This window comes from Gobio gobio, assembly GCF_949357685.1.
Source record: "Gobio gobio genome assembly, chromosome: 16".
Classification (NCBI taxonomy): domain Eukaryota; kingdom Metazoa; phylum Chordata; class Actinopteri; order Cypriniformes; family Gobionidae; genus Gobio; species Gobio gobio.
In genome coordinates this window covers 35,165,607-35,309,785 of record NC_137109.1, presented here as the reverse complement: position 1 = coordinate 35,309,785, position 144,179 = coordinate 35,165,607, and the positions used below count along the sequence as shown (strand labels likewise).

General features: G+C 38.1%; 1 protein-coding gene across 1 annotated transcript; it reads left to right on the top strand.

Annotated features, from left to right (window-relative positions):
* The first annotated feature begins 77,412 nt into the window (after positions 1-77,412).
* On the top strand, positions 77,413-142,222 carry glra4a (glycine receptor, alpha 4a). The gene is made up of 9 exons (XM_079838536.1): positions 77,413-77,790; positions 121,942-122,075; positions 122,778-122,845; positions 123,481-123,704; positions 125,791-125,873; positions 128,583-128,720; positions 128,959-129,173; positions 133,770-133,919; positions 141,299-142,222. Exons 1-9 carry the CDS (start codon positions 77,723-77,725, stop codon positions 141,593-141,595), a joined length of 1,377 nt encoding a protein of 458 aa, XP_079694662.1. The 5' UTR covers positions 77,413-77,722; the 3' UTR covers positions 141,596-142,222.
* Positions 142,223-144,179: the final 1,957 nt, after the last annotated feature.

The window sequence follows — 144,179 nt, the reverse complement described above, 5'->3', positions numbered from 1 at the left end:
GCACAAAGAGAGGTGCGTTTCAGCATCTATTTCGCATCTCCTTCCGCTTGAACGGACAAATGCACACAAAATTGTCCAAAAACCCGTCTCAGCAAGTCGAAAACACTGTCAGTTATGTTTGCATTGAATGCAAACAGTTGAGAAATAAATCAGATGTCTATTGGATCCGTACATTTGGTCTCAAAACCTATAATGACCTGCTGCTGTCCAATTTTTCCAAGGACCCTCCTGCAGCATAGCACCTTGAGGCCCCCAGATCCTGATTTGTAAACCCCTTGTCTTTAAACGGACCATAATTATGCTCACTCTAACATACTTTTATTTAAGAAGCAAACACTCTTTTGCTACCATGTCGGACCCACACAGCAGACCAGGGCCAGACATTATGTAGCTGATCTAAATGTTTTTTGCCCAGCATTTCTGCCATTGTACCAGTGAAGGAAATGAATGGTAATAGCAGCAGCAGAGAGAGGCTGCGGACTGCTACCCCTGACTGAGAGCATAGAGGCAATAACTCAACCTAAATTTACATACCCTTAAAAAAAAATCTTACCAGGCACTTAGAACCGAAGCCAAGCAGCTCCCAGTTTCACAGCCTCCACTAAACATCAATTATTACATTTTTGTTTGGATCACATTTTCAGAAGCCACCCAGATGAGAGGAAACGGCAAAGGGAAGGCTCTGATTTAGTCCAACCCAACTACCCATTACTTTTATCAGCCACTCTAAGAAAAGCGCAGGCGATCAACGTTTCACATCCAGCTGAAGTGGGGTGGAAAATCAATATTTGACGTGCAGCGTTGAGGGGGGAGCCGGGGGGTGTAAAAGTAAAAAATGATCCTCCCACCAACCAGTGTTTGTTTGTGAGCTTGATGCATAAACACAAGAGACGACGGGCGAGCAGAGGGGGAGCTCCTGCCGAGCTTCTGACATCTGCAAACTTAGAAGTGAGAATCTGTGCTGAATTATAAATAAAGGCTGCAGGCAGTAAACATGGGATTATGAGGTAAAATATACGGAAAAGAAATGACGCCCGAGATATTGGAAAGCAAACCAAAGTGCAACCAGAGCTCTTAAAGAACGCCTTACTAGATAATTAACATTTCTAAATGACTTCTTCCATTGACAGCTGGATGCTTTTGTTATTACGCTGGCGAGGATTTTGTGCCTCCACAGACTTGTAATCATCCTGTGGAGATGTCTGAACTGAGAAATCTAGCTTTGATTAATATATATGACCAAGATCATTGCCGGGTATTGATTTGTGTTCCCTTATCCAATTAATGCCTTCATGAGCAGCTCATGGGGAAATTCAGCTCCGACACATGAGAAAGCAATAACGCGAGAGCACACAAGACATGAGGAAGAGCAAGAGAGAGCTGACAGCGGCCATAATGGAGCAGCTGCCTACCCATAAATTCACCTTTGAACACAACATCTGACTTCCAGCCTATTTGCTAAAGATTCATTTTTATCAAACGCAATAACCTGGCAAATAAATGGAAATGAATTCACCCCTATTATTGTGCTTGTCATATCAGTGCCAAGCAATATGTAATCGCCCGGTTCCACCAGTCAGTCTTCTAGAAAACAAAACAAACAAATAAATAAATAATGTCACCTTTACAGAACGAGTTTGCCTAGATTTATTGAGATGAACAAAGGAGGTGTGGCACATGCTTAACTTAACAGGTTGCTGTGATGTGCATGTAATTTAATCCTATGTACTTAATAATACATATGTAATCTTATCAAATCAAATAAATTGGTATATTATTATATTACATAAATATGAAACTGGGACCATGGCCAACACTGCAATACCTTTTAAAGACTGCATATGTGTGCACTGTACTATGTTTGAAGTCACTAAAACTTTCTTGTCATTTATGTTCCGCTTAAGAGGTCCTTAAAATCAATGTCATCTCTGCTGGTTGCCATTTCTCTTTATTTTTAGAAATCTATATAATCTATTTCTATTCAATGACAATGAGTGTGAAATCTTTTTTCTTGATGTGTGAACTGGGTTTTCTGATTCGCATGTCTTGAATCAATTTAGAGATGAGGAGACATTTTGAAAGCACTTTCCATGAATATGTACAAAAGGTCTACATTTTATAGGTGTTTTATTTTCATTTTAATTTATTTAGGTTTACTATAACATGAAGTAACAGGGCGCACAAAATGCAGGACATTTTTTTGTCATTCAAATGAGCAAAATTAATATTCAACAGATTCAAAAATGTCAAACGTTTTTAATAGGCAAGAAGGTCAATATAACATGGTATGTGCCAGTTTGACTAATTTTATTTATTTATCAAGCCATAATTAGCAGTGCTTTTCTGACAAGTTCTCTATAATTAAATGGAATACTTAATTTATCCTCTTCTGAAAGTAGTAATAAACAAGCTCAATGGCTTTCATATGGTATATTAAAAAGAGAACTAATGTTTACTTGGTGATTTTTATAAGGCTGGTGCACAAACACACGCAAAATTCTTCTTATATCTTCTCCAGCTCTCAAAACAAAGTGGACAGACAGAAGACAACAACTCCAGAGTAGGGCTTTCTGTGTCACAGTGCCATCTAGTGGTTTCTTGACAAAACATTGAGACCGTTTTCCCATGTAGCCTACATGAATGTTTAACAAATCCTTCAATATTTCTGTAGTTTAGGTTTATTCCAAGTCATTGCTGTGTGGAAGGTCTATGTATATTTTTATGGAGCACACCAAGTTACTGGTACAGTATATACACGCATCCACAATTATAACTTATTAGCATTGCACATAAAAAAAATGGCATAAACTGATTACTGAAAATAGGTCAAAAGGTGATTGCTGAGCTTAGCCTAGATCAACATGAAATGCCATATGCCACCACATCCAAAAATGTCTGAAATCCAGGTGCATGACCAAACTAATAAAACGTAATATCTGTGAGAGCAACAATGTGCTGATTTTGTTTTGCAGTTTATATTGCCCAATCAATCATACAGAAAGTAGTAGAGAACTGTGAGTTCTTCCTCAAATTCATTACACTCTCAGAAGAAAAAATTGTAAAAATTTGTACCTTTTTTTTTTTTTTTGTCCCTAAAAGGTTGATAGTACCTTAAGGTATATTACTCTAAGATACTAATATGCTAACATTCCTTAGTTTTAAATTTGGATATTTTTCTTACAAAAACGCATCATTTCCCTTAAGCAGGGCTTCATTAACCCTCCGGAGCCGTGTGGATTACTCTTATAATGGATGGATGCAAATTTTTGGGCTTCAAATTTTGGGCTGGATTTGCCAGGACATTTTTTAATATAACTCCGACTGTATTTGTCTGAAAGAAGAATGTCATATACACCTAGGATGCCTTGAGGGTGAGTAAATTAGGGTGAATTACAAAGATGTAATTTTAAGGGTACTGTCCCAGAATTTTTTATTTTTTTTTTTACACATTTTTTCTGAGTGTCCTATGAAAGCCCATAAATGTGAAAGCAGCCGGCAGAAATATATTTATGCATGTTGTAATCATAAGTTTACTAGAAGTTCATAAATGAAGCAACTCAACTACAAACACTTTCTGATGTAGCCTACCACCACAAGATGGCAGACTTTCTATTATTATCACACAGAATGAAAACCCAGGAAGAACGAAGTGCAGGATTTCAGTGTGCCAAACACGCACACACACACACACACACACACAGGGCCGTTTCTAGCCATTCTGACACCCTAGGCGAAATCCTTATGGTGTGGAATTAATGCAATTTATATTTGTTAAATCTGCTGTCCGTGACTTTTTTTGTGTTCAAGATTTACAAAAATGATATAATGAGAATATACAACATGAATCCATTTTCTAAACCCTGTTTTTGTCTTACCCTGAATCATTATGGCACACTTATAATAAGTGTTTATATTGGGACTATTTCAGGCCAGACTGGTAGGAACCGCAGCGGAGGAGCACAGTCCCTGCGTGACTCGCCATAGACTTAAACAGAGAGAAGTAGCTCCGGCTGATTAATCGTACAAACGAATTCCTTTTTGAGGAGCAAGTAAGAGAAGAAAGCTTTATAGAGTCCAAATATAACTGCACACTCTCAAAATGCTTATATGCAGTGTTGGGGGTAACGCATTACAAGTAACTTGAGTTACGTAATAGCCTAATATTACTTTTTCCAAGTAACTAGTAAAGCAACGCATTACTTTTCAAATTTACAACAAAATATCTGAGTTACTTTTTCAAAAAAGTAACGCAAGTTACTTTTTCACATTAATTTGACTGACAGCTCTCCTGCCCCCATGTTGAAGTGCAGAGGCGTGTGTGTGAACATGATGGTTATTGTAGTTCTAGACTAAATGTGAGCATTTATTTATCTCACTTGCACAATAAAGATTCAGTATTCCTCAAAATGAATAAAATCAGTCAAATGCAAAATCAGAATACTATGCAAATCTCCAATAACTAAATGTTAAATAAAACAACCTATTTTATGCATTTAATCTACCTTTATATTTAATTTACCAATGTCTTGCTGCTGACCTTTGATGATGAAAATTACAAGATTTATGTTAAAACTTTTTTCTCCTGCATCCTATTCTACCATTATCCAGAATGGCAGCACAGCAGAGCTGCGCCCTCTACTGTTCATGCGTGAATCTGCATTTTTACCTCAGCCTGGGCCTTATTATTTCAATTTTAGTATGAAGAGGTCTTTACCATTGCACACTTTTTTACAAAAACAAGCCCAGCCCAGGTGAGAAAAAGTAACTCAAAAGTAACGTAACACATTACTTTTCTTAAAAAGTAACTAAGTAACTCAATTAGTTACTTTTTAAGGGAGTAACGCAATATTGTAATGCATTACTTTTTAAAGTAACTTTCCCCAACACTGCTTATATGCAGTTATATTTTGCCTCTAACAAAGGTCTACTACACACCGAGCATTCTGCCCATTTCACAACATGGTTTCTCGACTTCCACAAATACTGCCCTAACAAACTACAGATTTGTGTACTGTAGGCTACCTGTTTTTAATTGGCCTTTAGTTTGAATTAAGCTTCATTGTATTGTTTAAAAAGTGTTACCTTGCCAAAGCATTGACCAAGATCTTTGATCTAATGGTGTTGTTGAGCGCTCCAAACGCAAACTTTTTTTGACAGTAATCGACAGTTCTCTGATCCAATTAGTGTGGGGGAACTAGTAGGGGCGGCAATAACATTTTAGGGTGGCCCACACAAAAAAATCTAGTGCCAGATCATGTGCCAGATACGCGCTTATTGGCGACCGCCTAGTTTGTCACACACGCAAAATAAATATATATTATAAATAATATAATATATCATAATATAATATCATATATAATTTATGTTAGCAATTTTTGAGATAATAGCATAGGCCTACGGTATACTGTATGTCTACAGTATTTTTTTGTTTTTTTGCTTCACTCTCCAGTGTGCTCTTTTTTTTCTTTTTTGGCATTTTGTAGCCATTACTAGAAACACTTTGGTCTGGCAATGGATGTTTTATGCCAACAGTACCGTGGTGCCAGACCCAACACGATGTAATCACAACAAAGCAAATGTTTGAAACAGGGCTCTGATACTAATCAACACTGCTTATTTAAAAAAAAAAACATTTTTTGGGGTAGATTCATATTTGTAACTGTTACGTGTGGCACATATGAAGCATTAATCAATGATTGATGGGCTGGCAGGACCTGAGCATCTCTGTTGTTGTTTCACATGGGCTGAGACAACTGGCTCTGTTATACTGGGAAGCTCTAACATCCATCTGTCCTATTTTCTGCATATGAATGCCAGAGACATACTCTTGAGATTCCAGTCAGGAAAAGGCAGTTCCGCACACCTGCCATCGCATCCTGGTGGTAGCAAACATCAGAGACAGCCATTGTGTAAGACTCATCCATGCTTACCCCCTCCAAAATACCTCAAATGAGTGAATAAAACAAGTTTCAAGTTTAAATGAACAGCAATACTGTACAAATTCTTTGCACATATAAGTACATAGAAGAAATGAGATGGTATGTGCACATCTAACACGGTTAATAAATCATTTAAGAGTTCACATATTCTTGTCACAGAGAGCTTGGAACGATCACAAAAGACACGCAGGGACTTTAAAGCACGCTTTCATTTAGCCTGGCCTATTTTCCTGTGGAGGGACTTTACATGACTATGAGTCACATCATGGTTCAATTCCTTCATTTCTGTGACACAGTGGCCGCCTAGCATGCCACCCACTTCCACATCCTCATTTCTTATAACAGATGTCTCTGTTTATGTTTTTCAATTGGGCAGAGGATGGGGCAAGAGTCAAAAAACAGCTATGCTGTGTGTCTTCTATTGTGCAGCACTAATGAGACAATAACAAAGCACCTGTTTAAGACTGCAAACAAGTGTTTCCAGTCTGATTAAAATAGATGTTTTCCATGCTCCTCTAGAAATGTCTCGTTAGAAAACATGATGGAGGTTTCGTTTTGGCATACCTTATGAATTACCGCTGAAATATTTCCACTGAAAAAAAACCCCAACCTGATACAGCCCAAGTGCTGGGCTTTCAAGGCCGGTTGAATCGAGACAGTTCGATTTGATAATTATAAAAAAGCCTAATGTACAATACTCACATTATGTAGCCCACAGTCCAAGAATATTGATTTCCTTCACTGCAGAGAGCAACTTTAAAATTATTTCAATTCATCATATGCTTTTTACATCACCACAGTCATCTAGAATTTCTTTCTAATAATTTTTGAGGTATAAATGATCTTCGCCTTGCTTCCATCATCAGTAGAATGAGATTGCTAAAACATGCAGATACAGTAAAACACAGACAGTCTTTGCACATTCAAAGCAATTCAATAAATAACTTGTAATACATTATATTTTATTCAGTGGCTATTATTACTGGAAACTTACATTTGTGAGTCAATTTGCATGAACATCCAATCATTTTTATAGCCTAAATGGCAGGAGCCCTTAGGAAGGGCTTGGATTGCTTTTCTGATTGGTGGAGGCACATAATTCTCACAGATGGTCATTATATCTCTTCTGCAATAATGTAGCCTCTAGGAGTAGTGTGGAGGATTACAGTTTGCTGGTTGTTAGGCAGTTGGTGGCCCACATCTTTAACAGGCCAATGAGAGGAAAGATGTAGGTTTTAGATTTGAGACTAGCTAGCCAGCTGAGGTCATGCATTTGTTTGCCTGTAGAGGGCTCAGCTGTACCTCTGGTTCAACTGCTTTAAAGCATTTTGTCTACATTTTCTCTCTGCTGTCTTCTCTCTTCAACTAGCCATTCGGTAATATGTATTTTTTAATTGCTCATGATCCTTTCCCCTACTTTTACATTTAGATTAGTGTTCCCTGTATCTAACATTTACTTTAATTCATATCCATTTTTCTTACTATAGGGTACTTTATAAAGCTGTGTTACCTTAGGGTACATTTACACAACTGCGATGTATACTAAACACAGAAAAGTTTTTCCTTTCCGTTTTTCATGTACAGGCGACAACATTGTCAAACTGATCCCCGTTCACACGGATCCGCGAAAGCGACAAAAAAAGCTGTTTTATGTAGGCTACGTCACGCCAGTAGTTGATATCACTTTGTAAAAAAACACTACGCGACTATAGACTGAACACGTAATACACATGCGCATGATGTCACAGTTTTCACAAATTCGCGTCTTTGTTGTTTATTCAGAGATGGTAACGGCATCGTGTTCAAAAACTTGCACTTTGAAACCTGTTTTTAGGCCTCCAAAACGCCTCTGTCGTGTAAATGAACGGACAAAACGCATCAAATATTTTCTGTTTTTAGATTAGTGTACCCTAAATTTTATTATAGCATTTAAATTGATTTTAGTTTCTAGCGTTTTATTTTAATTTGTTAAGTCAAAATAAATAGATATTTATAATTCCAATATCTGAAATGTATAGGCCTTAACCTGAAAATATTATCTGCTATCTGTTTTAGCTATACTTTTAAAGGGTTAGTTCACCCAAAAATGAAAATGATGTCATTAATTACTCACCCTCATGTCGTTCGACACCCGTAAGACCTCCGTTCATCTTCGGAACACAAATGAAGATATTTTTGTTGAAAGCTGATGGCTGAGAAAGGCTTCAGATAGGCCTCCATTGGCGTTCAGTACATTTACACTCCCAAGACCCATAAAAGGCACTAAAAACGTTGTTACAAAGTCCATCTCACCACAGTGGCTCTACAATAACTTTACAATGTGACGACAATAGTTTTTGTGCGCAAAAAAAAATCAAAATAACGCCTTTATCCAACTTGTTCTTGTCTTCCGTGTAGGCCTACACGACGCATGCGCGAGAATATGACGCAGATCCGGTGTTCGGACACATGACCCAGAAGCGATTTGTTTACAAGCAGAGGAAGACGCGAGTATCTAAGCTGTTGGATTCTACATTGATCGTGCTTTAGGTCTTAGCGTAGTGCTCAAATGGGACTAAAGTGTGCATTCCATGGATTCCCAAACGCCGGCGCCACGTCATATTCTCGCACATGCGTCGTGGAGGCACACACAGAAGACAAGAAGAGGTTGAATAAAGTCGTTATTTTGATTTTTTTTGCGCACAAAAACTATTGTCGTCGCTTCGTAAAATTATTGTAGAGCCACTGTGGTGAGATGGACTTTGTAATTACTTTTTAGTGCCTTTTATGGGTCTTGGGAGTGTAAATGTACTGAATGCCAATGGAGGCCTATCTGAAGCCTTTCTCAGCCATCAGCTTTACACAAAAATATCTTCATTTGTGTTCCGAAGATGAACGGAGGTCTTACGGGTGTCGAACGACATGAGGGTGAGTAATTAATGACAGTATTTTCATTTTTGGGTGAACTAACCCTTTAATACTGATGTATTCCTAATAATAAGAATGCTTAAAATGTAATAGTATTTTTTTTTTAGAACTACACGTTTTACCCATCTTACTTTCAGACTGAACTTGGAACAGGCACACTGCAAAGACTCAGTTGATCACTTACTACACTTTCATAATGCAGAACAGATTAGCGAATGTTCATTGGAAACATGAATAGGCCTACAATGGATTCCTATAGACCTATTCACCAAGCATGAATTTTGTCTGCCCACAGACTGATACAAACTTTTGGTCACATTTTTAGAGCCTCTGTTACAGCATGAAATCCCATGCAGTAAACACATTTTAAAGTAATTGAAGTTTTTAGAATTTTATTTTTATTTATTTAGACAAAATACATATTTATAGAATCTCCAATTTATCAGTTATTGGCCAACCTGAAAATAATTATCGGCTTATCGGTATTGGCCACACTTTTAATATTGGTTCATTATTAAGTTTAGTAATGTTAATCATTTTATAATATTTTTTAGCAAAAGAAAGAAAGATGTCTTAACCTTAATCTGGTTGTCTCTACCCCATAAATAGTCTGGCAGGCATACACTGTAGAAACAGCAGTGCTCATGGGGGCATCTTTGAATGTTTCTCCACTCTGTGTACTCTTATCTGGAAGACGGCCTGCCTCTCAGATGCCAGTGTTTGCATCCCATGTGCCTCCCTGGCCTGGTAAAGGTTACACAACAAACAGCACTTGCTTTCTCTGCATAAATATGGGCAAAATGAGCTGGAGAGTTCCCAAAGTCACATTTGGAGTATCAAAACTGGCTAACACATTTCCTAAACACATTCCACAGCAGATTATTCATTCACAGTGCATTTCACAGTGCATCTGATGAGATAAAAAACACTATGTGAAATGTGAAAAGGCCACAGTGTAACAGACCACCATGAAAATAATAATAAAAAGGACAGTTTAAGGACTCTGCTGATACATACAAAGGTTGATTTCATTAAAAGTGCATTTGAGAGACATATAGAGGGCACAACACTGACAGCATGACAATATCTGTCTTTGGTTTAGCTAAAACCCTGTAGCAGAAACAACTACAAAACACTGCAAGTTAACTCAGTACATTGTTAAAGAGCAAAACAAGTGCTGTCAAAACTCATGTGATGAATGGTTTTCCTTTTTTCAGGTTCTCCCATCTCCCCTGTATTGTTTGTAGTGCGGAGATCAATATCTCATCCCCTTTTTTTTCTTTATCTGTCTCTTTGTTGCCTCTGTGTACTCTTTAAAGGCCAACATGGGACCCCTGATCTTCAGCCCTGACGTTCCTCCCCAATTATGAAGGCGCTTTAATGAGAATATGTTTTATCTCTAGGGGCTGGTCATGGAAAAAAGCTGAGATGAAGCTTTTGGTCCAAGGGTTTTTGTTGGCATGTCTCTGATGTATTCCAAGGAGAGTGTCGACTACACTGTTTTACACATTTTACTCATCTTAACCTTGAGAATGACACTGGAACAGGTCCACTGCAAGGACTCAATTGATCACTTACACTTTTATAATGTTCATTGCAAACAAGAGTTATGAATGCAATGGAATTCATATGGACCTATTCACCTCAGACTCGACAGATTGATACAAGCTTTTGGTCACTTTTACTGCATGACATCCCAAAAATTGCATTAAACAAATGTTATGTTAGCTGTTTAATACACAGCTACTTGCGTGTGGACATTTTATAATTTTACCTGCACATTATCTTAACGTTTTCTCTAGTCGAAAACACTGAAACAATATTACAGTAATATTAAAACTCAAGTCCTCTAAGGTCATTTTCACCGCAATCAATAACTGAGACGCGAGATGACAGCAGTTGCGTTTTTATAAAACAAGTGAGAACGAGTTTGCGGTGAGATACAAGACATAAAACTGGTAGAGCCGGTTTCGGTTAACAGGGTGAGCGCAGATATACTGTGTTGCCACAGATGACAGCTATTATATAAATATATTCTTATAATAAGAAGTCATATTCAAAACATTTCAAGTAAAGTATTTCTAACTGTACATCACAGTTGTTTGTTAACATGTCTAATGAATTAGGTTTAAGTATGTTGTGTAATTTCCAGGTAAAAGGTTAATGAACAATAATACTGCATATGCATGTCATTTTAACAGTGTGCACATGTATATGTCTTCTTTCTTGGCGTTCCTTCAGAGCTCTCTAATGGTTTAGGCTTGTGTTAACAGGAGATGAGATAGAGAAACACATCCCCTACAGACCAGAAACCCTGAGGCCTCTGTGTGTTTGTCTAACAGCAGGGATAAATCCCTCATATTCCTCTGTACAAAAACAAGTCAAACTCAGGAAGTCTGCCCTGCAGGCCTTGTCATAAGAAGCATAAGAAAAAAACAGTGAGAAGGAGAGAGATCGAAACTTGGGGAGGGGGGTTGACTAGCTTCTATACGATAAAAAAAATACATGCGGAAAATGATCATAGTGACTCAAATAGCTCAAAAGACACAATACTTATTTATCGAAGCCAGAAATCAACTGTGATGATTCCCTATACAATCTTAAAAACTCTAATCCTCTTACATATCATACAATACTTGCTGCTCATGCATTTATGAATGCAAGACTCAACACCGGCTATTCACGTAAGGAACATACAAATAACATAGATAACAATAAACCAGTGTCAGTATTTGGCCCACTTCCTCTATTGAGGAATGAGGGAGATGTTTTGCATTATGAAGGCTTATTTACAGTCGGTGCCATCAGAAAGCAATAAATATAGTGAATGAGTCATTTTAGGCGCACAATAACAGCTCCATTATAATCCACTAACTGCTGTCTCAGAGAACAATTTAGAGCAGTAAATCTCCGCAGGACAAATGTATTCAGGTTGGACAATGTTTACGCCGAAAGCTGGAGAAAAGCAGCTCGTGTGTAGGCAATATATATATGGTGGCAGGACCCTAAAAACTGGAGGTGAAATTTTACACGACCCCCATCTTCAAAACAGCATAATAAACTACAGGGGCATGAAAAAGTATGTGAACCGCTTGCAGAATCTGTGAAAATGGGAATAATTTTAAATAAATAAGAGGGATCATACAAAATGCATGTTATTTTTTATTTACTACTGTCCTGAATAAGATATTTTACATACAATGTTTTTACATATAGTCCACAAGACAAAAAAATAGCTGAATTTATTAAAATAACCCTGATAAAAAGTTTATGAACCATTGATTCTCAGTGCTGTGTGTCGTTCCCTGGATGATCCACGGATGTTTTTTTGTTTTGTGATGGTTGTTCATGAGTCCCTTGTTTGTCCTGAGCAGTTAAACTGACCAATGTTCTTCAGAAAAATCCTCCAGGTCCTGCACATTCTTCAGTTTTACAGCCTCTTTTTCATATTTGAACCCTCTCCAGCAATGACTGTATGATTTTAAGAGCCATCTTTTCACACTGAGGACAATTGAGGGACTCAAACACAACTACTAAAAAAGGTTCAAACATTCACTGATGCTCCAGAAGGAAACACAATGCATTAAGAGCCGGGGGGTGTTGGTCAGCAGTTGGTGGTTCAATCCCCGGTTCCACCTGACCAAGTGTCGAGGTGTCCATGAGCAAGACACCTAACCCCAGCTGCTCCCGACAAGCTGGATGGCGCCTTGCATGGCTGACACCGCCGTCGGTGTATGAATGAGTGTATGAATGGGTGAATATGAGGCAATATGTAAAGCGCTTTGGATGGCCATGAGTCTGTTGAAAGCGCTATATAAATGCAGTTCATTTACCTTATGCTAAAGTCTACCGAAGCTTGTTTCCGCCACGAAAAAAAAAAAAAAAAAAATTGCTTTTTATCTCACAAAAAGAGAAATGTTCACAATTCTGAGAAATTGTGAGATAAAAAGTTGCAATTATATTTTACATTTATTTATTCTGTGGCAGAAACAAGCTTTCATAAAAAAAATTTTTATTTTTATTTGATCAGATTTTTTGTGCTAAGTTTGCTAATTGGGGCTGGAATGTGATGATTGTACTGAATCAAACTGAAACTGGAGTAGATAAGAAATTGAACGTTTGTTAATATGCTACGTTCACACCACGTCATAATTAACATAATTTTAAAGATGACAACCCGTGAATCCCTGTGATCTGGAATTATGTGTTTTTATGACAACACCATTAACGCCAAAATGAATCTGCATCACGTGGTACAAGTTGAAGCTCTCTCTAAAAATTCTGAGTTTACAAGTTGTAATTACGTGTTCAATAAGGACAGCTTTTTGCAAGCTGGAATCTCGTAATTATGGCAATTCCAACATGCTGTGAAAGTGCCCCTTTTATTGTCATTCCTGATCATTTTGCTCCTATTTAACCTTGATTCTCCATACTCTGACAACTAGCGTCGACATGACTACGCATGACCATCACTGTGAAAATGTTAGCTGAAGAACCTGAAATACCACAAATAAGAAATTTCCAGCATTTCTGGATGCATTTGTAACATATATGAAAAAAAGAGAAGGTCACAAAACAAAATCAATGAAGGGAAAAGGAAAATCTGCTTTAATTGGCGTTTAAGGAGAGCTGTGAATCACATTAGGTCTAGTGTCAGCTCCCACCAGGCTGTTGCTGATAACAGCTGAAGGACTTCATGGCTCTAAGCTCCTCTGATTGCTCTAACACCCAGAGTACTTACCATTCAGACCTATCAAGCCTTTCCTCACGTGCAAGACAGAGAAAGACACAGAGGAGAAAGAGACAAGGCATGTGACAGAAGAGGACTTCTTCTCCAGTCTTTAATCAAAGAGGGCCAAGTCAAACAGAACAGCACGCTAACAGAAAGGACAAACCCTTGTGACCACAGGCAACCATGTGTATACAAGCATTAAAGAAGATGCTGCATGCATCTTATAGTCCTGAAAACATGATAATGGATCATAGGATACAAGAGTTTTTTTTTTTGTGCTGTTAATAAAGTTATTAAAAATGCACATATGCATCACTAATAAGTAAGTGTTCAGAGCATATAGCCTATTTGTACTGTAAGTTAAGAGCGTGTAAAATGAAAAAGCAACACTGAGGTTACTTCCCATTAACTGAAAAACTACAATAATCAATCTGGCAGTGGACCCAAATGAATCGGACTATTTACAAACCTCTGGTCTCTGGGCACATCTGGAGCAGAGCAGCAACAATAACACCTGATCTCACTCACATGAATGTAACTGTCAAAAAAAAAAAAAAAACAACTTATCAGAACAGCACTATGTAAAGGCAGAAAGAGGGACGAATCTGGTCATGGTCATAACACAACCATAAAACGATCTAACTATGTTACAATCTGAAAAACATGTGGCTGACAATTTGTCAAATCCCAAGCAAACACTGCTGCGAGCGGCACCGTTCTGCCATGCATAAGCTTTGCTGTGATGCAGGGCAGAGGATGACATAATTAAATGTTTTTAAACTGTTGTGGTATGGAGAACTCTGGGAAAATATTTTGCACTTTCACAGTGCGTTCTGTCATCAAAAAATAGTAGCCAGTTTTAATGACCAATTAAGTGTGTTTATTCCTAACAAAGTCAGGACTTGCTGAACCACTGCTGCATTCTCATGAGATATGTCAGTACTATTTTGTATAATATATAATTTTAACATGACTTATTTATAATCTTGTTCATTTAAATATTCATCGTTCATTCGTTTTTTTGTTTTAATACAATACAAGGAGAACGATTTCTCTGAAGTAAGCCTTCTGGAAATAATGAAATGCTTCTAAAAAAAACACTATAGCAAAATAGCACAATGTCCATCTCAAAAGTTGATACCTAATTATACCACTGCACCAAAACAAATGAACAAATGAAAAAAAGAGAACTGATTACATTCAAATACATTTGAGTGTTACATTTGATTATAAAACAAATGTTTCCAGGGTATTGGGCTACAACCTAGACTGAATATTCATGCCATTATTCTCTGTGATATGGTCCAGTGCTGATTGCCAGTGAATGTGTAAATTTGCAATTATGTATTTAAATCCCTTTGCTAATCCTGACCATTAATGCTGTTCCCTTGGGCTAAAAACCCCATTAGTGGGGTTCGGTTTTTAAAAAAAATACTTTCTTTTCTCATTTACCCGATATATAAAGACCATATGAAACAATAAAGTACCTCAATAAATTGATGAAGTTCAAACCCCAAATAACTTTATATACCGCACTTTGGTGTTACCTAAATGTAGATCATTGGGTAGTGCATTACATCTCACTGACCTTCACTCTGCTAGTCGTTCTTCACCTGTTCACAGTGTCTTCCACCAATTTACTTTGCTCAACAGTGTGGAAATAAGAAACGATGGGCCCTAATAAGTGTCCAGCCTCAAAGCAGCCATTTCAACTGGCATTTTTACATGCACACTAGCTATTTATAGTTGATGAACATGGTGGATTAACAAGGATCCCCAGAGTACTCTTGGAAGAAATTACTTTTAGGGTTTTGGTCCAATAGTCCATTTTAATGTTCACAGCCCAGCTGAGCATAAGGGTTGGGTTTAACGTTGTTAACGCTGACTATATATAGCCAGACACCATCTGATTGTGATTCTATGAGAGTGACTTTTGACTAAGAAAAGTACTGTATGACAGAATCCAACAGTAAAATCAGCAAGAGGGAGTCCAGGTCTAGATTCTATGTTTGATGGATTGTTTTGTGTTAGGTCTGACAGCACCTATTGCATCAGCAATGTCTGTGATAGTGCATTGTCTGGCGTAACACATGCTTCAGTCTTGCATGGAATTGCACAGCAGTCTCTAAGATGGCTTTTAAGAATTCCAGGGCAGGGTAAGTCTGGAGAATTAGCTGGAACAATTTAGATTTTTCTTTCTCGTAACGCAAGGGTTCCAAAATCATCAAACCTGATGCTTTATCTCGTATTTTTGATCGATCCAAACGCCCGTGCTCTCCCGAGTGCATTTTACCTGAGAGACTCATTCGAGAGCGAATTGAGGGTCAAAACGGCTCTAGAAGGGGTAATGCCCCCGCCCGGTTGCCCACCGAGTCGGTTATTTGTGCTGGAGGAATTGCGGTCCGACGTTATTCAATGCGGTCATTGTTCCAACATAGCATGCCATCCAGGAGTAAACCGTACCAGTTTTTTTGTAAAGCAACGATTCTGGAGGCCATTAATGGCTCGCAACATTCGCAGTTTTGTTTTGGCTTGCTCAGTTTATGCCACTGGTAAGACTTCCAATCGACCTGCAGATGGGTTATTCCAACCGCTGTCTGCCCCTTCGAGACCCTGGTCCCATAGATTTTATCACCGCCCTCCCACCCTCTCAAGGCAAGATGGTCGTTTTGACCGTAGTGGACTGGTTCTCGAAGGCAGCACATTTTATTCCCTTGCCTAAATTGCCTTCAGCCAAGGAAACCGCGGTGACTGTCATAGATCACATCTTTCGCTTACATGGCCTCCCGATGGACGTGGTTTCCGACAGGGGGCCCCAATTTGTGTCCAAATTTTGGCAAGAATTTTGTAGATTACTGGGAGCAACGGTCAGTCTTTCTTTCTGGAGTCAGCAACTCTCATTGTTTGAGTACGCACATAACGAGTTACCAGTGTCATCCACGGGCCTCTCTCCGTTTGAATGTAGCTTAGGTTACCAGCCACCAATTTTCCCCAAGTCTGGAATCGACGCTTTCATCCAGAGGTGTTGCCACATCTGGAACAGAGCCCATAAGACTCTCCTCCAGGTGGGGGCGCTGTTGTACGGAAGTCTTAGAAGTGGCTAGGCAGGCAGCAAGAAAAAGTAAAAACTCTGAAGTCTCTTAAAGGTGATTTCATTTTCTTGTCAGAGCATGCTCCAAACAGTGTGGTTCCATCCACCAAAATTCCAATACAGGAAAAACTAAGTAAAAACAAAAGTAGACGAAAAACTAAACAAAAGAAAATAATATTTACATGAGAAACATCAACACGTTGGCTACTGGCCCAACAGTCAAACTCAGTTCTCTCTCTCTTTGTCCAAACAATTAGACTCTTTATAGCTGAAGCTCCTCCCCTCAAATTCAAACAAACCAATGACAGGGCTATTTCACTTACAATCTGCATAGCTTTATGAGATCATATATTTTACATCGAAATTCAAACACGAATATTAGCATCTTCTTTATCAAGCTCCATTTTAATCATGAAAATCAACGAGAATCTTAAAAGACATGCATTCAATGTAATAACATTCAACATTCTCAATGCTTGAACTCCTACTCCTTTGGAATGGTATAAATCAAGCTTCCTGTTCGCGGGCCCCTCCTATTTGGAAGTTCCAGGAAGATGGTAAGACAAAGAGAATCTCAATCAACAAACAAATCATTATTTGTCTAATTTTCATTCACCTTTTCTTTTTTACGGGCACAAAAAGGATAAGACTGACAAACATGAGTCACAATAGAATATACACCTTCCATTTTGACACGTGTGAGACAAAACAGTGAATAAAATGATCCTGAAAACAAAACCCATTGTTTGTTTCTTTGACTTGAAAGTTACATACCTCACTTTATCACAGGTGCGCACCAAGGCTAAAGCCGATCGCCACCAGTCGAAGCCTCCCGTATACGTCATAGGTCAAAAAGTGTGGCTTTGGTTCGTGCATGGGTTCGTGTGGATTCTGTTCTCTGCTAGTTCCACGATGGGTCGAGTTGCCCATTGAACATCCCTGCGCCACCCAGATTGACTGTTACCTGCACTATACTGTTCTGACCTGCTTATCTCACTTTGTAGTTAATAAACCTATTTGTTACTCACAATTGTATCCTCTGCTTATTTGTTTGTGCCACATCGCTTCTCTGCCATTCATAAATCCTCTCCCATGGCTCAATGGGATAGTAAAGTCTCCATCATATGCACACGTCAGAATAGGTCATCTGTGTATTTTTGCCACCTCTTTCATGAGTATTGTGGATTGACTGTACATAAGAGTACCTCTTTTTTCACATACTGCTTTTTGCCTAGTACACGTCTCCTTCCTGAATGAATAGGTGTTGTTAATGCTGTATAATCAGCATCTTGATATGCCACACCTGTGAGGTGGATGGATTATCTCGGCAAAGGAGAAGTGCTCACTAACACAGATTTAGATGGATTTGTGAACAATATTTGAGAGAATTAGGCCTTTTGTGTACATAGAAAAAGTCTTAGATCTTTGAGTTCAGCTAATGGGAGCAAAAATAAAAGTGTTGCGTTTATAATTTTGTTCAGTGTATATGCTACATATAATAGAAATTATAGTTTTGAGATAAGCCTGATGATTCAAAGACCATCTTGTATAAAATCTTACCTTTTGTACAACAGAATTAGAATGGCCAGTGGTCAATATGTCAAATGAGCTTATATGATTACATTTTTTAAATATGGTGTATATATGCTATATACACATACATGCATATATACATACACCATATACAAAAAAAAATTCTAAATATTTAAGTCTGTGAATAAGTCTCTCTGTGTGTATATATTTTATACATATACACAAACACACATTACTAGATTTCCTCTTTGTGGGCAGTTTATGCTGCCCTTGTGTTTTGTCCTTTCACTTGAGAGGACTGATACAGTAACCAGCCATGCAAAACAGTCTATTCGCATCCAGGGACTGAGGTGATATTTTATATTTATCAGCTATTCACTGAAGATGCTGGGCTTGCTATACAGTCGTGGCCTAGGGCAAAACACTGAGAGGTCTCTGGAAAGACAACTTTTACAAACAGGACTTTAAAGGTCAGTTTTTGAGTATAAACATACATTTTTGGGGGGTATTTACTAATAGATATTTAACCATACCATTGTCCGAAGGGAAAACATTCAATACCAAACCTCTAACATAGGGATATCAGACAGAAATCCCAAAAATCATTACAGACAGTAGAACATTAAAAAAAAAGTCAAAAAGGTTGAATGAAAATTCAATGTATGAATCAATACATTGCATTCAATACAATACAATACATCCAGTGCAGCAAAGAATGTACTTTTAGTATGTATTTGCTGTATATAGTGGAATCACCATTATGCAAGGACAGGCATGCACCTTAAAATATAGACTTGCAATTCCCATCCGTCCCTGTTGGGATCAGTCTGTCTGGAATCTGATCTGCAATAAGCTGCCGGTGGGACCAAAGGGGCATAAGGAACAATGTTCAAAGGCAAGCATGTGAACATTAGCCTGTAGTAGGGCAGTGTAACACCACACTTTGTCTCCAGAGACTATTCTTCTGAAGGGACGCTCAGGCAGCAAGAAAAGCAGAGCCATTCTCTCTCAGTGCTTAAGCATTCACCTCTTTCATCTCATTGTCTTTGGATCGTACCCCATGCCTCTGGCATTGTTTCAATTAGCTCTAAAAGGGCATCCCTTTGAGGAGAACATCAGGTCACATGCTGCCACCTCCGTTTCAATGTCTAATGGTGGCTGGCGAGGCACAAGGTCGAAGCCAAAGCCACGAGAAAGTTCAGACAGCTATTAAGATTATTTCCCATCTCATTTTCTCCCGTACGGCAGTCTACCCCTCCCTTCTGTTTAAAAAATGTCTTCATTTTGTTACCGCTTCCTCCTCACTCCATCTTTTCAGAGCAGCAGATTAACAAGGCAGAGCCGAAACTGCTGGCTGTGTGCAGTTTCTTTGAGTACAGGGGTAGAGAGTCCTTGTTGTGGTTCTTGGCACTGTGGGCTTATACACATTTCAAGCTGTTCCTCCATGCATGAGCCGTGCTCCATAACTATGGAGACATAAAATATGCAGGCTTCAGGTACAGGAAACATTCAGAAACACATTGATCATTTAAGTTTGATGTCTGCATGATGCACTGCAAAGCTTTAGCACTGCAAAGTTACTACATCATGGGTTCTGAATGGAAATAATGAAGAGAGAGGTCAATATTTGTTTGGTTACCATGGTCCAGTTAGACCCTGCTGGTAGATACTACATCACGTCTTCTCATGTATTCTGACTAGAGGTCGCGTTAACCGAAAAATGTCCATCATTGACTGAATTTTTTTTAGCCGTGATGGGCAATCCGTCATTTTGACAGATTACACTGAGGGTGATCTATTGTAACTGTAATTCCCACCTCTGTTCAGTTGGTGGCAGGTGCGCTCCAGTGTGGCAGCAGACCGCGGGTTCAGCCTCCTGAAGAAAATTGATACTACCACGAGAAACTTTCCGAGAAAAAGGCGCAAAGTCTAAAGACAATTGACAGTCTCCCTTGATGCATTTGATTACGTGCAGGCCTTAACCAATCAGAATCATTCAACATGACTTGATGACTTACACTGTTTGCCTAAAGTATTGCGGCACCCCTCCAAATCATTGAATTCGTTTCAATCACTTCCATGGCCAAAGGTGTATAAAATCAAGCACCTAGGCATGCAGATGCTTCTACAAACATTTCTGAAGGAATTGGTCGCTCTCAGGGGCTCAGTGAATTCAAGCACGGTACCGTGATAGGTTGCCAACTGTGCAATAAGTCAATTCTTGAAATTTCCTCACAACTAAATATTCCACAGTCAGCTGTTAGTGGTATTAAAGCTTTAAGCTTTTAATTATTAAAGCAACTTTCTGTAGTCTGTAGTCAATAGCTACAGACCTCCAAACTTTGTGTGGCCTTCAGATTAGCTCAAGAACAGTGAAAAGAAGCTTCATAGAATGGGTTTCCCTGGCCGAGCAGCTGCATCCAAGCCTTGCATCACCAAGTGCAATGCAAAGCGTCAGATGCAGTGGTGCAAAGCAAGCCACCACTGGACTCTAGCGCAGTGGGGACGTGTTCTCTGGAGTGACGATTCATGCTTCTCTGTCTGTTAATCCGATGGATGAGTCTGGGTTTGGCGGTTGCCAGGAGAACGGTACTTTCGGTACCTGACTGTATTTGTGTCAAGTGTAAAGTTTGGTGGAGGGGGGATTATGGTGTGGGGTTGTTTTTCAGGGGTTGGGCCTGGCCCCTTAGTTCCAGTAAAAGGAAATCTTAATGCTTCAGCATACCAAGACACTTTGGACAATTTCATGCTCCCAACTTTGTGGGAACAGTTTGGGGATGGCCTCTTCCTGTTCCAACATGAGTGTGCACCAGTGCACAAAGCAAGGTCCATAAAGACATGGATGAGCGAGTTTGGTGTGGAGGAACTTGACTGTCCTGCACAGAGTCCTGAAAAAAAAAAAAATCCCCATAAACACACTCCTAAACCTTGTGGAAAGCCTTCCCAGAAGAGTTCAACCTGTTATAGCTTCAAAGGGTGGGCCAAAACCATATTAAACCCTATGGATTAAGAATGGGATGTCATTAAAGTGCATGTGCATGTAAAGACAGACGTCCCAAAACTTTTGGCAATATAGTGTAGCTTAATGACTTGTGATAGAGTATAATTGTTGTTGTAATGAGAGTATATATCACAGAGCGGCCTACGAACTCCTTGCTGAGTGTGAAGCTGACTTTTGCAGATGAAACAGCAAGCTATTCTTCTGTAAAATGTTCTTCAATTGATTGCATCTCTGACTCCTGGTCTTTATTCATCATATCTGGTCCTCGGGTCTTAACTATAAATTCCCCTACAATGGATTATGACAGAATTTTACGACCCTGTCTGTCAAAATCAGGTCACGTTAGTCTTTCTCATTGTCTGTCTGTCAAAATGACAGACAATGAGAAAGACTATAATAACGTGACCTATGGTTTTGACGAAATATTGTATTTATTTTTAAAGGTTTTTCCATTATATTTCTTTCTCACTGAGAGGAATTCAAGCAGGCAAAGGAGCAGGCTGGGAAGTGGATCCACGTGCACTTAGATGTATTAAAATAATCCACAAGTTCAATAAAAACAAGGTAACTGGAGCAAACAACCATACCTGGAAGAGAAGGACACACATTAATCCAGAGCATGAACATTCAAGGACTGACAAACTAACTTGTGAAAAGCAGGGCTATTAATGCTGAGCAGAACCAATAAACTAATGAGTTACTATGGAAACTGACAAGGAGATGGGTGCGGTGAAATGAGTGTCCATGGCAACATAAGGCAACAGAGCAGCAGGGAAACACAGAGCTTCAAAATAAGACTCCATGACAACAAACACAGAAAACACAGCCAGTGAATTATTCTTTTTAAATTATTTTAAAGAGAAAAATGAATAAGTTCAAAAGTGTGGGGTTAAGAAAAGTTGAATGCCTTCTTGCTGAATAAAACTGCTAATTTATTTAAAAAAGAAAATCTTGATCATGAATTGACCGTTTGCAAAGACCCGCCCCCTTTAGTTACTGTTGCTATGCCCGACAAGCCATGGCGCTCTCACACTACACACGTCATCACGTAGAGACACTGACAGCACGCCGACAGACAGGACAGAGCAAGTTACTTTTGATATGCTCTACCAACTCTGCTTTGTCGGACAAAACGGCAGATTCGGCGATGTGATTGGTCAGATCGCCTGTCAATCAAACTTGCGGCGAAGGGTGAATTGTGTGATTTTTAAGCTGTAGCCTAGTCTTTCTTCTGCTTTTACTTTTAAGCCAAAACTCACTCCTAGAACTACTTATTCTATTGGGCCCTTGCAGCCAAATTTTAAACTTAGAATAAGCATAATTTGTAACTGACGTTGTATTTACGTTATCTGAACAGTAAATAACCAATAAATGTTCTGTTCTCGTTAAATGCAGTATGAAAATCATCATGGTCTAAAACAACATTGCATGTCTGAGCAGATTTGATCAACATTGAACTGAACTAAGTTCACTTTGGTTTTACAATGCTGCACAAAACAATTTGGTATAAAACATGCAATGAGCAGCAATATTTTATGAAACTCTTACTGCAGTCAAATTAAAAAGATAAATCATAAAGTATCACAGAATCGAACCACAATACTTGGAGTCACAAACAACAGAAATGAAATGTGCACCATATTGTGACCCCACACTGATAAATTACTCTGCAAAGCCACTATCCAAAGTACTGAAGCAAGAAACTTCTCTCTCCTTCACATATGTAAATACGGAGGCAAATGCGCCAGTCCATTGGCTGCGTTCTCACTGTGTTCAATTCACTCCTCCCTGGAGCTATTTTCTGCATAGAACGAGAGGGGCCCTCAATGCTGTAAAATGTAATTTCTTTACCAGTCTGCCTGCAGCGCGCACAGGAACACATTTCAATTTAGAAAGGCCTAAACAGCTTCATCAATTACACAGCTATACAGGTAACTCAGAGCATGCAAGGGCATCATTTATGTAGTCAGAAAAACAATTCAAAATGAACATGTATATCTTATCGTGTTTTTTTTTTTCCGCATAGTGAAGGTTTCCATAACAAAGATAGATCAATCTATCAATCTATCAATCAATCTATCTATCTATCTATCTATCTATCTATCTATCTATCTATCTATCTATCTATCTATCTATCTATCTATCTATCTATCTATCTATCTATCTATCTATCTATCTATCTATCTATCTATCTATCATCTATCTATCTATCTATCTATCTATCTATCTATCTATCTATCTATCTATCTATCTATCTATCTATCTATCTAAACAAATATACACTGATCAGGGATAACATTATGACCTCCCTAATATTGTGTTGGTCCCCCTTTTGCTGCCAAAACAGCCCTGACCCGTCGAGGCATGGACTCCACTAGACCCCTGAAGGTGTGCGGTGGTATCTGGCATCAAGATGTTAGCAGCAGATCCTTTAAGTCCTGTAAGTTGCGAGGTGGTGCCTCTATGGATCGGACTTGTTTGTTCAGCACATCCCACAGATGCTCGACTGGATTGAGATCTGGGGAATTTGGAGGCCAAGTCAACACCTCAAACTTCTTGTGCTCCTTAAACCATTCCTGAACTATTTTTGCTTTGTGGCAGGGTGCATTATCCTGCTGAAAGAGGCCACAGCCACCAGGGAATACCGTTTCCATGAAAGGTAGGTGGTATTTGTCAAAGTAACATCCACATGGATGGCAGGACCCAAGGTTTCCCTGCAGAACACAGCCCAAAGCATCACACTGCCTCCGTCGGCTTGCCTTCTTCCCATAGTGCACCCTGATGCCATGTGTTCCCCAGGTAAGCAACACACAAACCCGGCCATTCACATGATGTAAAAGAAAACGTGATTCATCAGACCAGGCCACCTTCTTCCATTGCTCCATGGTCCAGTTCTGATGCTCACGTGCCAATTGTTGGCACTTTCGGCGGTGGACAGGGGTCAGCATGGGTACCCTGACTGGTCTGCGGCTATGCAGCCTCATATGCAACAAACTGTGATGCACTGTGTATTCTTACACCTTTCTATCAGAACCAGCATTAACTCCTTGAGCAATAAAGAGCAAACAATGTCAATATGGCAAAAGTACATGGAGCAGCTGATTTATTTAGCTCATGATTCCTTCTTATACAGCATAAAGAGAATATGGCAAAAACATAATGATGATTTCATACTGTAGGCAAAAGTACATACCTCATCTTTCCAGCCCATATAATTTCTAAATGGTTGTATCAATACAGTTTGTTATTTATCGTTCATCATGCATTGTGGAATACTGAGTGCCAGCATCTTTTCATATAAGATGCTAATGAAATACAGTCATTAGGCAGGAGTCAATTTCCACCGCGATGTAGAAACCAGGCCCTTTTTTTCCAATTTTAAACTCAGTCAATAAGTTCATAGTGCTGTGAGATGTTGTGTCTTAATGTGGATGTAGAACATTTCCACTTGGATGAACACAATGCCCAGTGCGATAGCTTTCTCAGTCAATTGGTTCACAGCACCGTAAAAAAAGACCAAATCAATGTCCTCGGACTTGGGCTGAAGTGCATTTTATCGAGGTAAAGACGCAGTGGTTTGTTTGTTTATTGTCAATTTTGAGGGCTAATTTCCCAGCATGCTTTTATACCTGGATCAAGGCTTTGCTACGGTAACAAGAGTGATGTCACTGCTAAACTGTTCATTCAACTATAGTCGCATCATTATGGTGATCTCTTCCAGTCTCGCTCTCTTTCAAAGTTTGCAAACAGGTACGAACTTTTGGTTGTATTATTGACTGTAAATGTATCAACACTTATGGACGACCTCATTACATATACACAGCTAAGGAAAAAAGCAGATGAAAATGTATTTCATCAGCACAGATGTTTAAGTCTTGATTAATGAGGTAAGGTATTGTCTGATAGTTGACTCATTTTGGTTGCTTGCCTGTAAGCTGATTAGTAAAACAGTGCTGGTGAGAATGATGACTTGGGTTAATAGAATAATATGACACAGGGCGTAGCAGTCTGAGGAAACATTATGCAAATATTTACCTTTTCACTTCAGCAGAGCAAGACAGAGGAAATCTGCATCCCATTTACATCACAATGCCCGGAGTTCAGGAGCAACTGTTTTCAAGCCAACAACCCAAAGAGTAAAATTAATATTTAAATAAATAAACAAAGCTGTTTTTGCTGCTAAGCCAACACAGAACTTTAAATTCAAAGTCACCCTGAAATTATAGGTTCAGGACTCACTAATTGCTCATCGTCATCCCACATTACATTATTGATGTTTAGTGTGTTTATCTGATACATTGTATGCCATTATTAACTCTCGACACAGAAGCATCATGCCCAATCATTGAATTCCACTTCCTTCCTTAAATCTATATATTTATATAGATTAGTATATTATGGTGTTGGTAATATTTTGATATTCAATTCAATATATATATATATTATGAGGGCCAAACAGGAAATGATTATATGTACATCATTATATGTACATTGTGAATATATAAATGTACATCTGGATATAGAATTATAACTCTGAATATGGTAAGACTTTACAATAAGGTTCATTAGTTAACATGAACTAATAACTGCACTTATAAAGCATTTATTTATCTTTGTTAATGTTAATTTTAACATTTACTAATGCATTATTAGAATCTTGTTAACATTAGTAATGCACTGTGAACTAACATGAACATCTGTATTTTTATTAAATAACGTTAACAAAGATTAATAAAGACATTAACTAATTTTAACTAATGAGACCTTATTGTAAAGTGTTACCGAATATATAAATGTAAATCTGAGAATATATACAGTAGTCACAATATATATTTATAAATCCTGAATATATAAATGCATACCTATGATACATATTTAAATAAATAAATAATTACAAATGTTCAATGACTCAAGGTTTCTTCCTCGTGTACTTAATCATATTAGGCACTATTCTTTGCAAACATTATTTATAGCGAGAAGTACCATACATATAAATTTAATTAAAATTCAATTGAATTGAAAACCTTTAGTGAAGGATTCCACAAAGTTGACAGAGCCTGTCTATCCTGTATTGACATGCACCACAAGTCTATTGCTGCGGCGTTCCTCCACTCAATGTCACTTTGAATCAAATTAGAATTCTTAAGGAAAGTCAATAAATGACCTTTGTTTGGGGCCAAATAAAAATAAATATCATGCCGTTAAGAGGCAGAAAGGCTGGGTGAGGACGAGGTGCTTTTAGAGGCTTGTGCATTACCTCATGCCATACAAATGACTATGTTTCATGTTTTTTTTTCACTCACTTTTCCCTTACTCTGTGTCCCAGTGGGACTTTCGAAAAAGGGATCTAAATCTCAGGAGCCATTTGAGACTAATTCCCAACAATTTTTTTGTATCGTGAAAAAAAAAGCATGCTGTCCATTGCTCCCCAGTCTGCTGAGGATTTATTGATATGGAAAGTCATTTGTTAAACCTCTAGTGGGGAAGCTTAATGAACTCTCTCAGCAGCCTGTCAGATGAGTTTTGAGACAACTGCATTTCTGAAGTACAAAGGAGCCATCAACACGAACAATAATAAAACAGGTCCATCTTTTATCAGCGACTCAAAATGAAAATGCAGAAATTAAAGGGGAGGGGGGAGGGGGGAGGGGGGTTTGGCTGAGGTGTAACTGATGAAGTGACACTTCGAGCTATTTAAATACAAACACATAAGGAGAGGGGGTTCTCAATCTACACAACAGCTGCAATGTGTTCTTGTTTAAATTTGCTTATGCAGACTTATCATATCCTTCCTGTCAAGTTATGCCTCACTTTTCTTTGATGCAAACCTAAAATGATGATTTAGCTCATGCAAATGACTAGCTTGCCAGAAAACAGTATTGGGTTTTGGATGTGAGGAATTTATTGTTTTTTGACCTCCTTTTTTGAAAGCTTTCAAGTCCCCGCAGGAAATTTCAACATGTCTGTAGATCAAACACAAAGGGCAGAAAATGCTGGTGCTCACATATAATACGCAGCTTCAGGCCATGATGTACGTAATCAACCCTGCTCATTCACTTTGATCAGAGAGAGATCTCTGTTACTCAGACATGGCAGCAGCGTTACACTGCAACACTCATTTTCTTCTGTGAGGTAGAGAATATGAGCACTGCCACTCGAGAAAAGAAAGAAGTGCTGGGAAATTACAACAAAGATGATCACAGTCTCTATGGCACATCCTGAGGTAAGAATCACATGACCAACACACCAACTTAAAGCATTTTCATAAAGTACATTCAACTTATTATACAGTATTATCAATAATACCTTTCCATCCCTCAGCAATATTCTTAAGCTATGCGAGGAACGATCGAGCTTTGAAGTGTAAAAGGAAAATATGTAAATTATTTTTTAAATTTAGTCACAGCTATCCGACTAAACTCTTCACCCTAGTCTCTTGTAGCCAGACATTTGATTTGTGCATAAAATATGGGCATAACAGTAGCTTATTCTGGCTGTTTACATAGTTAATTTGTTGTGTTTTTACGTACCTTTCTAGGTTGGGTTTATCTGAAATAGATGACACCAAAGAAGTCTGGAATACCTGGAGAAAGATATCTGTTAGCATTCCCTTTCATCTCAATGGCAGTTTCTTGGCTGAAAAGCAAATATGGAAATATGTGATTTTAGGTAGTATTTGCCCTTTTTAGATGCAATATGCATTAGATGGTCATATGAAAATCAAAAAACATCATATGAATGGAGAGGAGACTCATTTAATGTATAAATGTAGAAGCATATTCAAAAAAAATTTTTTTATTTGAGGTGCGTTTACCAGTAGAATCAAAGCACTACTCACTGGCATTAGCATCTTGCTTCCACCATTTTCCAGTCTACGTTTATAACGTTTATAACTTCTCCTCAAATACAGTCATTAATAGGAACAGGTTAAACTAGTGTTGACCTAGTCTAGTCTAGTGTTGACCTAGTAAGAATGTCACTCACGTCACCCCTATGCTCACGGTGGTACATTCCACATAAAGGTGGACGCAAATGTTATATATCACTGAAATGGGAGACTATAAAATATGGCTATTGATTCCTAAGGGGTGACAGCAGTCTTGAAGGCCTTATTAATCCTCAGAGAGCATTCAGTCAAGCAGGGCTTTTGTAACCCTGAGAAATGGGTCGTCATTACCGCTCAATTACCCTGAAGAACAATTTAGCATGTAATTACTAAAAGGGTTCATTTAACGTTGATAATATACATTTTAGAACAAAGGCATGTGCTGGCTATTAAACAAATATATAAAATTGGAGATAATTAAATGATTACAGAAATGTTTCCGGAAGGTAACAGTATTTGTTAAACTATTAGTAGCCCGTAATTCTTACACATCTATCAGAGTACTACATTAAACACACAGTGTTCGACACCTTCCTCATACGGTATGAGATGATAAAGCCACATTGTGAGATATAAAGTCAGAACTGTAAGATATAAAGTCACATTGATAATTTGTTAGATTTAAAGTCAAAATTGTGAGATATCACAATTCTGAGATATGTCAAAATTGTTAGATGATAAAAGCCACATTGTGAAATTTAAAGTCATACAATACTGTGATATTTAAAGACACATCCAGAGATAAAAAAACGAAACAAAACATGAATAGCATCTCTTGAAGGTAATTTAAAACATTTAAATACATGTAAAAATAATAATAATGTTACAAAGGCCACACAGAAGTGGAACCGCAACCACAGGGACCACCTGACAGTGCCCTTTTCTAAGATATGTGGCATTAGGGTCCATGTTGGATCACACCGGTAAGGCAGAAGCCACCAGACCCACCACATTACACCTCACCCATACAGCAACAGATGTATTTAACTCTCAATGTTTGTGACAAAGAGAACGAATAAGACCTTGACACTCAATCCTTCCTCACCCACATATACATGTATTCACACATAAACTGCCGCTTATCTCACACAAGAGAGCTGCTACCTGTCTGAGCCTCCCGGGGCTCCGGTGTTGATTAATGACACAATCGACTCACTAATTAACACCTTCACTCCGAGTTTCTAAAATAAGCCAAAAGAAGAGCGGACGACTAGGTTATCGATTTCCTCTCCCTCAGTGCAGCTGGCAACACCACCGAAGTTGAATCCAGGCAAGACAGGGGGGTGATGTAATTATTGTACTCTTTTACAATCACAAGTCTGTTGTCGTTCTAATGTAGCATTCATCTATTTGCTCTCTCTATTATGGTGCAATCGGTCAAGCAGAGCACATTGAAAAATTATGCTTTACCTGCTAAATATGAGACATGCAGCAGACAACCGCAATCTGTTGTACTATATATCACTCCAATGTTACGTTTCAGAGACCTGAACTGGCTCTTTAAAGGATGCCAAAACGCTGACGAAAGGGTCAACTGCCACGTTATAAAAAGGCCATAATCATGTCTTTAACATTAAGAATATTGTTAAATATATATTTTGTATTGCTTTAGTGAAATGTATCAAAAGTGCAATGACTGTATAATATCAGATATGCATCAGAAGAAGGGAGACAGATGGCATCAAATACAGAATACTGCATCAAATACATTATTGTACAGATTAGCATGGTAGAGACTGCTCTGTAACTCTTCATTCTTCATCAATAACTGTAAACATTCATGTACAAAATTATTCAAACCCTAATAGTCAAATGATGTGCAGCATCTTTTATTCTTTATAACCTCCAATAAACGACAATTTGGGGACTTGTCCACCTCAGTGTCTATGGTGGTTACGGCACTGCTTAAAAATTTAAGTTAAAAAAGCGTATTTTTTAGCAATTTAGAGGAGGAAAAAAGAGATACAAGTGCGAGAAGTGCAAGATGTAAACTCAGTATTCAGAGGAAAAAAAGTCAGAATTGCAAGATGAAAATTTGGAATTCAGAGAGGAATTTAGTCAAAATTGCCAGATATACACTTAGAATTCTGAGATAAAATATTACTATATGTAAATTCACGTTTGGGTGGTTGTAGTGACCATCGAGATTCAAGGAAATGGTCTTTAATAATTAAATCCAATAACGGGCACAGGCAGGAAAACTCAGGAGAAAGATTGGACTCAGGACAATCAACTGAGGAAACTAAGGGCTTAAATACACAGAGTAATCAAGGTAAAAGAGAACAGGTGTAGAGCTAAATAACAACCAAGGAAACTAACTAGGGAACAGAACTCAAAGCAGAACAGGAAACACAATGAATGAAAACACAATGAAATTAAACAGACATAGAACTTCACGTTACATAAACTCGCAATTACAAGTTTAGAACTTGCAATTGCAATAGACACAATTGTGAGAATTTTTTTTTTAATCACTTGGCAGAAACAAGCTTCCATACCATTTGATCATTATTTGATAAATGATTACAGTACAGCCATGATCGCTATAAAAACAAACCTCTCTTTTACTCAGAATTCTTGCTTTCTATTTACTTGTGAATAAGACACAATCTATAATGAGCCTAATTTACAAATAAAGATGGCACTGAAAATTTTTTTGCACCGACAAAATGCCAATTACTTTTTTTTTTTAACCAATTAGTTTTTTTAAATAATGTTTTTAATATGCCTAAAACACAAGCTTTTGCACCGAAATACTGTGCACAATAGTAGCACAACTTTATAGAATTTGCCCCTCAGTCTTGTTCTCATTAGTCCAAAAGAGGTAAACCGTCATAAATATTTTTTTGGTTGACATAATTGTGAAATTGTTGCATGTAAAATGTGTGTTGTTTAGAGATCCATTAGCATTGAGCTAACGGCAGAGCAGACTTATTCATCATACTGTCACAGGTATAGATCATGGGTCAGAGTTCCTCCTCTCTCTTCTAAACCTCATCACCTCAACTCCCTAGGGAGAGAATCTCCTCCATTCCTCTGTAATGAGATTGAGAATGAGGGCCGAGGGACACAGTCCCCAGTAATCCTGTATCGTATGTTTGCTTTGCTCTGGAGCAAGGATATAAATGCTTTTCTAGTCATAGAATAAAAAGGTGGGCAGACTTGAGGAAATCCAAGAGAAAATTATCAGATTAAGTATATGCAACATACTGATAAAAAATGATTCTGAGGTGAAGTAAATACTACAGAAAAAAACAAATGTAATTTTTAAGTTAAAAAGTTAGTTCAGGTAAGAATTCAAAAAACAAAGTAAATTCTATATTAGTACTCAATTCAAGCCTATAGAAATTAAAGCGTAAATACACTATATTGCCAAAAGTTTTGGGACGCCTGCCTTTACATGCACATGCACTTTAATGACACCCCATTCTTAATCCATAGGGTTTGATATGGGTTTGGCCCACCCTTTCAGGCTATAACAGTTTGAACTCTTCTGGGAAGGCTTTCCACAAGGTTTTGCAGTGTGTTTATGGGAATCTTTGACCATCCTTCTTGAAGCGCATTTGTGAGGTCAGGCACTGATGTTGGACGAGAAGGCCTGGCTCGCAGTCTCCGCTCTAATTCATCCCAAAGGTGTTCTTTTGGGTTGAGGTCAGGACTCTGTGCAGGCCAGTCAAGTTCCTCCACACCAAACTCGCTCATCCATGTCTTTATGGATCTTGCTTTGTGCACTGGTGCACAGTCATGTTGGAACAGGAAGGGGCCATCCCTAAACTGTTCCCACAAAATGTCTTGGTATGCTGAAGCATTAAGATTTCCTTTCACAGGAACTAAGGGCCAAGTCCAACCCCAACCCCTGAAAAACAACCCCACACCATAATCCCCCCCCCCTCCACCAAACTTTACACTTGGCACAATGCAGTCAGGCAAGTACCTTTCTCCTGGCAACCGCCAAACCCAGACTCATCCATCTGATTGCCAGACAGAGAAGCGTGAATCGTCACCGCAGAGAACACGTCCCCACTGCGCTGGAGTCCAGTGGTGGCGTGCTTTACACCACTGCATCCGACACTTTGCATTGCACTTGGTGATTGTAAGGCTTGGATGCAGGTGCTCGGCCATGGAAACCCATTCCATGAAGCTCTCTATGCACAGTTCTTGAGCTAATCTGAAGGTCACACAAAGTTTTGAGGTCTGTAGCTATTGACTCTGCAGAAAGTTGGCGACTTCTGCGCACTGTGCGCCTCAGCATGTGCTAACCCTGCTCAGTGATTTTATGTGGCCTACCTCTCCAATTGCTGTTGTTCCCAATTGCTTCCACTTTGTTATAATACCACTAACAGTTGACCGTGGAATATTTAGCAGTGAGAAAATTTCACGAATGGACTATCACGGTAGGCCTACCACGCTTGAATTCACTGAGCTCCTGAGAGTGACCCATTCCAGAGTCCTGCACGGGTGCGGGTACCCGACGGGTGACCCGCGAATATTGCTGAAACGTGTGAAAAACATCCTACTGTGTCGGATGCAGGTGCGGGTCGGACAAGGGAGAAACACAGGTCTAAACACGATTTTTAAACAGTCACGTGCAAACGAATATAGGCCTATATATAAACAATATATGCATGTATATTGTAGATGTGTTCCTAAAAATACAAAAATATGCCTTGCCTGTATTACAAGTTGATAAAATAATTTCAAATCCATATCAGTTCCTCTGTGGCCGCGCGGCGCGCGCGTGCCCTCACAGAAGAATCACAACCGCGCGCGCGCTCTGCCTGCACTGCAGCCGTCAAGATGAATCATGAGGAGTTTAAGAAAAGATAGCCGCAAATGTGGAACTTCATCGCTGAGGAAGCACGCAGATAACTGTGGTAACAAACTAAGCACAAGCCGTTCTATCGAACAGTATGTGTGTTATATTTCCTGAGTTTGGTCTCTTAATAACACTGTCTTAGTAGGCCTACATTAAGCCAAGTTAAGTGTTTTTTTATAATGGTTTTCTATGGTAGGAAAACGTTTAACGTGTAATTATACGCGTTGCGTTCATATTCTGGGCTCATCTGATTTTTTGTACATAGTATACGTTATTAGTATTATGTTTACTGAGTTTGGTCTCTTAATAACAGTACATTAAAGGTCCCATGGCATGGCATTTTTCTATTATTTTATAATGTTTCCTGAGGTGTACTTATATTGTTAGTATGATTTTTACATCATAAAATGTCATAATTTAGAAATAAAAGGCATTTTTTCTATACTGCTGTTTGCCCTGTGGCTGAATGCCCTGCTTCAAGAGGCGTGTCTGCTGTGAGACTTCAGTAAAAACGCCCACTGTTGTGATTGGCTGACATCTTTGCATTTTAAATGAGCGGAGGGGGCATGGTTTAACGAGGTCTACGAGGCACGAGCAGGCACGAGCTGCTGCCAGAGAGACGGATGGACCTGAGTTCACTTCACATCAGTTCTCAGCATGTCTGAACTGTTGTAGTTACTGCATATACTTCAGGTTATTAGTCTATTTCTAGTTGGAGGGACTGTCACTCATGTCAGAAAGTTAGTAACTTTAGTAAATTATGGATCAGCGCTGACTGGAGACGCGAACCGTTTAGAACGATTCAGTCCGATTTGGTGAACTGATTCGGTTCACTAAAAAGAACTGGTTCAAAAGAAAGATTGTTCGCGAACCGGACATCACTAATGTACCAGAGATGGAGCTCAGCGATTGCTAACAAAGTTACTTATAGTAACTACTGAGTTATGAGAGCGCTGTCAGTCAGCGCGAGTTTATTGTGTTTGTGTCTGAGAGTTCTGAATAAACACGAGTCCCAGTCACACCGAGTCCGTCTTCATCATTATTACCAACTTTGTAACACATGCAAAGTACCATGACAGCTGTCGAGATGAACGAGTTAAAAGTAAGTGTTGATAATAGCATTATTTTTAAAATAAAATAAAAGCGTCAGTGACGCGCGTTGAGTACACAGCGCAAACAAAGACACAACAGCAGTAATCGAATGTAATCCAGTTTATTGTGGGGCTAGGCTGGCAAACCCGGATATGCTCACGCTTACCCCCTTCTGCTTAATCTCACGCCGCGTTTGGTGCCTCCGCTGTGGGCCAGATGCAGTACTGGGGGTCGGGGATGTTGAAGGCCGACCGGCCAGTGCAGCCCGAGCTTCGGCGTGTGTGAGGTTTATCTCTAAAGATGTTGAGCAGAAACTCATGACTGTATGCACATTTTAGAACCGATAGACGCGACGAGGACGTACAAAAACACTGACTCACAAGATAGAAAACACGAAAACACCGTTCTGTCGGGAGAGAGAGAAGCCGCATTGTCTGCACGAATAATAAATAATTAGCTACACATCAGAAATCACTGATCACAGATCAGAAGGAACTGAAAAAAGACTTCTGTTTTCATTTGTACATCCAAACACTGAGAACTGCCAGCATTCACTCATCTCTCGAGCGTTTGCATGGGCGTGCCAGATTCTCTGGGCGGAGGAAAGGGAGGTAACCGTTCCTGCTTGGACGTCAAACCAGGAGACTTCAGGATTGGCTAGTCTGGCCTGTCATTTTCTCAAAGGCAGAGAAAGACAGCCAGAACTCGGGTTTACACCGAGCAACATTTCTATCCACTTGGGGACAATATTCAGGCTAGGGGAACTCATATTAATGTTGAAATACCTCATAAAATGAAAATTTCATGCCATGGGACCTTTAAGCCACGTTAAGCTCCCGGCAGAAGTTGTCCTTGTGTTAATGGTCGTGTAATAACTTCTGTATGCTGGCAATAAACATTTTTGTAAGTGTGTCAATAATGTGATATGCTAAACTGATTTTATTGCAGGTGCGGGTCGGGTGTCGGTTCTATTTTAAGCGGGTCGGGTGCGGATTTTAATTAGTGCTGTTGTCGGAAAACGGGTCGGATGCGGGTTTAAGCACTGCGGGTACGGGCGGGTGCGGGTTTTCAAAATCGGACCCGTGCAGGACTCTGACCCATTCTTTCAGAAATCTTTGTAGAAGCGTCTGCAGGCCTAGGTGCTTGATTTTATACACCTTTGGCCATGGAAGTGATTGAAACACCTGAATTCAATGATTTGGAGGGATGCCCCAATACTTTAGGCAATATATTGTATCAACGTTATAAAATTAAGTAAAACGACTCACCTTTTCTGATACTGGTGTTCCCATCATGCACTGGGGCATAATTAATAAGGTTGATTTTTCATTTTTCCAGCTCTACTTACACTGTTTTATCATTGCTTTTGTTGTGAGATTTAGTAACTTGCCATTTTGTGACATTTGTTCATTTTCTACTCAAAATGATGTCATTGTGTATTGTGTACCAAGTATTGAGGTCTTTGTGAGGTGTCGTGTTACTTTATTATATAGATATGGTGTCTACTACGGTGGCCAAGAGAGCTCAACACACTACAACTGAATAAAACTAGAAAAACAAATAGAAAAAAACACCAGCAAATTAAGAAAGAATCAGTTTTACAGCACATGCCCAGCAAAAGTTCACAACACAACCAAATACAGAAATGCCCTGCAAATGTTCACAATGCGAACCAAATACAAAAACGCTCTGCAAATACTCAAAACACAACCAAATACAGAAACCTCAGAGTGGTGGTGGATGTTGAAAGGATTTCTCAATTGCTAAATATGTACATCAGAAGAGCATTTAATAAAGCAGGAGAGATTACCAAAAGGATCGATAAGAAGACATAGACAAACTAGCGATGTAACCGGGTCTTTTGCAGCTCTGTGCAACTGAGGAAATGTCTAATTAGTAAGTGAAAGACATTACATTTCCAACTCAGAAAAGCAAAAGGGAAACGTTTGATATACAAAAAGCAAAGCCATAGGGATTTTCAAGAGCTGCAACACAAACACAGAGCTGATGATTAAAACATTCCAAACGATGTCCTTTTTTAATCATATTTTCCCACTGCTGCGCTTAAGGGCCCTTTATGAAAAATATACCAAAGTGAGATGTCAAACAGCTTCAAACATGCAGGGACAGTTAAGCTTTGAACGTCTGATTCATTAATTTCGATTATGAAAACAGTGAGATGTCGCAACAAGTACGGCACATAAGAGTCTTGCTCAAAGTCTTCTGGCCTCAGAGAACTAATAAAAAACCTTCCGTCCCCTGACCTAGCATCCTCTCAGTCCTACAGCTGACATTAGTTTGTGCTTCTAAAGCGGATAGGTGGCAGAGGACCAAGATATAATTAAACTTAATTAACGTCAGCCTCTCCGCTCTTCGGTTTTGTTAGTGACTTTATTGCCGGGGGCACACAAGGAAGAACTCAGTTAGTTAAGCTTGTAAAGATAGAAATAGGCCAAACATGGAAGTACTCTAATGTTGTTAACTGCATTGCCCACAAAACGAATCGTTTGCAGTGTAAGCTGTGAAAATTTGCTGCCCTCCTTATGAAGTTGCAAATCGGTTTTAAAGGGATAGTTCACCCAAAAACGAAAATTAGCCCATTATTTACTCACCCTCAAGCCATCCTAGGTGTATATGACATTCGTCTTTCAGATGAATAAAATCGGAGTTATATTACAACAGTCCAGGCTAATCCAAGCATTAGAATTGGATTTATAGTTGCTGTTTTTCCATCAAATAACATGCTCCACGCGGCTCTGGGATATTAATAAAGGCCTTATGAAGCGAATCGATGTGTTTTTTTGTAAGAAAAATATCCATATTTAAAACTTTATAAAGTAAACTTTCGGCCGACCACCTTCCGTGTTCAATATATGGGAAAATTGATGAAAGTTCCCCTGCCGATCGAAAGACTAACGCGACCAGGTAGGCTCGTCATGACGTCACGTACGCATCTTGAGTTTCACTTTCAACATTCAACACTTTTCCACAGAAGGCGGTCGGCCGAAAGTTTACTTGATAAAGTTTTAAATATGTATATTTTTCTTATACAAACGCGTCGATTCGCTCCAGAAGGCCTTTATTAACACCCCGGAGCCGCGTGGAGCACGTTATTTGATGGACAGATGCCCTTTTTATGGACTTCAAAAACAGAGCCACTATTAATGCAATTCTAATGCTTGGATTAGCCTGGACTTTTGTAATATAACTCCGATTTTATTTGTCTGAAAGAAGAATGTTATATACACCTCGGATGACTTGAGGGTGAGTAAATTATGGGCTAATTTTCATTTTTTCTTTAAGCCTAAAACCTAGGTGCTTCACAACTTGCTAAATTTATGCTAAGAAAAAACATACAAACAATTTAATGGTCTAAGTACCTAATAAGAAAAACGAATTATCTCTGAAAAGATTATTTGAAAGCAGGTCTTGTTATCATTCACAATTTTGCTACTTAAAGGGATAGTTCACCCCCAAAATTTGTCATCATTTATTCACCCCCACGTCGTTCGAAACAGAGAGAATTGAAAAACTGTCATTTGAATCGGCTGATTCAAGCCATCCTAATGATTCATTCATAAATTGGACTGATCAACAACAGGTCTGGAAAAGATGATCAAAACAACTTAAATTTTGGTCTGTTTATCATACCATGTTATTGTCAAGAAAAAGACTCATAAAAGCAGTGAGTAACAATAAACAGTCTTTATGCAAACAGGTAGATTGTAAGTATATTGTAGGCAGACAACAACCATGAAGACGATGATGACGCAATGGAACACATCAGGAACTTACGTATGGAATCATCCCCATGGACAAATAAATCAATGGTTTGAGAAAAAATAAAAATCCTGCACTGCATATAGTTGCAACTTGCCTTTCCATTCATCTAGAGACGGTGCGCAGCATTCTAAGCAAGAAGTCATAGAATATTTATCATCACATCTAAAATTGACCCCTCTAGATTTGGTTTACTCAAAAATGTGATTCACACCACAGAATATTAAACACATGAAATAGTATTTCACTTGCAGCAGACCACAATACCAGCACTCAGAGAGAGTGAAGACAGTGATGTCTGCACTAATTCACACAATATTAATCATGTGCTGTGTCCTGGTATATTTGACACCTCCCCAGTATATGTGAAGGTGTCTTATTGAAAGTCGCAACGACAAATGGGTCCCTCTGCGTAAGGTGAGACCTTGATAAAAAAATCGTTATTTAATTGGATCTGAGATTAAACTATGGTATACACCTATTGAGATTACAGCAGTTTACTTTTTCTCAAAACCTCAAAAGAAAAGGAATAGCAGAATCAAAGTAAGAATAAGAATAAGAATAAAACAGACAGTTGGAGCTTTCTGCATTATGCTATAGATCTTCCATGGATATTAGCGCTATGCTAATTAAAGGGACATGTTTTCAAACCATTCAAGATGAGCCTCATGGGAAATCAAGAGCTCTAACTTAGATTGAGCAAATACTGGAGGTATTTGATTTTTACATGCCTGCAGTGATGTGTAGAATGCAACAATTATAGGGGACCAAAGGACTAGCGAAGCAAAAGCTATGATGAGGGATGCATGATATATCTGTAACAGTATTGTAATCATTTCATCATTATCGGTCAATATTAGATATGCAATTGTGCATGCTAAGTTCCACCTCTTTTTACAATTTAATGAAAGTTTATTCGTGTTCTCTTGAATATATCTGCTGTATACTGATTATTTCTCTTTATGTTTATTTAAGCATTTCTATCACAATGATCATTGTATCTGTCTGCTTTACTCCAGAGGAACATACAGTGATGGATACATTTCATCTTATTTCCTGTCTACCATCTCAGCAATAGCAAAATTATTTTCTCCAAAAAAGGGCTTGTAATAAATTGGCTACATAAACTGATACATAACTCATTGTTTTCACTGCATGTCTGGCAAAGACGAGGCATATCTTTTTCTGTTAGGCAGAAAAATCAATGTTTGCCCTTCACAATATGACAAAAATCTAACAAGTAATAAAACAGCGACTTTTCACGGTTTATGTGCATAGAAACAGTTGACACAATTATTCTATCTATCTATCTATCTATCTATCTATCTATCTATCTATCTATCTATCTATCTATCTATCTATCTATCTATCTATCTATCTATCTATCTATCTGTCTGTCTGTCTGTCTGTCTGTCTGTCTGTCTGTCTGTCTGTCTGTCTGTCTGTCTGTCTGTCTGTCTGTCTGTCTGTCTGTCTGTCTGTCTGTCTATCTATCTATCTATCTATCTATCTATCTATCTATCTATCCTATCTATCTAGTTAGAATGGATACACACTATGGCTCAGTGGCTTTCTCAACCTCTGTAATCAGAGTGGACAAGAACAGAGAAAAAAAAGAGCGACTGTACTCATCTATTAGGATGTCCCTGATAGAATCCATTCTGAGAGTCAATGAATGAAGTGAAGTTGATGAGATGTTAGATATCCAGTCCTGATGAAACCTTCGTGAATTCAGTCTTCAGCTTTAGGGCAGATGTTTTCAATAGTCCTACTTTGGGTTCAATCTGTCGGGCTAAAAGTAATATTATTATACCAGATAAAAGCTAAACAAATGCCAAAGCTTGCAACCTGTCTTTAACCATACAAGCAATAAATTGACCCATGAGTAGTTAAACAACAACAGATGTCTCCCACTGCACTACAAATGTTATATACGAGTTGGGAGACCACTGAGAAACAAACAAATCACCCTAGACAGCAGCTTTGCCTACAGATTCGAAATAGCCCTATTGATGGGAAGGCAGAAGTGGTGCCCAATAAGTGAACCCTTTTGTTATAATTTCCCCAGCATACTGACTATTGATGATATTAATTTACACACAATTCCAGGACCTTTTTTTTTTTTTGCCCCAATAGTACTGATGTTGTAGGACAAAAGAACAAAACATGACAACAGCGTAACATCATCCATCAAACAATGGGAAGACAAAAATGGAAATTGAAAGGGTCTTCAGGGTGAAGTTAAAAATATACCTAAAAAGTGAGGTGCCTGAAGTTATTGAAAATGTGTGCATGTCTGCACATTTCAGACAGTTATCAACACTTATTCAATAGCCTGTATCATGGTACACATTGCATGCAAATATGCATTATTAACGATGATTGTGTCATATCTTTTCATATTTTGTATGTACTTAAAAAATGTATACAGTCAAAAGAAAAAAGAAAACAGTCAAAAGAAAAATTATCCAGATACATTTTTTTACTGGTGGGTGCAGGACACTATAGTTCATTTATGTAAGTGAGGATAGCAAAATAAAGTAAACTGTGACATATTATACCCAAACATTCTTCATACAGTGGACTACCAGAAAATTTGGGACCAAAATTATTCAGACACATTGACCTGACCATGTTTTGCTTAAGTGTTTTTTCTTGAATTGCAAATGCGACCTTTTACACCACAGACTGAACAAAATGAATGTAAGTATATTCTTAAATATGCATTAAGGTATATTCAGTATACACTGCTGTGAAAAAAGGTTGTTTAAGCTGGTCTCCCAGTCAGGTCAAGCAGGTTTTTAGCTGGTTAGCCAGTCAGCAAACCTCACTAAAAACCAGCAAAATATACCACTTAATCAGCTTAGGCTAGTTACCGCAATTTTTTCAGCAAGCTAAATAAATCTAGCATATTCAACTGTAGTTTAGTTCTTGATTTTCATTACAATGTCTGTTCATTTCCACCACTCTGCTACTTTTTGTCAGTTCATTGTCTGGAAATGCTGGCACGTGTGAATGGAGAACTCTCTAATCATGATGAGCTATGGGAATTATGGGATTGCAGGTGCATGTTGAATTAATCCTTAGAGTTGCTGGTAAATGTCCAAGTGAATGTCTGTCCCCTCCTCACCTTTCCTGTTCCTTCCTCACCTCTCAAGGGCGAAGCTTTATCAGCGGTGGCCAGCTCTCCCGCTCTGTCCGCTTATGCCCCAATCTACTGCTGAGTTATAGGGCACATCTTTCTGGCACCCTTCAAAGGGCAGAGCGACGTGTGGTAGAGGCGCGCCCCAAGCCGATAGCTGGAGACACACCCCATCTGTCAATGTCAGACCCCACTCTACTTCTTCATCACGGCGCTCTCCAGCTAGATGCCACTTTCATTAATGAAAGTTCACACTGCCCGATTTTAGCCCCAATTTTGACTCGCCGACAGGTTTTGGGAAATCGCAGACAAATGCCTGAAATCATAGGAAAATCGGTGCTCGTGCATGCGAGTGACAATCACGCAGTGTGAATGATCAAAGACGCGATCAGAGAGACTCGCCGATGAGTCGCCGACGCCCGCAAGATATAGAGTGCCGAAGTTAGGACGTCACTTTGTAGGACAACCCGGAAGTTAGCGGCGCATGGGTTCCCTCGGTCAAAAAGCCATGCATTTTCCCTATAGACTTTTGGAAAATCGCAAAAAATAAGATCTGTGTTCAACAAAGAGTTATGACCCTTACACGTTTTGTCTATCAAGATAATCTTTACAAGTTAATCCAAAATGTATAAATTTTGAAGCCTAAATAAAGCCGTCAGATATAAAATGCTAACGGTAGGCTATAAACAGACTACAGCACACCATGGTCGCGGATCAACGTCATCATCAAGCTTCCTCAAACTTTATTTAAAAACACGCTCGCTCATTATGATCTGCGCTGTGTATGAACACTTATCCACTTTTTCATGAGAAATATTGCCCATTCGTTTTTTCCAAAAATGTCAGAAACTAATTTTGTTTATGCGTGCCTCTCTGAGATTTGTTATCTTTTGTTAATGTTTTTTCAGACAATATGATTATCACTGTGATAACATTAAATGACATGAAACACAACCCAGTCTCTTTTAGTTAAATGCAAGTTTATGTTTGATCAATTATACAAAAGTATAAGTAAAAGGTATAATAAGCTATACATGAAATAAAGCAAACAATTCAGTCAAACATTCAAAGTCAGTGCTAGTCGGCTACAACTGTAACGTAAAGTTATAGCCTAAAAATAAAAAAGTAATGAAACTTCACTTTGCCCTCAGTCTAAACGATTTGCCAGGAAACAAATTATAGATCCATGAGACCAAAGATCGGCCGTGACAAGACGAATTATAGCTCGAGACACCACAGAGACATCAGAGCCAGCGGCAGACGGCAGAAGGACTAGCCGAGGAAAGGCTACTCTTGCCGGGTAAACAAGCGCGGAACGCTGCTGATTCACTGGAGCTCGCAACTCCGAAAACGCCAGATAAAATGTTCAAATAGGCACTCTTCTTATAAATAAACCACAGATTTGAGCTTTAAACAACTACATTATCGCCTGAAAAAGTCTTAAAACTACGTTTTGTCACACATTAAAGCAGCACTAGGTAGTTTTTGCTCTCGGGGTCCCCCTACAGTTGAGAAACAGTATTGTCCTCTTCTACTGTCGTAAACTGTCATTCTACATCAGTGGATGCATCGCACGTGCATTTATTGACATGACAACTATGATAGCCCTGAACACTGCAGGAGGAGTTCACCTGTCTATGGAGTTCACATGCAGGTGTTCTGTTTGCGTCGCGTGTGAAATGTCTTCATCCCAGGTACAATGGCAAATGTTTCAGCATGTCATATGAATATAATTTCATGGGTTTTATTTTTTTCAAACGCCAAATGGTCGCGATGCTCACGTTTACAAGCCAGCGTCATTACAGGGAGTGCAGAATTATTAGGCACGTTGATTTTCTGATCATATTTTTTTTCCAGGCACATTTGACCAATTCCAAACCACAGTAATCCTAATAACTACTATTGATTTAGTATTTAATAATGTATAAGTGATATATAATTGTTCATGAAGGCTGGAAATGAAAATCAGCTTATATTCAGGTGTGCAGAATTATTAGGCATGTTTTCTTTTACAGATAAATTGAGCCAAAAAAGAGATTTAACTCAGACTGAAAAGTCAAAAAGTATTAAATGCCCATGAGAAGGATGCAATACTAATGCAATACTAGACATTGCAGTTAAGGCATGACCATTGGACAGTGAAATGCTCGTTGGGTCAGCAGGATCTGACAAAAACATGTGGCGGAGAAATGACACCTGTTAACTGAAAAAGAATTAAGAATTAAGGTGAAGAATTAAGGGTGAAACCATCAGGAACCCTTTAGTCTCCAGCGCCACCATTTTCCAGAGCTGCAACCTACCTGGAGTCTCCAGAAGTGCAAGGTGTCAGGATCTCAGAGACTTCAGTTAGGTAAAGAATCCTAAAAAATGACCCCCACTAAATAAGAATCATAAGCTGAAGTGTTGTAAAATACATGAAGAAGGTTTTTTTATAGGCTTTATGGACAGATAGGTTGAGAGTGACTCTTGAAGGACCAGCACCACATCCTCTAGTACCACTGTTTGAAGAATTCATCTTCCAGAATCTGGCAGTACGTTTTGGGAGTTCATTTTTAGTCCATCTCTGCAAAACGGACTTCAGGATGGACTAAAATGAACTCCCAAAACGTACTGCCAGATTCTGGAAGATGAATTCTTCAAACAGTGGTACTAGAGGATGTGGTGCTGGTCCTTCAAGAGTCATTCTCAACCTATAAAACCTATAAAGCCTATAAAAAAGCAGGCTTCATGTATTTTACAACACTTCAGCTTATGATTCTTATTTAGTGGGGGTCATTTTTTAGGATTCTTTACCTAACTGAAGTCTCTGAGATCCTGACACCTTGCACTTCTGGAGACTCCAGGTAGGTTGCAGCTCTGGAAAATGGTGGCGCTGGAGACTAAAGGGTTCCTGATGGTTTCACCCTTAATTCTTCACCTTAATTCTTAATTCTTTTTCAGTTAACAGGTGTCTTTTCTCCGCCACGTTTTTGTCTGACCCTGCTGACCCAACGAGCATTTCACTGTCCAATGGTCACGCCTTAACTGCAATGTCTAGTATTGCATTAGTATTGCATCCTTCTCATGGGCATTTAATACTTTTTGACTTTTCAGTCTGAGTTAAATCTCTTTTTTGGCTCAATTTATCTGTAAAAGAAAACATGCCTAATAATTCTGCACACCTGAATATAAGGTGATTTTCATTTCCAGCCTTCATGAACAATTATATATCACTTATACATTATTAAATACTAAATTAATAGTAGTTATTAGGATTACTGTGGTTTGGAATTGGTCAAATGTGCCTGGAAAAAAAATATGATCAGAAAATCAACGTGCCTAATAATTCTGCACTCCCTGTATAGTAGCCTAGTCTATTGGTTACCGTTTTACAGAATCTATATGATACTTCCATTCAATGTTTGAGCGGTATTATGTCAGTAATATTATAATATCAAGCTACCCTAGATGAATCTGCAAATTTGAAAAATCGATTTGCATTATAGCTTGAGGAAAGACAAATAAACCAATATCACAGACATGTTAGGTCTCCTAAAATATGATTTTGTACGTCTTATGTATTTACTTGCAAGAATGTAGCCCCTCCTCCTTCAGCTCACGCCAACGAGCAAACGCTGGCCCAATGTTGATCCTCGTCCTGCCTTTAATCCGATCACTTTCTCGTTTTCCTCTTTTTGCTTTCCTCCGACAAAACCTTTGCTTTCTTATTTTTCTGTGCTGCTTCGGCCATGACTATAACATTCGGCAAACAAATGATAGTTTTTCTCGCACGTCCGAATTTAAGGAAGTGGGGGTGGGGGTGGAAGTGACGTATATGCCGTCAAGCAGTCGAATTTTGTAGTTCTTTTTTTTCTCGGGTTACTACCCGAAACCCGAAGTTTAAAAGTACGATTAAAAACGATACAGACCCCGTCAGGCTATGGCAGACGTGTCCTTCAACCTATTGTAAGTCGATGTATCATCACAAGAGGTTTGAAAATATATTATAAAGGTTGAAAAGTTACCTAGTGCTGCTTTAACAGTAGATGTTAACAAAAAAAGACGTGTAAACACAGCCCATGTCAGCCATTTCTCAACGAGACGAGCCGGCTGGCAGAACCCCCTCCCATGCAAGAATTCACGTCTGTTGTGCAGTGAATGTTCCACGCGAATGAAGTGAGTAAACTCAAAATGTTCAAGTTTCCAACTTCGCGCGAATAGCGCGATTTATTCACGCCACATAAGTTCTTCATAAGTGAGGCTGAAACGTGGGCTAGTGAGAGATTTCCTGTTTGTCACGATGACGTCTAAAGTCCCCGCCAAAGGATGTAGTCCCTTTTAGCAACTTGTTAGCAACCACCGTTTTTAAGACACAATAAAGTTTTAAAAAAATCACAAGCAGGTTTTAACTAATGTGTTTTATGTCATAGATCAAAACGTGAAAATATTTAGAGGCTTTGTTAACCACAGACCTTATTTCAGGCGATTTAGCAAAAACCCATTCAAAAAACCCATAGACTTTAGGGCGAGGGAACCGGAAGTGCTAAAATGATAACTCACTTCCGCGTTTTGGCCTACAAAGTGACGTCATAACTTCGGCACTCTATTTGGCATGCTAAATATCTGGACCTATCTGTGATTCAAACTCCTGCTGTGTGAAATGAGTTCTGACTGAAAAATACATCGGCGATGACTGACAGCCAATGAGAGAGCAAGATACAGGGCAGCGGGAGGTTCAGGGAGGAGTTATAGACCAGAATATTAGTATTTTTAATAGATATATTTACAGTTATATCAAACAGAAACAAAGCACATTTGCTCGACCAGCCGCAGCAGCAGCACATTGCAAAATTATTTATTTACCTCCAACTCTCTTTGCAGAACACAATCTCCCCAACCATTTCCCCAACCATTTCCATTTCCTACACCATAATTTTTTTTATTTTTCTTCTTTTTGCTGAAAATCAGTGCACAGACAATTTGGATAGCAAGTTTCTGCACTGCAGTCTATATTTTTAATAACAATTCCAGTCTCGCGCGGGAACTCCAGTCTGACGCACGTGTGATCTCCCGTTTTTTGCTTCTCATTTCTTGCGTGTGTTTGCTTGTGAAACGTAGTTTGCGGACGGGGAGAGAGCTGTCGGCGATTTTTCCTCTTGTACAGTCATGCAGTGTGAAACCCCCTGTCGCCGATCCATCGTGCAGTGTGAACACAGCAGTGACTGAATGCTACCCAAGATAGTCATGCAGTGTGAAAAGAACTGTGATCCAACGAGTTTGAAAATCGTGCAGTCTGAACTAGGCTTTACATGCACCTGAACTGGTCGACATCCCATAATCCTGTCAGGGGAAAAGGTCTCTCCATTTGCAGCGTACACTCTGTGATCGTTATGCAATTCTAATTGCACAAACAGATACGCTCCCATGATATTTCCCTGAATATAAAGAGCAGAAAAATCAATTAAAAACAAAGGGTATGATTCAGACAATCAAGACAATTGTAGAATCTGACTTTGATAACATATTAGACCTTTTCACTGCTAAAACGCAAGTAAATTATACGTTTTCATTCCATTAGTGGTGGGATAATGACTCCGGACTCCCAATCTTAGTAATGTATGAATGAAGAGACAGGCTCTGGAGAGTATTATCTGGTTCCTAATTGAAATCTCAATTCACTTATAAGCTTATCATATTCTCATCAACACCATAAGGCATTGGGGGTGTTGAGAATGGCATGCGCATTTCCAAAACTGGGTAAAATATCCCAATTAAGAAATATTTATTCACAGAGACACCCTGTGGGTGTTGATTAACTACTTTCTGTGAATAAAATAAATACATAAAAACAGTTGGTTGTGAGATCCAGTGTGTCTTCTGTTACCTTACCTTGCTGAAGTTAGTGTTGTAGTCAAAACCGAGACCAAGTCGAGACCAAGACCAGCGTGTGCCGAGACCAAGACAAGACCAAGACTTTGTGGGGTTGAGACCAAGACCAAGGCAGGGCGAGACAGAGTCAAGACCAAGACTAGACCAGCACTCCTTAAATTCATCTAAAAGATCCATATCTACTGTCTGAGAAATGTCTTATATTTAATAATATAAAAACAACTAGAATAGTAAGACACTGTAGTGCTGTTACCAATCAAATCACATGGCAATAAAGTTAATGGCACAGAAGTTGCATCTGAATTGGTACAATTAAACCTGCATAAATAATGTTCAGATTAATTTAACATTAAAACATTAACATTAAAACATTAACTGAATCATTTATTCAACCGATTTGTTCAAAGCAGCTGATTAATTTAATAACGAAACGTTGCTGAATGAGCAAAGACTTATTAACTTATTAACGACTTGCGCCGAATTATTAAATCCTGGTTTATTGAACATTTGTATAAATCAATATCATTTGCAATCATGCTTATATTCATGAAAACAGCTCTCTTGCTCTTGTGATATTGCTTAATTATATTCTATGTTATAAAAAAAACCTAAATCTCAGAATTTTGTGGGCATTATATTAATTTTGGGCATTTTTGAGACAATGCTGCATTGATTTTGAACCCGTCAGCACAGTTACACAAGAAATCACACGAATGTAAAGAGTTTTATCTCTCAAAACAGATTAGCTTATAACGCGAGTAAATGGGGCACAGAGTAAGTAAAATTAAATCGCTAGTTTATACCACTAACAAGGCTCCAAATAGCCTCACACTAACACGGTAGCATAATGAGGGTCCCTACATGCAAACCGAAGCATTGAGAACTTTGTAAGTGCACAAACAGTTTAATAAGAAGATACTTTACAAAGACAGAATATTACGTGTACACAGACAGGAGCCATCTTGGAAAACAGTCTCGACAAGTCGAGCCACGAACGCTGTGCTAAGTGAGCTGGTCGATAGGAATTATCGCAGCTTAGCACAGCGTTCGTGGCTCGACTTGTCGAGACTGTTTTCCATTTTTCACCGGAGTTGTCCTTTAAGACCGGTCTCGAGACCAAGACCGGTCTTGAGTACTACAACACTAGCTAAAGTGTTTTTTATTACACTATTCCTATTCTGTTAAAGTCAAGGTGCGAATAATGGGAGTTTTGTGGTGTCTGAATCACTTAATTAAGGCTTGAATCCTTTCAAATAAAGTCAAACAAAAGTTTGGAGAGTCTTAAAAGTCTTTTTCTTTTTTATGTTTAAATTGGGGTTTAAAACATGGCTCTGAACTGGTGAAAACAAAAACAAAATCAAGAGGAATCGTTCGGAACAGAAACACATTTAAAAGGACCATAAAGCGGTTAATAATGTTATTTTATCGTGTTTAATATTTTAATTTGTCAGTCAACAAATCATGAATTACATAGTATGACCATACGGCCTATGCAAATGTTACGCTGACGCATCCAAAGTGAGTGAAATGCCTGCACTCCGCTGTCAAGTTATCATAGGTAATAGCAATGGCAATGCACTGGCATTAGCTTATGGATAACAGGAGTTGTTCCAAGAATATGTCACCAACCATTAAAGCATTGGTCAAGCCAATAAGGCTTGAACCCCTCTAACTTTTAAGTGAAAATGAATGGCAGGTAATATACAGTGTGGTGTGTGTTTTGAAACCAGCAAAAATGTAAGGTTAATGTAGAACCAAAAAAAATTCATTTTTTTAAAAATAATTAAACAAATTAGTATTGTGGCTTTATGTGTGGTCAGACACTTGCATGTGTCATTATATTTTTAACATTTTACCAAAATCAAGCTTTTGTGTTTTGTCACATCTACAGTAAGTGCATCAAAGTAGTAAGTGTATGAGTAATTATTTATTATAAAGTTATATTTACATATTTAAATATACTTAAATATGTTAAATATGTTATACTTAATTTAATATTATTTTATTTCATGATTATTTATGTATGGTATTTCAATGAAAATCTTATTACCTACCCTGAGTAAGTAACCATAGCAACAGCAGAGCGCTTGCACTTTAACATCACCATCAGATGAAGCACTGAAAGAAACACAAACATTGTCATTATTTATGACTTTATCGATCTACAAAATTACAAATATAGCAAAGCATTGCCATTGATTCGCACACTGGTTGATGTCTTTCTATGCTTCTCATGAAGAGAATAAACCAAACGCTTTTCAATCCACTGATTGGTATGCTATCAGGAGTGCAGGCTGTCTGGATTGCCGACACGTGAGGACGATTTCCTCATGCAATGTCACAGATTATCCTAAATAAGCCTCTCTAAGCCCATCATACCTGGCCAACCCACAAAGCCAATCAGTGCGGGTCTGCGGCAGGTTTTCGCAGCTGGAAAAGTCGCCCATTTTGGAAGCACACATAGTCATCTACATTTCTTTGAAGTCTTTACCTCTCCAGCAAACGCATGCTTATGAAGATTACAACAAGCATAACTTCAGGATATAGTCGTCACTGCGAAGATATGTCAATTTGCAAGCAGAGAAAATTGCATTAAAGGCTTTTCACGTACACAGAGAGACACCTACACTTGTTCACAGCCTCAGATTCCCTGAGACCTGCCTCCTAACCTGCTGATTTGGGAAAGAGACACTTAAATGACTTAAATTCTCTAGGAAGTCAATTATGAGTTATGTAATGGAGAGGTCAGGTCTGTGCTGACCAGCCGATTTTAAATTAGATATGGGGGAACGGAACATGTCAAGGAGAGAAGAACAGAGAGAGGGGGAGGGAGGTGACTGTGGAGGATATGCACCATTGGAAGGAGTGCTGCAGGCACAACGGCGGCAATAGAAATGGAATCGCACCTCTATCAGACCTCGGAGCCCATTCCAGCCCTGTCACCCCTGTCATTCAGAGCCCTGTCAGACACTGAGACCTTGACACCATTAGCACTGTAAAAGTGCTAGTGCAGGGCACGTTTTAAAGACCTCACACAAGCCTATTTTTTCCGTCTAACAGTTATAGAGTTTTTATGCGGAGACGTCCGTGACATATGTGAGGTGATACATTGCTGACGTTCTTCTCACTGCATATTAACAAAACCAGTGGCATAGGCTCTTAAATTGTGACAGCAGGAGCCTTGTGAAAGCTTTACGGTGAGTTCAGGAGATTGTTCCAGCTATCCAGCAATTTTAAAGTGCGTGAATTGGTTGAGTTAGTCCCGAGGTGACATAGAAAAGCACTAAACAAGTACGTCCAATCACAAGGTGGAACTTTGAAATTCTACTTTACATAATGAATATATCACTCCTGCCTGAAATTGAGTCATCTTCTACAAAATATTCAAAAAAATGCTGCTGTCATAGTTAGGGTGCATGAGGCATGGTACATCTAAGAGCGCATACATAATGAACCGGCTCCCAACTTCCATTAAATTGTCAAGAACGTTAATATGCCATTCCCATAACCTACAAATCAGAATTTACTTGAGTTAAGGTTGGTTGTGAAAGTTACATTTTGTCATAGAGTGATATATTACAGTATGTCGACCAGCTTTTTAATCCTGCAACTTAGATCTTATTATGTTCAAGTATAAATTTGCACAACCTTACAAAGAAGAGTTGGACGTTCAATTTATTGGGTAAAGCAATTTCATTCATGGCATTTAACCAGATTTGCAGTCAAATTTCAATCACAAGAACATGAATGTAGATGCATCACTTGAGATTAATATGCCACTTGCCCTTATCTCATACATGTATTATGTACACAGTTCCCCTCTATGTGTAAAGGTTTATAGCATGTTTTTATTAAACATCCATCTCAGAGATGGTTCCATCCTCCTTTCTATAGAGCAGAAGAAGAATGAGCCGTTGAAATATGGTTTATGATTGCCTCTTTGTCTCAGCTGCTGACAAGGATTCTCCTGTTCTGAAGAGATTGAGAATGGCAGATCTACACAGCTTGCCTATCTTCTACCCTTCATAAATCTAGAGACAACCTGACAGGTACTGTAGATCTCCAATCCACATAAACACGTGTGGCACATCTCTCTTGGGTTCTCCAAGCATGTGCGGGAGTTCCGTTTCAAGGCTATTTATTTACACTTCACAGGGTTGGCAAAAGTTTGAATTGAAGAACTGTCTAGTTCATGAGCTGGGATTTGAATTGGAATGACAGGAAAGGGATTTACTGATGGCATCTTCCATCCCGCTTCATGTTGTTTGTCTGGAAATTTAAAGAGCATTGCGGAAAATTTCTTCCATCATGGAGCAAAAAACAGAATTTTTAAACTAAATTCTTATTCAAATTACAAATTGGAATTCTAAAAGCATTCTAAATTCAATCCTGAATGTTCTTCATCATTTAAGAGATAAAAAGTCAAGAGGGCCTATTTGTTCTGCTCTGTTTGATCAAAGATCATTGCATTTGTCTAAAATGTTTTGACATTGATCCAGTCATGAGCTCAAATGAAAATAAATAAATAAATGTGTGTATGTGTGTATGTGTGCAGCTGTTGACAGCAGCCAGCCTATAAGATCAAACAAGCAGACAAACTGTCAACTCATTTCCCTTTTTACCAAATGTGGTACTGTAAGTCAACACTGTGTGACAAGCCGTTGTTTGGAGAATGCCTCTCCACCTACCCTCATACCGCACAACACAATGAACTGCAGAGCAAACAAGCATCCTCACACTGCATTATAAATAACGCTTGGAATTCAAACAGAAATAGAATGTAAAAATGTTATGGGAAAACACTTTAGTTCCTAGATAAGAATATACTATTTTATAATATGAAAAGTATATTTATAAAAAATATAATACAATTAAAAACAATATATTTTTTAATTGTAGAGGTATACCATACAGTAAATCTGTATTACATATTTAACCAGAAAAATAATTTTAGTGAAAAATGCTTTCTGATGATATCTGATTTCCAGAAGTCACATAACATCAAGAGGCACAACTATTGAAATAGTACTGCTATGTACATTGAATATCGGCAAGTATTTTATTATTATTACTATTATTATTTATTTTGTTACACTTACCAATAGTTAATCTACAGTCTCGGCTGTTGCAAAAAAATTACAAAAAGTAATTTTGTCAAAAATAAATAAAAAGGACATATTAAAATGTCTGTCACACTTCACACCAGTAAAAGATCAATACAAAAGCAGTGAGCTAATGGAAAAATTCTATATGCTATTACCTGTGGGGTCAGGTAGAGCTCTATTTTGGGGAACACAGAGTAAGAGTTAACAGCCTCATAAACCATAGAGAGCCCCCCAGTCCTTATAGGGTCAGCTTCTCTAGGATCACATCTGGGGCCCACATCATTCAGTGTCACACACAACTGTAATTCAATCAGTCAGTTACATTCAGCCTCATCTTCTCCACACACGTCCATCACCTCAACAGCCGCACAGCTGTGGGTGAAATTCCACTCCTCGCTTTATGAACATCTGAGCATGCTATGGTTACAGTTGCCATAGTGATACAGAGGGCAGGGAATAGCTAAAACAGTTGCAAAGAAAGAAAATTGAAGCTGTGCCTCAAATTATATACACTGCATGCTTTTAGTAAATACTAGTACTCAGCTATTTAATGTATGAATATACAAAGGGTAGTACCTGTTTTAGTAACGTTTTTTCATTCAGTTGAGGGGAAATACGGTTGCTGCTAGCTTTATCAAGTTGGCCAAGTAAAAAAATAAAAATAAGTTTTCTAAAATGGCTTTTTACATATTGTACCCATTACAAAAATAGTGAAACACAACATGGGGTGATGATGATAAAGCATTCAACTTACATTTGTAAAGCGCTGTGTGTTTCGATAATTGCCACTTCCAGCAAATTGAAAATGACTTGCTTTCTGCAACAAAGCAAAAACAATGGTCCAACATTACACATTTAATTTTTTCAAGTGAACAAGTATAATCTGGGTTTAGTGAACACAATAGTCACACTACTTAAAAGGATTTTAAGGATTTTTTTACTCACCCTCAAGTCATCCTAGGTGTATAAGACTTTTTTCAGACGAATACAATCGGAGTTATATTAAAAAATGTCCTGGCTCTTCCAAGCTTTATAATGGCAGTGAATGGCTGTTTTTGTTTTGAAGTCCATAAAAGTGCATCTATCCATCATAAAAGACTTTAAAAAAAAGTCTTTTGTAAAAAAAATCTCAGCATTTAAAATGTTCATCTATCCATCATATAACGTGCTCCACACGGCTTTGGTAGATTAATAAAGGCCTTCTGAAGCGAAGCGATGCGTTTGTGTAAGAAAAATATTTAAAACTTGTAATCTCTAAACTCCGCTAATTGTTGATGCACGTTCACGAGAGACTGGCATTCCAGTGTGTGACGTAGGACGCTCCGGTGAGAATATGCTAGTTCTCGCGAGAGCCAAGTTTTGTTTTGCTCCATCCTCTGCACTTCCGCATTCGTTCCCGGAACATACTCTACGCCTGCGTCATATGCTGGAACGCCAGTCTCTCGTGAACGTGCGTACGACAGTTAGCGGAAGTTAGAGATTACAGTTTGTAAAGTTTTAAACATGGATATTTTTCTTACACAAACGCATCGCTTGACTTCAGAATGCCTTTATTAACCCCCCAGAGCCATGTGGAGCACTTTTATGATGGACTTCAAAACAAAAACAGCCATTCACTGCCATTATAAAGCTTGGAAGAGCCAGGAAATGTTTTAATATAACTCTGATTGTAGTCTGACACTGAAAGAAGAATGTCATATACACCTAAGATGACTTGAGGGTGAGTAAATCATTGGCAAATTTTCATTTTTGGGTGACCTTTACTTTTAACTTTTTTTAACCCACCCGCTCTTTGTCCCTCCCACCTAGACGTGAACAATCATGAGCCAGTGTACGAATAACAAGCTATTTAATCATCTTTAAACAGTTTCCACTATTCTGATGGATCCCTCAGCTGTCATCCTCAGTCTTCCTCTTATTGAAGTGTTTTACCACAGCCTGGCATGTTCACCCATTAGCCATATTTATTGATGCAATATCTCACTCTGGAGACCCAAGGAATGAGAGTACGGCCCCCCAGCTGCTTTGCAATCAGGCCATTAGTCTAAATGTGTTTGTAGAAATGTGTAGAGCTCACACAAACGTTATTACCGCCAGCCACAATTGCTTTATAATTCAGGCACATTCACTCATAATGAATGGTTTTGGGAATTCTTGGAACCTCCTCTTGGGGAAATTCACAACAATAATCTAATATGTAAATATTCAGATTCATTTATTCAACAGCTGATGACACTGTTATGATATGACTGTGATAATGGATTAATTGCTAGGATTAAGACAAACCAGAAACACTTTATTTTGACGGCCCCTTTTTTAACATTCTGTTGGCTATAAGTAACTTTGCATAAGTAACTAACTCTCATTACAGTTTTAGTAGAGTGTCAGCTGAATATCTGATAACTCTTTATTGTGATGGTCCTCTGACAGACATTCTATTGACTATAAGTAACTTTGAAACTACATGTCAACTATTCTAACCCCACTAGACTACTACTACTCTACTAACACTCTAATGAGAGTTAGTAGACATGTAGGTGCAACGTTATCTATAGTCATCAGAATATGTTAAAGGGACCATCAAAATAAAGCTAAACCGACAAACCTTCGCCTTATAACTTTCTTTTAAAACACATGCACACAGCTTGTCCCAAATCCTAGTTAAAGCTGCAGTCCGTAAGTTTTTGCGCTCTAGCAGTTAATAAAGAGAACTGCATGCGTCTTGCGGAAGAACATTGAAGCCGGAGCTACTTCTCTGTTTATGTCTATGGCGAGTCACGCAGGGCCTTTGTTCCTCCGCAGCGGTTCCTACCACACCAGTCTGAAATAGTCCCAATATAAACACTTATTATAAGTGTACCATAATGATTCAGGGTAAGACAAAAACATGGTTTGTAAAATGGATTTATGTTGTACATTCTCATGATATAATTTTAGTAAATCTTGAACACAAAAAAAGTTACGGACAGCAGCTTTAATGAAGGGTTTCATGCTTGAGTGGCAGGATCATGTGACTACAATTCAGATAGTAAGCAGTACTTTCGCCTTGCTTTCAAGTCCGTTACATATCCATCATTTGCATATTGTTTATCTGCTAACTGATTGGACGCTGCATCCCACATTACTTCAGCCACAGCAGGGTGGTACGTGGACATTCTGCTAATTAAAAATATTAGATCCATCTTCCCATTCTTGTGGAAAACAATGTTTAATTCTGCTTACTGAATTTCACACCACTGTTTTCCTGTTTTATTCAAATGTACTCTGCAGGTTATGTATTATTTAATAGGCTGAGACAGTAAAGTAAATTGATACAAACAAGGACACACCAGTGTTTTTGGCGATGGATATATAGAATAATTTGCATAACTTTTCTTTAGCCAACAGATATACAGATATATTAATAAATAAACTTCACCACGTTTTCTCCACAGGGCATTAGGTAGCCAGCGTGTTTAATGGCAGTTTAAACAAATTCTCTCTATGGTGAACATGGTTTGCTCAGGTGAAGTGAGGAATGTGTCTCAAGGCGAGTGCTCGTGGTGTGTTGAGGGATCTGGAAATGTGACAGCTGTGGGAGTAAAGTGAGTGAATGTGTGAAAGCGAGTCTTCAGAGGTGTTTTCTAAGTTTCTAGGATGTCCCAGTGGCTCAGCAGCCCGGAAGTGAGATGAAAGTGTAAGGTTTGAACAAGGAGAGAGAAATATTGAGGAATGCTGTGTGGATACTTGGACATGTCAACATCTGCTAAAATGAAGGAGAGAAAATTCATGGTTTTGTTTTATGAATATTAATAAGACCTCAGAAACACAGTCTCCTGAAACAAAGGACTGCTGAAGTACTAGGAGACACTGTTATGTTAAACAAATCAAATGCACAAATACTCTGAAGCTTCATGAAGCAGTGTTTTGAAATCGGCCATCACTATATAAGTCATTATTCCGGCTTTTTGGCGCACCAAAAATATTCTCGTCGCTTTATAATGTTAATATTGAACCACTGTAATCACAAGAACTGATTTAAACATGTTTTTAGTACATTAATGGATCTTAAGAGAGGAAATGTCATTGCTTGCTATGCAGGCCACACTGAGCCATTGGATTTCAACAAAAATATCTTAATTTGTGTTCCGAAGATGAACGGAGGTCTTACGGGTGTGGAACGGCATGAGGGTGAGTAATAAATAACATTATTTTCATTTTTTATATTCTCAAGTAACATTTACACACATTTTTGTACGTTTAAATATACAGACCTGCAAACTCCTCAGAGTAAAAAAGGTGACAGTGTCGCGGGGGTGAGGGTGGCGTGCCCCCGGCTCGATTTTTTTGTGATTTTAATATGCAAATGACACATTTTTGAGTGTGACTTAAAGAGAATGACACATTTAATATTTTTAAAATGATTTTATTTACAACACGGAAACGCCTGGAACTCAAGGAAGTGTTGTGACGCATGACACAAAAAATAAAAAACTGACAGTAGGGGTGTAACGGTACACAAAACTGACGGTTTGGTACGTACCTCGGTTTTGAAATCACGGTTCGGTACGAGTTCAGTACAGCAGTTTACAGCAGTCGGTACAACAAAATTGCCTTTTATTTACTTTTTATATTTAACAGTGGTTTACTGAAGAAGAAAAAAAGTGTCTGTCCTTGAATGAATTAAATTATATCTAAAAGTTTATTGAAGATATTTCTGTAAATTATACAGGGAGCCCTTACTTGCACATTAATATTAAAGGTTAACAACAGCCCAAACTATTAGCCTAAATTCAGTAGCTATTTATTTTTAGGTATAATAATCAACACTCAAATAACACATTGTATGCAAACATGTAAACTTCACATAAAGTTTTTGCATTAACTTCTAAATCGAATTATGAAATAGTTTTTTCTCCAATTCGTTGTTGAAATATAATAATTTATACAGTGTCTGTCATTTTCATGACAGGTTTATTTAACATGCATGAAATAATCAAGACATCACAAACAGGTTAAGTAGAATATAATTAATATATAGGCTAATATAGAGCATATATTTAGTGACAAAGTTGATTTCTCTAGTGAATACAATTCTGTGGACACTGAATGACTGCCTGAGGTAAATGTGATGCTAACGTTACATGACATTGTTTAGTTTACAAGCAGTTATATTGACGTCTTTCCACCGTTAAAACACTGATTTAGCGATTACACCACATACATGACAGTAAGTTGTAATGTCATACCTCAGCATACCTTCAGATGGTCATTCATGTTTATTCTTTAGTAAGAGATGATCGTCCCCCCCCAAAAAAACCTCTCCGGTTCTACGCGATTCACGTAAATGACCCAATTGACCAAGAAAACGGCGATTGTCGCCGAAAAGCGACAAGTTTGCAGGTGTAATATAAAATATACAATACTGATGCAGCCTACTGACAGCATCATAAAAACGTGAATGCACGGATTTACAAAGGTAAAGACCTTTTATATTTATCTTTTATATTATACATTTATTTGTATACATGTACTTGTTATATTTTATTAGATATAGATAGAGCATCATTTGATTGCAGATGCAACTTGGTTTGATATTTTGTTATTTAAAGCAGAGATGTTCAGTCATTTGAAGTGTGACTTAAGTGTCCAAATGCTTTTTTGAATGTATACTGTCAATTATTAAAGACACCTTGAAGGTAAACCAGGTTTTCATTCCTTTCATCCTCATGAATCTGCAGACAAAAACATGGCGCACACAGTCGACCTGGCGCGAAACCCAAATCAGCATAACGTTCAGCTCTGCATGTAATTCCTCCACACACATCCCTCCCCTCACACTCCTCCCCCTCTGTCTTCTCTTCCTCCTCCTCCGGGGTGTCAGGGGATCTTTTAACAAAACAAATCTGAATGCAACGTTGAATTATTTCCACTTGACTCAATGATGTATGAAGGGAGCACTGCAATTAGCAGCACTCTTTGATACTTCTCTCTTCAGTGATCCAGCAGACAAACGCATTACTATCATTGCACCCAGTTTTCACCACTGTGGTCCACACATTTGGAAGTGGGTGGGTGTGAAATCTCAACCAAACCCAAAATTCCTCAATGCCAAGAGTTGTGTGCTCCTGGGAGCACCAGGCATCTTGTGATGGAGGCGAACGGAAAAGGGCTTAATGAATTATCCAGCTAAGGTGGGAAGCAATTAACCTACATTAGTTTGTGTTGTGTTCCTAGCTGTCAAAGAGTACGCAAGACTGTTTGCTTCTGCAGTGAACTTGTACCAGAATGCAGCACAGCGTGGGCTTCTGAACAGCAAATTGTTTAAAAGTACAGCTCTATACTCTGACTGGTGAAATGAAAGTGTGTTAATATCATTTCTGGCATCTTTATCTTCAAACCAATCTATAGGACTGACTGGTTACCATGTTATTTTGCAAGTGATGTAATTAGAAATTGTATACCTACATCGGCCCTATAGTACTGAGTCATAGGTGCATGATACAAACTCAAAGACTGTTTTCTTCTGAAAGCACAAACTGATAGTGTGGAAATAGCAGACGGAAAACTGGACTTTTTTCCTACTCACATTCATCATGACATGGTGGTGCTAAAGAGATTATGGGCGAGATTATTGTTTTTTACATATTAATGTATATGCTATTTTAAAAATTCCTCTTTTAATTTACTCATTAGTTTTATAGGAACGGAAGCTTTAGACACTACTACATATGTACAATACTGTTTAAAAGTTGAGTCAGTAACAATTTTTATTTTTTTAAGTTAATGCTTTTATTCAGCAAGGACACATCAAAATTGACAGTAAATACATTACAGTGAAATAAACGATTTCTATTTGAAAACAAACGCTGTTCTTTTGAACTTTCTATTGATTAAAAAAATTGAAGCTGCTCAACCGTTTTCAATGATATTCATAAAGAAATGTGGCTTGAGTACCAAATCATATTATGATGATGTCTGAAGGATCATGTGACACTGAAGACTGGAGTAATGGCAGCGGAAAATTCAGCTTTGTCATCACAGGTTAAATTACATATAAAAAAATATTAAAATGGATATTTTAAATTGTAATAATAATTTTGCGATGGACTATCCATCTGTCCAGGGTGCTTTCCCCTGACTCTGGCCTAAGAAACTGGGATAGACTCCAGCCCTTAAAGCCCAGAATCTTTTGAACTTTAGTATACAAAAATACCCCCTATGGGTAAATCATAGGCAAAGACTAACAAACTTAATCAAAGATAAAGCTTATCAGTGGCGGCTCGTCAGGAGAGGCACAGCCTACACAAAATCTTAAGGTGAAAAATGGGAGAAGGACAATTTAATGTTGATACAATTCCTAGTTATTCATTTCATGTCTCATAATGTGAATTTCATGTTTATAATTTCACCATTGTAACACCATAAAATATTACTTAAGTAGGAAACGCTGCTGCTCTTCTCCGAACGTGCCGAATCTGCCGTTCGGAAAACTTTGCTAAGATGAGTCTGAGGGAATAGAAAAGGGGGGAGGCAAATCCACAGCCAGAAACTTTTGCCTCTGTTGGTAAAAAGAAATTGCCAATCATCATCGAGTATTTCACTTTTAGCAGTTATTGTTGAGAAAAAATTCATTGCAGGAGGCTAGCCTGCCTTGGTATATAAACCAATCATTGTAGAGACATAAATTGCGTGTTATAATAGTTTGAACTATTCTCGCTGACAATGTACCCTGAATTATGGAGAGTAGAGATATTGAATATTTGATCGCCAACAAATTTACCAAGATACCATTTGAGCAGCATCTACAAATAAAAAAATGTAGGAAGACTCCATGCTGAAGTCGGATATAGTCTACAGCAATCAGCTTCACTAAACGGCGGAACATGCTCTTTCAACACTGACATTTAAAAGGGCAGAAGGATGGATTTTTTTTCTTCTTCAAGTGATGGCTAGGTGAGTGAAATTATATTGATATTTTATTGCTGTGTGTCATTTTCTTCTTCTTTCATTTTTTACATGCTATGTCTAAAAGTGACCAAAAAACATATTTTAAAGTAGTTAATAATTATAATAATAGTGAGCCTAATATTAGTGAGCCTCCTCTATTTTAATGGTCCCATGATGTGGATTGTTTTTAAATGATTTTCTAATGTTTCCTCAGGTTTACTTATATTGTTAGTATGATTTTTACATCATAAAATGTCATAATTTAGAAATAAAAGGCATTTTTCCATCCTAATTTTAGCCCTCTGGCGTGAATGCTTTGTTTGAAGGGGCGTGTCTGCTGTGAGACTTCAGTGTAAACGCCCACTGCTATGATTGGCTGACATCTTTGCATTTGAAATGCGTATTACATGTGGAACCCCTCTCGAATACTTTTACTACGTTGTTTTACTATTACAGCTGTCGAGATCAACGAATCGTGAAAGTGTTGATTATAGCATTATTTATAGATCTTTTCCCATCACATGAAAGTCTGCAGTGATGAGCATTGAGTATTGAGTACACAGTCTGTTGATCGTGTGAATGCAGTGATCTCATCATTGCAATGCTATTTCTCTCACAAAATGCTTTCACCACAACTAACAGCAAACACGACATCGATATGAATACAGTAAGAGCTTCATTGTGCAGCATAACAGCGTCATTCACTATAACGGGAGCTTGGGCAAGTGTGCAGATATACTCGCGACGTGTGATTGACAGCTTCAAACATTATAAAGAGAGTGTTCTTTGATTGCTTTCTGTAGTTTAATCACATTTGTTTCATGCTACTAACAGAAACAATGTGAAGTTGATCGTTTAGTCACTGGCTTGATTCACTGATGCATAAACAGTGTTAAATGATTTAGAAAGAAAGTCTGTGTGAACTTGAATAATTAGCTACACATCAGAAATCACTGATCACAGATCAGGCATTAATGAACACTGTTACTCCCTGTTTGTGGCGGTGCTGTCGTATCCATATCGTAAAAGTCTGTTTGTGAAGCCTGTGCTGACATTGTGACTGAATTAAATGTAAAAAATAACCAGAATCAATTTTCTCCAAATTCTCTGGGCAGGCAAAGCGGAGAAAGGGAAGGTAACCTTTCCCCGTATGACGACATACAGGGAAGATTCCAGATTGGCCCATCTGAGCTTTCATTTTCTCAAAGGCTGAGCAGGATACCCAAGGCTTGGTTTACACCAAAGCAATTTCTAGCCACATGGGGGACCATAGACAGGCCAGGGGAACTCATATTAAGGTTAAAAAACCTCATAAAGTGAAATTTTCATGTCATGGGACCTTTAAAACCCACGAGCCGTCATTGGTATTCAGTAGCTGTATTTTCCGTTGCAACAAGTTCAATACAAAAAAAATGGCCTTGAACGGATTAGAAACCACCTGCTTGAGGGGGAAAAATCCTCAGTGTGCCCTAAAGAGAGCAAGGATGTACAGATGAAGTCTAACCTTTTGTACCTTGACAGATCTGTCACTCTCAGAAAGGCCTTTGTGAAAACAATGGCTTATGGCATCTGAACCTTAGAAAAGGGCATCAGCACTGATGAAGCATCCCAGCTTATTTAATAACTAAAAGTGCATTTTCATTTATGTATAACATAACATATAGATACATAACATTGTTGAAAATCATATCAAAGATTTGTATGAGGAACAGAATTTCCACAGAAGAAAGAGAATCATACGGGTGTGGAATGACATGAGAGTAAATGATGACAGAATACTAACTAATAACTTAATGTTATGCAGTTCTGGAAGATATTTTGTTTTGTCTTGACAAGGAAAGGTCATTTGAAGTCACAAACGAACAAAGGTAAACATTTGAAAGCAAGAACAAATATGTCTGGAATAAAGCATTCAGCCTAAGAAAACGCATTAAATTAGCACTTCATTTGATGCATTACCATTTAAATTAACAGATCTCAGCGTTTGAAAGCATTGGTTAAAAATGGGAACAATAAAACCACGAATGGCAGATTTATAAAGACTGGTAGACCCAGGTTGTCTAAAACTTGACTGTTAGAGAATCTGGTCATCACTTGGAGGAATGTTCTGTACTCATTCAAATGCAGGACTTCCAAATTGTAGCCAGACAATGTATGTCACCTAAAACCATCTATGACATGGTTCCCCCCATGATGGTCCTAAGAATGATACTAAACTATGTGAGAATCATTCATTTGAGAAATAAAGTCATGACCACAGACACCTTTATCGGAAGTTCATTATCTGGCTTCATCTCAGCTCTGACAGATTTATCAGCAGGGGGAAATTATGATACGAACAAATTTATGAAATCACATATAATTCCCACATGTGCCTATTAAGTTTCTCTTCAGGAGCCCCAGTGTTCTTCCCTCCATCAATAACAATCAGAGAAAAACAAATGAACTCTAAATCCCTCACTGCTCCTGACCACACAAGAATCCATAAACACAATGTTAACCAGGCCACATTCTGGGGTAATTTCACACTTGATCTGCTAAGTTTTTTTTTCTTCTGTGCATTCGGCTTTATTACAATGTGCATGAGAAACACAAATACAAGTGATCAATATGAAATTATAATGAAGGAGTGGACTAAAATATGCGTATTTGAGGATCCATTGGGATTCTCTGCTCTTTGTCCATGCAGAATCACTCACATCATTGCATTTCATTTGGAGCCACTTACTCTTTTAGTACACTGTGGTAAACCAATTTCACATCCCTTTTTCATATATCAGCTGTTAGGGGACCTTATCTAAAATGCTTTACATGGCAAAAGAACACCATCATTCCTTGACAAACATGACAACATGACAGCTATTTTCCACAACGGCCTCTTACTCATACAACCTAGATAACACAGGCGATAAAGAACAACAGCAGCATAAACACTGAGGGAAAGTCAACATTTCAGACAAGACAGGATGGACTTTAAAGTCATTCTCTGTAACCTTGAAAATACTGGTTGTTATATACAAGTGTATGTAACCTAGAGACTAAAAAGGAGTGCTTAAAAAATACATGCTTTATGAAAAATATATGTTAGTAAAGATCGATTTTGTAACATTTTACAAGGTACCACACATCTGGGACAAATCAAACAAGCAAAAGCTTTTGGGAGTGAAGAAAAAAAAAGTATTGAGGCAATACAGTGTATACTATTACCAGAACATACTATTAACCCACACGTAACGGTTACACTATGACGTCCTCACAGCCAGAAACTAAAGTTCAATCTAGTAATTACTTAAATACTTTGACACTTTGACAGTGTGGTGCATCCAAGCAAGTCAATGGGGCTCAAACTATGGAGTATTTTTACAGCAGAGGAAAAAAAGCTTCACAGCGATTTATGCTCACATTTATTTAAAAGTGAAGATGCCATTTTATTTTACTACCATTTTATTTATCCAGAAAATACTGGGGGGGAAAATAATAAAATCCTAGTAATAATAATAATACATTACATAATCTAATTTAATATTCTGGTAGGCACGGTTCAGAAGATCTTTATATACTTTTTATAAATGCTGTTCTTTTCATAAACTTTTTATTCATCAAAGATGAATGTAAAAAGAATAACAGATTATAAAAAAATATTAAGCAGCACAACTGTTTCCAACATCGATAATAAATCAGCATATTAGAATAATTTCTGAAGGATCATGTGACTGAAGACTGGAGTAATGGCTGATGAAAATCCAGCTTTGCGTCACAGAAATAAATGATATTTTTAAAGTATATTAAACAAAAAAACATTATTTTCAATTGTAATAATATTTCACAATATTATTGTTTTTTTCTGTATTTTTGATCAAATTAAGGTTTTATGAGCATAAGAGACTTTTTTCAAAAACATAAAAAATAGTCATCTTTCCAAACTTTTGACTGGGCCTATGCTATGTATGTATGTATGTATGTATGTATGTATTTATTACATATACGTATGTATTTATTAATTAAATAATACAGGCCAGGTGAACAAAAACAAACAAAATACTAACAATAATTCAACTAAACTCCAAATGTAAAGCTAACATTAATCAGGGTATAACCAATTCAATAACTGATAGTGATAACTGATAAGGTACTCAAATAAAGCAAATCAAACACACACACACATACAAAAAAACGCACAACAAATAAAAATTAAAGCTTTAAGCAGCGATGAAAGGGCCCTCGCACCTGGGACCACCCAAAGTCATTTTGATGTGCCACACTTCCTGTTGCCAGCAGGTGACGCTATGACTAACTGATTATTGGCATGTAGATGTCTTCAGGTCAGGACTCTTATCAAACATGTGAAGTTTGGGGCAGATCGGACATTGTATGCCTGAGTTACAACAGCTTCCTGTTTCATGGTGAAACATCAGATTTTGTCAGGCCGCTACGGACACGCCCTTTAGTGAAAACTCAAGATCTTCACAATTTAACATCGCCAAGGCTTTAAAATTAGACTGACCAAATATGATGTTGATCTGATTAAATCTCTAGGAGTTGTGGAAATGGCAAAAACCTGGCCTCTATCAGAAGATTCACAATAGAGATGTTCAAATTCACATTTCCAGATGTTGTACTTTAACCAACTCCTATATAACAGTGAAAACACGAAAAGGCGGAAATTTTCGTCAATGGCGGGGAAAGAGTTAAAAACAACCAGCAAGCAAGCAATTACCTCTCTACGTACATCCAAAAATGCTATTGTCCTCAAATCAACAGACCGTCATCAAAGGAATGATCCTAAAATAACATGTCTTGAATTTATACATATTTCTTCTAAGTACAACTTCTGGGAACAAAATAAACTTTCACTCACATTAAAGGGGTCATGAATTGAGAAATCAACTTTACCTTGAGCTTTTGATACATAAAAGGTCATGGCAATATAAGAATATCCTGTACGTTTCAGAGCTGAAAACTTCCTTGTTAGTCAAAGAAAAGCTTTTATAGACACCAGGCCCAGCAAACGATCGATCTCAGAATGTGCCAGGCTATGACGTGAGAGTGTAGTGAAGCACCGCCTCAACAGAGGAAGAATAACGCCTGATTCTGTAGCCCCGCCCACCGACTCGTGCCACTAACATAACACAGGCCTACATGGAGCTACACTGCATCGAATTTCTAAGCAGTAAACATACTTAACATACCTTAGCACATGGTCAAAGGCTGGAGAATCCTTTATTTATGGTTCTTGATGCGCGTTGTTCACTCTCTTGACTTGATATTTGAAGGAAAAATACGCAGAAGTTTTGATCATGCAGTCTGCAACGTACTGGCGCGTGCGTGTCTGTGTGTGTGTGTACGGTTCGCGCTTATATCCACCGATCGGGTGGGCCAAGTAATAAAAAATAACATTCCAATCAATCGTGGGTGGATGAGAGATAAATCATTGTGTTTGTTTGATAAAGACGTTTTGCGAGCCCTGAGGGATAAATTATTCCGGTTGCCATTTTCCCACATGCTTCAAAACAATCCCTCACGGTGTACTCGCGGGGATCCGAAGCTCATTAAATATGCAAATCTTACCCAATCATAGCCGTGGGCGTTTACTTCCAAGTCTTCAGTGTGGCACGGCCATAAAATCTGAGCGTGCAGGAGAGAGCCTCAAAACCAGGGTAGAAAATAGCCTATTACTTATTCATTATGATGTTTTTTTAATGTAAAAACCACGCAAACATCATAAGTTGACCTCAGACAACAGTATATATATATATATATAAAAAAAAAAGCCAGTTCATTACACCTTTAAATTGCAGAAGCCAAGCATGCACATGCATACACACAAACACAGCTCTTCCAACGCGCCAATACAAGGGAGCCAAATACACGCTTGTTCGTCAAGGGGAAACAAGAACAAAAGCTACTTCACCCAAAATCGTGACACTTTAAAAGTCACCTACCCTATTAATTCACCTGCCCACTTGAAGGGATAGTTCATTAATTACTTACCCTCATGTCGTTCCAAAAATGTCTTCCGTTCACCTTCGGAACACAAATGAAGATCTTTCAGCTTTCTATTTCTCCATTGACCGCTACGTAACTACAATTTTGACACTTCAAGTTCATAAAGAGATAAAACAAATCCATCTGTTTTGAGCAATTTAGTCAACATTTTCTGAAGATACACAGTCACGAACAGATTAAATTTAGGCTTTTATTCACATATAAAAATTAATCAACTCACACATCAGTTGTGGTAAACGGAAGCTCAGGAATGTTCACTTGATGTGCGAGAACCAATGAGGTTCATTCTCGTGTTACGGAGCTTCCACAAGAACCAGTGAGGTTTGTTCTCGTGCGTTAAAGCATGTACAGTTGAGCTTATGTTCGCTGATCAATGTTTATATGTGAATAAAAGCAAACGTTCTAGTCCTCTTTATGATCTTTTTGAAGCATCAAAGTGGTAGTATCGTAGCTGTCAATGGAGGGACAGAAATTTCTTAGATTTCATCAAGATCTTAATTTTTGTTCCAAAGATGAATGAAAGTCTTACGGGTTTGGAACAACATAAAAGAAATTCATAACAGAATTTAATTTTTTTTGTGTGAACTAACCCTTTAAAGGTGCAGTATCCTCTTTCCGATGACAATTATTATAGCGGTGTTAGCTGAGGAGTGTGTATGTTGAGTATAACAGGAGGCAACAAAGAGATAAACTAGACCATAAAGACAATGGGCCTTTAGAACAGCGCTGGTTGATTTATACTTGTCCTCCAGTGCTGTAAAAATGTACACATGCTGAGAACTAAGCAATTAAACTTACATCTCTTTGACGGAACTAACTCTACGTTGCTCACACCTAGTGCTTGAAGACTTGCAAGCAAGCTGCCAGAGACCAGCGAGAGGTAAACAAGAACTCTGGGTTATCTTTATACGTAAGCCACACAATGATTTATTTAAACATTTTCAATCAAATATAACAATGGACACTGCTGAGCAAGGGGAAAGTGGGAGAGAATGTAAATAGGGACAAAACAGGGTGACAGGGCCAGAGATCACAGAATTGGCTAACTTGGCCTAGTGGTACTTGAAAGGCATTATCAGGTGTAGAAACACACTGGAGTTTCTCAAAATGAGCCACAGAAAGATTGCAAAGAGGAACGCCTGTAAGGAAAAGACATTTTAGTGTCTATCTGTTAGCCATGGAAAAAGTCATTGGCTTTCTTTATGCCACTGTCAAGTGCGGCTCCTGCAAGCAGGAAGATTGTGTCCTTTCATGTGAGAATGTGCAACTCTGGGGGAAAAAGACACACAATTCCAGTGAAACATCAAGATGGAATTTCTTTGCTTGTAGCTTTTTTTTTGTTGGGAATTCTGCCTTAACTTTCTATAGTTGAGCAGCCTGTTCTCTAACTGACTTTTGCCACTGAGCAACCCAGAGCAAGTCATTTCATCATAACAATGTGACCTTTCCATGTCATGTTGAGCTTGTCCAGCTATTAATGTAAATGCAAAGCTCTCAGCATTCATATACACCACAGCTGCTAGGCTCCATCAGAGCCTGACGTGCAGGGAAAAGACAAGAGGTCAGCAGCAGAAAGGTCAACATAAAGGGGGGAAAAAAGAAGAGGACAGCAAACTATGTGACTGTCCAGGCTCATATGTAATGCTATCCACCTTATTTTTAACGTAAGTGCAAGCATGGACATTTTTTTCCTTTGCATAGCTTCCAGTGTCAACCGCTTTCAGCAGTACAAAATTTTTTCGTTATGCTGCTTGATGTTGCAAACTGGTATTTGTTATCATATTATTATTTTACTGCAAATAGTTTTACCATTTACCGTAATTCTCGAAGTTGTTTATAAAGTTTAGACCAAAAAAATTGGTTCCAACCAAACATTTAAGTTATTATTGGTTTGGTTTAAACCTTACATTTTGATTTAATATGAATCAAAAACATCTATTTTCCTAAAGACAAAAACATTCTTAAGTAAAAAAAGATATATATATTATAAAGATCATATATTTTATTAATAGATTTTCTTTACACATAAGCCAAACTATTACTTCATGTAGGCAAATTTTATACTTTTTTTTTAAACTTAATTTCACCATAAACGAAATTCAAGAATTTTCACTTCAGATAAGACTAAAACATTTTGTTGGTCAAAGCTTCATTTAGTTTACTTACTCTAAAAGACAACTTTGATTTTTTTTTAATGTGATGTCATTTTAAAATCTGCATCACATTTTCTGTTATAAAATCACCAGAAAATGTATCAAACCAGTTATATTTGCATTTAAAGCTATCCATTATGTGTTTTGCAGATAAACGCTCGTGTCATACTTTTTGCTACTTGTCATGTTTGGTTCGATTAAAACGAACCCTGGTGCGATTGCTCGGTTAGTGTGGTTCATTTGAACATAATATGAACGCTGCCATCCGAGCCCTGGTGTGAACCAGACAAGCGGACCGAGGCCGCTAAAAAGATGGGTCTCGGACCACTTCCAAACGAACACTGGTGCGGTTCGATTGATATATGAACGCAACACGGACCAAAGACATGTAAACAAACCAAAAACAGGACGTGATGTCACAACATGCGACGCTAGAAGTCAACTGATTTGACGAGGCGGAAAGATCGGTGTATCCAAAATTAGTAGAGGGCAAACGTGGAGCAACAAGGAGGTAAAGTGCCTCATCAATATTTGCAGATCTTCGTTTCTGCATACAACGGAGGAAATCCTGGTGCTGTTTTGAACAGTTTATGAGCTCTTCGTGAGTTCTAATAAAAAATAAAACCATATACACGCATAAAATGATTGCGTTTAATCCAGCACACAGCATTGTTTTGAATGTTCGGTAAGCAAGCTCCGTTGTGAAATACACGTCATAAAAACTGACCAAACAGATTGTGACCGTATCCCTATGACTTTGGTTCGGTAACTTTAGGTTCGCTGTTAAAAATGCCAGTGTGAACGAACGCTAAGCGGACCAGGACTATATGTTTTGTTTTTGTTTTTTGGTCCGGACCAAACGAACCGGACTACAAGTGTGAACACACCCTCAAACAAAATTTGTTCTTTTGTTTGAGTGTTATTTACTTTTAGAAAACCTGAACAAAACAAGTTTAGAAAACCATGATTTTCCAATATGAAAATGCACTTGCAATAAATGACAGTCGTTTCACTTGTTTCAGTGTATAGCATCTAATGAATTAGAAGTCTCACTCATTCACAGGAGATAGCTTGGATTTGGCTGTTTGTGGTAAGGAGGAATTCACAGCAACCCCAATTTTTATCTTAACTGTAGGATTGGTGAATATGACTTTCTAGAAAGGTTATCATTCTGCTTGAATCTCATAGATTCCAATGTAATTATGTGTCAGCCAAAGGGAAGAAATATCAGCCTCAGAGCATGAAATGTTTGCAGCCTTGAGCATCATTTAAAATACTGATATGTAAAAACATGACAAAGACCGATTCTATTATACTGAAGTGACAAATGAAATGCGCTCAAATGCCTTATCCTGCACAAGTGTTTATTAAGATGGACCAGATACCATGTGAAACCCCACTGTTTTTAAGTGATGGGAGCTGGAGGGGTTTCCTGTATGATTTTGTTAGCAGAGTGGGACAATTAACAATTCAATTCAGACAATTCAATTTGAGGCCCATCCTACTTTTGGCGTTAAAAAACTACTGTCAGGATCTACTAAAGACCCGAAAAGGTGTGGATCATTATGGAAATGATCTGGCTTCGTCTGTGTTCTTTAACTTCTGTCAGTAGACCACACGTAGAACTTTCCACTCCCACTGGCGCTTTTTTGGAATTGCCCTGTTCAGTAAATCTGGTCCTAAATATTTTAAATATTACATTGAAATCAAATAACCCTCAAATTTTAAGTGGTATTTAGCATTTCACTCCCATTCTGATTTCAAAGCAACCTTTTTAAGTAACTAAGTTGGTTTGGATGCTTGCCCATAGCTGACTTCATATAAGGATTTAAATGTCAGTGTTAATGTTCATGAAAGTGCTCCTCAATCAAGTGTAGTAGTAACTAATTCAAAAAGAGCAAGTGTATGTCTAATCACAAAGGAAGTTCCACAGAAGTATGAAAATGCATGTGCGAGAGCAGATAAAAGCCACAGAGAGATTGGATTTAAAGAGGAGAGTGGCATCTTTATGCATGAGGGCTTGAGATATGAGCAGGCACATACTCTTCACTGTGTGGGGAGATTCATGCTCTCTCAACAGCCTCACAAAACCTTCTGACACCCAAAATCGCATTCAGATTCATACGAACACTTTTCTTAAATACCATTTATGATTTGGGTCTCCGGAGAGCAGACTTTCTTATCTAGGACTAATTATATGGATCTATAAGAGCACTGAATCTTGACATCAAACAAAATCACTAACTGTGGCATTCTTGTCATCTGTGGTTTGGCCAATTATTGATCTGAAGGTTTGATATATAGCAGCAGGCAATTAACAATAAAAAAAGTGTAAAATGCAATGGAAAACAACAGCTATTCTGATGCAATTTAAATAAGGATATACAGAGAAAAAATCCCAAGGGTTTTACTGCCCTTTGTAGGCTTTGTAAATGTCTAAATACCATTGAAAAGGAAACAGCAAACCTTTTTTTTTATTTTTTTAAATGAAGCAAGCTGCTGGCTATTTAGTGTGTCATTGTGGATCAGGAAGAGGGTCATCAAAGATACTTGAGACTGTAATTCAGTCCTCTCTAGAAGGAAAATTACAATCAAGCTTAATTGTTATGTGCACCATATTCAAATGTCTGGTTCTCTTAAAGTGAAAAAAGGGATATCTGCATACAGAATCAAATGAGTGAAGATATAACACATTGCTCAGCTATGTAAGAATTTGATTAGCTGTCTAGGAGCCAGATTTACTAACAGCTTGCTCCAGCGCAAACCCTCTTTTGGCGTTAAAGGGTACATAACACACACACTTTTTGACAGTCTCATGTTAATCTTGAGTACCTATAGAGTAGTATTGTATCTTTCATATCTCCGAAGAGTCTTAGGTTTTATTATAGTCACAAAAGACAGATACGCTGTACCGATCCGATTCTTTCCGAAAACAGCCGAGCTTGTGCAGACGTGCAGTGGGCGGAGCTAGAGACACAAGCGCGCACACACACACAAAAAATACATCATGGTATTATCCCTGGATAACTTTCGATTCACTATACGTTCGTGTTGTTCATATTATATGCACTTGCGTGCTGATTGCCAACAAACATAGACATTTGATGCAGTTTCACTCACCGCCTGTGGTTTTGACTCGTGACTGGGAACAAACAAACACACTTGCATAACTCCGTTGCTGCTCCGGAAAACAACAAACTGCATCCACTGTTTCCTTAAAGGTCCCATGGCATGGCATTTTTCTATTATTTTATAATGTTTCCTGAGGTGTACTTATATTGTTAGTATGATTTTTACATCATAAAATGTCATAATTTAGAAATAAAAGGCATTTTTTCTATACTGATGTTTGCTCTCTGGCTGAATGCCCTGTTTCAAGAGGCGTGTCTGCTTTGAGACTTCAGTAAAAATGCCCACTGTTGTGATTGGCTAACATCTTTGCATTTGAATGAGTATCAGATCTTGTAGCGGAGGGGGCGTGGTTTAACGAGGTCTACCAGGCACGAGCAGACACGAGCTGCTGCCAGAGAGACGGATGGACCTGAGTTCACTTCTCATCAGTTCTGTCAGTACATCTCAGTTCAGTGAACTGTTTTAGTTACTAGCATATACTACAGGTTATTCGTTTATTTCTAGTCGGAGGGACTGTCACTCATGTCAGAAAGTTAGTAACTCTAGTAAATTATGGATCAGCGCTGACTGGAGACGTGAACCGTTTAGAACGATTCAGTCCGATTTGGTGAACTGGTTCGGTTCACTAAAAAGAACCGGTTCAAAAGAATGATTCGTTCGCGAACCGGACATCACGGACCAGAGACAGAGCGATTGCTAACAAAGTTATTTATAGTAACTACTGATTTGTGAGAGCGCTGTCTGTCAGCGCGAGTTTATTTTGTTTGTGTCTGAGAGTTCTGAATAAACACGAGTCCCAGTCACGCTGAGTCCGTCTTCTTCCTTATTCTACCAACTTTGTAACACATGCAATGTACCATTACAGCTGTCAAGATGAACGAGTTACAAGTAAGTGTTGATTATAGCATTATTTTTAGATATTTTCCTATCATATGAAAAGTGTCAGTGACGCGCATTGAGTACACAGCGCAAACAAAGACACAACAGCAGTAATCGAATGTAATCCAGTTTATTGTGGGCTAGGCTGGCTAGCCCGGATAAGCTCACGCTTACCCCCCTTCTCCCTAATCTCGCGCCGCGTATGGCGCCTCCGCTGTGGGCGAGATGCAGTACTGGGGGTCGGTGATGTTGAAGGCCGACCGGCCAGTGCAGCCCGAGCTTTGGCGTGTGTGAGGTTTATCTCTAAAGAGATGTGAGTCTGCCGATGTTGAGCAGAAACTCATGACTGTATGCACAATTTAGAACAGACAGACGCGATGAGGACGTACAAAAACACTGACTCACAAGATAGAAAACACCGTTCTGTCGGGAGAGAGAGAAGCCGCAGCGTGTGCACGAAAAATAAAGTTCTGTGTGAACTTGAATAATTAGCTACACGTCAGAAATCACTGATCACAGATCAGAAGGAACTGAAAAAAGACTTCTGTTTTCATTTATACATCCAAACACTGAGAAACTGCCAGCATTCACTCGTTCACAAGCAATGATCTCTCGAGGACAAATATGGCGCTTGCATGGGCGTGCCAAATTCTCTGGGCAGAGGAAAGGGAGGTAACCGTTCCTGTTTTGACTTCATAACAGGAGACTTCAAGATTGGCTAGTCTGGCCTGTCATTTTCTCAAAGGCAGAGAAAGACAGCCAGAACTCGGTTTACAACGATCAAAATTTCTAGCCACTTGGGGACAATATTCAGGCTAGGGCAGGGGTGTCCAATCCTGCTCCTGGAGGGCCACTGTCCTGCAGGGTTTAGCTCCAACCCCAATTAAGCACACCTGTACAAGCTAATCAAGGTCTTATTAGGCATACTAGAAACTTCCAGACAGGTGTTGAGGCAAGTTGGAGCTAAACTCTGCAGGACAGTGGCCCTCCAGGACCGAGTTTGGACACCCCTGGGCTAGGGGAACTCATATTAATGTTAAAAAACCTCATAAAATGACAATTTCATGCCATGGGACCTTTAACGCTGGGTTATTTGGGAAGCTGATCAAGGTTATCTTTCCCTCACAACCAGAAACACACTTATTTAGTGACATTGTTGATTTTGGAAATGTATTCTAATTCTGAAGGAGTGTATTTGGCACAGAAATACTCCGTTATACGCCTAACTCATTTTTTTTTTTTTTTTTTTTAACGTACTAAAGAACATTTGACAGGATTATTTTTGTGGCTGACCATATTGCATATGCATTTGTAGAAGTTTCCCTTTCAGAAGCAACATTTTTGGGAGGAGAGTATTTAAATGAATCATGGTGATTTATTAAAGGTCCCGTTTTTCCTGTTTTTTTGAAGCTTTGATTGTGTTTACAGTGTGCAATATAACGTGTTCATGTTTCACGTGTAAAAAAAAACTGTATTTTTCACACAATTTACTTATCTGTATAAAGCTGTTTTCACTGTCCTCAAAACGGCTTGAAAGATTTCCTCGTTCTATGAAGTCCCTCCTTCAGAAATACGTAACGAGTTCTGATTGTGCCACCGGTTCCCGTGTTGTGATTCGACAGCAGCTTAGCGCACGTTGCCCGGAAAGGTCACGCCTCTTACCATAACGGGGAGATGAACGCGCTCAAACTACAGCCCCTGAAGGCCAAACAAAGGTGATTTGACTCCGGGATGAAAATAACAGCGTCTGGACCATAGATATCCATAATAAAGGCCTTTATTATGGATATCTATGGTCTGGACGACATGGCGACAAATGCAACACTTCCTCTTCTCCACGAGGGAGAGCAACAAGACCACGCCCCCTTTTTTGCGTATTCTTGTGGGCGGAGGTTAGTCGACAAACTGTTCTAATGACGTCATTAAAGCAGGATGTACAGGGATGTAGTCCAAACCGGCCGTTCGCTGTAGGCTTTGAAAGGGAACTTCTGTTAAATAAAATATCTCGCTTGGCATTGAACTTTGAGCTTTATAATTTTACAGGTATTATATATGCTCTAACAGCAACATTACACACTAACTAAAGTTTGAAAAATGGGATCACGAAGAACAGGACCAAGGTTTGCGCTTGTCAATGTACTGGTATTTGCGACATTATTTAATGGCCAAAAAAACAGTGTTGGCACAACCACCCTATAATGATAAAAATCCACCCAGTGCTTTTTTTTTTTTAAATCCCCATAAATCATAAGATCTGTCTCAAAACAAGCCGTTCACAGATTCTGGGCAAAGTGATGTAATTTTGCACAGGCCCCTCCCACGACTGTTGACGGACACTGTCCTGAAACCCGTCCTGAATGAGCTGCACACAGTCCGCCATTGTTTTGCTGTTGGATGTAAGAGTGAACATATCATTTACTCCTGACATCTAAACCGCTGGAGATGAAGTGTATTATTTTTGAAGGTAATGCTCCCCAGAATATACTTAAGTTCGTCTTATGTCTGCACAAACCATTTCACTCCAGACTGCTTTGTGAACGAGGGGCAATACAAGGCAAGTTTTGCTAAAAAGTTGTTACTCAAGGATGGATCAGTACCAACTGTTCGTGATCCAGCTTATAGTCTCCGGGGCTATACTTGTCACGGCAGTAATTAAAAGGAGAGAGTGCACTTTATTACAGTTCATCAAAGTTTTTACGGATATAAAGTGTACCAGTTTATTAAGAACCCCCCAAAAAGGTCTGTATATATTTGTTTACTGTTAGTTGTAACAAGAGAGAGTGTTTATGAATAAGACTTTAATGCGCACTTTTACTGTGTATTCAGCTCTTACATTGATTTTGTGGAGTAAAACGGACGCTTCGTCTTTTGTGAGAAGTACAATAAACGTCATAAAACTCATCAGTAAAGTTTTTGCCCTCATTCGGACAGGGTACGCTACAACACCCTTGTACTAATAGTGGATAAAAGCAAGATGACAGATAAGTTATAACTGTGATTAAACTAAACTATACCTGTTCAATCTCCATGCAGTATTTATTCTCTGGCTAGGAATTATTGTCCAACTCTGACCCGAACTGAACACCGCTACTGACAGTTTCCATTCTGACATTTTCATTCTGTAAAATGAGATTGTCCTGACACTGTACACAAACTCTTGAAGCTCCGCCCTCTTTTTGAAAAGGGGCCGGAGGCACCAGCTCTTTTGCATTTAAAGAGATACACACAAAAACTGCTTTAAAAGGGCACCAAAAAAGGTGCCCTTTTAACCAGAAGCTGCTCTTCAGTTGGACCTTTGTCAACACAGTCAAATGAAGGTTTTTGTTCATTTTAAAATAAATGTAAAATACTAAAATATTAAAATATCAACTGAACTACATGATGTCTTATTTACCTAAGAATGTTGGTTTTATGTGCTTAGTATTAAAAAAGTGGGTAGAGAATTAATTAATTTAGGAACATAGTTCATAATAGTGTGAATGAAAACAGAAAAAAAAATGTAGAGAATGTAATTGAAGACTGTTGTCGGGTGGATCAAATTAAAATAGCATGCTTTTTAGGGCATATTGATGGAGTTGACACAAATTAAATCATGAAGTCATAAATGTGAATAGTTAGGAAATAACATTTTCATAAAAAACTGTTCCCTTACATGATCCATTACCTGAAACCTTTGGTTTCAAAAATATACATTTTTAATAATGCAGTACTAAATAATTTAAATGAACGTGTTTTCACGTTTTATCCCTACTCTCAAGAATCAGTGAGCTATACACTGCATAAATATTCTCAGAAAAGCTACATGACATTAATGCATTAATCAGCATATAATTTTGTAATATGCACAAGACAAGTCTAAACATTTTGGATCAGAATAGATTTGTGAATAAATGCTCATTGGTACCTGCTGGTGGAGTGACTAAGATCTGCAGTACTACAGTAGAATGAATCAAGAAGGTAACAGGACTCCTGGAGCTGTGAAGGACAGCAGAGACACAATGGGTGTAAACGAGTGACTTAACGACTTGATTTGTGGCCAAGAAATAGCAGCCAATAGGGTAGAGATGTCACAGCAATTGATATTCAACTATATTTGGGTTCCACTTGTATGCCCCTTCATGGTGTTTGGTCCCAGCAGAGTAATGGATGGATCTCTAGGCCCCAGGGCTCTTTGTGTCAGCCTACAGCTATGTGAGCACCATACACAAGGGAAACCTGAGAGTTAGCTCAGCATGAAGGTGCTATGGCAGTATTGGCACCTGCAGTCTTGACACCCCCAAGCTGAGGGTTACAAATATAATCCAAATATAAATGCTATTTATTCTAATACTGTATATTTGTCCATATGACAATGGAATTACTTAGCTTGTGATTTCCTTTTAAATTCCAATTTAATAGGTGGTTGACAGACAGATAGATATCATATGGAATAAATGCTTTCTGAGGAAACGAATTTCATTGTTATAACAAAGAAAAAAATGAAGAGGGGTTGCTTGTGCTTTCAAGCTTCACACTTCTGATTCATTCATTTAACAGGCTCTAATGCATCTTTCATAAGCCAGGCGCTGTACACCAGGAGCACAAATATAATTGTAGAGATGAGCGTTTAATCTCACGTTTTTTCCTCTGAAAAGATTAAAAAGAGCGAGACCTTTATCTCCTTAGGAGTTGGTGGTATCAGCGGTGTCATCGCTGAGAAGATGAATGACTCCTGCTGAGGTAATTTGATGGTCAGGAGCCACAAGTAATTTTTCATTCAGAATGAAATTTCTCATGTGGTGCCTTTTCATCTCGAGTTTACAAAGCCAAAAACAGCCCTTTCAACACCCTACTGAAAGGAATTTTAATGCTGGTCTTGGCTGGTTTATACTACTGGTCTGGATTACTCATATTTAATTAAAATGTAATTTAATCAAATGTATTCTTTATTTTTTTTTTACTTTTGTAATGGTAGTGGCACACAATAAACTTTCAATTGTTTTAAATATAGAGATTCTTCAGTGAAACTTTGAAGCAGGTAGGTGTCGTGTGTGTTTATGTGTCTATATATATATACACACATATATACACACATATATATATATATGTTATATGCACATCTCTTACTCTCATGTTTTGGGGTCTTCTTCATTCCTTCAAGTACAAAAGCGAAGCGAAGCCTTGGAGTGGTTAGACCTCCACACCAAGAGAGAGAGAAGGAGAGAGAGAGAGAGAGAGAGAGAGAGAGAGAGAGAGAGAGGAGAGAGAGAGAGAAAACTAACATAAACAAAGCCAGAAAAAACTCCATCCCCCTCTGCTAGATCCTCCTCTTTCTGCTCCTCTTCTCAGTGGGCTCACCGCACGCCATCTCCCTGCCTTCAAATGCGCTGCTGGCCCTTTAAATCAGCTCCATTATAATTCCTGGAGCGAGCAGCTGGCCATAAAAAAGAACGAGAAAGAAAGGGAAAAGCACATAGTCTCTTCAAAACAAACCCAGACACACAGACATGCTTGCGCTCTCACCTATTCTCACTGACATCTGAAGGGGAGGGGGGGGCCACTGTGGAGGATTTTCCAGCCAGCAGAAGTGAGCAGGGAGGAAGCCAGAAGAAGTTTCCTCACAGACAGGCTCGGATCACTCTGCAAGACAATGCATTCCTGTCGAGTTTTACCTGCTCCTCTATGGATTTGGTAATTCTTTAGAGTTTAAGTTCTTCAAACGGACTGAGAGAGAGAGAGACTTAGAAAGAGAATGCTCCCTCAGGTCATAAGGATTTTATATGTCTTGTCTTTTTTCTTTTTCCAAGGGGGCTTTATCAGGTAAGACAAGCAGTGGTTTTTAATAGCATGCATGTATTGGTTGTGTGGTGTGGTGTTGTATGGTCTGTTCATTGAAAGAAATGTCACATTGAAATCTGAGTTTCAGTTTTTATTTTTTTGAGAGTAATATTTGGGGAAGATTTTAGATCAAACATGCAATATACTGTATATATATATATATGTGTGGTGTGTGTATGTGTGTGTGTGTGTGTGTGTGTGTGTGTGTGTGTGTGTGTGTGTGTGTGTGTGTGTGTGTGTGTGTGTGTGTGTGTGTGTGTGTGTGTGTGTGTGTGTGTGTGTGTGTGTGTGTGTGTGTGTGTGTGTGTGTGTGTGTGTGTGTGTGTGTGTGTGTGTGTGTGTGTGTGGTGTGTGTGTGTGTGTGTATGTACGCACACACCGCTCTGCAAAGTGACTGTTGTATTCGGACACTTCAGTTGAAGATGTCAACAGAAAAAAACTACATGAGGTTTTTGTTAAGTTTATTTTTATATAAACTTGGCTGGTGAATTTAAACTTTCTCAACACAGATAACAGTCAGTCTGAGATTATTTTAGGAAAAATGCAGTGCTCCTCTCCTGCCAATTTAAACAAATTTCCAAATTCCATGCAAACAATTTTTGAAAGAAGAGCTGAAAGCTGCTGAAATAAGCTGAAATTGATATATAACATACTGTATATCAAATTTATATTGTTATTTCCTTATAAAATTAAAGGAAAAATACAAAATTAAAAGGAAAAAGTTTGATCCATTTTCTTTAGCAGAATGTTTGAAATCCTGAAGTGCCTGAACAATATCCAATAGCATAAAAATCATTAGCTCACAGAAAGGTCTGCCCATGGTTTGACTATAGAGAAAATCAGTGCTGTTTACATTTTAAGATGGCTCTTTTAAGTAAAGAAGTAAAACATTTAACAATATAAAGAGGGAACATTGAGTAAAAAAAAAAAAAAGCAAAATTAGATTTTCTCCCCCCTCTCTTAATGAAAAAAGTGAAAAGTTTTGCAGCGAGTGCACTCCGTTTCATGCCCCATTGCATCCAGGTGTGAACAGGCTGGAGCCACATTTGCATAATCCCAAAGCCTGGGTCTGACGACGAGCATCCGCTCTGAGAGAGCGAGACAGACACTGACGGGAACTCCGTCGAGAATCAGAGTGAGGGATGAAGAGAAGACTGAGTGAAGTCATTCTAGATGAGATTGCAGGAAAAGTGCTGGGAGTCATGATGATGTAACGAAAGGTGCAACTAGTGAAGGTATGAGACAGAGTGCATGAGACAACCAGGGACAGGGTGACTGGCAGAGGAATGTTGTAGATGTTGCAGTATGTCACATGATACATGCACACATGAGCACAGAAAGGCTTTGTGTCTCTGAAGGGCCTGTGGTGTGACTTGCGGGTGGGAGATGACATCCCTTAGCGATTGCACTCACTGGCTCAGTGTGTCAACCTGCAGACACTGTGTGGGAGATTCAGAGCGGACAGAACATGGAGGCAGAGATGAGCGCTGTTTGAGCTCAGCTGTCTGACTCTGAGGTGAGGGGGCGACAATGGCTATGAAAGGAGCCATGCAGAGACCTGGGTAGAAATCCAGCAGGTGGCTGATTAGCAGGTAGACAGGTCATGAGCATGGAGCAACAGGGCCGCAGACATCGACAGGAACTTACGAAATGCAGTGTGAAGAAGAGTGACTCAGAACAGCCTAGGCATGTCTGTGCAGTCTACAGGTCAGCCGTGTGGTGATTGAGGGAAGATGAATATGAGAAAATCTGTTTTCACAGACATCTTTCAGTTTTATAATGAAAGTTTTGAACTGAGAATAACCTCAGGGAACATAGGAAGAACATTACCTTGAGAAAAAGAGACTAACGTAGTTTGAAAGAGCAGCTGGCACCGTGTGAAATAAAGACATCTGTCAAGACAGAAACAGAGGGATTTGCAAGGAAATAGAAGATGCTGAAATGGAAAACAAAGGGGTTTGTGCAGCTCAAACGTTGTCTCTTATGAATAATTAAGCAGTACACCGATTTCAGTTTCAACACAAATGTTTAAGCAAGAGTACACCATTTCCACCAATCAGCAAGGAGAGTGTGTCAAATCTGACCCCAAAGTCACACCAGCACAACTCTCAGCAGTAATAGAAATTCAGAGGTCAGGAGCCACTGAGCGAAAGACTGGTTAGATTCATTCCACGGATCTCTGGAATACATGATTCCGATTGGCTGTCTAAATCTGAAATATTTGTGAATAATGACAATCATCCAGGGCAACACGGTATCTCAAGAGATCCACAGATGAACATTTCCAACCCGTTCTCACTTCCAAGGCGTCAAAGTCCGAAGCATGGTCAAGTGCTTTCCGCATCACAATAAAGACGCTAAAGGTACCCCTAGGCGTCACTATATCGACGCGCCGAGTGCTCCATTCATTTCAATGAGAAACCTTTGGCATCATACACAGACACATTGGGCATGGGAACGTTATCGTCATGATGATCATATATTGGGTTATGATTTTGCCATTAGGACATGTTCGACTGTGATTCTCAATTTAATCAGCCAGCATAATTTTATTTACGCTATCTAGACACATTTTAACATGTAACCCAACCCCATTCCATTCCTAAACCTACCCATTTGTGTGGTATATAAAACACAGATATAACAAGCTGATGCGACTGCATGCACAATTTATTCAAAAAGTACAAGCGAAGGCCAAGCGATTGATTTGTGTGAAGGAAATCCCCAAAAGTGATCAGCGTCTCCATCCGCAGACGATCATGAACACATTCAATTTCAAATATTGCCCGTTACGTCATTTTTTATAGTGAAATTGCATTGGCTCTCGTATGTCTCGTGACCGAATGCATCATGCTAAAGAGACGTGTGTATTATTTGAATGAGATTTGAATGAGTGCGTTAACGGAGCGGCAGGATCATCATCTCAGCGATTAAAACATTAAGATCAACTCTGTTCTTTACATAAAGACATTGTGTGACTTCAGAAGACTTGGAATGCAACATGAGTTAATACTTTTATACAGTTTTTGGTCAGTTTTTGCAATAAATAGATGTGACTGTACTTGTATTTGCCTGTAATGTGTTTTATATTGTTTAGGAGTGGGTAGGTTTAGGGTAGGAGTTGGGTTAGCTGCTCCAAAATAAAAAAGTAAACCTTTAAAGTAACCTTTAAATATGAATAAAAAATGAATAAAATCATCTCTGCTTTTACAAATGCAAAGAATAACATGCGTCTTGATCTGACGCATTGGGTAAACAACTGAAATGAATGGAGCACCCAGCGCGTCAATATAGTGACGCCTAGGGGTGCCTTTAAGGTCTTCATTGTGATGCGGAAGCCACTTGACCATGCTTCGGATTTTGACCCCTTGGGAGTGAGAATGGGTTGACATTTTTTAAACTCTAATCAATATTCCACACAAAGACACGCTCGCTCACCAATGCCGCATTTATTTGATAAAAAATACAGTAAAAACAGTAATGTTGTGAAATATCATTTTAAAGAACTATTTCTATTTTAAAGGTCCCATGGCATGAAATTTTCATTTTATTAGGTTTTTCAACATTAATATGAGTTCCCCTAGCCTGAATATTGTCCCCAAGTGGCTAGAAATTTTGAGTTGTGGCTGTCTTTCTCCACCTTTGAGAAAATGACAGGCCAGACTAGCCAATCTTGAAGTCTCCTGTTATGACGTAAAAACAGGAACGGTTACCTCCCTTTCCTCTGCCCAGAGAATCTGTCACGCCCATGCAAGCGCCATATTTGTTTGTCCTCGAGAGATCATGGCTTGTGAACGAGTGAATGCTGGCATTTTCTCAGTGTTTGGATGTACAAATGAAAACAGAAGTCTTTTTTCAGTTCCTTCTGATCTGTGATCAGTGATTTCTGATGTGTAGCTAATTATTTATTATTCGTGCACACGCTGCGGCTTCTCTCTCTCCCGACAAAACGGTGTTTTCGTGTTTTCTATCTTGTGAGCCCATGTTTTTGTACGTCCTTGTCGCGTCTATCTGTTCTAAAATGTGTATACAGTTATGAGTTTCTGCTCAATATCGGCAGAGTCACATCTTTAGAGATAAACTTCCCACACACGCCGAAGCTCGGGCTGCACTGGCCGGTCGGCCTTTAACATCCCCGACCCCCAGTACTGCATCTCGCCCACAGCGGAGGCGCCATACGCGGCGCGAGATTAAGCAGAAGGGGGGGAAAGGCGTGAGCGTATCCGGGCTAGCCAGCCTAGCCCCACAATAAACTGGATTACATTCGATAACTGCTGTTGTGTCTTTGTTTGCGCTGTGTACTCAATGCGCGTCACTGACACTTTTCATATGATAGGAACATATCTAAAAATAATGCTATAATCAACACTTACTCATAATTCGTTCATCTCGACAGCTGTAATGGTACATTGCATGTGTTACAAAGTTGGTAGAATAATGATGAAGACGGACTCGGCGTGACAGACTCTTGTTTATTCAGAACTCTCGGATACACACAAAATAAACTTGCGCCGCCAGCTCTCTTATAACTCAGTAGTTACTATAAATAACTTTGTAAGCAATCGCTCCGTCTCTGGTACATTAGTGATGTCCGGTTCGCGAACTAATCATTCTTTTGAACCGGTTCTTTTTAGTGAACCGAATCAGTTCACCAAATCGGACTGAATCGTTCTAAACGGTTCGCGTCTCCAGTCATCGCTGATTTACTAAAGTTACTAACTTTCTGACATGAGTGACAGTTCCTCCGACTAGAAATAAACTAATAACCTGAAGTATATCCTAGTAACTACAACAGTTCACTGAACTGAGACGTACTGATAGAACTGATGAGAAGTGAACTCAGCAGGTCCATCTGTCTCTCTGGCAGCAGCTCGTGCCTGCTCGTGCCTGGTAGACCTGGTTAAACCACGCCCCCTCCGCTCATTTCAAATGCAAAGATGTCAGCCAATCACAACAGTGGGCGTTTTAACTGAAGTCTCACAGCAGACACGCCTCTTGAAACAGGGCATTCAGCCACAGGGCAAACATCAGAATAGAAAAAATGCCTTTTATTTCTACATTATGACATTTTATGATGTAAAAATCATACTAACAATATAAGTACACCTCAGGAAACATTATAGAATAATAGAAAAATGCCATGCCATGGGACCTTTAATATATTTTACAATGTAATGTAATGTCAAAGCTGAATTTTCAGAAGTTATTATTCCAGTTTTCGGGTGTCAAACATTCTATTTGGTGCTCAAGAAACACTTCTTATCTTCAATGTTGAAAACAGTGGTGCTGCTTAAAGGGTTACTTCAGCGATTTAGCATTAAGCTTTGTATCAGTAGAAACCCGGTAGTATATTCAAATTATGGTACTTTCCCCCCTCATATCCCCCTGAGATGAGAGAATTACAAATATCGTCATTTTGCGTCATCGGAGCTAGTTCCGCATGTTATCAACCCGCCCACAGGGGAGAGATCTCACTTATAGAATGTAAATGCGCATTAATAACGGATTTTTGCAGAGCAAAGTGAGTGTTTCAACTTTTCAATGAATTCCTATGAAAGTTTAGCTTCCATATGCGATCTGATAACGCGCCAGACTGGACACGCGCTGAGAATGAATGCCACGCTTACCTCAGCTCTGCTCAGCTCTTGCTTCGCTCTCGTGATGAATGAAATCTGACTCCTGCTGCGTTTGTCCCGTGACTTTCGTTCGGCTCACTCACGTTATTGAAAAGAAACGTTCAGTTTTTAAGTGTAGTGTTTATTCTCTAACTGAACGAAATTATTGTATTATTATGAAGATCAAAACGACTGTGGGGGCGTTGTAGGGAGTGGCCTCGTAGGGCAGCGAAGCAAGTGCATTCTGGGAGTTGTTGTCTTTCATCCAAATGAGACAAAAATACATTTTGTCTTTTCTCAGTTTAGAAGGCACCAAATTCAAAAATAATTTCACATTTCTACTACATAAATGACCCAGTTTAAATACACATTTATCTTCCCAGCGCTGAAGTACCCCTTTAATATTTTTTAGCTTAATATTAAACCTTGAACACTAATGCTATCTCATGCCTTCTGCAACTGAAGCCAAAGGCTTTCCTTTGAATGTACAATAGATCTGTCCAGTTCATTTTCCCACTCACCCCAAATGTGCTTGATGGGGTTGAGGTCTGGACTTTGAGGGGGCCAGTCCATCATTTTCAAAGTTCCAGCAGATTCCTTCCGTCACAGGAAGTTCCGGCAATAATTAGAAGAATGTTTCTGGTCATTGTCCTCTTGGAAATTAAATCCAGGCCCAAAAAGACAATTCCCAAATGCCAAATAAACTTTTACCAAATAAAAACTTTTTTAATGACTAATGTTAAGTTAATTTCAACCACTTTTTTGGTGATTTTAAAATCTGCTAATCAGGATTCAACAAGCAACTCTAATACAGCATTGTTATTCACCCGTTTTGCTCACAACAAACCAGTGCTTGCACCTCTCCCACAAATATTTGTCTGTCTACCTCAGCAGCTACTGTGAAAACAAAAAGAGCATGCAACGGTTTGCAGAGCGGTAGACGGTGCAACCAATCTGTGGGACAGCAGCACAAGTGGTTCAGTGATGTGAGCGTGAACATACAGCAGAGAGGTGACAGACTGCTGTGCAGTAGTGTGAATGACTGTTGCTGGCCAATTTCACTCACCATCAAGGTGTGAGAAAAGCGCATGCCCTTCGCTTTTTACAAAATGATAGAAGTACTGCATGTGGGGCACCCAAAAACTCAGAGAGGTCTAAAAGGACAAGAGATCTTGTTAAGAGGTCAGCTGTGCCTGTGAGAGAAAAGCCAGTGAATTTATTACCAAACAAAGTATTTTCTTATGTTTTAGGTACTTGAATCTTAACCTGGCAAAAATGATTTTGAGCTTGAGTGCATAGCCAGTCGGGCTGTGGTGAAATGAATTACTTCCTACTGCCAGCAGCAACCGTACAGCACCGCTGCAAGAGAAGCACAACATGAAGTGTAACTAATGTGGTTGGGCCACAGTGCCTCATTTAAATGAAGGGCCCGTGGGATTCTCTTCCTGCTCATGGTTTGACAGATTGAAGCCCAGTTGGAAAATCCCTACTGGAGGTTACTACAGCGAGCTATTACTTTCAGCTCAATTAAAACCACATAAAGAAGTCTTCATGTAGTTACAAATTTATAGACAGCAAAACAGGTTAGAGTCCAACTAGATAGAACAACAGATAGATTGATGTAGAAATCTATACTCCATAGAAATCTATAAACATATACATTATTGCTCTGTTCCAGAATGTTATGAACTCATTTAATTGGAAGCTGCCTTCTAAGGCAGCATCAATACCACCATTGAAACCTTACCAGTAACCGACATGGAACACTCTACACAAGCAGCAAGCCTTTGCAATGGCCAAACAGCATTGTGTACGGGAGTAGTTTAATGTTATCATCTTGCTAAGCTAACAATACTCTAATAAGCATATAAAATGCATAGCATTTTTCAGTATTGAATAGAATATAGTGTTTTCCACAGGATTTTGAGAGTCTATGCTGGGTGGACCCTGGAGACTAGTGCAGGGATGTCCAAACTCTGTCCTGGACTCTGTCACTGTCCTACAGAGTTTAGCTCCAACTTGCTACAACACACCTGCCTGGAAGTTTCTAGTATGCCTACTAAGATTGATTAGCTGGTTCAGGAGTGCTTAATTGGGGTTGGAGCAAAATTTTGCAGGACAATGGCCCTCCAGGACCAGGATTGGACACCCCTGTTCTAGGGGGCATGGTTCCAATGGGCAACATCCTAATTGTTACAATTAGTCACAATTAGGATGTTGCCTTAAAGGGTCATGAATTGAGAAATCAACTTTCCCTTGAGCTTTTGATATATAAAAGGTCATGGTAAGAAAAGAATATCCTGTAAGTTTTAGAGCTGAAAACTTCCTTGTTAGTCAAAGAAAAGCTTTTATTGACACCAGGCCCAGAAAACAATCAATTTCAGAATGTGCCTCACCTTGACGTCATCGTGTGGTGAAACACCGTCTCAACAGAAGAAGATCAACGTCTACTTCATCACTGCCTGTTTAGCCCCGCCCACCGATTCACGCATGTAACATAGGCCAGAGGGGTTAAAGCAGATCGAGCTACAAAGCAATAAACATGCAGTTGAGGATTACAAAATATTGTGCAGTGACTGGGTTCAACAGTAATGCAACATGTAAGTAACTGTGTTCATTCTAATGCCTGATCTGAAATGTAATGACTCATGTAGTCAGATGTTCTTTGTCTGTGTCAGTAAATCAGACCTGTGATTAAACGTCAACTTGCATTGTTTCTCTTAGTATGATGAAAATAATCTGTTATTTAACAGTGATTAAATTCTATAAAGAAAGCGATCAAAGAAAGCTCACTTTGCAATCATTGGAGCAGTGCGTGCTTGAGGTGTCAATCAAACAGAGAGCAGTGACAAGTTTATCAGTGACTCCCGTTTTATTCAACGAATCTCTTAACTATATCACGTTTGCACTGTTAGTGAAGATGAAAGCATTCGTTAGTGTACAGAAACTGAGTTGCAATGACGAGATCGCTGCTTTCATGCGCTCAACATGTGTGTGATCGGCTACAATGATCATCACTGCAATGCATCTTCCATGCCACGATCTTAATATAATGGCATAGATCTTAATATAATGCCATAGGTCTAGATGTGATGCAACACTTTTCACGATTAGTTAACCATGAGAGCTGTAATAGTAAAAACGAGCTAAAAGAGAGAGTAATACTATTTCAAATGGAAAGACGTTAGCCAATCACAGCAGTGGGAGTTTCACAGCAGACACGCCCCTTAAAACGGAGCGTTCAGAGCAGAGGGCTAAAATCAAGGTAGGAAAAATGCCTTTTATTTATAAATTATGACATATTTTGATGTAAAAAGCATTCTAACATTATAAGTGCACCCAAGGAAACATCATAAAACAACCCAGTTCATGATCCCTTTAAAATGTTGCCTCTGTAGTGAGCTCACTAGGTTTTAGAACAGAGCATTTGTTTTGCTGCTGTGCATGCTGGTCATGTTGTCACATCGAATGATGGTACGACAAAGTTGTTTGGCTGAAGATCTCATAACAGCTGGGCAGTTTTGACTCATCTAATCCTGGCGGAAAATCTTTCAAAAAGATAATAGGAAGCAAACAGAGGTCTTGGCAGGAGGTGCTGTTTCTAATAAAACATAAATAAAATTGCATTGCCATTGAGAACGAATGAGCGCAATACCTGCAGATGAGGAAAATGAAGCATGCAAACAGCACATCCCTAGACTATGCTACATGACACAAGGTCATTTACTTTAGGGATGGATAGTAAACACAAGTAACAACTCCCACCAGGACACATCAGTCTCTCTGTCCCTCTCTCTTTATCTTTTGCTCCACTTTCCTGTTCACTAGCCTATGTCACGCATGGCTGGTGAAGCAGTTTTGGGAGGTGGGTGAGGGGAGATGGAAGCTGAAGTGGGGATTACAACTGTGCTCGTCAGATAACACAATGTCAGGGAGCGAGGCGGCCCTTTTTTCAGCATGAAATGAGAACACAAGCACACTGGAGCCATGTAATTCCTCTGAACGCTGAATAAATTACTACCCTCTGTGAGGGCACCCCTTTACTCTGGCCCACTATTGTAAGAACAAATTAAATTCAATAGTGCTAATCACAGCTTTTCAGTAAATGCCTGACTAACGCTCTGACCTCCAGACATGCAGGCTCAGAAACTGGGCCGCGCCGACCCAGTGTTTGGTTTATTGATATTTCTGGTGTCATGGCAGTTACGAAATCACCGATGCTAGCGGCTGGAGATTTGCTCCGTCGGTCAGTTGCCATGACAATTGTGCTTTATTGATCTATTTAGCTTATGGCCTTATCCATTAACCCTGCATGACAGCGGATTTTTTCCTAATGGAGAAACGGAAGCAGCCGCAGTTTCTCAAGAGTAAAGCAGCATTGGTCAAGGAGGATGCGAACGGCCTAAGGTCATGCCACAGGCGTTTGAAATACGTTCATAATCATTAGCATGACTGATGGACTGTCTGACAAGAGAAGTACAACAGGTCATGAGGGATGGAGCCACTCAGTCTGAGTTGAGTGTATTTACCGTAAAATACTGTTGCTATATTCAAGACCAATAGAGATATAGCCATTATAGGGAACATTATGTCAATGTTTGTGACTGTACAGCATCAGTCTAATAAAAATGTAATGCTCCTGGTGCAAGTATCGGTCAATGCCTTTATTCTGAAAACAATCAAATTAGTCTATTTCTTATGCCTATGGAAAATAGACTGTTTTTGTTTTGTTTTGTAGATTGAATAGTTTAATTAGGAAGTGGAATGCAAATCAAAAGCTTGCCAACCCATGACATTATGCATCATGAATGGGATGACCAGGGCTAGTTGTCACTAGGGATCGTTAAGGTTTTAACAGTATTACAACTCCTACCGATATTGCTTATCCATCCGGTACTTTAACGGTATTCTTATCTGTTCGTTTTTAATTTATTTATATATAATTAACATTGCTTTATATTATGAAATGTAAAATATATATCTACATGCTTATTAAAGATAAAATTGTTCATTCAAGAGTTGTGAGTAATTTTCTCGTTGCCTTTTATTGTTTAAATCACATTAATAACGCAATCATCAGCAGGGTTATTAGAATGCTGCCACTTTAACTCTTTCAACGCCAAACACAGAATTTTCCATTATTTGTGAGAAAACGCTTCCCTGCCAAACATGGAATTTTCCGTGTTTTCACTGTTATACACTAGGGAGACGCTATTACGCATCTTCTAAATGAGTACAGAATCTCCTGATCAAAACACAGACGAAGAAGACGCAAAAAAAAACAAGCGATCATATGTAAGCAGATGCATTTGTGAAATAACGTGATCATCAACATTAAACATCAAATAAATTAAAACTGCCTGGTGTTACTGAATGAAATGTCGACCCAGGACGAGCTATAGGACTGTGCAAGCAGTAGGGGTGTTGATGGACTCCATCTGTGTTTGATCATCGCTCTGAATCTGATCTGGATGTAGTCTTTGACAAAAACGTGATTTTCTCAGCTTTTTGTTCAAAATGTTGCCTTTTTTTATGAAACTTACCCATATTTAAGTGTTAATAAAAAAGGAATGCATGAAGCTAGGATAAAAGCTCTGCTCTTTCTTTTGATATATTGCATGCTCAGATATTCATACAACAAAATATTCTATGGGCCATTACATTTTTGTGAAAATGATCAAAAACCCTGGTGGTGGCTGGCTTTTTTTTTTTTTAAACGCTGGCGCAGAACTAATAATACACATATTTTCTCCCAAATATTTACGACAAACTGTGTTTAAGTGAACACAATCCAAACCGGTCATTTTGAAATATTTTTGTGTGTATTTGATCGTTTAGACGTGCACACGAAACCTAAAGTATAATGTGCTTTTCTAGTTGCAGTCCGTTTCGAAGCGCACGCACAGAAAGCCACCTAGAAGTTGGAAACAGCGCCTCTTGCGCAGATTGTGCTTTTAATAGCTCTTTATTATAAAACAAATCCTGCATTTTACAACAATCACTGATCACATTCTGATGTTACAGTTGAACAATGGGACTTGAACAATGTGTGGGTTTTCAAGGTTGTTCTCTTAATTGGTTGAAGTCCTATCTGAATGATTCTGTTTGATGGGTCTTCATCTTCTTGTTTTGTTCTCGTTTATATGCTTCACTTGTGTACTATTCTCTCTAAACATGAGATGTCATTCCATTTTTATGCTGATGACACCCAAATTATTTGCTCAAAGAAAAATGACAAAAAAAGCCTTAAGTTTATTATCAGCATGTTTGTCTGATATTAAGTACTGGTTTTCCTTAAATTCTTTGCATCTTAATGAGAGCAAAACTGAGGTTATAGTGTTTGGTCCCTCAGGTGTTTCAGGTACTGCGGATGGCGACCTGGGAGATCTGGTCCCCTATGTAAAGCACAAAATTTTGGCCGTTATTTTTGACTCTGCCCTCAAATTTGATAAACAGATATATGCTGTAGTTAGATCTAGTTTTTTCCAATTAATATTATTGTCCAAGGTTAAGTGTTTCTTAGCATTTTTAGAGTTTGAGAGAGTGATCCATGTGTTCATTTCATCTTGACTATTGTAACTCTCTTTATATTGGAATGAGTCAATCCAATATTAGTCTTCTTCAGGGGTTCAAAATGCAGCAGCCAGACTTTTGACTGGTACCTGAAAATGTAATCCTATTTCACCAATATTATATTCATTGCACTGGCTGCCGATTTGTTATAGAATTGATTTTAAAATTCTGCTTTTTGTTTTTAAAGCCCTGAACGGATTAGCTCCAAAATATCTTTCTGATCTTTTGAAATTAAATAACTCTGCAAGATCATTAATGTCATCTCAACAAAGATTGCTGATGGTTCCGAGATCTAGACTTAAGTTGAGGGGTGAACGTGTCTTTTCTATTGTTGGCCTAAATTTGTGGAATAGTCTTCCTCTACCCCTAAGATTAGTCTCCACAGAGACTGAATTTAAAGCCAAGTTAAAAAACCTACCTTTCCTCCCAGGCCTACAATTGTTTTTGAGTTTTAAGGTTGAATATTTTTTGAATTGGTGTTTTGATGCAAGCTCCCTTTATCGTTGCTTCGCGTTTTTTATCTTATATGTCCTTTTTTTTAAATATTCATTTTTTGTCTTTCTTTTTCTGTACAGCACAATGGTCAACTACTGTTGTTTTTATTGTGCTAAATGCAATTTGACTTGATTTGATTTGACAGTTGTGGTCAGAATCATTGGTAAACACCCCTGGTAAATATGATCAAAGATGGCTATACATTTTTAAAAAAAAATCACATTATGAAATAAATGCTTTTCTCAAAAACACGTTGGCCATAAATATTATATTATAAGTTTGTGTTTGGAGAAATGCTGTGAAGCGAAGGAAGTTGTGCTAAACGGAATGAGGCTAGTTTTTAATAGTTTTACCTCAAATATCTTCTTTTTATAATCATTGAAAGCCAAAATCAAAAATCGAAGAAAATAAAATTGTATTAATATCCCAGGCCTAAAGTGTAACCATGTTTGAATGTTTAGTCCTCTCTGCCATTGTCACAAATTAAGCAGGGACTTTCGTGTTGTGCGCACTGTAGCTTCGTGTGAGAGATCTCTCTCTTTTGGACTGCGAATAGCAAAAAATGCACAGACAAATGGTTTAATATTATCGCATATTTAACTGGCTGGCATGATAGAATTTGCAATATAATGTCAATATAGTAATAATAAATAGTATGGTTATTGTCTTATTTTCTCTAATACCGAAAGCAGAACCAACCACTAACGTTGGAGCTGCAGTCTTTCATAATTTAGCCCATTTAATACCGGGTTTTGGTACCTATCCCCAATTGCCACACTTCTTAATTCAGTGAATATTTCTCCAATTGACTTATATAAAAGCAATGACATTTTCACCATCATTGCACAGGAAAAACAAATACAGTTTACTGTATCACATGACTAAACATTAACATAACAATGACTAACATAACTTGTCAATAAACATTCTGTTAAATGATTTTAAACAGAATTTTAGCAGTAAAATTATGAAACGCAAAACAATTCATAAAACAGTAAAAATGTAAAATTGTAATTAAAATACTGTACATATATAGCATTTAACAGCGGTGAGAGCATTATAAAAAAATAAAAATAAATGTCCCAAACAGACTATTTATATTAAATATAAACAGTTTTACTTCACTTGTTTAACTAACAGCAATATTAAAAATCATTTCGGAATTGGTAAGATAAATGAATAAATAACAATAGAATTTTATTTTTGTATATTTAATATTTTTACAAAATAATTTTAAGAGGCTTATGAACAAATATATACAATATACTGTATATCAAACATTGACAAAAGCATTTGTGTCATTTTAACTTTTAACTCAATTTGACAACTTCCATGTTTCACAACTAGCCCCCGTCTCCCCAATTTAAAGTTAAATATTAACCAGCTGAAAGAACAAACACACTAAACTACTTAAGAGATATGATATATGTTATAAATATATACTGCATGCACTCCCTTCTGCTTGCCAAAAATCTGATGCCAAAAGGTTGAATTAGACATGCATGACCATGCCGACTTGCTCTTTATCTCTGTCTGCACAACCAGCTGCAAGCCCATGCCCCATCTATTACTCAAGAACTCCACTATCCGCTCATCGGGTTTTCCCAGATCACTTCCCCGTTTTCCCTTTCTTCTCTCTCTTTATTTTCACCCTCACCTTGATGTCCAAGAAGGAGGTTTCTGGCCACCAATCTTCCTGGCCCAAGCCAGACTACATCAGACACTGTTTGCTCAGACTAATGGCACAATGCAGAATTCCTAGAGGTCAGATTTGCATCTGATCAATGGAACATTTCTGCCCGTGTCACTGTTGTGTTATCAGTGTACCTTCTAGGTCGGAAACTACATTCCCTGCTTGAACACAGCATGCAAGAACACAGAGCTATTAGCAGTTAAATCAGTGCAAATCCATTCAAATCATGCAGCATGGTGGCTTCATCTAAAAGACTGTTTCTCATACACCCTTGTAAGGAATTTACAATGTTTTATGGCACTTTCACACTAGAGCATTTGGTGTGATCTGAGGCCGTTTGTTGCTACAGTTTGATTCATTTGGTTTGTGTGAAAGCGGTTTTCTGTCATCGTAATCATTACGATACACATACATTTAACGACTCGGATGAAACGGCGTGGAAGAAATAAAGGCCTGGATGGCATCTAGTTTTTTGCAGCTTAATGAGTCTAACTCAGAAGTGGTGATCTTTGGTCCTTCGAAGTTTGCCGGAGAGCTCACACTTCACCTTGGCCCTTTAGCCACTAATGTCACCACGCAAGCGAGGAACCTCGGGGTGATTTTTGATTCTGAGCTAAAATTTGATAGACAAATTAATCCTGTGGTTAAAGGTAGTTTCAATTGAGGGGCATTGCCAAATTGAAGAGCTTATTGACTTTTAGAGATATGGAGACTGTGATTCATGCTTTTATTTCATCCAGACTGGATTATTGCAATTCTTTATATCTGGGGATGTCAAAAAATGTGTTTGCTCGGTTGCAGTTAGTGCAAAATACCATGGCCGAATTGCTGACTGGCACAAGGAAATGCTCTCTGGTGCTGGCCTCTCTGCACTGGCTTCCTGTTGATTTTAGAGTGCAATATAAGGTCTTGTTAATGTTTTTAAAAGGTTTACATGGTCTTGCTCCAGAATATCCCATATGGAAATGTAATATATGTATGTCCCTATATCCGAGTAGTGATGTCATATATGTTTCATATAAGGCAATACATTATTAGCACATAATCCACACGATATATGAAGATATAGGTTTATACCATGTATGAAATACCCATATAAGAATTAGTATATATACATATATTAACATTTATATGATGGATTTTTATATGGTACTGTATGTTAATGCCATATATGTAAACAATATACAGTATATCTATTTATATATATATATATATATATATATATATATATATATATATATATATATATATATATATATATATATATATATATATATATATATATATATATATATATATATATATAAGTTTATTTAAACAACATATATGCACATTTTCAATATGCTTATATAGGATTTTATATGGATTTATATAGTTGTATACCACATACAAAATAGTACAATTAGTATATTAGATTAGATTAGATTCAACTTTATTGTCATTACACAAGTACAAGTACAAGGCAACGAAATGCAGTTTAGGTCTAACCAGAAGTGCAATAGCAGCAAGTGCAGGATATACAATGGATGCGTAAGTGCAGGACATGGATATGTACTGAATATGTATAAATATGTATAAATAGAGAGACGTAATTACTATAAACAGAACTGAATTTACAGGTGAATATGTACAGTGAATAAATATACAGATGGCTATTACTATAAACAGAATTTACAGGTGAATATGTACTATGAATACAATATACAGATGGCTATTACTATAAACAGAATTTTACAGATAGAGGTATACAATAATATGTTAGGCTAATATGAGGAATAGCAGTGGATTAGGGTAGTGCAATAAATTATGGACAGAGCTATCCGGAAAAAAAAAAAAAAAAAAAAAAAAAAGTGGAAAGTGCAGTGGAAAGTGGTTGCATATTACAGTTAGAAGTACAGTGCAAAATGCAAATGTAAACATTGGTACTATAAATACAGTCTGCATATCTGCATATATTACAGATATTTATATAATGAATTTCTATATGGTACCGTGCAGTATGTTAATATCATATATGTAAACAATATACAGTATATTTGTAATAATAATTTATATTTGTAAAAAGTTTATTTAAACATTTGCAAACATGTTGTATGCTCATAGAATTCTCTTATTAATTTTGGGAAGATGTAAATTTCACTGTCAAATTGTTTGTAATTTAATTTAAAATTGGATCACATAAGGGCAAATGTTTATAACTTGTATTAAAATATATGTAGGCTTACAAATATATGAAGCCATGTTCAATAAAGTATACATTTGCAATTATGCAAATCATATACATAATCCAAAATAATTTTACATATAATTTTGTCAGGGTTCTGTGTGAATTGCTTTGTGTGGTGTTTGGATCCTGGCATCTCATTCTAGTTTGGTTTTGGTTCAGGCTTCGGACATTAATGCTCGTGTGAGAATGCAGTTTTGCTTGGGCAATATACACTGTTTTTTCCGTGTGTTGTTGTGTGTTTGTTTAGCACGCGGCTTGTGCTCATCATCAGCCGCCTACTTTCATGTTTTGTTTGTGTTTTGATTGTTTATTTTTGAAGTCTAATAAAAAGCCCATTAACCTCTATATCCTTGAATCCTTCTTCATCCCTTGCCTCACCTGACAATATGTAACATTAAAAATATTTTAGATTTTAAACTTAATTAGTTTTACACATAAAATCTATACTAAGACTCTACAACATTTATCATTGGCATGTCAGTGACAGTAATTTTTCCCATATATAATTTGAGTAATATATGGAATAGAGTATGGAATTGTTCTAATTTCTGATATCTATGAGACATATATGTCAAAATATTTATTATGCATACATAAACATACAGTGGCAAGAAAACGTATGTGAACCACTTGCAGAATCTGTGAAAATGTGAATAAGTTTAACTAAATAAAAGAGATTATACAAAATGCATGTTTTTTTTTTTAGTACTGTCCTGAATACGATATTTTACATAACAAATGTTTACATATAGTCCGCAAGATAAAGAAAATAGCTGAATGTATTAAAATAACGCCGTTCAAAAGTTTATGAACCATTAATTTTCCATACTGTGTGTCGTTACCTGGATGATCCACGGCTGTTTTTTTGTTTTGTGATGGTTGTTCACGAGCCCCTTGTTTGTCTTGAGCAGTTAAACTGCCCAATGTTTTTCAGAAAAATCCTCCAGGTCCTGCACATTCTTCAGTTTTCCAGCATCTTTTTCATATTTGAACTCTTTCCAGCAGGGACTGTATGATTTTGAGATCCATATTTTCACACTGAGCACAATTGAGGGACTCAAACACTAAACTACTAAAAAAGGTTGAAACATTCACTGATGCTCCAGAAGGAAACACAATGTACTAAGAGCTGGGAGTGAAAACTTTTGAGCAGGATGAAGATTTACAAATGTTTCTTATTTTGTTTAAATATCTTTTTTTTTTTTCATTAAGTACTGCCCTTCAGAAGCAACAGAAGATACTTGCATGTTTCCCGGAAGACAAATTGAGTACAATTTACCTTGATCTTCAAATTCAATACGTTTTCACCCCCAGCTCTTAATGCACCGTGTTTCCTTCTGGAGCATCAGTGAATGTTTCAAACTTTTTAGTAGTTGTGTTTGAGTCCTCAATTGTTCTCACTGTGAAAAGATGGATCTCAAAATCATACAGTCCCTGCTGGAAAGGGTGGACCTGGAGGATTTTTCTGAAGAACATTGGGCAGTTTAACTGCTCAAGACAAACAAGGGACTCATGAACAACCATCACAAAAACAAACAAAAAAACAGCCGTGGATCATCCAGGTAACGACACACAGTATTGAGAATCAATGGTCCATAAACTTTTGAACAGAGTTTTTTTAATAAATTCAGCTATTTGTTGTTTTCTTGTGGACTATATGTAAAACAATTTTTATGTAAAATATCTTATTCAGGACAGTACTAGATAAAAAATAACATGCATTTTGTATAATCTCTTTTATTTAGTTAAAATTATTCACATTTTCAGATTTTCACAAGTGGTTAACATACTTTTTCTTGCCACTGTATATAATATATGGGATACATTTATGTCAATATATGGAATTGTTCCAATTTCTAATAGGTTTCATATATGTTTTTACTTTATATGAGCATATATTGCATATATTGATATTTCATATATGGACATATATTACATTTCCATATCGGATATCTCAGGCCTGTTACAACATCACTGTGCTGCTAAACCTTTAAGATCATCGCAGAGTCTCCTTTTGAATGTTCCTAAATCACGGTTGAAGACTAAAGGAGATTGTGCTTTCTCTGTGGCAGCGCCACACCTCTGGAATAGCCTTCCTCCTCGTATTAGATCCTGTGACTCGTTGGAATGATTTAAATCCGTGTTGAAAACGCATCTCTTCTCTCTTGTTACAACTGCCCATAGGGCCTTGGAGTCTGAGATGTGACATGTATTGGGTGTATTGTCAATTGTATTGGTCTTTTTTTATGTTGAGTGTGTAAAGCACTTTGGTCAACTTGTGTTGTTTTTAAATGTGCTATAAAAAGAAATTGTGTTGTTGCTGTACATTAAGGGACGAGAATTAAAGTTGCAATAAAACGGAAGTAGTGGCAGATCTTTTCATCCACATTGTGAAGTACATCCAAGCGTAACGGATTATTAAAAGAAATGTAGGGCAGGGACTTGGTTCCATTCATCAGCTGTTGACTGGATTTTGAGATGTGAGCATTGCACTCAAAAGTGGAGACAGATGAGCATGAGCTTGCAAGGACGGGGTTTTTGAGTGGACTAAATTATTGGAAAAGTCCTGCATGCGTCAGCAGAGAGAAGTCTGTTGTTTCACCGGAGGATCGAGTAATGATATTTGGAATAAAAAATTATGAGGTGAATTGTTCACAATAACATGCATTTAAAAAATAGATAGAATTTTCATTTCATGCCGACTAAGCAAAATTCCTTTAGAATAACATCATGAATCAAACTGTTTCACTGTTAATCCAACGATTCACATTGCTAGGAAAGAAACACAAAGGAAAAAAAGAAGCGGACATCTTCTCATCCCTAGCTGTCACTGTCACAGCTGTCAGTTATAGTAGTGCTTGTGATGACGTACCCATGGTTTAGAACTAAAAGTGTAATGTGAAAAGAGACCAGTATTCAGTTATGGAATCAAACTTATGTTTGAACCATGCAATAAAACCAAGTGTGAAAACAGCCTGTGAAAATAGCAAGATGATATTAGCCACTATCTGATTTTACGCACTTACTGTTTATTAGAGTTCACAGAAAACAAGGAATAGAACAATCACAGAAATCTGAAGAAAACTCATCGAGGTAAATGAACAATAAGTGAAAAGGAAAAGAAAGAATGTACTCTCTAAAGTTTTCTGTTTTTTTGTAGGAAGCAGTGCTGTCCATGCACATAGTCATTTAGACTTATAGCTGGAAGTGAGGCCAAACTGAGTCTAGACTCTGGATTCCTTTACTTTTCTAAGTAAAGTATGGACTTCATTCACTAAGTGCTTCTAAGATGCTTGTGTATGACATACCACCCACACTGTGAGTGAGCATAGAGGGAGAGAGCAACTGTACCTATCTCTGTTTATAGAGATTAATCACAGCTCTTCCTATATGAACCAGCACCAAAATGTACTCGTTTGCAGTGGAAAAATAGTTTGTCACCCCAACGGTGTTCAGTCGTAGTCTGATGCCTAGCACTGCGAGGTGCATTGGAGAGCATTCCAATTACAGTGGTTATTTCAGGTGTGCTTGTGCAGACCATCTAAAGCCCCATGTGTCTCACTCCATGAAGATGAGAGGAACATCCTGACCTCACTACGCTAGCATGAGTGCCAGACACTGCATGCTGGAAATCGAACGGCTCATCCAGACCGTTTGTTATCATTTGACACAGTACCCGGGTTCAAAATCCCATACAGATGTAATACTCGCACCACATCTGAAAAAGAAAAATCAGTGTGCAGAGTATGGCATATTGTTTTTACACATGGGATATCCAGACGACACTGCATTCGTCAAAGTTTGAAACATGCACTGCAGCCTTCAGAAAATGATGAACATGTGAGCATTTGGAGCATCATTTTGACACCATCATTAAAAAGCTATTGTTCGCATAATTTTTTTACACAAAGTAAGGGCAATACTGATTACTGTCTTTTCAATTTGATAGCAAAATTATTTTGTGATTTCTGAGGATTAAATTGCCAGTTACAGCCATTTAACATTTAACTAATGATACACATAGATTTTCATGCAGAAAAAAAGGTGTGTGTTTTTTAAGGAAACACACAGCTACAGTTCCAAGCAGGGATTGACTGCATTAGTTCCATATCCCCATATCACAATGATTTCAGTTATTTTACAGCCTACAACAGCAAAAGGATAAACATGACAAACGATTTCCATTTTTTTCCCCACAAAATTAAGTTTCATTATCTATGAAAAACACCCTCTTTCCCATACAAACGCATGCACATACAGTACAGACACACGCGCACAGAAACTTGTGTATTGTATGTTTTGTATGTTTAGCTGCAGTGTATTTTATGTTTTATGCAGAGAGAAAATAGCCTGTTTTTGACCGAAATTCCAGAATTGTCAGCAAGCTGACTATCTACATAGCACGGTGAATGTTTATATGGTTGTCAGTGAATAGGATGCTAAACATCATTTTGACTTTAACAAGATTTTCCCAATAAATAGGCAAAAATAAACCTGGTGACCTCCATGATTCTTGTTCTTTCCGACAACAAAGCACTTGAATGTGACGAGTTCATAATCACAACTACAGATGAGGGAAGAAGGAAATTTCCAATAGCATGTGAAGGCAGCATAAATCTCTCTCTCTCTCTCTCTCTCTCTCTCTCTCTCTCTAATAACCGCATAAGTCTGCATATCAATGGCTAAACCTCTGTTACACTAGCTCTAAAATGATTTGCATTAAAGGCACAGTATGTAAGTTTCGCCACTAGATGTCGCTTCTTCAAAACAATAACAAAGGCAAAGGAAATCACAATTAAACATTAAAGTTACATTTTACCAATGTTACGTTTTCCCTGAACCTTGTTACAGTTATGTTTAATCACTTACATTCACATTATTTTATCTCATTCTAATGTAATATCCAATGCAAAATTTTAGGACATGCTTTATTTTAAAAAGAGTTATTAAAAGTGCTGTGAAAGAGACTGATTTCCACATACTTTCTGTGTGCGTGCTGCAAATTTGGCAACTCATCAAATACGTACGATATAGCAAAAAACATACAAATTCGCCAACTCGTAAAATATGTATGAATTGCCGTGAGATCGGGTTGTTCAGATTGTGGATCGTGATTGTTTGTTTTAAGATCATGATATGAAATTTTGGGAAGATCACCCTGGCTGGTTTGAGACACTCGTTGCACATTGCAGTAAGCTAGATCGATATTAGAATATCATTAATAAAAACTGGAGGACTTTTGTTACTAAATTGCATGCTGTTAAAGGGATAGTTCACCAAAAAAAAATTATTTTATGTTTTCCTGCTTACCCCCATGGCACCCAAGATATACTGTAGGTGAATTTGTTTCTTCAGTATAACACAAATGAAGATTTTTAACTCCAACCGTTGCAGTCTGTCAGCCGTATAATGCATGTGAATGGTAACATGCATCTATGAGAGTAAAAAAACATGCACAGACAAATTCAAATTAAACCCTGTGGCTCGTGACGACAGGTTGATGTCTTACGACACGAAATTATCGTTTTTTTGCGAGAAACCGAACAGTATTTATATGATTTTTGGTAACACTTTAGAATAATGGTCATTAGTTAACAGTAGTTAACTACATTAGTTACCATGAACTAATAATGAACTGCACTTATAAAGCGTTTATTAATCTTTGTTAATGTTAATTTCAACATTTACTAATGCATTATTAAAATCTTGCTAACATTAGTTAATGCACTGTGAACAAACCATGAACAGCTGTATTTATATTAACTAACGTTAACAAAGATGAACAAATATAGTAACAAATGTACTGCTCATGGTTAGTTCATGTTAGTTAATACATTAACTAATGTTAACTAATGACCATTATTCTAAAGTGTTACAAATACCCCACCATGTCCAACAGCCTTCAGCACACGATCACTTCCAGTAAGTGAGGTCTGTACACGATCTGGCGTAGTTTATGCAAGCGCCGGAAGTGATACCTTGCGTGTATCTCAATCCCATATTGTGTACATTGACCTCACTTACAAGAAGTGATGGCTGAAGGCTGTTAGTGGGGTAGTAGACATAAAAATATAACTAGAAAAATAACACCTCTAAATTATCAATTATGCATCATTGTTCTCGAAAAAAAGAGTGAATTAACACAGTAAACTGAAACCTGTTCTATATGACAGAGTCATATTTACAGTCCTGTTCCCTATGTACATACTATCTACATATTAGTCATTACAATAACTAGGTACTAACCTTAAACCTACTCCTAAACCTAACCTTTAACCCATGTAGTTACCTTATATATTACCCAGTAATTTCTTAGATAAGTTCACATAAGTGCACGTGCTGTAAAATAAAGCGCAACCAAACATCCTATATAAGATTAATCAGACACCTTTACTTGATACACAACATAAATGTAACATTACGACTTGTATCTGCACAAAAAACAGAATGCAACTGAATTTCAACTAACTTAAGTGCTAGCCACAGTGTTACTCCCGTCGTGGCACTCTTCCCGTATCAACACGCTGAAACATGGCCAACTAAAACGCAAAGAATTGACAACAAATTTGGAACAAAGCATTGTTGCTTATTGTTAGTGCATGATACCTCATGCAATCAAACTGAAATCAATATCAAATCAATATTTTTATTTTGAATTTAAATCTCAGTATCTTTATAATAAAAACTATAGTATGAAACAGTATCAAAAGTACTGACACTTTAAAAACGATACTGCAAAGAAAATCTATTTGAAACATATGCAGCATGACTTACAGAGGCCAAAGCTCCCCACAAATCCTCTCCCAGAGTCCAGGAAAGCTTTGAAAACCTTACACTCAAGACATTGTGGTCTTCAATTTATTTCATGTGAAGCAGAACCACACAGCGAAGGTGAGGGCAGGAACTGCTAGAGGCTCTAAAACGCAGCAAGTGACCTCTCCACACACTTTTCTGCCCAAACTGGCACCAGACCCACAGTTACTTCACAGACAGGTGGAGAGTTGTGGAAGCCATGTGAAGGTAGAATGAGTCAGGACCACCCGAGGGAGAGCTAGTGAAAACAATGAGAGGAGCTGTGAACTACCCAGCACAACTGCAAGCACGTCACAGCCCCTGAGGTGAGCAGACGGGAGGGCCTCATTACCTGAGCAAGCTAGAGAGTGTAGCAGATAAATGTGAGACAACAAGAAGCAGATATTTTGAGTGGATGGATGGTGCACAGAGACTCGTTTAAATCTGTGGAAATAATCCAGAACCTGATGAGAACTGGCACGTCCATCCATATTCATACAGCGCATTCACTTAATGGATCACATTTATCATCCTGCAGTAGCATGCTGCAGGTCCTAATTAGACATTTACTGTACATGCGTACACGTGTGAGATGTGTTTTTGGGTAAGATCCGGAAATAGCATCGTCTGTCACATAGAAGGGAAGCAGAGACCGACTGCTGCTCAACTTCACTCATTAAAGTCTTCCGTTTCCTGGCCTTCATTTCTCTGTCACACCTGAATTTCAGCCCAATTTCTCTGAACTCTCATTTCATTAACCTAAATGGACATACAGAGAAAAATCAGGGCAGCGCTCATCTGCCAGGAGCCTAATCTTTCTTCTCTGTGGTGATGTCTTTGCCTCGGAGACAGTGGAGCAGAGAGTTTACCCAGGGCCGGCTCTGTAAATCTGGGGGCCCTAAGCAGGATAATTTTGGGGGCCTGCCTTGCAGTGAATAATGGAGTATTGCACTGCAAACCAGCAACTGTATACAATCTAACACTTACATATTTCATCTGTATATCTTTTAACATGATTGCCTACAATTATTTTACTGCTTATTAAAGTACACTCACTGAAACAGTAAAAGTGAAGATTTGCAAATTTCTTTCATACATAAGGTCAATTTGTTGTAAACAAATAAATATTAATAATTTTGCATTAACAATATATAGCTAACTTACAACATTAGCCATAGTGGTATGCGGCTCGCTATGCTCTACTGAAGCAGCAGTAGAGTCACCTCCTCCAGCTGTTGAGATTACAATATAATTAATAATAAATACAGTATGCAGAGTAGATAAAACACATTCATTTTAAATTAATATTAAAGTACAATTAGACAACATAGTGAATTATGATTATAAAACTAATTTTTTATTGGCAAGAGGAAAATTAGCTATGTTGAAGTTGCGCACAAAACTATTCAAAAGAAAGGCAGTGGGAAATATTTACTTGTGTCAGCCTCCTGAAATGTTTCTCCACGACCACCAAAATATTTAAGCTCCTCCTGAGAAAGTGACATTTTGTTTTTTACAATTATGTTAAGGGTAAATTAAAAGAAATCCAATGTTAAATTATATTATTTAATTATTGGTTGATTAACTCTTACATACTGTTCATATTTTAAACCTTCACAGCATGGAGTGAGATATTTTTTACCTTTTATGATTACATACAGTAATACATTCACTGTAAAAAAAAAATCAGGTGCCCAATTGAAAATTTTCTAGTGAGCGATCACATCTAAAATTTTCAGTTGGCCAAATTTAATTTCTTGAATTTTAATTGAATTAAAATGCATCAATTCACATTAATTCAATTTGGCCAACTGAAAAATTTAGATGTGATCACTCACTAGAAAATTTTCAATTGGGGACCTGCTTTTTTTTTACAGTGTTCTTTACTAAAATTTACCACAAATCCATTTTGCTTTTAGGTGTCTTGTATCGATCATCATTCAATAATGTTTCAGAGAGGACACTGTGTTTTCTTTAGGTTTAAATGGTCTGGGCGATTTAGCTTAACAATATATAAAATATTTCATAATAGTATATAGATTAATATTTATTAATAATTTAATTGCCTATTCAGTTAAGACCATAAGAAAAAGCTTGTATTTAACCGCTTTATTTTAAACTTTTGATTTTGACTGTCAAATGATTGCTCTTTCTCTTCCTTTTTACTTTCTTTCTCCCGAATGTTCAATAATTAAACTATTTTTTATTGTAATAAGCGTCTATTGAGACAAAGGTTTTTCGTTTTTTTCTTTCCCAGAACTAGTGTAGGTCATGTAACGTTAACTGTTAAAAAGAAAATACATTCATAGGAGGTGGGTCTGTCTCTACGCGGTCTGTAGCCCAGAGCTGGGGCCGACGGCTGGACCATAGCGCAAGCAATTTTGATTCAGCATAATCGACGGACAGCTAACGTTATGCTGCGTTCACACCAAACGCAAATAGAGTGTCTGGCGCGAGTGATTTGATTTCAATGTTAAGTCAATGGAAAGGCGCGTTGACGCGCGTCTGGAGGTCCCGCGGCGCGAAAGGCGCTTTTCGCGCGGTGCGAATGACGCGAATTGAGCGTCTTGCGTGATAAACTGCGGCGACGCTGGCGAGTGCAATCTGTAGTTAGGGGGCCCCCTAGTGGCGGCGGGGCCCTAAGCAGCCGCTTAGTTCGCTTATAGGGAGAGCCGGCTCTGAGTTTACCTTTAGGTCTCAAAAAAGATGGGTCTCAGACAAAATCTTCATTCCAATTTATGACAGATTCTGGATTATGGGTCAGTATGTTTTAAAGAAATTAATACTTTTATGTAGGGATGCTCCAATCGATAATCATGTTCAATGACTCGATCGGGAGTCTCTAAAATAGGACGGTCTCACCAACCGATCGCAAATTGATGACATCAGATATCAGTGTGGAGTTATTACGCGGTCTCAAGAAGCAATGCATTTTTAAGCCTTGCTATTTAAGAACAAGTGATTTGAAACTACTCACGCACTGTGAGAAGCGAAACAGTGCTCATTCAATATGTGCACACACTGTCTGAGAGACGGGTTCTGAGCGCAGGCAGCGTACACAACTGGAATGCACGCACATAAGCTGCTGCTCATACTGCTCATGCAAGTACTGGGCTTGAACGGTCAAATACAGACACTTACGAGTGTCAAAATGCCCATCTATGCGAGTATCTTCATAAACACAGTCGTTGGTGAATGTAAATGCATTCGAAATGCATTCTGTGTTAAAGTGAAAGCAGGCTAATAAAGCTGCTCTCCTTTCCTTTCACAACCCTCTACAATGTGAGTAAATCACTCACATATGCGAGTAAATCTTCACTCTGGGTGGCTAAATAATGTCTATCATTAGCCTTTGGCTTACAAATTCTTAGATTTAACTCACCAGTGGGTGTGTTAGAAGCTAAGCATAAGTTTAGCATAGATATATTTTCACTGAACAATGAATCGCTCTCCGTTAAGCGATATACACTTACACTGTTATTAGCTCAGTGGATGGGCAGTATTTGACGTACCGTAAACCCTAGTGTGAAGGCGCACGACTCGCCGTTGCTTTTATTCTTTGTTGTGGTTTCCTGTTCATTTGCAATTATTCAGCTTTAAAAAACAAGCAGAAGATAGGCCAGTTTGAGAAAATCCCTTCGAGCGAACGCTGACAAGGTGATTCAAATTCATTAACCCAGCAGCTCATCAATCCTTAGTGCATTGTATATTGTTTTTATTAGTAGAATTAGTAGTAGTAGTATTATGTTTTAATAATAATTACTATCTATTACTGTTATCTATTTCATTACAGAAACACTGAATGACCAATAAGATCTTAAGCACCACCACCAGTCCTAAAATGATAAAATATGCATTCATACATGGTTACCAAGTTTTAGTTCTAATTACTAAAGTTATATCATTAAATAGTGCTTGATTATCATAATATCATAATATGATGCTTGATTGACTGATGTTAAGTGTGTGTTCTGATATTTAAAAAGGTGTCATTTTACAAAGATACTCTGATTTGGTGGAATCATATATTGGCAAAAGGTTTGGGACGTCTGCCTTTACACGCACATGAATTTAATGACATCCCATTCTTAATCCGTAGGGTTTAATGTGGAGTTGGCCCACCTTTTGCAGCTATAACAGCTTCAACTTTCTGGGAAGGCTTTCCACAAGGTTTAGGAGTGTGATTACGGGAATTTTTGACCATTCTTCTAGAAGTGCATTTGTGAGGTCAGGCACTGATGGGATTGGAACATCTGAATTCAATGATTTGAAGGGGTGTCCCAGTACTTGTGGCAATGTAGTGTATATACTGTATACGGTATATAATATTATATCAGTCTGTCGAGAAAACAAACAAAATAATAATAAAAATAATAATCAATATAATATTTTAAAGCGACGAGAATATTTTTGGTGCGCCAAAAAAACTAAATAACGACTTATTTAGTGATGGCCGCTTTCAAAACACTGCTTCATGAAGCTTCGGAGCGTTATGAATCAACAAATCGAATCAGCGGTTCAGAGCACCAAAGTCACGTGATTTCAGCAGTTTGACGGTTTGACACGCGACCCGAATCATGATTCGATATGCTGATTCATAACGCTCCGAAGCTTCATGAAGCAGTGTTTTGAAATCGGACATTAATTTGTGTTCCTAAGATGAATGGAGGTCTTACGGGTGTGGAGCGGCATGAGGGTGAGTAATAAATGACATTATTTTCATTTTTGGGTGAACCAACCCTTTAACTAAATGCCTTTTGTAAAGATTACGCACTGTTTTTTGTACATTTGAATTCTTTATGCACTTTATGTGTATTTCTATTTCTAGCGCTTAATGTTTAACGCTATTCAGTACAGCCGCATTTGTTTTGGATGATAAGAGAAACATCTTCCCAAAATGCAGAAAAGCTCAAATTCATAAAGGGAATCATGTCTTACCTACTTAAAAAGGACGAAGGAAGGAAGGACAAAAATACTCAGCACTTGCTGAATAATATTCTTGATAATTTTTTCATCAGAGTACTCATTTTATTCAGCTAGGAGTTGCAGTGTTAGGAGTTGCGGTGCAGAGCTCTATTTGTTTTTGTTCTGAGACACTTATTGGACAATGTTTAATAACACCTTATGGGTTGTAATTATGTTCAGTTTGACATTAAGTCTTGTAGGCACCTTAATAAGCATCCTTATATGGATAGTATTTTGCATGAGCCCTGTTTTTAAGGGCCTATTAAAATGTTAATTTTGTGTTTGTCTATTTGATTCTCAATTAAAAACAACAATCTATAGCATTACTGTAAATAACATCTGTGGTATCTCTAAAAAAACTGACATTCAACAGAGAGCTTAATTATTACTTAGATAGCTTGAATGATCGGGATCAGGTTTGGTATCAGAGGACAAAATAGGACACATGAGGACAAAATATCGTAATCGGTATTAGCTGCAAAAATCCTGAATGGAGCATCCCTACATTTATTCAGCAAGGATGCATCAAATTGATCAATATTTGACAATAAAGACTTTTACATTGTTACTAAAGATTTCTATTTCATATAAATTTCTGTTCTTTTGAACTTAATATTCATAAAAGAATCTTGAAAAAAAATGTATCGCAGCTTCCAAAATATCCAAGATTACAGGTGAGGTGACAAACAAAAAGTAAAAACTTGAGCATACCTATAAAATCACTCGATATAGAAAAGTATCAATAAATTATAAATTGCAGTAGGCAGCAAGACAGCTAATTAGGTTTTGGTACAGAGCAAACATGCTGGTCTTTTCAGGGTTTGATTTATTTACTTTTGTAACAGTTACCACACAAAAAAATAGATACTGAAATGCCATCCATGGTCCCTGCTGAGAGAGATGGGCCTGTGGGACCCTCTTGGGAGCGTGAATCTGATACGCTTGGCTGCTTATTGCATGGACAGAGTCGATCACGTCACAAAAAGACCCATCAGAGCTCTCTGTCAGGGCGCTGGCACCATCAGACAAGTAATCAGAGAAGTTGGTGCGCTGTCTTACAGACTGACAACAGACAATCCCAATTGAACCACAGTCTGTCTCTGTACGGGAATAAGATGAAGGCTGAGAGGACAATAGATATTGAGAAACTTTCTTTTACATCTAACTTTTATAATGGTGTTGTATCTAAATGATAATGATATTCATATTTGTTTGTTTTATTGTTGGGAAGGCAGGTGGGCTCATTTGTTGTACATTTTTGTCAGATGAAGTACCAATTAGCTATGATATTGTTTGATTGCAATTACTGTAAATAATAGCCTTGGTGAATAAAATAATCAGTGTTTTTTCAAAAATTACTTGCCCAACAAAGATTATTAATTTATACTTTAGAGGGTAATGTAACCAAGCAAGCAAGCCCTTCAAATTAGTATAAATTTCACAAAATTGGCTTCGGTGTCTTAATTATGGCACACCAGAGCATTAAGCTGATAGCTCGGGAAAGCTGCAGCTAAACCACAGTTTAAACAAATTGTGAATCTGGGGGGAACGGTGGCTACGGGCATAGAGTAAGATCAGATTAAAAATAAGACCATCACGGCATTAAACACATTTCTCAAGGTTTTCAGCAACACCGAATAAATTTAGAATTGAAACATGATCTAATCTAATGTGTCTTCTGAGATGTCAGACCCAGCCTCCCCAAAGGTTAAAGATTGCATTATGAATTAAAATGTGTAATATGTGGGTTGAGGTGCGTTTCATCTGAGCTTGACTTTTAATAAAGTTTTGAACTGAGTTTTGCAATAAGCCAGTGAGATATACATTTCCACTGAGTTGATTTTGTACCACATCATAGATCTAGTTTAAAACAAGTTCTTTGAAAACGAGTTTTCTACAGACACTAATAATGATGCAGGATTTGTAAACAATGTGGAATAAGCCTGCTTGGGAAAGAGCTGTGAAGCAACACTAATGATTTTAAATCTTTCAAGCTCCACTCTGAAACTAGATCGATGAAAAAGTGCTTGCAATATGCTCTGAATTCACCCTGAACATGACTTGTATTTATTTCCAGTGGATAATATACTAGTTACCAGAAATAGTTCTGCTGCCATCTTGCATGGTGAGATATCAGGGACAATGTGATGATGTAAAATCAAAAAAATCCCTGAATTATTTAACAAATTGAGCTAATTCACCTAATCTGACAACATTGACTACATTTATGTGTACAAATAATGTGATTATTTACAATAGGCTAATCAGAGTAAGGACTTAATCGCAGTAAGATGATTACATGAAACGAGCGTTTACATGCAATTTTCTTTATTCTGATTATTCGCTAAGAATTGTGGTTATTTTTTTCGCCATTATTCGCACACCCCAATGCACTGCACAAATGATGAACTCACAAACAGTAGGTGTGTTACTGGCCACTGTTTTAATCTTCTTACATCAAATGCAAAGCACATTTCTATGGCCGTATTGAATTTTTTTTCGGTCATGTGCATGTACAAATGTCTTCATTTCAATGTTTATGACCATCCATATACTGCATTATATTCATGTCACGCAATGTTGTCAACATAACCTCAGTTTCTTTAGCACCCCAAAAATCTGCACATGACGGCGTCATTTGTGTATGTCACAAGCCCACGTCTGTTGCTTGTGATTAAAATTAGTATACGCCACATATTTTACTATGATTGGTTACTATGATTATGAGCTTAATTGCATCTGTTTGATCGAGTTAACATGAGGTAAAGTTTAATTGAAATATTGCCTACATCTCATTAAAATCACATTATGAGGGTGACTATAAACATAGTCAATGATGTCACCACACACTTTTAGGTAGGTCCAGTGAATGCACATGTTCTACAGTAAACAAATGCTACTAAAAAGTCAAGGCTCAAGGCAGGAATTCCATTAGCCACCGTATTTAGCGCTCTGATTTCCACACGGCCCTCTGTATTGTTTTTGCTAGTTCATACCTGAATGTCAGGCTAGAAAAAATATCACGTTGAGGGCTTGCAAGATATTTCGCTGACAAATGTAGTTTATTCTAGATCTTTTTTCACTTCCATGTTCACAAAAGGGCAGCTTTGACCTGTATGCGTGAGCCATGTCAGATTCCAAACATGTTTTTTCTACTAAGGCATCTGTCCAGTCAGTGCTTAAGGGCAGTGGGTGATTGAGTCCACATACCACAACAATATCCTCCTGTGTGTCTCCATGGACACAGGAACATTACCACAGAAGGGGCATAGATCACATCAGCCAAGACAAATGCACCTCGGAAAATTGCAGGGCGAAAACTAAATCCTATTCCCTCAATGATGCTGTTGATCAAAAGGAAAGTGTAAAAGATTAATTATCTTTGGTGGGGATACCAACCAAATGGAATAGAGTGACTGAAATCGACAGTTTTTAAAATTTGAGTGAATTGGGGCGGGGGATGGGAAAGAAATTGACAATGGAGCAGATTCCATTCTGTCTATTACATTCAAATATACAATCCATTTAACTCAATCGGTCATTCTTAAACCACCACCTGAAATATGGCACTTAAAAAATGTAAAGTGAAAAATATGCTTGAGTGCAAGCTTTTAAGAAAATGATCAGAGATGTGTTTTGATGACAGGTTGTAAGACCTGCCAACAGTCCTGGCACCTCCTGGGGGGTGGTGGGGGCTTTATATTTCTCAGAGGTTCCCCTCGGTTGACATTTAATAGCCCTAAAAACCTGGAAATCCATCCATGGATATCTAATGACCATCATTTCCTCTGACTTTGGTAAAAAGTGGCCACTTTGAAAATAATATGTTTTCTGATCACTGGCTCCCTAATGAAATGCAATTAGCAGCATATGTTTGCAAGTCATGTGCAAAGTGTATGCTGGGACTAATTGAAACTAGGGTGGTACTGTGATGATCATGTGATATGTTTTGCCTAATGGTTAGTACTAGACTGGATGGAGCTAGTTAAAACCAGCGTCCAAAACCCAACATCTTTTCAAGAGGTTTACTGCAGTATTACCCTTGTTAAAGCTTCTTTGTTGCCATGACAAACTAGTTTAAAGCTACACTGTGTAACTTTTTTAGTTTATTCTTAGCTAAAAACACTTAGTTCTTTCAAAAATATATGTGCTCATTGATGTATATTTACCTCTTTCAAGTAATAAAGTATTATCGTAAGTTTATAATATGCCATTGAAAATACATACGGGTGAGGGGTACATACGAATGCCGGTCGCCATGTTGCCCCTCCATCTTGAAAGTACATTAGCAAGTACATTCGCGTTTTAACACTCGATGGCACCGTGTGTCGAATGTGGACGAGGTCGAACTGGAAGCCATGTTAATCTTGGACTAAATCGGCCACCGTAGGAGTTAAAACGAAATCGGAATTGAGAGGAACAGAAACTAATATTCACTGGAAAATATCACACAGTGTAGCTTTAAAAATACTCAGGTGAAAATCATTATGGCCCCAGAATCCTTAAAGAGATTTTTCACTCAAAAATGTAAATTCTGCCACCTCATGCGTTCCAAATCTGACTTATTTTTCTTCTGTGGAACACAAAATAATGTTTTGTAAATGAAACAGTTTTTGTTCATACAATGAAACAAGTTCAATTTCCACAGAACAAAGAAAGAAATTCAGGTTTGGAATTACATGAAGGTGAGAAAATGATTACAATTTGTATTTTTGTTAACTATTCTAATTAAGGATTCTGGGGCCATGATGAGTGAGATAGAGAAAAGGATAATCTCCACAGTGCTATATGGGCTCTTTATGGACAGCCCTTTGGACTGACCCGTAATGTATTCATGTTAATTTGTTCAATTAAATATAAAACTAGGGTAGCTGTTGCCTAAAGGCTTAAACAAGAGAAATTGACATATTCCACAGTTTGTTTTAATATCTATAGGGCTGTCTGTAAGACAAAAAACATGATCAATTAATCTTTAATGAATATCAGTGGATTGTGAGTGTGTTTAAAATGAGTATTAAAGGGATAGTTCACTCAAAAATGACAATTCTATCATTTAAATCACCCTCAAGTCATGCAAAATCTGCATTAATTTCTTCTGTGGAACAATAAAGAATATATTCTGAAATGTGAAAATCAACTATTCCTTTAAATAATAATATTCTCTAGTCTTAACAGGTCCTGGCAAAGTCTGTATTTGTAGCATTTATATCGAAATGTATGTTATCCGTACATCTCTAATTGTGGTTGGTTTCAGAGCCCATGAGAGAAACTTGCACTTGCCAAGGGTCACATGCGGCCCTGTACTTACTGTGAAGAACAGAAGGACTCAAATCATGTGTATCAGCAGAGTCAGAGTCTTATGAAGCTTCTCATCCCAGCATGTTGCCTCAAGGTCTGTCTGATAATACTGCAGCTGACTGGGCTGAAATCTATCCAGATTTACTTTCCTTTAGAAGAGTTGGCAGATTGTAGCACTTTAACACATGTGCAGAGGCTAAATCGTTCCCGTCACAATTAACCAATAGAAATATGAGAGCTGATACGCACATTTGAAGTGTACCAAAGATGTGATTTAAACCTTACTTTAATAGACGAATACCATAAATGCAACATAAAAACATATAGAAATAAATATGTTTGAAATTTAATTGATGTAGCTGAGTATTGTTAAAGGGGCTATATGCGTTTTTCTGAAATTTAAACTCGCGACTGACACCTGTGGCCAAAAAACAGAACTGCTCTCATTTTCTGCTCGCTCTCGCAGCGGTGGTGACGTCACATCCGCAGACAGCGCGGGAAAAGACGACCCGCCAGAAAATAGGAAAAATAGGATACAGGCTTATAGGTGCACCCACTGTGAGCGGACAAGGTGTCAGTATGCTCATCAGGAGATGTTTGAGTCATAAATGGTAAAATAAAAAGGCTATTGTTACGTTTATTTTGGGGAAAAGGTTGCATATAGCCCCTTTAATTGCAAATCCAAATTATATTTACAATATAAATTTCTTTTTGTTGTTATAAGCTAAATCAAAACTGGGGCATGTGAAATTCCAACAAAACACCCTTATTGATAAAACTTCAAATAAAAATCATAATAAACGGCGGTTTCTACGACTATGTCATCACAATGATTAATCTCAAGTTTGTGATAAAACAAGAGAAAATATCTGAGCTAGTGTTGACCGAGGGACGAGTGTTATATATTCTTGTCATTCCTCAGACAGGGACTCGGGGATCAGACAGAGGTATTGGGACCTGAAAGGTCAGGCTCATTAAAAATCCGTTTCTTGCATCTCAATGATTCAAGAAAAAGCCCAAGCTTTCATTAAACAGGCCTCTGGTACCCCGTAAAGCTTCCTGCGGAGCCATTACCAGCAACCCCAACGACCTTTTGACCAGGCCGACATATCCTGCTCCTGTCAGACGAGAGGCAAACACTTCACATTAAGTTCAGTTAATTACTGTTTTTTTCTTCATTCGTTTTCAGCTGAGCATTTTTTTATTTTTTTGGGGTCAGGCTGATAGACAAATTGTCTTGGAGTTTCTAGCTCCTCATTTCATCTCTACCACAGTGGATCTGTGTTTATCAGCTGCCCTCATGGGAATCCCCTAAGCGACTCCCTTTCACTATATTCCATCATTCCCACACCTCAGGAACACTCCACTCACACTTTGATGAGTAGCTCTCATGTTCGCAGTTACGTTACTGGATTGCTGCGACGGTACAGTTCTGTCTTATGGGAACGGATCTGAGATACTGTGAAGTGAGCAGTGGGTAAAGGCAGTTATTATAAATTCATGACGGCTGATGCAGGGGGTCAGCCATCTCTCGAGGCTTACAGTAAAAAAAAAAAAAAATGTTGTGGTCATTACCGAACTGAAGGCAACATCCTGGCATGAAACAAGCTTAGATCTGCCTTCGTTAACACCCCCCCCCCCCCCCCCCCCCCCCCTATTTCCCAGCTCTCAAGTTCAGAGAGGGGAATTTTATTCTAATCTTTAATTGTACCCCCTTCTAAACTTTTCTGCGTTGTCGTTGAAAAATTATGATACATTATGCTGATGTATTCACGATCTGAAACCATTTTTGATGACTAAGAACTCATGGGGGAGCCAGATTCATCCAGTCATGAATCTTTCCACATAACCATGACAAAAATAAAAATAAATATTGTTGCAGACAGTAACTATGTAAGATTCAACAAATAGGCACTCTGCATCTCAATAATCAGTGCAGTAAAACCTCCAGACAATTATAGTTTCAGAGGGCTGCAGGTCAATCATAGAAGTTAATTAATGAATTTTTAATTGAACACTGTTGACGGACTGCTTTTGTGAGGATGGCAGGTAATCACATGTTACTGGCTAACTTAATCCGACAGATTTATTACAGCGCTCACATCCAGTTTTCTGTTTTATCATTCTCTCTGAGCTTGTCGTCTTGGGCTATATGTTCATTCCTGCCACAAATTCAGAGAAAAGCAATTGCTAACATGGGAAATTGTATTAAAGGGGATCTGAGTTTCATGTGTCAATATTTCAAGCAGACTAAAGGGATAGCTGTCATATTTGTCTTTCAGTTTTCTTCTCTACATGCAGGCCTAAAATAATTTTTCCAAGCTGTCAGAGCACATCATATTTCAGACAAATCATTATAGTGCATGCAAAGAAAACTATAATTATAACAAAATAATTGAATTGACTCATCTCTGAAACATTAAGTTCATTTTAAAATACAGATCAAGTGATAATGCAAAATTATTTTATAAAATAGTCCAAATAATGATTAGAGAGTGTGGGGTAAGCTGTGCCACTTTTTACTTCTGTGTTCCTGTAGATATGAAAAAACATGACATTGCAGGGCTCCACATTAAGCCGTTCACGTGCTTGTCCTTCGGACAAGTAAATCTGTCACTCACTAAAAAAATGTTTGTGTTGTAAATATAATTTATTCTGATGCAATATTCTCATCAGTGTTCAATCAGTTTTGACTGATTATCTGCATATTTGTGATATTTTTACCTTTTATAAAGGGCATTTTTTCCATAATTGTATTAAATCTAGGCTATGCTTCAGCTTTCATTTTATTTATTTTTTTAATTTGATCTAGAAATTAAATTAGAATAAGACACTATAGGGCTGTTACCAATCAAATTAAATAATTGACACAAAAAAAATTACAACTTTACAAACTTTACAAGAAATGAAACTTGCGACACATTATACGACATGCCTGGATTACATAATGTTAAACAATACTATACACTCACCTAAAGGATTATTAGGAACACCAGTTCAGTTTCTCATTAATGCAATTATCTAATCAACCAATCACATGGCAGTTGCTTCAATGCATTTAGCGGTGTGGTCCTGGTCAAGACAATCTCCTGAACTCCAAACTGAATGTCAGAATGGGAAAGAAAGGTGATTTAAAGCTATGGTCTACGATTTCAAAGATTGTTCATTATTAATAACCTCGTTTAGATGCTGGTTATGGTTCTACAGTACAATCCTAACAATATGAAGAGAAAAAAGAATGAAAAAAATCCATTCACTCTATTGGGTGTACACCCGCAGAGAAATTGACCAATGTAAGCTGTCCGGCCGGACAGCTTACATTGGTTAACTGCTCTCATCCAATCCCTGCTCCACTCGCGTCTCCACCCACCGCACCCCACCCCGCCCCCTCCTGCGACATGAAATTTTGCGGGCAAGTAGGCAGCATCAACTCAGCAATGGAGAAAAACCAACAAACAGACATCAGAAAGCGGCCCCTGCTCGCCCCAACAATCAAGGTTGGAAGAAAGAGAAAGTCAATTGAGGAAAGAGCAGAGATTTAAAAAAAAAAAGTGAAGAACGCCGGACTCAAAGCCAAATCAATATAGGGTCCACCATTGCCCGTTTGAGGAAGCTTCAGAGAAACCTTGGACTTAAAACCGACGCTGACTTTTTGTTGAGCAGGTATGCATTTATTTATACTTTTATGGTGTGGTGTATTACATAAATAGCTTTTTATCAGTCTGACAACATGATCATGCTGCCGGTCGGCATTGGAATGTTAGCCGTTTAGCATCGCCTATCACGGGTCAAAGTAATTATATTTCTTGAAGTGCTTGACTGTTTCAATAGTCCTAACGTTAGCGGTTTTCTGTTCGAGCCGATAGAACATTGCATGTGTTGCTAATCTTGCGTGGGCGTGAACTCAAACGTGTGCCTCTGAGCTATTTTGTTACGACAATGGTGACATTGAATTGTTGATGAAGCAACTAAGTTCAAGTGTCGAAAGTCAACTTTACATATGATGTGTCATTAGCGCGGTCATTAGATTGAAGCGACTAAGCACATGGTACATCTCTGTTCCGATGTTTACTCCTGCTTGACTGAGTGACATTGTTGTTGGAGTGACGCACAGAGGGGAGGGGTGTGCGTGTGGAGGGGCGGGATGAGTTTTTTAAAAATTCAGGCTTTCTCGACTGATTTTCAACATCATAGACTACAGCTTTAAGCAATTTTGAGCGTGGCATGGTTGTTGGTGCCAGACGGGCCGGTCTGAGTATGTCACAATCTGCTCAGTTACTGGGATTTTCACGCACAACCATTTCTAGGGTTTATAAAGAATGGTGTGAAAAGGGAAAAACATCCAGTATGCGGCATTCCTGTAGGCGAAAATGCCTTGTTGACGCTAGAGGTCAGAGGAGAATGGGCCGACTGATTCAAGCTGATAGAAGAGCAACTTTGACTGAAATAACCACTCGTTACAACCGAGGTATGCAGCAAAGCATTTGTGAAGCCACAACACGCACAACCTTGAGGCGGATGGGCTACAACAGCAGAAGACCCCACCGGGTACCACTCATCTCCACTACAAATAGGAAAAAGAGTCTACAATTTGCACAAGCTCACCAAAATTGGACAGTTGAAGACTGGAAAAATGTTGCCTGGTCTGATGAGTCTCAATTTCTGTTGAGACATTCAGATGGTAGAGTCAGAATTTGGCGTAAACAGAATGAGAACATGGACCCTTCATGCCTTGTTACCACTGTGCAGGCTGGTGGTGGTGGTGTAATGGTGTGGGGGATGTTTTCTTGGCATACTTTAGGCTCCTTAGTGCCAATTGGGCATCGTTTAAATGCCACGGCCTACCTGAGCATTGTTTCTGACCATGTCCATCCCTTTATGACCACCATGTACCCATCCTCTGATGGCTACTTCCAGCAGGATAATGCACCATGTCACAAAGCTCGAATCATTTCAAATTGGTTTCTTGAACATGACAATGAGTTCACTGTACTAAAATGGCCCCCACAGTCACCAGATCTCAACCCAATAGAGCATCTTTGGGATGTGGTGGAACGGGAGCTTCGTGCCCTGGATGTGCATCCCACAAATCTCCATCAACTGCAAGATGCTATTCTATCAATATGGGCCAACATTTCTAAAGAATGCTTTCAGCACCTTGTTGAATCAATGCCACGTAGAATTAAGGCAGTTCTGAAGGCGACACAGTCAAACACAGTATTAGTATGGTGTTCCTAATAATCCATTAGGTGAGTGTACTTTAAAACCTTAAAGTGACTAACATTTCTGTAGTCGTTTAACCATTTTGTAATATTTAGTTTGTTTGCCATGAGCGATTTTCTCCAATGACAATAGAACCATAAAATACACCAAAACACAACATAAATTCACATAAGACATAATTTTTATTTGTTCGCTGTAATCTTTTTAAAAAATTTGCGAGGAACAGATTGAAAATCCAGCCCTTTATCCAGCCATCTTCATCTCCATGAACATTTTTATTGATTAATAACTTAAATTCTGCTCTGTACCTCATACAAAACTATTATATAATGCCAGAGAGGACTGCAACTGCAACACATTGTCATTTGAACTACTTTTGGTACAGCTTTTGACATTTCGCAATAAATAAATTATTGTGATTACACTTGTCTGTCTGTTATGTTTATCTTCATATACGTAGTTTTAAGAAATGGTTAGGTTTAGAGGTAGGAGAAGGATTAGTGGCTCAAAATATATTTTGCTAATGCTATATTGTTACTAAAATTGTCATTTTCCTACACATCTCTGTCCATTATTTTTTATTCTTTTTATATTCTTTATAAAATGATTGTTTAGGTTTGAGGTAGGGTTCAGGGATCTTACATTTATCTATAAAATGGTAAAAGGGAAATTATACAGATATCTTTATGAAATGGAAGAAAAATGTCTTTATGAAAACATTTTGTAGCTGTAAAAACATTATAATGCTACTTTTAAATGTTGCTAATATGTCCATATTGTACCTTTCAGCATCCATCCAAACATACAAAAAAGTATGTTTTGTGTCTTTGAAAGTTTACGTACTTATACCTACGTGTTAACAATGAGACTAGACACACATTGCCGTTTTAGTGAATTATTCATTCCAGTGTGTGTTTCGCTTTAAAACAGGAGATCGGTCATATTCTGTGATTGTTTCAGAAGAGCTTGAGCCCACACACATCATGCTGTGTAAAAAAGCCTATACAGACTGAACGGAACGTCAAAACCATAGACTGTACCGGTGGCCAGGTGATAAGCAAACTACATTTCTCGGCTGAATAAAGCAAACCAGCGTCTTGCTAGTAAAGTTTTGATGGATGAGGATTGCAATCAAAGTATGACAGATTGCAGTGACATAGAGGAATCGTACGCGCGAGTCCGTTATATTGATGCAAAACCAAACCATGCATGTGCACTCTCAACGCACATGCTCTAATAAAAAAAGAAAAATATAAATGCTTTGCTTAAAAAACATTAATGACACACAATCCCATTCCAATGTCTAATTGTGATATTATTGAGTCAGGGATATTATCCAGCCAGTAAAAAGTTAAAAGTTTTCAACAGGACCAATGAAATTGTATTTCATGCATTTGGTCGCAAAACTTACTATCACAATTATTTGAGCCACGGGTACAGCTTATTCCACATTACCTGGGAGATATATAGTTTAGACATAGGTGGCGGGTTAAACAACTGCAGGGTAAGGCTATAGGGAGATGTGCCTCCTCTTTAAAACACATTTAAATAGAATATCATGAAATAGTTTCAGGTTATGTGTCGCATAGCAACAACACATCCCAGCACAAATGCTCCTGATGAATTATTTGTTATTACAGCGACTACGTTCATAAACCACTGGACAATAATTCGAACAGAAAAGCAGGCATACTGTGTGATTTGGCATGGCAGAATAACTATCGCCTTACCTAATGCAGCAAAACAAAAGTATTATTCAAATTCTGAATGGATTATAAGAACTATCCTTTTATATTCCTTTTAAAAGCTGCCATTGATCTAAATTTATTGCGATCTCTCAAAGTTCTAACTCCACAAGAGCGCTCCATTTATATATTTATTAAAAAGCTGTCACTCATCTCAATTTATCGTGAAAGCTCAAAGTTCATAACGAATCTCTTATTTAGCCTACACTGTTTGTTTATAAGTTAAGTTATAACAAGAGATATGCGAGAGTGCAGAACTCAGTACTGGACAAAAAACTGGCGTTTTGAGCAGTGAGTGGATTCTAACTTTAACACCTCTGATTGGCCACTGTATTTAAGATATCAACAGATATGTTTGTGATTGGCTACATTGCTCAACGATGCAAAACATGTTGTAAAAAGAAACAATTGACGCTCTCAAGAGCATAAACACCAAATCTCTTTTGCCAGTATGCTATTATTATGGAGAAAACGTATCTAGACCAGCAGTTTGGGCAGCTTTTCCCTTTAAAGGGTCATGAAACCCCCCGTTTCAGCAGCAGTCAGTTCTCACCCCAGTTTTGAAAAATGCTATAAAAGTGGCCGTGGTTTAGCGGCGGAGTGGAGGGGGACAAGGGGAGACTGACAGCATATCATCGGTTTCTGATTCAGACAATTTTATTTCTTAAGTTATTATTAAGTTACACGCAACACAATATACACATGGTTTTGTAAGCTCACCGTTACACAAATACATATACAGTATATCCCGTGACACCTATAATTCAATGGACAATTAAATGCACAGCCATTCGCAATTTGTTCTTTGCATCGAAAATATATTTGAACACGCTGTTGCATACCTTTGATCACTTTTTAGGCTTATTTTGTGGAGTTTTTCTAAACCGCTTAAATGGACGTAAAGAGTGGTTACACTCACAATGTGGATGAATCACGTTTGTGTCATAGACTCAGGATCTATTGAACGTAGGCAACGCAGAAACTTATACAAAGCGGAAAAAACACTCGTTTTTGATCCATTAATGCATCTCTGACTTACTGTGTACGATCTCACTGTTTGAAGCGCCAGTCAGAGGAAAATGCCTATCAACACGTGCTGTCATGAATTAAGCAACGCATCTTCTCATAGGACAAAGACGGTGAGTCATCACCATACTATAGTACGAGAAAACGTCACAGCCCATGATGTTGACATGTTGACAAATTTAAACCAGGAAGTTGAAAATAGAGCAAAAAGGTTTAAAATTAACTAGTTTTCTCCCACATTCAAAACGAACAGATGGTAACATGTCTTCCATGATGTTCAACACACATAGTTCTGTTAAAATCTCAGAAAATTTGGTTTAGGGTTTCATGAACCTTTAAAAGCAATCAGAAGCAGCAGCAGTCTGATATGAGTGAGAAAATTCTACGCTAGTCTCACGTCCATGGGCAGGGGACGGCTAAGCCTTACACACTCTCTCCACATATGAGTTTGGAAAACATGCTTCATTTAATAACAAACAAATAATGTTTATGGTTTTATACATTGCAAATTCCCCAGCATGTATGATAATATTTTTAGACCTCTGTATGTTTGTTTTGACAAAATTCCTTCCACCTACCATATATTTTACTCTGACATGCTTTTAGTATTTAAAAAAATGCTTATCCCTTTTCTCATGCCATGCTCTCGTTGACAAATATGTATCTATAAATATATAGTATACATATATCTACTTTTTTTTTTTTCAAGGATGGATATGGATTCTACCACTTATATAATTAAAACATTTCATTGTGCCATTACAGATGGAGAATATGTACTATAAAATGTGCATCAATACCCCAACGCCCACCACAGCTTCACAATGGATATTGTAAACATGTAGACAGTCTTATCACTTGCCTGAAATGACAAGTTGGTGCATTTCAAATGCGACTGCATAATCTCTTTGAAATATTTGAATACCAGACAACCAAAACAACAGAAACCATGGATTACACCCCGTACAAACACAAGCAATGGTCCTTTGCCATGGCTTCTTGCCATTGCTCTTCTTAGTGTGCCTGAGCCACATTTTATATAAACCATTTTACTGGGGATTAGAATGTAATCGGACTGTCCGTAATACACTGTGGTGTTAAGAAGAACATTGATTGTTTAGGTGAGTCTGAGAAATGGGAGAAAAGGAGAGAAAGTAAAACATACAGTCTCTCTTCTAGTGAAATAAAGAGTGAGAAAAGGAAAAGGCCAATCTGTAAAGAGCTCAATGAAATTAAGCTGCCCAAGTTCACAAAGACTTAGATATGAACTGTTGCACCATTGTGTGTATCAGCCATAGGGTCGTGAGGTTTATAAACACAACTTGATGCTGATGGTACTTGGACGCAAACGTGAGTCAGACGCTCAAGGCTGAGAAACAAACTTTATCACTGCCTCCCCTCTCCTGCGACTCTTTAAAAATGCATGCTCCACTCTAGCACAGTCTCATCATAAAATCTTCTGGAAAAAACTGGCAATGTGAGCGAAAAGCAAGATTTTCTAAGGCAGTTGGACCACACTAAAAAGTGGGGGTGATTCATTTCACAGCTTTTCTTTCCTTTTTCGGATAAACAAGAGCTGAGTTGGATGATGAGGAGGCCCTGAAGCCTGTGAGGCAAATTTATATCAATACTGGACTTTTTCTTGCTCCAAGAGAGATTAGTATCTTCCAGGGCTTTGGAGGAGAACACAGCCTCTGGTTACACATTTTCAAACACTATGCAATTCAAGTACAGCGATTCACATGGGAGCTTCCACTAAAATTCACTCCACATTTTCTGTGGTAAAAACACTGAGAAAAACTCACTGATCAGAATGTTTGGTTTTGGGAGGAGACAGAGAGTCTGATTGCCTTCTGTTGCTCAGGGGCTGGGAACTGGGGTCATGACTGATCTGCTTAAAACTGAATCCAAAGCCCAGGGAGAAAACACTTCCTCTAAAGTGAAAGATCCAGAAAGAGAAAGATCCAGTCAAATCCAGGGCTCCAGCCTCTGGGATCCACTTGCTCCAGCCTGGCAGGTCTGTCAGGCACAGACTGAGTCCCGCTGGAACTGGAATCAAAGTCATCTCCCCCTAACTGTGACATTCACAGCATTTCAATTGAGCCATCAGTCTGTCAGACACAATGCCTCCCCCTGCCTAGGGATTTAGGGGGTTCGCTTTTTCTTTGCCATGATCACTGTGTCATGCTTCTGAAAAAACACAGCATGAAGAAAGTATGTTTAATGCATTATGCCTCTGTATTCCCTGCGGAAAAGACCAGCTTTGCGGGTCATAAATACAAGTTTTGGATGCTGCTTTGCTACTTCCACCAGCTAGACTAGCAAGACTATTTGAACAGCTCTTTATAAAAGTTCCGTCAAACCATTCATGATGCTTTTCTCTGTCGTTATCGCTGATTGTATCTATCGTCCTTTATCTCACCTTTCTCTTTCTGGCTTCTTTATTCAACCCTTCCTCTTTGCTTTCTCTATCTCTGGCAGACTGGGCTCCTGTAAAGAGGAGATAAAGTCCTCCAGCAGGCCAGGCCCGAAGCCTATGTCCCCATCGGACTTTCTGGACAAGCTGATGGGAAGAACCTCCGGCTATGATGCTCGCATCAGACCCAACTTCAAAGGTGTGACAGAACGTAAACAAACAAGTTTTTGACAGGATATATGCAACAACCTAGTGTGAAACCGGTAGCAGCATGACAGTAGTGGCTCCTGGGAACTTCCATGAGGTGACAGTAGATAGAACCCAGTGACCTGACTGTGTTATTACAACAAATACACTAAACACTGGGAATGCTCTTTGAAAAGTGTTCTGTTCATATTATAACAATTAGTAAGGGTTCATTGATGAATGATGACTAAGATGACTAATGTTTTTGTGAGAATTTTTTTTGGTAAATTATACATTTAAGTTCCACTTGTCCCACTATCTATTTTTCACTCACTCTCTAAACCTTGAGAAAACTATGTGTAAGTCTAAACAAAAGAAACTTTGGTAACACTTTACAATAAGGTTCATTAGTTAGCATTAGTTAACTACATTAGTTAACTTGAACTAATAATGAACTGCACTTTCAGTATAAAGCATTTATTTATCGTTGTTAATGATAATTTCAACATTTACTAATGCATTATTAAAATATTGCTAACATTAGTAAATGCACTGTGAACTAACATGAACAAACCACGAACAGCTGTATTTTTATTAACTAACGTTAACAAAGATTAACTAATGCTGAACAGAGGTGTTGTTCATGTTAACTAATGTTAACTAATACAACCTTATTGTAAAGTGTTACCGAAACTTTTCTCCTCTATTTCAACAGGACCACCAGTAAATGTCACCTGTAATATTTTCATCAACAGCTTTGGATCCATTACTGAGACAACTATGGTATGTAACAACACTGGTTCGTTTTAGTTTAAAATCAAAGATGCAGCATTGAACGTGTCTTGTCTAAAATGCAAAGTGGAATTCCTTCTCTTTCTCTTCATTCTTTTGGGCAGCATGCTCTGTTATATTTCTATTATACTGCTGGGTGAATTTTAGTTGCTTGCCTGACTTCTTGAGGAGCAAATCACTTAGAAGTTTAGAGTCCAGTGGGTCAGCTGATGTGCTGATAATGAACTGTCCACCATGCAATTAAAATGAAAAATTGAGAGAACAACCACAAATTTAAGGGAGGAAAAATGAAAGGGTGATACTCTCATCCTCTAAAGCCTGTGCTTAGAGCTAAGTGTCTCTGTCAGCAGAATGTTTCGGTTGACTGTTACAGATTTCCATTGTTAGCGGTCTGTTAGTCGGTTAACCTGAGGTTAGGTCATTGGAAATTGAAGATTTACAACAGAAATTAATGTCAGAGGAGAACAAGTTATTTACCTACAAGTCAAGAGCATGTTTGATTTAGTCTGTGTTAGGTTCGCAATTAAAAAAAAAGAACATTGGGTCTAAAAACAACATAAATAATTAACAAGTCCAGAAATTGAACTATATTTCAGGACCCAACACATTTTTTCTTCTTCCTACAGGATTACAGGCTTAACGTCTTTTTACGCCAGCAGTGGAACGACCCTCGACTGGCCTATAGTGAATATCCTGATGCATCTCTAGACCTGGACCCTTCTATGTTGGACTCCATATGGAAACCCGACTTGTTCTTTGCTAATGAGAAAGGTGCAAACTTCCATGAAGTCACAACAGACAACAAGCTGCTGAGGATATTTCAGGATGGGAATGTGCTTTACAGCATTAGGTAAGCAGAGAAGTCTAAAGAGATTTCAAAGAACAAAGGGTAATTAACAAGAATTAGGGACGAAGGGCAAGAGATTTTGCATTAAAATACCCCTGACAAAATATATTGGTCGAATTTGAGGTTTTCACAAAAATTAGTTCATTAAGCGATCTAAGTCTTGCGATCCCAATGCTTCAAATAGCAATTAAACATCTAAAATTATCTTTATTTCTATGTTTTCTGGGAGGTGTACTTTCCTAAATCTTTTCTTTGTTTTAATAATTTTTCAGTTTTTCTCTGCTCACTTCTTGACGACTGGTCTCCTCTCAGCACAATTTTGGTCTCGTTCATTTATATATTCAATATTCAAAGCAAATTCTCGATGGCATGAGTCTTAACCAATGAAATGTGATTAAATCCATGCTGATGTAAACAAAACCAGCTTGTTGCTAACCAGTCGTAATAACGCCTTCGTGATTAATTAAAACATTAACGTTGCTATTGTAGATGTGTTGATCACTATTTATCTGGCCACACATCCATGCAGGAAAAATCATGAAAATTATTTCACAGAATTTAGTGTATTTTATAAACTTGTTAACATGAGATGGGCAATTTGTTATTAATTGTAATTATTGATATTTTATCGCATAATTTTGCTACATGGGTAGCTCTTAACCAGTGACACACTTCTCAAACTGACAAATCAGAAAAATCCGAAATCAGAAAAAAAAAATGTATGGAGACCTAATTTTTGCTCATTTTATCATTCTGACACATTTTGCCAGCACGGGTCACATATCCCTAGAAAAATGTTATTAAGTTGATTTTAATGATGGACATAATTGCAATTAATCATGCCTTGGTCCCTCTTTGGAAACTACAAGGGGGGATCACGTGTTGAAGAGCCTTAAAAGATCTCCACATCAGAGTGTGTAAGTGTAGATATTTTGGGGTTTGAATTTAGGGTTATCACAGCACAAAATAAATTGGTTCCTCAAAAAAGCACTGGTGGCTTTGTCTTTCTCTGAGGCATTGCATTACAGCAGGTAATTATACTGTTTCCTCTATCTAAACTTTCTAATAGTGGCGACTGAACTTCACGGCTGAAACTTTAATGTATCAGCCACACGATAAACAAGTGTAAAGAAAAGATGGTTTGCTTTTACTTAGAAGGCATGTGATAAAAACTGAGCAATTCAAACCTCATTTAGGAATTCACTTCTAATCGTAAATCAAAGGGAAAAGTGTACGGCCTCATGCAGAGAGGGTATAAACTGGGATTTTTTTCTGAAATTATAATTCTGCCTCAACAAGAATTGTTCATGCATAAAAAAAATGTAATTATATAAATGTACTCAAACTCATGTTGTTCCACAACTTTGTAGAACACACAAAATATATATTTTGAAGAATGTACTGGTTGTTTTATATATGCAATTTCAGTTACTGGGGTCTAGAGCTTGGTTGGAAACGATGGCAAAGTGTCATTGTAATATTATTAAATTTATTTAAAGTAGTCCATACAACTTATGCACTATATTCAAAGTCTTCTTAAGTCAGACAATAGATTTTTGCCACTAACAGATAAAAATGTAAGATACCATTCAATAAAAATGTGCACCTCCAGTGACCAGTAGTAGTCAGTGAGTCAACAAATCATTCAGACCAGATCAATGGATTTATTCAAAAATGTATTTCTATAAATTGATCATTCAAAATATCCCACTCAATAGAATGATTCATTCACAAATCACTACTTTTCTCATAAACAAGCCACAAAGCAATTTAATGGCATGGAATTTAATGCATATGGACCACTTTTATGATATGTATATGGTTCACTTGTGTCATTTTGAAGCTTGAAAGCTTAATCTTCAATCAGATATTAGTTTAAAAAAAGAGACATGAGGGCCAATAACAAGATTAAACGATGACAGTTTTTTTTTCATCCTTTCTACCTCCGCTTCTCCTCCTCAGTGTTCCTTGCAAACTATTTTTTGGTCTTTCTCTATCCTCCATTTAACACCTTTTTCTGCCCTTTGTGGTTTCACTCTTTCCACTGACTATTCCCCACTTTCTGCTTTCCTGTTTTGCGCTGTCTCAGGCTAACACTCATCCTGTCTTGTCCCATGGACTTGAAGAATTTCCCAATGGACATTCAGACCTGTACCATGCAGCTAGAGAGCTGTGAGTACTCTATTCTTCTCTTCATCTCTCCCTCCCCCATCTCTCCTCGCCTTCCCCTCTTCACACATTGCTGCATTCGATTCTTCTGACACTGTTTTAATATGCGCGATAAGCAATCACCATGAAGGTGAAACACAGTAAACGCATAACTCTACATGTATTTAAATAAAACTCTACATGTATGTAGTAAAAACACTAATGTTAAGAAATATGAATACAATTTCAAATAACTGTTTTCTATTTTAATATATGTTAAAGTGTAATTTATTCCTGTGATGGTAAAGCTGAATTTTCAGCACCATTACATCACAGCTGAAAACAGTTGCACTGCTTAATATTTTTGTGGAAACTTTTTTTATTCCTTGATGAATAGAAAGTTACTGACCCCAAACTTTTAATTGGTAGAGCATATCATGAACTGTTTCCATTAATATCCTGTTAAGACGGCAATGACAATTCACTTTTTATCTATTTGTACTTGTGAGCCAGATAACCCTGAGCATTATGGGATTAAAAAAATGTGTAGAAAAGGAATAACTCAAAACCGTTTTCTATGTCTCACTGCACAAAAAAAGAATTGGCAAGAGGAAGTATCAACGATACAGCATCCTCATTTTAAAATTGTGCGTAGTGTCCTTCCTTATTACCTTGATAAAAAGACGAGGGAGCCAAAGAAATAGACTATTCACCACCCCAGTGCCCTCAGAGCAGATAGCATCTTAACTCCTAGAACCAATTTAAAGGATATCAATAATGAAACTTTCATTTTGTGTCCCCTTTATTGTGTGACCCACCTCAGTTGCCCAAGAGGCTTTTAATTCCACCTCCCTAAGACAAAAGAAGTCTGATTTCTAACCACAAGAAAAGCCAAATAAGATATCAGTGTAAGGCAGAAATACACTGCAGATGTCACTTAGCTTGACATCTGGATTTTCCTTTTGGATTATTTATATAAATCCCAATTTATGTGTGGTGACCAAAGAGAGCACCTCTACATTCAGTGACTTCGGTGAATGTATGGTTTAAAAGATTTAGGGGACAAACTACACCAAGACAGTGTGTTTTACTGTCCTTTCTGCGTCCTCTGTATGTCTACAGTATTTATTCAATGAGTGGAAAAAGCCCTCCTCCGTAGCCGCAGTTAAAATTGCCCTCTTCTAAGGACTAGGGTCAGACAGAGTGAGAGACACGGGAAGACAGGCAGGTTTACTGTCTAACAAAGGCGTTATGGAGGGCATAATCATTTGTGATTAGACAAGAGCACCTTTTTTAGGGCTTTGAAAGGGCCCGCTGAACACTGTTTTGACAAGTGTTGGGACGTACCCGTGGGGTGGGATCACCTTGTCTAGAAAGGACACATCCAGGTAGAGAAATCTGATGCTTGAGCATTAAAACAAAGGTGTAAGCAGAAAACCAAAGGAGAAAGTAAGTTTAGGGCATGTGGTGTGCAAAAGTGTTGTCGAGGGAAGATATTTTTCAAGGAAAAACACGATGACAAAGGCAAAAAAAAAAGGAAAATTGGGAAAGTAAACAAATGTAGCATTGTTGTAAACACAGGCTATGTGACCCTTTAGCATTAAAGCTTTAAAAAAATAATGTTTTTTTTAGGTATTATACACAGAGATTAACAGGTGCTTTTGTGTATTATAATGGACACACAAATCACATATGCTTATATGACCCAGAGTGACACTGGGATGCATAAAAAAAAGTATTTATCTGAAATATACAGTACACCACTGTTCAAAACTTTGGCATCAGTACGATTTTTTTAAAAGAAATAAAATACTATTATTAAGCAAGAATGCATTCAATTGATCAAAGTTGACAGCAAAGATATTTATAAAAATAAAAATAAATGAAATAAATGCTGTTTCTTTGACCTTTGCATTCAAAGAATCCTCCAAACAAATTATTTTCAACAAAGAATATTAAGCAGCACAACTATTTTTAATATTGATAATCATTTAAAATATATATTGAGCACAAAATAAACATTACAATTATTTCTGAAGGATTTTGACATACTGAAGAATACATTGCATATAATGCCTTTTTGATCCTTCCTCATCTTGGAAAAACATTCATATTTCTTGTACTAGTTTGAATACAATGTTTGGAACCACACCAAACTTTTCAAAGACACCATGACATTCAAGGACTTTCAGTCTTCATCCTTTTTTCATGGGTTTGTTGTTTTGAAGACGGAAGGGGACGGGGAGGTTTGTGAATAATAGATGTCTTTGTAAATCCCTGAGGGTCTCTGATAGACATCAATATTATTCAGATTTGTCAAGTATTCTACACTGTTATTGCATGCCTAATGCATTTTTAATAGGCCCCTAATCTCACCGTGTACTACAGAAGGAGAGACCTGTTAGAAAATTATGTGGGGGATGTGAAGAATTTGAAGTAAGTAGCATATAAAAAATAATATATAAGAAAGAAATATTTCCAATGAATTTGCTCAAATACTTCATGTTGCTTGTATGCTGGATGTAATAATCCGGAGTATATAAACATCTTCACTACTCAAAGGTCTGTACCAGACATTCAATCTATCCGTCTACCACTTTGGTTTGTTGTCTGTCCGGTGACCTTTTATGCAGCGTACAAAGTATGGGATGAGAGTGGAAGCTTGACAGGTGCAATTCACACTTTTATGCACAGATATGCTTTTTTTCTATTTCATTCTCTCCCTTTTCACAGTTGGCTACACCATGAACGATCTGATCTTCGAGTGGCTTTCTGATAACCCAGTGCAAGTGGCAGATGATTTGACTCTTCCTCAGTTTTTACTAAAGGAGGAAAAAGATCTCGGCTACTGCACTAAGCATTACAACACAGGTACACGTTCCACTACAACCTTCGCGCATATCAAATAATATCTTTATTTTAAAAAATCATATACACTGTTGCATAGAGAACTGTTTTCAAGGTCTTCTAATGAATTTTTAAATGTATTTATGGTGTTGCCCCTACATAAACCAGCAATACGACAATAACAACTTTGTGCGTAAACAACAATGCATTAAAAGTTGCTATGCATAGTTACTTACCTGTGAAACTCTTCATGTTCTCCTAGGTAAATTCACCTGTATTGAGGTGAAGTTTCACTTAGAGAGACAGATGGGCTACTATCTCATTCAGATGTACATCCCCAGCCTGCTGATTGTCATCCTGTCTTGGGTATCTTTCTGGATCAACATGGATGCTGCCCCTGCTCGGGTAGGCTTGGGTATCACCACTGTGCTGACCATGACTACCCAGAGCTCTGGCTCACGAGCCTCTCTACCCAAGGTAACATAACCAAACTGGCCCAGTTCTGTGGAAAAAACATTTCAGAAATCAGTGCACTTACTGGATGATGAGTGAAATCAATGAAAATGAAGAATAAAAACACACAAGAGCATAGAGAGAGGTGAGAATAAGCTTGAAGTGCTTATTTTAATTATTAAAAAGAGCTAAATTAGCAGGGAAATTATGCTGAAGAGCATGTATATAATGAATAATAATACAAATTTCAATTTCGATTGATTCCTCTCAACCATTCCAGTTTCATTACGGTTCTATAAAAGGTTCTTTTAACACTTTTAAAGAAGACATGTCTTAGCCTAGAAATCTAGATGCACCCTAGCGGCAGCCAGTGTTGGGCACGTTACTTAAAAAAAGTAATTAGTTATAGTTACTAGTTACTTCTTACAAATAGTAACTGAGTTAGTAACTGAGTTACATCATTATAAAAGTAACTAATTACCAGGGAAAGTAATTACTGCGTTACTTTTTTTTTTTTTCTCCAAATGTTCAAATATGTCAAATAACTTGGATGCCCCCAATATTAGATATGTTAAATGAATGAATTGGACACTAAATAGAATAAATTATTATTATTAAACATTGTACATTAATGTACACTATTGTAATGTTACTGTGGGACAATGTGAGAGACACCTATCAAATTCAATGCATTATTGTAAATATTATCAGTAGGCCTACTATAGTGTAAATATTGTGTAAATATTATCAGTAGGCCTACTATAGTGTAAATATTGTGTAAATATTATCAGTAGGCCTACTATACTTTCCTTTGGTAGTGGAGCTCACGTTATCACCTGGGTTTTTAGCCACTCATTTTGTGGCATATGATGATGTGAGGCGCTTCAGAATCACTTGCCACCGGCGTGGAGAGACTCTTTCTTCCTGGGCATAAGTTGCACGTTACTTAAAGATTCTTACCTTTCACCTCAACGAGGGAAAAGTAGCGCTTATACTTCCAATTTGCGAAAGCTACCTTTGAAGTCGTTGGACCATCGCTGAATGTGCATATGCGTGTGCGTCATAGGTGTGTGTGTGTGTGTGTGTGTGTGTGTCTGTGAACCAAAGACCGTGAAAAAAATAGGTGTGAACTCAACCTATCAACTTCAACCTTGTCTCCCACCCACCAATCATCATCAGTTATGTGTACCACCGCACCCACCCCCAACACGTATGGCTGGTGCGCGCGCACACACACACACACACACAAGTTGCAGGTCCGACTGACAGAGAGCCTGTTCGGATGAAAAGCGCTTCAGTGAGCTCAATTATAGTAACGCGATTAAAGCCGCATTTCTTTTCCTCAGTAACGCTAACGGCGTTGTAACGGGAGAAACAGTAATTCGTTTGATTACTCGTTACTGAAAAAAATAATTCCGTTAGTAACGCCGTTTATCTGTAACGCCGTTATTCCCATCACTGGCGGCAGCAAATCTAATTTGAAGCCAGGGTAGTCTAGCAACTCTCCGTTGGCTTGCGAGGTTGAAAAACCAAACTCTGGTCAGGCCAATCACATCGTGTATAGAGTCGGTGGGCGGGCTTAACATAATGACGGCAGAGTTGCACGTTTCGCGTGCTACTTGTAAGCAAAGAAGCTGGCGAACAGCGGTCTTTCGAATCGGCTTTGGCAGCGACTCTGGAAGACTTGGAGTTAAGCTTTTCTTTGAGAAAAGAACAAAGAACGCCACTGAAGTCATTCTTAAGAAAGGAAGATGAGGTTTTCGGAGTTTTGCCGCCCGGATGCGAAAGTTTAATCTATCAACTAGCTCCGCTTCACCTTCTTCGTTGCTCTGGTTGGTTGTAGCGCTATCCTATTGCGTGCAGAGGGAATTTGAAAGTCAACCGTTTATCCCGCCCCTTGGACTGAGCCCTGCCAATGGTGAGTTCCCAGACCCAAAATCTTAATGTGGGTCTGGCTTGTCAGGCTAGACATGTCTGGACATGTCAAATTATAATTTCAGATTTCAAAATAAATCAGAAATCAGACTACTATCTGAAATCAGACTACTATTAGATCAGGGCTGTGTTTTTCAAAAGCATCGTGAGTTAAGTTGATCATAGAGACAATGGGTGGCAATGGTTCTACGATCTATTTAGGCTTGCTTTTGTGAATGCATCCTAAAGCCCTATTCGCACGGGATTAGTATTATCTGGGGACCTTGTGTGTTTTAGAAATCACCAAGCGGCAACCTCCCGCAGTTTCTCTTGAAGCCAATACGGAAGTGACTTAAACTACAACTTATCGACTGGCCACTAGGGACAGGCTCCAGAAGGAAGCAGAATCTCATTGAGCCCCATGTTAAAATGCCCAATTTAACAGCAGAAAAAAAACATCTTTACAGCCTGGTACAAATTGTGGTTTTGGTCTATACGGCTAATTTTGCCCTTCATGACAACTGTGAGGGGGGTGCATTTTTTTTATAACTCATTCGTTTACATTATATAAAGCCTTAAAGTTCTGCATAATTAAGGACGTGGCCTTTTTGAGTGACAGGTGGATAGCCATTTATCTACTGTCTGTTAGTCATCACACCACCTCAGCTCCAGCCACGTCCCGCCTCTTTGCCCATTTTCTGTTATCCGGGAGTGACGCGCTGCCAAGATGGCAACGGCCAGCTCGTCCCTACTTTACACTTCAAAACTGCTCTTCAGAATCCTATGGGTGACGTCACGGACCACGTCCATATTTTTTTAACGGTCTATGGAAATCACCCCTCCCCCACATCTGATTTTCGTGTGGCGCATTCGCACAGGATAAGCAAAGCCTGTGATTTTACTCAAATGTACTGACTTATCTCCCGGATATGATGTCAAGACTTGGAAATGTTATGTCGTTATCTATAGCTGTATGATATATCATAAACAGAAGAATTTTCTCCTCCCACATGATGCTATACATGTTCCATCTAATCATTCTTTTTGTTTTAACTCTTCATATGGTTTTCAGCTTTCGCTTTCTGCAAATTATTTAGTTGTATGGTGTATAGCGATATGACCCAGTACCCAAAATACTATCAAAACACTCCAATGTAGCCTCCATTCTTTGCGAAATATGGATAAAAAGGGGGAATTGTAACTTTGCAAATTGCAGACATGCCCGATTCGCACATGATTAAAGCTACACTGTGTGATATTTTCCCCCATCTAGTGGTGAAAAGGTATATGACCATCCAGTGAATTTTAGTTTCTGTTCCTCTCAATTCCAATTTCGTTTTAACTCCTACGGTGGCCGATTTAGTCCAAGATTAACATGGCTTCCAGTTCGACCTCATCCACATTCGACACGGTGCCTGTGGGATATTCTGTGCGCAGTGGGATGGTTGGAACTCAACTGGCCTAATTATTTGGCTAGAAAGAACTGCAGCTAATCCAGAGTGAACTTTGATGATAGTAATGTTTATTCAGTCATCCAATTGCAAGGCATAAACTGGTTTGTGTGGATATGTACATAAATGTGGTTTCTGTGAGAGAACAAATAAGGATGGTAAATATACATACACAGTTAAGAACTGTATAACTATACTTATAAGTTACATTTGTATAATGTAACCGTAAACCAGAGCTTATTGTACCATATTTAGGCGCTAAATGCAGCTGCATTAAAAGGAGCGAGCTGCCGCTACTGCTGCTAACAAGCGGTGTCGGGTTACAAAAGTGTGTGCGCTGCTTTAACGTTAGCACTGCAGTGCGCTCTGTATAACAATTGTTAATATGCCGATCAGACCTGATACATATTTCCATCAACATACATTACAAGCAAATATTTTCTATAAACGAATAAACATTGTTGATAACAAAATAACTGAATGATTATTCAAATAGGTGAGCATTATGCTATTGTATGTTGACACAAAAATACTTCTGAGGTGAAATCAACTGAATTACGCGATGACACACTCTGAAACACATCTACAATGACAATAATTATTATTACTTACGGAGTTATTAGCGCACAGAAATACCACACAAGGAAAAACAGACTTTTGAGGAATAAACAAGCCAGGAAAACCTCGTATAACTCTATTACTGGAGCTGCTGAGATGAAAACTCTGCGCATGCACCAGACAAGTCTGAACAAGTTGACGCGCACATGCGTGAGGCAGGGGATTTTGTACAGAGCCATCGAGTGTTAAAACGCTTGAATTTACGGGTATGTCCCTCTTTGGCTAATGTACTTTCAAGATGGAGGGGCAACATGGCGACCACCGTTAGATCCCATTACCTTATGTATTTTCAATGGCATATTATAAACTTACGAGAATACTTTATTACTTGAAAGAAGTAAATATACATTAATGAGCACATATATTTTTGAAAGAACTAAGTGTTTTTTAGCTAAGAATAGACTAAAAAAGTTACACAGTGTAGCTTTAAGCTCTCATTTAGCCTACTTGTTTATAAAAGTATGATATTTTAAATATTCATTCAAATAATGTCCTTCAGATCCGTAAAATATGCTGTTTTCTGAGAAAAAGTATCAACTGATAAAAAGAATGTGTCCAAAGTGAACACAACCTCATTATTCCTAGCAATGACCTTATTGATTATCTATTAAAGTTGCTTTGACCTTGTGCATCCCAGGTGTCCTACGTGAAGGCCATTGACATCTGGATGGCCGTTTGTCTGCTGTTTGTGTTTGCTGCATTGTTGGAGTATGCAGCAGTCAACTTCGTCTCAAGGCAGCACAAAGAGTTCATCAGGCTGCGCAAGAAGCAGCGAAGGCAGAGAATAGTAAGTGCGATGAACACACTCACACGTACACACGCAAACAAATACAGGCTGTCCTGTCACCCTGGATTACACTTTGACTCGCATCTCTTCTCATTGTGCTCATCCACATCCAAACACTGGCAATGGCCACACTACAGCTGGCTGTCACATCTCGTGTGGGGGAATTCAGATCAGCCTGTTTCCATAGTGAGCAGTCTCCTGTGCTGATCCCACCGTTTGTGCCAACTTGTAAAGCCTTGCCACAGCCAATTTCCAAAGGCCAACAACCTGCTTCCTGATCCGAGATCACAGACACTGCCTGAAAGGCTAAAGAGGCTTCTAAATGAAAAAAGCTTAGAAAATACCCCCAGCGCTTCGGAGTGTAAAATCACTCTGAACACATGAAATGTTAACAGATTTTAAACGTAATTACTATAAATCCTGCAATGCAAAATTCTTGATTATAGTAAAGATCAAAGCCCAACAATCACATTTAAAACAGTTGGCTAAAACATCCTGGGCACTTTCCGGCCTTGTACAACATGATGTCCAAGCTCTCAGTGCTGGAGATTTACGAGTGTGTTCGTTGAATCTGAATCAATAATGAGATAAAAATGAGAATAACTCCCTTTAAGAATGAGCGAGTTCTCCTCCCCCTCCTGTCTTGGAGATCTTGGCGGCCATTACTCTTTGTCCTATTCTCTCCCGCCAAGAAAGTCTCTGGTTTGAATGATCAATCTGGGTGGTATCGATGCATGGGTCACTGGCTGAGAGAGCTGTTAGGCTGATGGACCAACTGCTGGCCAGGATAATCAATACAACAAATCCTTGGCTTCATCCTGCCTTTATAACACTATAGACAAATTAGGCCACATGTTCCTGCTCAAGAAAATACTAACAAATGGGTGCTGAGAGGATCGTGCCTGTTTTAGGGATGAGCAAAGCTACATATTTTCAAAATTACCAATTTTGGGTTGCCTGCATGACTTTTAACCAGGGCCGTAACCACCACCATAGGCAATGAGGGGGATAAGTCCCCCCCAATAATTGGAAATGGCCAAAATGGCCACATTTTTTTATGTAATTTTGCCATTTTTAATTGAAAATATGCTATCATTTAAATGATGTCATTCATAACAGAATGTAACGAAACAAGAAACTTATTTTTGACATATTAGACATACAAACAAGTGTGAATGTGTGCATATTTTTAAATAAACTATTATTTGCAAAAACGTTTAAATGGATTACTTCACAAAAATATAGGCTATAATCTTTTTCAAGAACTTCTTTTACCATTCTTATTTCTTTATTCCCTTAAGGGGCACATATTATGCAAAATTCACTTTTACATGATGTTTTTGGATGTGTGTTGACAGTGTGTGTACACAACCACCCTATAAATGGTAAAAATTCACCCACTCCTTTTTTTAATCCCCATAAATCATAAGCAGTGTCTCAGAACAAGCCTTGTAGATTCTGGGCAATGCGACGTCACATTTTACAGGCGTGTTGATGGACACTGCAGTATTAGCAAAGACCCCGTCCTACAGCAGCATTTAAGTAAAAAAAGTGTTCTTAATAAAGCTACTAAAGTTCATTCAGTCAAGAGCAGTGAGTGATTTTCTGTTTTTCTCTTGTTGTTTGATTCATATTAACAGAACATATAGCAGTAGGTACTGTATATTACACTGCTTTCACTTTAATACACATCTAATATACACACAGGATTTCTGTACTTGCTGCATACGTGCACAGACAGAACCAACTGTTTTCATGTGAACTTTGTGTGTTTCTGACATAACCTTGTGTGCATTTTACAGTTTAATCGCAAAAACATGTGAAAGAGAACTAGTCTAGTTTAATACTCACGGACGCACGGACATCCAGATCTCTGTGCGCATGCGTTGGGTGTGTGTGCTCAAGTTGAGAGTGATTATGGCTTTACTTCATGATGATGAAGAACTGCAATGTCACGTGAGAGTGTCCGCAATAGAGATTATCATCAAAACCAAACAGATGTATCATGTTTCAGTTTTCATTAGCATGTTCACGAACTGTGAAGGCTCCGCCCTCTTTTCTGGAGTGGGGAGCAGCAGCTCATTTGCATTTAAAGGAGCTCATTTTTGTCAACCCACAAAAATTGCATTTTCAAAATGGTATATTAAATGATCTGTTAGGAATTTTGATCTGAAAAAGATAGGTGGTAATTTTGCTTTAATTTGTAAAGTAGGCCTATACAAACAACAATGAATCGTATTTAAATGCATAAAATAAAAAGTTGACTTCCACCCTTATTCACATTCTTGCACATGGAGATTCAATAAAGAACACACATTTTTCCTTTGTACTGAGTTTAATTTATGATAGAACTGTTGCAATTATTTATTTTGACAACTAATATGGAAAGTTAAACATTCAGTGTTTACTTTTTCGGTGTCTATTGTTGTTACACTCAGAATTGTTGAAGAGTTAATTGTATTATGTACAATTCAGTTAAGATTGAATAATTTAGTCTATATGTAGTTATCTGCATTTCTCATCCATGAAGAGGTGAAAATGGAGAACAAGCTATTGGTTTTTTGAGAACCCGAACAAAGCTGACTGAGCAACTTGAACTTTAGCTAATGTGAATCCCAATCCCATATGCCAGGCCCTGGAGGTGAGGAATAACACCAAAAATTGTCAAATTTACTCAGTATTCCATGATCTAATTCACTACAATCTCAAGTAGCCTATATGAACTGTATTCAGTTGTGTTTATAGGCAATAAAACAGTCCAGTAAATTATAGTCAAGCTCATTTTTATATTGAAAGGGGTCATGAATTGAGAAATCAACTTTCCCTTGAGCTTTTGATATATAAAATGTCATGGTAATATAAGAATATCCTGTAAGTTTCAGCCCACCGATTCGCGCATGTAACAGGCCAGAGGGGTTAAAGCAGATCGAGCTACAAAGCAATAAACATGCAGTTGAGGATTACAAAATATTGTGCAGTGACTGGGTTCAACAGTAATGCAACATGTAAATAACTGTGTTCATTCTAATGCCTGATCTGAAATGTGATGATTCATGTAGTCAGATGTTCTTTGTCTGTGTGTCAGTAAATCAGACCTGTGATTAAACGTCAACTTGCATTGTTTCTCTTAGTATGATGAAAATAATCTGTTATTTAACGGTGATTAAATTCTAAAAAAGAAAGCGATCAAAGAAAGCTCCCTTTGCAATCATTGGAGCAGGGTGCACTGCTTTATATATATATATATATATATATATATATATATATATATATATATATATATATATATATATATATATATATATATATATATATATATATATATATATATATATATATATATATATATATATAAACTCACCTAAAGGATTATTAGGAACACCATACTAATACTGTGTTTGACCCTCTTTCGCCTTCAGAACTGCCTTAATTCTACGTGGCACCGATTCAACAAGGTGCTGAAAGCATTCTTTAGAAATGTTGGCCCATATTGATAGAATAGCATCTTGCAGTTGATGGAGATTTGTGGGATGCACATCCAGGGCACGAAGCTCCCGTTTCACCACATCCCAAAGATGCTCTATTGGGTTGAGATCTGGTGACTGTGGGGGTCATTTTAGTACAGTGAACTCATTGTCATGTTCAAGAAACCAATTTGAAATGATTCGAGCTTTGTGACATGGTGCATTATCCTGCTGGAAGTAGCCATCAGAAGATGGGTACATGGTGGTCATAAAGCGATGGACATGGTCAGAAACAATGCTCAGGTAGGCCGTGGCATTTAAACAATGCCCAATTGGCACTAAGGGGCCTAAAGTGTGCCAAGAAAACATCCCCCACACCATTACACCACCACCACCAGCCTGCACAGTGGTAACAAGGCATGAAGGATCCATGTTCTCATTCTGTTTACGCCAAATTCTGACTCTACCATCTGAATGTCTCAACAGAAATCGAGACTCATCAGACCAGGCAACATTTTTCCAGTCTTCAACTGTCCAATTTTGGTGAGCTTGTGCAAATTGTAGACTCTTTTTCCTATTTGTAGTGGAGATGAGTGGTACCCGGTGGGGTCTTCTGCTGTTGCAGCCCATCCGCCTCAAGGTTGTGCGTGTTGTGGCTTCACAAATTGGGTTGTAACGAGTGGTTATTTCAGTCAAAGTTGCTCTTCTATCAGCTTGAATCAGTCGGCCCATTCTCCTCTGACCTCTAGCGTCAACAAGGCATTTTCGCCCACAGGAATGCCGCATACTGGATGTTTTTCCCTTTTCACACCATTCTTTGTAAATGGTTGTGCGTGAAAATCCCAGTAACTGAACAGATCGTGAAATACTCAGACCGGCCCGTCTGGCACCAACAACCATGCCACGCTCAAAATTGCTTAAATCACCTTTCTTTCCCATTCTGACATTCAGTTTGGAGTTCAGGAGATTGTCTTGACCAGGACCTTACCCCTAAATGCATTGAAGCAACTGCCATGTGATTGGTTGATTAGATAATTGCATTAATGAGAAATTGAACAGGTGTTCCTAATAATCCTTTAGTTGAGTGTATACATCTAGTTGGAGCACAATGTAATGGAACAGACTGGAGATGTCTCGAGATGCATTTTTAAAAGTTTAAAATTTTTAACTTGGCATTCGTCCTAAAAAACATCACAAACAAACAAAAAAAGGATAAAATGTGGCACAATGGCAAAATACATGTCTTGCGTATGCCTGTAGCTTCATTTTAAAGGGGATGCAAAGATGCATCTATTTAACAGCTAACAGATCTTGGACAATTAGGTAACCATTGTGACCCAGATAAAAACTATTTGTGTCTGATTTAAACATCAGCATGAACATTATCCTCTTGTCATTAAGGACTTTATCAAGTTTTGCTGAAGTGTCTGAAAGATGGTTGAATTTAGCTTGAGTGTGCACTTTATTGGAGTGTCCCCCTCATCAACCTGCAAAGAACTTTATACACTCGCAAGCAGTGTTGCCTAGCAACTTGAATGGCACTGGAGAGCAGCAGCTTGATAGCTGTTGTCTTTTAAATTCTTGTTGAAGTATTTACACCATTGCCAATATTAATGAAAATGAGTCTGCTCAGCCTGCCTAGAAATGGTATGCACTATTTGATGGCACTGAACTGTGCAAGATACATAAGAATGACAGATTGATGGATGGATGGATGGATGTGCTCTATTGATCCCCGGAAGTTAATTTAGGGAAAGAACAAGACAGATGTTCCAAACCGTTATATAAGAGGAACTAAGAAACAAAACATTTCATTCTTCCTTGATGGAGCCAGGGAGTCAGGAAGCTTTGACTCACTACGGAGAGCGAACAAGCTCCCTGGTAACAGCACCAGCAAACTCAACCAGCACCACAACACCTGTGCCAGGGTAAAAATACCATCTGTGTCCCCATCTTATTTGCCCACGGGCAAACCCAGGACCCCCTCCGTCCTACTGCCCCAGTTCACAGCTGGTATATGAACATACTTCTCAAGTGAACCGCTTAAAATGGTCATTTATTCCTGATAGCAATGCGTCTCATGTGAGCACTTGTGACTGAATATAGAAATGGATGTTAATGCCAGGTGTAAAACGGGACATTATTCTTCACGTCCTTATACCCCTTAAATGTCTAAAGCGATTCAAATAACAAATTATTCGTACATTCCAACCTGATCTCACGGAAAACATGACTAAGGTGTCAATTTCATATGAATTCATACAATGTGAATGTACAAAATCATATGACTGGTAGAATACCTTTAGCTTGAAGATCCACCCCTATACATGCCTGTTACTGAAAAACATGAACACAAATTTGCCATCAATTCTCTAAAACGTAAACTAGTTGTGAATTGTCAGATTGTGATTCAGTTCTTTTTACATGCTAGACTCAGAGTCAGACTGGACACGGCCTGGCCATAATTAATAAGGTAAGCACTGACCCAAACTGTGTTCATAGATGACATTCACTCGCTTTAAATACTGCCTTTATCTTCAACCAAACACATCATTAGTCATGGGCACGTGATTGACTGGATTGTTTTTAGGTGCAAGCAGAGCATTTAATGAAGAACTAAACGAGAACTTAATCTTCTTATCCTCTCGAGGAAAGGGGTAATTTGTCATAGATTGACAGATAAACTGATTCAAATGACTAATTTATTTGGCATTAGAGCCAAGAACTAGGGCAAAGTGTTACATGTAGAAAAGTAGTCTAAGGAGGAGAGTACTAAAGAACTACAGTCTTCTTTTTTGTCAGGAAACCATGCAGGAAGCGCTCTCGCATTCATCTTAACAACATGCGAGATGATTCATGATTGTTAGGGTGCCATGTCAAATAAAATAAAAAAAGTGTAAACTGTAAAAAAAAAAAAAAATCTGCAAAAGCGCAATCCTGACTTGCCTGGCCTAGAACTGACATCGAACAACAACATTAAACATGGTTGGTACCATCGTACGGATGGAGGAAAGAGAGAAAAAGGCAGAATTATTTTACTTTAATGTCCTCACAACACATCTAATTGTAAAAACAGTCTGTTTCATTCTAAGGGGTCAGACAGAGGGGGGAAATTGCCATGGAAAACTACATAGTGACTCTTTTGTCACCGGAAAAAAAAAGAAAAAAACTTGAGAGATTTTCTTACTCTGTAATTTTTTTCTTGTTTCCCAGTATAAATAACTAAACGTTCTTAAATCAAGATTTATTTACTTGAAAAATGACAAAATATTAAGAAATGTATCAAAATTAAGTGGGTTTATGCTTAAAACAAAGAAAATATCTGCTAAATTAGTAAAACAAATAAACTTGATTTCCCCTTTTAATTACGTTTATTATTCTTCCCCATTGACAGATTTCTTATTTTTCTGATTTTTTTTTTAAATTCAGAAAACAAGACTTTATCTTATGTAATTTTGCTTCATAAGTAAATGTATCTTGATTTAATAATGTTTATATATTTGTACCGCAAACAAGACAAAAATTCAAGAAACTAACTTTTTGCAGTAAATGGACCATGGTAAATAATAAATAAATTAAATAATAATAAAAAATTGTGTTAGGCCTATTAATTTTTTTTGTTATAATAAAATGATCCCCCAAAAAATCCATGAAAACAACCTGCATGAAGCTTCACAGTTAGCATTCATAAAAGCACACATTTTACATATCTACAGTTAAGTTTAACTGCCCCCCCCCCAAAAAAAACTAAAGCAGTATGTGCTTTTCTCCAAACAATTGCAATTTTTTAGTGCTTTTATTTTTAAGTGCCCTGCAGTCTTTTAGTTCCTGTGATAAAATCACTTTTTAATGTGCTTCAAATTTTCTTTATTGCCTGTCATTAAAAACACTAAGAAAGCTTTTCTTCTGTTAAAGGAGGAGGAGTTTGTTCGAGAAAGCCGTGGCTTTTACTTCCGTGGGTACGGACTGGGCCATTGCTTACAAACTAAAGATGGGACAACTGTGGAGGGGTCCAACGTATTCGCCCCACCACCACCCCCAGTGCAAGTGCTGTACGACGGAGATGCCATCCGGAAGCGTTTTGTGGACCGAGCCAAGCGAATCGATACCATATCCAGAGCAGTATTTCCTCTCAGCTTCCTCATATTCAACATCTTCTACTGGATCACCTACAAAGTATTGCGACACGAGGACATCCACGCCAACCTGTAATCGCTCCTGGTCACACCACTTGTTCATATTACTGCTTCTTTTCTTTCCTTATATCTCCTAATTTTAAACAAAACCGCCTGTCATACTCACACTAGAAGTGTATTTTAAAAGGCATATTAACTCCAGAAATGCCGTCAGTGCTAAAAACCATGTGCTCAGGTGTGACTTCTGGATTTTGGGGATCGTAGATGCAAATGCTGCTGTTGGGGATCTGGCTCTCCTCTCTTTCACATCTTCATTCGAGAATACTAGCCAGTGCTATTGTCCTCACTTTGTAGGCTCCATTTGAATTATTGGCTGACAGATTCTCGGTTGGATAGAAAATATTGACTTGAATTTTACCACAAGGCGCATCCTTGAATGAATGTTTTCGAAAACCTCAAAACAAATGTTTTTTACATCTTAAAATGCCAAACTAATGGGCTGTGAAGGGGAGGATTGGGATTTATTATTCATGGGTACAGTAACAGGGGAATGGTGTACTGTTTTACTAAATAATGAGATTATAAATATATATGACTGTATAAAGTGTATATATGCAGAGTTGTTCACAGACTGCAGACAGCACAAATGTGTATTTCTTTTTGTCTTTTGAATTTGAATAAATGGATATTCTACCAGGAAGTCAAAGTTGTTTTGTACATTGGTGCACAACATTACACAAAGGTACAAAAAAGGTTATTAAATCTGGATTTGTTTCAGGATTGATGCATTACAAACTTCAGAGTCATTTTTCTGCTATTTTTCATTAACATTAATCATGCTATTTGGAAAATATAAATATCTAAATCATTCCATCATGTGTTAAATCGCTAAAACTAATGCCCGAAAGAAATGGATGATTTGTGACGCTCTGTCACTGTGGCAGCACTAGGCTTTAATTGTCAACAAACAGAGACATGTATCACACATCACAGCCATTCTTTATTATTGCTAGTCCCAAATGTGTCCCTCAGTCAAACATAAAAGCCGTCGTTTATTTTCCTGTCCTGAGAGCCATTGGAGGATGTGCAGAGATGCAGGGTGAAGGAGAAAAGCCTTCGTGCTGAAGAAGAACGGATGAGGATTTTAATGGGAATCACAAGGTGTTTTTTATCAGCTAATGAGTTTGAAAAGGACTCTGCGTTCTTTGCTAATGACAATGAATTAAGGCCGTCAACCTCTGCACACAGCCCTTTGTCTGAAGAGTAACTAATCTAGTCTTCTGTGGGCTAGTGTCTCAAGGGTGAGTGCGCATATGTACAGACGAGCCTGCATGTGGAGAAGGAAACTAAATGCTTAGTGCAGGAAATGGTAGATGCAGATTAATGCTACCTCATTTGTTAACAGATTAACCCTTGTTTCTAATACTTAACCAACAGAATGATTTGCATATTTAAAAAAAAAAAGAAAGAAAATAAAAATGTTCCAGTCTGGTGGGTGGCTTATGTGGAATTTCTACAGTCGTTTTAACCACTTAAACCCAGCTCCTTTCTTACAATCGACTGCAAACTCATAATCTCAGATCTTCCTGATGGATAAAGCCAAGTGCACACTCATAATTGATTACTTTTTTCTTTTTCGATCACTCGGATGTACGATCAGATCTCTACTGTTACATGTTCAAGACTTTAAAGAGCACCTATCATGGAATTTTGAAATTTACCTTTCATGTAGTGTGTAACATAGATCTAAGTGAACAAAAACATCCTGCAAAGTTTGAAATATGACAGTGCACCATATATAGTTATTTTCTTTCAAAAGTAAGAGTCGACTCGGAGTCATTTTTAAGAATCGTTAGAAGACCGAAGCTTTTTCTCTGACTAGATGACGTCAACTTGTCAAGTTATTTGAATACGATACGCCCACTTATTGCGCTCCAAGACGCCAGTGAAAACTAGAAAACATCATGGTGACGAGACGCTGTGTTCTGAAGTGTGACACAAAAGCAAACTTTTTTCATCTGCCCAAGGATGAGCATTTGAAGACTAAGTGGCTTGAAGACAAACCATACATCGTCGCGATTGTGTGTTTATTGGTCTTCAAATGTCTCTATTTGCATGTTTCGCGATCTCAGGAAGCTTTTATTATGGACTTCTATTATAGCACATGGTATCTTCTTCGTCTGTCTGTACCATATATGGACTACATGTGCACAGAGCGCCCTCCGGCTGCCAGTATGAATTGAAAACAACACATAAGAGACATCTGCGCATTTTGAGGAAGTATTGAATAAAAAATACTCATCAGTTTAGAAATTTGACACAGACATATGAGAATCTATCAATATGTCTCCTCATCTGCACACTTTTGAACTAAAACCCTGAGGGATGTTGATTTGTCGCGAGTCTTCGTGAGGAGAATAGAGGAGTTTTTTTATGAATGAGATCAGCTGAGGCTCATATTACAATCAAACGGTACCGACGCGGTTTTCATATTCATAACTCCTGACACATATTAACAAATTACTGTCACTATAAGACTTTGATGGGCGTTCCGTTTCCGAAAATATCTGCACAGACTATACCAATCACAACTGACTGGGTCATCGGACCAATCACCGCAGATTAGCGTCACGTAAAGGCGGGGTTTTGAAAAGTGAATC

What these genes read in the sequence shown, in the direction of transcription:
- glra4a (XM_079838536.1), top strand. Translation starts at nt 77,723, where the DNA reads ATGCTCCCTCAGGTCATAAGGATTTTATATGTCTTGTCTTTTTTCTTT. An exon ending in CATCAGACCCAACTTCAAAG is followed by an intron (nt 122,076 to 122,777) that starts GTGTGACAGAAC and finishes CTATTTCAACAG; the next exon opens with GACCACCAGTAAATGTCACC. An exon ending in TACCATGCAGCTAGAGAGCT is followed by an intron (nt 125,874 to 128,582) that starts GTGAGTACTCTA and finishes CCCTTTTCACAG; the next exon opens with TTGGCTACACCATGAACGAT.